At 41.7% G+C, this 144179-nt stretch overlaps 1 protein-coding gene across 2 annotated transcripts; it reads right to left on the bottom strand.

Annotated features, from left to right (window-relative positions):
- Positions 1–53530: 53530 nt before the first annotated feature.
- LOC115130750 (complexin-1-like) lies at positions 53531–128896 on the bottom strand. 2 transcript variants are annotated; one of them, XM_065019739.1, is made up of 5 exons: positions 128617–128896; positions 122457–122638; positions 111473–111588; positions 72178–72356; positions 53531–57411 (listed from the first exon to the last, which is right to left on the bottom strand). In XM_065019739.1, the coding sequence occupies exons 3-5, from the start codon at positions 111501–111503 to the stop codon at positions 57214–57216; spliced, it is 408 nt and encodes a 135-aa protein (XP_064875811.1). In that variant the 5' UTR covers positions 111504–111588; positions 122457–122638; positions 128617–128896; the 3' UTR covers positions 53531–57213. The 2 variants fall into 2 exon arrangements, with proteins under 2 accessions (XP_064875811.1, XP_029518034.1); XM_029662174.2 differs by lacking the exons at positions 122457–122638; positions 128617–128896 and adding an exon at positions 112520–112895.
- Positions 128897–144179: the final 15283 nt, after the last annotated feature.

Raw genomic sequence — 144179 nt, 5'->3', positions numbered from 1 at the left:
GATACCCGCACCCACTAAACAAGTTGGAAGGAGACCCAGCGATCAGACAAGGTTCTTCACTGCATCCTTGCTCGCAAAGACAGAATGCATTGAAGAGTGTAGAAACTCTCAACAGCACAATAGAGGCAACAAGGGAAGAAAATGAGCCGTCCTTGAGTACTAAGCTCCTGCAACATGGTGCAATTTCACGAATCACTCAGTTCAGCCCATTTAACTCTTATTGTGATGGATGAACCATTCAGAATGTATTCATTAATTTAAAAAATTAAACAGGTGAACAATTAGTGCAAACAGAGAGTATTAGTGCACACAGAGAGTAATTAGTGCACACAGAGAGTATTAGTGCACACAGAGAGTATTAGTGCACACAGAGAGTAATTAGTGCACACAGAGAGTATTAGTGCACACAGAGAGTATTAGTGCACACAGAGAGTATTAGTGCACACAGAGAGTAATTAGTGCAAACAGAGAGTATTAGTGCACACAGAGAGTAATTAGTACACACGGAGAGTATTAGTGCAAACAGAGAGTATTAGTGCACACAGAGAGTAATTAGTGCACACAGAGAGTATTAGTGCACACAGAGAGTATTAGTGCACACAGAGAGTATTAGTGCACACAGAGAGTATTAGTGCACACAGAGAGTATTAGTGCACACAGTTGTCCATAAAGGTGTTTTTGTTTACTTAATGTAATAGCAATGTAATAACTGTTTAATAGCACATTAATAACACAAGAATAGGATATATTTCTGGCTGGTATTAAGGATACACCACTGGTATTCTCTGTAAACAGACCCTATAAAGTCCAGCCAAATCAAAACAATATCCTGATGCCTACGCCTAAAGCATACTGTGCAGTCTTACATTTGTATTACATTGTGCATGTCAATTAGGGTCATTCATTAACATGCACACCACAATGAGGGTATAACTGTGCTAATAACAGGCTGTCAGTGAAGTTTTTGGCAGAGAGGACAAGGTGCAGGGGTCAAGATTACAGCATCGGTGATAGATGTCCCTGGCTTTGTGCTGCCGATCTAGACGGCACACTGTGAACCCCGGGACTGTGCATCAAAACATGGCACAGCATCCTGTCAGGCTGTAGCGTTAGTTGATATGCTAGTACATGAATCATCCCGTATAGAAGTGAAGCTCGATAATGGAAGCAGAAAATAGTATGTCAATGTGGTATTGCCGTTCTCCATTCACCACACTAAATCTTAACGGTTGTATCATGGGATTGTAATGGGACGAATGTAACGTGCGGCCAAACATTATCCTGGAACTGGAAGGTGACAGTCAGACTGATAATACCTGTTCTCCTGGAAGAGATGAAATCCTGCAGAGATGGTTATTCCTGGAGGTGTTCCTGGAGGTGATCTACAGTAGTGCCTCAAAGCCCCTCCGGCCATATTTCTATAGAGGATCCAGCTCCGTCCACAGGCAACACAACTTCAGCTTGATGCAGGTGGATAAAGGCCTGGTGGTATTAGGTGAGTGTGCCATAATAGGTGTTCTAATGCTGACATGCTAACCCCTTCCATGGAATATCATAGGTGCAGCAGGATTTATGCCTGCTCTCTTGCTATCAACAGCTTTGTAGGGTACGGCCTAAGAGGCGTAATGATCCATTGGACTGTGGTCAGATGATTTGTTCTAGTCTGTTAATTGGACCCTCGCTTAGTGCTCAGTCACGCCTCCGTTATGGCCTCTGTAACACCACAACAACAAAGCCAAAGACGACAAAGGGACTGTCAATGAGAGGATGCATGTAAAAGGCACATTAAAAGGTATATGTTTGTCGATACATTATTATGTATGAGTTTACTGTAAAAAAAAAATATATATATATATATATATATATATACGTAAAAAGGTGATTGGAATAACAATATCAAGATGTGCAATAGAAATAGCACGATGGGTCTGTAAATCCAAAATCCCTCATAAAAAGAACACAATGACACTGCGGTATTGATTTGCATTGACTCAATACCATACTGTGACTGAACAATACAATGATGAACAATGTCCCATTGTCTGCTTGGCTGAGCATTACCTTCTCACTATATCCCTGGAATGGATGATATCATTGAACAGATCTCGCTGAGCTGAATATTGTGAATCCTTTGTCATGTTCAGACGCTCCTCTCTTTCTCTCCCGGTTGTGTTAGCGTCTCTTTTTCCAGACGACTGAGCAACAGACAGAACGGAATCGCTTTGTCCTGGTCGGGCTCTCGTTTGTTTGTAGTGCTGGACTGCACATTTCAGACCCACTGTTCACATCACTCAAGCCAGGGAAAGGTCAAGTTAACCATGCACATTAGAGATGTTCTTTATGCATGCAGTGACAGGATCTTGCAAGCTAAACAAATGCCCTTTCACTTCCAATCCACCACGTTGTCAAATATATAGGGAACGTCGTCAGACCAGTGCTCCAAATAGCAGACGAATATGCAGTATGAATATGCAGTATAAATATGCAGTATAAAGATGCAGCATAAGACAATAGATTGGGAAGTCCCACTGGGGACAACGTCTATTCCACGTTGGTCCTATTCCACGTCGGTGAACTGACATGGAAAGTTGATTCCACCAGTGTGTGCCCAGTGGGGTATTTTTACAAAGATGATTTGTATGCTGCCTCCGTGCTGTCAGAGGAGTCCCTCATAAAATATTGAACAGGAGATTCTTTCTCAGGGCACACAAGTGAGCCAGCATTCACAGAGAGCAAGTATAACATTGAAGTTAGAACAAAAGAGGCCTATTCGGATTGAAGTGTAGCAACACAGAGTGGGGAGATGAAAGTGGGGTTTAACACGTCTGATTGAAATGGCATGCAGCCTGCCGAAATGAAGTGCCCCGGGTATCCAGAGAATGCACACACACACACACACACACACACACACACACACACACACACACACACACACACACACACACACACACACACACACACACACACACACACACACACACACACACACACACACACACACACACACACACACACACGCACACACACACACACACACGTGCAAGCACACACACATGGCAAACATGTGCACCAAGGGTCTCTGCAGGCTTTCTAACCACCTCCTGGCTAGATGGGTTTCTTAAAGAGCTCACTCACTGGCTGCTTTATATAGAAACATTGAAAGACGTTGACTCACCTGTAGCAGGGCGTCAGAACGAATCAGTTGGACGGGCATTTGATTTCTACAGGCAGGCCATTTTTTTCACAGAACCCCTTGTGCATGAATTTTGTTAATGGGTGTTACAATTGTTAAATTACCGGCAGCCATGATTGGCTGAGATAATGGGTGGGCTGGACATAACGAAATATGAGTTTGGATTGGTCTGCCATGTAGCACTCTTCTGTCTATAACATGAGCTGTTCAGTATGTGTAGGTAATGCTTTCTAACACTGCTTCAAAAAAGGATATCACATAGTAGAATTGCAAAAGTGTTGCTCTCCACCTTCTGGAGGACTGAGTTTTGAAATCAGTGGAATGCCCGGTGGAATTAGATTATAATAGCTAAGGAGATGGTGAAAATTCTGGCTTTTGTTTGCAAATATCCAAAGGGAGTCGAAAAGAAGACACAGAAGGCTGTTGTATAAAACACCTGTCTCCGGATTACGTCTTCAAACTAAGGGCAACCATGGCATCCGTGTGACACGTTCGTCATAACGATGAGACCAAGGCGCAGCGTGATAAGAATACATTCTTCTTTATTTACACGAAGAACACTTAAACAAAATACCAAACGACCGTGAAGCTATAAACACGAGTGCTGACATGCAACTACACATAGACAATAACCCACAAACCAAAATGGCAACCTAAATAGGATCCTCAATCAGAGACAACGATAAACATCTGTCTTTGATTGGGAACCAATTCAGGCCACCATAGACCTAAATTTACCTAGACAATACCAAAACCCCATAGTTATACAAAAAAACCTAGACAAGACAAAAACACACATAACACCCTCGTCACACCCTAACCTAACCAAAATAATAAAGAAAACAAAGATAACTAAGGTCAGGGCGTGACACCGTGACAGATAGGGAGAAGCGTCCATCCATGTATATGGGTAAAATAGTCTAGCTAGCTACATTTTCAGATATTAGACGTTTCTAATTTTGTCAGAAAGTAATTTTCATTTCAAGTTAAAGTGTACTGTTAGCTAGCCAATTTTAGCAGGCTGGCTAGCTAGCTAACATTACGTGTATGATCTGTGTAGTAATATTATTCATATCTCAGAGTAATTTCCATTGTTAGTTATAGCCTAATGTTAGCTAGCTAACTTTGAACCTGGTTGGTTAGTTACCTGCAGATTCATCCAGGGTAGTAATGTTATGAGTTGGGATTATGGATAATTGTTTAGCTAGCTACGTGTCTAAACAAAATACTCCACTATGCAAGTAATAATTTCAATAGAATGTTCATGATACTGTCGATAGACGTAGCTGGTACATTCGCTCTGGCTATCTGCTCCGATTTCAGAGCACTCTCGTCTGTGTGCCAGAGCGCAGAATAACTGACAAATTTACAAACGCTCAACAACCGTTGAATATGGCTGGTGTCAGTAAACATTGGCAACATTGGCTCATGTCTCTGCCCTAACAATGCCAGTCGTTGTCCTAAAGGCAGGAAGGCAGGCGACAAGCTTAGGTCTACCTATTATTCCCATAGAAACGCATTGGGTTTATTCAGGAATCAGGACAGATTTGGATGAGAATGAACCCTCTCCTTCACCTCTTCCTCTCTGCTGAAACTAGCGAGCAAAACAGCGCCCCTCTGTCTCACTATATGTAGCCCATGTAACTGATTATGTCTGTCCAGACAGTATCAGATACAGTGGCAAGACAAAGTATGTGAACCCTTTGGAATTACCTGGAGATCTGCATAAATTAGTCATAACATTTAATCTGATCTTAATCTTAGTCACAACAATAGACACACACAGTGTGCTTAAACTAATAACACACAAATTATTGTATTTTTATTGTCTATAATTGAATACCTCATTGAAACATTCACAGTGTAGGTTGGAAAAAGTATTGAACCCCTAGGTTAATGACTTTTCCAAAAGCTAATTGGAGTCAGGAGTCAGCTAACCTGGAGTCCAATCAATGAGACAAGATTAGAGATGTTGGTTAGAGCTGCCCTGCCCTATAAAAAACACTCACAAAATTTGAGTTTGCTATTCACAAGAAGCATTGCCTGATGTGAACCATTCCTCGAACAGAAGAGATCTCAGAATTGTTGTCTTGCATAAAGCTGGAAAGGGTTACAAAAGTATCTCTAAAAGCCTTGATGTTCATCAGTCCACGGTAAGACAAATTGTCTATAAATGGAGAAAGTTAGTGTATAAGAGGTCATACAATACGTTTTGTAGTGATTCCTATGTTGTTGATGTAAATCATTTTTTGTTAGTCCATGGTGTGTAATAAGGAGCAGACAGATGTTGCACTTGACTCATTTATGAAATTGCTTATCCCAGTTACTAATAATCAGGCACCCACTAATACAATGACAGAAAAAAACTGTTAAATCCCCGTGGATTGATGAGGAATTGAAAAATGGTATGGTTGAGAGGGATGAGGAAAACCAGAATGGCAAATAAGTCTGACTGCACCTACTGCAAATTGAGAAATCATGTAACTAAACTGAATAAAAAGAAGAAGAAACTATACTATGAAACAAAGAGAAATGACATAATCATAGTAAAAAGCTTTGGAGCTTCAATTACATTTTTGGGAAAACGGCAAACTCAGCTCCATCATTCATTGAATCAGATGGCTCATTCATCACAAAACTGACTGATATTGCCTACTACTTTAATGTTTTTAGGTATTTAGGTATGACATGCCACTTAGGTATGACATGCCAGAACCAAATGCTGACACTACACATCCAAGTATATCTTAACCAATTATGAAAGAAAAGATTTCCGTAAAGTGAATGTGGAAGAGGTGAAACAACTATTGTTGTCTATCAACAAATACAAGCCACTGGGTTCTGACAATGTGGATGGAAAATTACTAGGCATAATGGAGGATGATATTGCCACTCCTATTTGCCATATCTTCAATTTAAGCCTACTATTAAGTGTGTACCCTCAGGCCTGGAGGGAAGCAAAAGTCATTCCACTATCGAAGAATAATAAAGCCCCCTTTACTGGCTCAAATAGCCAACCAATCAGCCTGTTACCAACCCTTAGTAAAGTTTTTTTTTGAAATAGTGTTTGACCAGATACAATGCTATTTTTTGGTAAACAAATTGACAACAGACTTTCAGAACGCTTATAAGGAAGGACATTCAACAAGCACAGCAGTAACACAAATGACTGACGATTGGCTGAGAGAAAATTGATGATCAAAATATTGTGGGGGCTGTTTTGTTAGACGTCAGTGTGGCTTTTGACATTATCGATTATAGTCTGCTGCTGGAAAAAGGTATGTGTTATGGGATTACATCCACTGCTATATTGTGGATAAAGATTTACCGGTCTAATAGAACACAGAGGGTGTTCTTTAATGGAAGCATCTCCAACATAATACAGCTAGAATCAGGAATTCCACAGGGCAGCTGTCTAGGGCTCTTACTTTTATCAATCTTTACTAATTACATGCCACTGGCTTTCAGTAAATCCGGTGTGTCTATGTATGCAGATGACTCAACACTATACACGTCAGCTCCTAAAGCGACTGAAATGACTGCAATACTTAACAAAATGATGCAGTTAGTTTCAGAATGGGTGGAAAGGAGTAAGTTAGTCCTTAATATTTCAAAACTAAAAGCATTGTATTTGGGACAAATCATTCACTAAACCAAAACTTCAACTAAATCTTGTAAAAAAATCATGTGTAAATTGAGTAATTTGAGGTGACTAAACTGCTCGGAGTAACCCTGGATTGTAAACTGTTATGGTCAAAACATATTGATACAACAGTAGCTAAGATGGGGAGAAGTCTGTCCATAATAATGCTCTGCTCTACCTTCTCAACAGCCCTATCAATAAGGCAGGTCTTACAGGCTCTAGTTTTGTCGCACCTGGACTACTGTTCAGTCGTGTGATCAGGTGCCACAAAGAGGGACTTTGTGGCTCAGAACAGACCAGCGTGGCTGGCCCTTGGATGTACACAGAGAGCAAACATTAATAAAATGCATGTCAATCTCTCCTGGCTCAAAGTGGAAGGGAGATTGACTTTATCACTACTTGTATTTGTGAGAGGTATTGACATGTTGAAAGCACCGAGCTGTCTGTTTAAAGGACTAGCACACAGCTCAAACACCCATGCACACCCCACAAGATATGCCACCAGAGGTCTCTTCACAGTCTGCAAGTCCAGAACAGACTATGGGAGGCACACAGGTCTACGGTATATAGAGCCCATGACTACATGGAATTCTATTCCACATCAGGTAACTGATGCAAGCAGTAAAAAATCTGATCAAAAACACCTAATGGAACAGCAGGGAACTTTTCCAAGATGGAGTAGCAGTCAGACGTCTTTGTCTTGTGTCTTGTTGTGTCCCTTGTATATATATTTTACATATTTTTCTTCGCATATCTTCGCATATTTTCCTAAACCTCAACTTCTAAATACTCTCATGCAACCCGCCTCACCCAATGTGGCATGGATTTCTATTTACTTCGGATCTGGAATCCCCCAACTGAAGCTAGCCAGCTAACTACCTACCAGCTATCAGTTAGCAAACCATTGCTAGCGGTCATCAGCTAACCTTTATCTCGGAAAGCTCTTCTCCAGTTCGAACAACATGACTCAAACCAGAGCATAACGGACCTATTTCTCTCCAGGGCTCCTGTGCTACCACCGAAGCCCACTCCTGGGCTACAATATCCGGACCCCTTCTACTGCCGGTACGGGGCACGGAACCCCGCAGATCCTCTACGACTGGAATACCGACATAATCTGCCCAAGGATTCAACAGGCCCCTCAGGCACTACGCCCGCTGAAGGCCCATTCTGCTAACCTGCAAGGCCTGCTAGCTACCTAGAGCTACTTGGAACCCTACTAACTCCACGACTGGTCTATCGACGTCACAGCACGAAGAGGCAAAAACAGACTTACCCCCATCGCGACGTCCCCCAAAGGCTAAATTGCTAGCTTTGCTCTACTAACTGCTAGCTTGCCTGCCCCGGTCTGCTAACTGCTAGCCCCTGCTAACTGCGTGCTTGCTAACCCGGTCTGCTAACAGCTCGCTTGCCAGACCCGGTCTGCTAACTGCTAGCTTGTTTAGCCCTGGCCTATTAACTGTTAGCGTGTTAGCATCGGCCTGCTAACTGTCTGAATCGCCATATTTCCAGTCAGCCCAACCACTCACTGGACCCATTTGTTCACTTGGCAACGCATGCCTCTCTCTAATATCAATATGCCTCGTCCATTACTGTCCTGGTTAGTGATTACTGTCTTATTTCACTGTAGAGCCTCCCGCCCTGCTCAATATGTCTTAACCAACCATGATGTTCCACCTCCTACATATGCAATTTTATTTTTTATTTTATTTTATTTCACCTTTATTTAACCAGGTAGGCTAGTTGAGAACAAGTTCTCATTTACAACTGCGACCTGGCCAAGATAAAGCATAGCAGGGTGAACAGACAACAACACAGAGTTACACATGGAGTAAACAATAAACAAGTCAATAACACAGTAGAAAAAAAAGAGTCTATATACATTGTGTGCAAAAGGCATGAGGAGGTAGGCGAATAATTACAATTTTGCAGATTAACACTGGAATGATAAATGATCCGATGGTCATGTGCAGGTAGACATACTGTTGTGCAAAAGAGCAGAAAAGTAAATAAATAAAAACAGTATGGGGATGAGGTAGGTAAATTGGGTGGGCTATTTACCGATGGACTATGTACAGCTGCAGCGATTGTTTAGCTGCTCAGATAGCAGATGTTTAAAGTTGGTGAGGGAGATAAAAGTCTCCAACTTCAGCGATTTCTGCAATTCGTTCCAGTCACAGGCAGCAGAGAACTGGTAGGAAAGGCGGCCAAGTGAGGTGTTGGCTTTAGGGATGATCAGTGAGATACACCTGCTGGAGCGCGTGCTACGGGTGGGTGTTGCCATCGTAGAGTATTGGAAGCTATTTTGTAGATGACATCGCCGAAGTCGAGGATCGGTAGGATAGTCAGTTTTACTAGGGTAAGTTTGGCGGCGTGAGTGAAGGAGGCTTTGTTTTGCGGAATAGAAAGCCTACTACTGATTTTAGATTGGAGATGTTTGATGTGAGTCTGGAAGGAGAGTTTACAGTCTAGCCAGACACCTAGATACTTATAGATGTCCACATATTCTAGGTCGGAACCATCCAGGGTGGTGATGCTAGTCAGGCGTGCGGGTGGAGGCAGCGAATGGTTGAAAAGCATGCATTTGGTTTTACTAGCGTTTAAGAGCAGTTGGAGGCCACGGAAGGAGTGTTGTAATGGCATTGAAGCTCGTTTGGATGACATCACCTGGTTTAAACCTCTCTAGAGACAAAATCTCTATCTTCATTACTCAATGCCTAGGTTTACCTCCAATGTACTCACATCCTACCTTACCTTTGTCTGTACACTATGCATTGAATCTATGCTGTCGTACCCAGAAACCTGCTCCTTTTACTCTCTGTTCCGGTCAGTTCGTATAGCATTTAGCCGTACCCTTATCCTACTTCTCCTCTGTTCCTCTGGTGATGTAGAGGTTAATCCAGGTCCTGCAGTGCCTAGCTCCACTCCCACTCCCCAGGTGCTCTCATTTGTTGACTTCTGTAACCGTAAAAGCCTTGGTTTCATGCATGTTAACATTAGAAGTCTACTCTCTAAGTTTGTTTTACTTACTGCTTTAGCACACTCTGCCAACCCGGTTGTCTTAGTCGTGTCTGAATCCTGGCTTAGGAAAACCATCAAAAACCTTAATCTCCATCGCTAACTATAACATTTTCCGCCAAGATAGAACTGCCAAAGGGGGCATTGTTGCAATCTACTGCAAAGATAGCCTGCAGAGTTCTGTATTACTATCCAAGTCTGTACCCAAACAATTCGAGATCCTACTTCTAAAAATTCACCTTTCCAGAAACTAGTCTCTCACTGTTGCCGCTTGCTATAGACCTCCCTCTGCCCCCAGCTGTGCCCTCGATACCATATGTGAATTGATTGCCCCCATCTATCTTCTGAGCTTGTGCTACTAGGTGACCTAAACTGGGACATGCTTAACACCCCGGCCATCCTACAATCCAAGCTTGATGCCCTCAATCTCACACAAATTATCAATGAACCTACCAGGTACAACTCCAAATCCGCAAACACGGACACCCTCATCGATGTCATCCTAACTAACTCGCCCTCCAAATACACCTCTGCTGTTTTCAATCAAGATCTCAGCGATCACTGCCTCATTGCCTGCATCCGTAATGGGTCTGCGACCAAACGACCACCCCACATCACTGTCAAACACTCCCTAAAACACTTCTGCGAGCAGGCCTTTCTAATTGACCTGGCCGGGTTATCCTGGAAGGATATTGACCTCATTCCGTCAGTAGATGATGCCTGGCTATTCTTTAAAAGTGCCTTCCTCACCATCTTAAATAAGCATGGCCCATTCAAAAAATGTAGAACTAGGAATATATATAGTCCTTGGTTCACTCCAGACCTGTCTGCCCTTGACCAGCACAAAAACATCCTGTGGCGTTCTGCATTAGCATCGAAGTTAGGAACAAATATACGCAGGCAGTTAGGAAAGCTAAGGCTAGCTTTTTCAAACAGAAATTTGCATCCTGTAGTACTAACTCCAAAAAGTTCTGGGACACTGTAAAGTCCATGGAGAATAAGAGCATCTCCTCCCAGCTGCCCACTGCTCTGAAGCTAGGAAACACTGTCACCACCAATCAATAAATCCACTGTAATTGAGAATTTCAATAAGCACTTCTCTACGGCTGGCCATGCTTTCCACCTGGCTACCTCTACCCCGGTCAACTGCCCAGCACCCTCCACAGCAACTTACCAAAGCCCCCACCATTTCTCCTTTACCCAAATCCAGATAGCTGATGTTCTGAAAGAGCTACAAAATCTGGACCCCTACAAATCAGCCGGGCTAGACAATATGGACCCTCTCTTTGTAAAATTATCTGCTGAAATTGTTGCAACCCCTATTACTAGTATGTTCAACCTCTCTTTCGTATCGTCTGATATTCCCAAAGATTGGAAAGCTGCCGCGGTCATCCCCCTCTTCAAAGGGGGTGACACTCTAGACCCAAATCTATCCTACCCTGTCTTTCTAAGGTCTTCGAAAGCCAAGTTAACAAACAGATTACCGACCATTTCGAATCCCACTGTACCTTCTCCGCTATGCAATCTGGTTTCAGAGCTGGTCATGGGTGCACCTCAGCCACACTCTAGGTTCTAAACAACATCATAACCGCCATCGATAAGAGACATTACTGTCGACCTGGCCAAGGCTTTCGACTCTGTCAATCACCACATTCTTATTGGCAGACTCGACAGCCTTGGTTTCTCAAATGATTGCCTCGCCTGGTTTACCAACTACTTCTCAGACAGAGTTCAGTGTGTCAAATCGGAGGGCCTGTTGTCCAGACCTCTGGCAGTCTCTATGGGGGTGCCACAGGGTTCAATCCTCGGGCCGACTCTCTTCTCTGTATACATCAATGATGTCGCTCTTGCGGCTGGTGATTCTCTGGTACACCTCTACGCAGACGACACCATTCGGTATACTTCTGGCCCCTCTTTGGACACTGTGTTAGCTAACCTCCAGACGAGCTTCAATGCCATACAACTCTCCTTCTGTGGCCTCCAACTGCTCTTAAACGCAAGTAAAACTAAATGCATGCTATTCAGCCGATCACTGCCCGCACCTGCTCGCCCGTCCAGCATCAGTACTCTGGACGGCTCTGACTTAGAATACGTGGACAACTACAAATACCTAGGTGTCTGGTGAGACTGTAAACTCTCCCTCCAGACTCACATTAAGCATCGCCAATCCAAAATTAAATCTAGACTCGGCTTCCTATATCACAACAAAGCATCCTTCACTCATGCTGCCAAACATACCCTCGTAAAACTGACCATCCTACCGATCCTCGACTTCGGTGGTGTCATCTATAAAATAGCCTCCAACACTCTACTCAGACTGCATCCAGTTTGTTATCACAGTGCCACCCGTTTTGTCACCAAAGCCCCATACACTACCCAACCATTGTGACTTGTACGCTCTCGTTGGTTGGCCCTCGCTTCATACTCGTCGCCAAACCCACTACAGGTTATCTACAAGTCTCTGCTAGGTAAGGCCCCGCCTTATCTCAGCTCACTGGTCACCATAGCAGCACCTTTACTCGTAGTACGCGCTACAGCAGGTATACCTCACTGGTCACCCCCAAAGCCAATTCCTCCTTTGGTCGTCTTTCCTTCCAGTTCTCTGCTGCCAATGACTGGAACGAATTGTAAAAATCTCTGAAGCTGGTGACTCATATCTCCCTCACTAGCTTTAAGCGCCAGCTGTCAGAGCAGCTCACAGATCACTGCACCTGTACATAGCCCATCTGTAAACAGCCCATCTATCTACCTACCTCATCCCCATACAGTATTTATTTATTTATTTATCTTGCTCCTTTGCACCCCATTATCTCTACTTGCACATTCATCTTCTGCACATCTACCATTCCAGTGTTTAATTGCTATATTGTAATTACTTCGCCACCATGGCCTATTTATTGCCTTAACTCCCTTATCTTACCTCATTTGCACTCACTGTATGTATACTTTTTGTTTTCTTTTGTTCTACTGTATTATTGACTATGTTTTGTTTATTCCATGTGTAACTCTGTGTTGTTGTATGTGTCGAATTGCTATGCCTTATCTTGGCCAGGTCGCAGTTGCAAATGAGAACTTGTTCTCAACTAGCCTACCTGGTTAAATAAAGGTGAAATAAAAAAATAAAGGGACTGTGAAGCAACAAAAACATGGGCACAGACACATGCATACACACACATGATAACATACGCACTATACACACATATACACAGGGATCTTTTGTTTTAGATATCTGGGAGTGGAGTAGGGGCCTGAGGGCACACACTTGGTGTGTTGTGAAATCTGTAATTAATGTATTGTAATGTTTTTTAAATTGTATAACTGCCTTAATTTTGCTGGACCCCAGGAAGAGTAGCGGCTGCCTTGGGAGCCATAATAAATATAAATGCAAATAACCCAATTACACTTCATAAAACAATTGTATGTTGCTAGCTTGTATTCGTTCAGTAACATATTCTAAGTGACTTGCACTAAAGGGGTCACAATACTCAGGCCCTTGACCCTGAACCGACAAGTTGCCTAGAATCTCTGAAAATACTGAACCACAATCTTAGTTTCTTGTTTATCTATCCATCTTATATAAATATCTCTGTTTACCAATGATTTAAGACTATTTTGTTGGGTAAATTTCTGAAATGTAGATCCCACTGGTGAAGAGTTTCAGTCCCCATAACAAGTATGAATTATTGAAGTTCATCAGCACCCGTCCTAATGATTTACTTATCACATTTCCCTGAGGAAACTGTTTCTTTCCAGTCCAGATGTAGCTGTCACCTCAAATTACCTGCTCTCTTTCATTTTCCAGTCTCCTACAGACCAGAACATCCCAATAAACATATTTTTGTCACACAGAGTTAACTTTGACCAAAAGTGAATAAGAGCAGTATGCTCATTTTGGGAAATTTGAGGCCAACCATCCTGAAGAATTTAAAACTGCTCTTAGTATTATTGACAAGATGAATCTATCAGCAAAGGTCAAATTCAGGTGCTGCTGAACGGTCTTCTCCTCATTGTTATTCAAACCAATTTCAGAGCCCTGAGAAACAAATCAATATAATGTGTTATAATCTCCACGAGTAGCATGGGATAGGAAATTGATGAGGAGAAATAGTTGGGCTGTTAACCATTAGCCTATCATCCTGCCTTTGAATATCAACAGTCAAAATGGACGCTTTCTCATTCGATGATTCAGTACATTTATATCCATGGTTGTTCTGACTTCCAGACATACCAACTAAGAGTTACAAAGCCGTTATTACCAAGTGTCACGGCCGTTGAAAGAACTCGACCAAGGCGCAGCGTGGTAAGCGTACATTTTCTTTTTATTTGAAAAGATGCCGAACAAAACAATAAACATTACAAAAACAAACAGTGAAGCTAAAGGCTATGTGCCATAAACAAAGTCAACTTCCCACACAGAAAGGAGGGAAAAGGGCTACCTAAGTATGGTTCCCAATCAGAGACAACGATAGACAGCTGTCCCTGAACCATACCCGGCCAAAACATAGAAACACAAAATCATAGAAAACGAAACCTAGAATGCCCACACCCTGACCAAACCAAATAGAGACATTAAAAGGCTCTCTAAGGTCAGGGCGTGACACCAAGACCTTAATGATCTGTCTTTGCCTGAAACAAACAACTGCCAAGGCTTACTGCAGGCAGTGATTCGTCATATTGTATGGGTAAAACAAACTGTGCTAGCAAAAGAGACAGGAGACATATTCCAGATCAGGGTATTCCAGACGTATTTCCACCCATGGGTTTCTACCTCAAATTAAAGATTGCCAATAACAAGAGACACCCAGGTGCAGCTCGGAAGCTGTTTGAACGTTCTGCGGTGTTTCCATTATTTCATGCCTGTCGTTCTCATGAGCCGGTCCATGTGAAACTGCCAAAGCCATTGAAAATGTGACAAGAGAGTGAGCAAGCGAAAACAAACAAAGAGCACAATTAAATGAGTTTTAGCATGGCACTATTCCCTCTGTGGTAATTCAATTGAAACTGTTTTTTATTTGAAACGGGGTCTGATATGTTATGCCACAGTGTTTATCTGGCTCTTTGTAAATATCATGGACAAAGCAGAAAGGCCACTCATTGTGTTTTGTCATGGCTTGTGTCCTGCAGGAGAACAAAGACTATATTTCCATAAAAGTGTTGCAGATGTCTATGTGACTCACAAAGCAAATGCAAACTTCTTGCCTTGTTTTTGAACTTATGGCTTTACCATACATGTTTTATATACATTTCCACACCATGAGGTTGGAATAATACTGTGAAATTGTGAAAATTATGATAATGCCGTTTTAGTGTAAGAACTGTTTGAAAAGACTGCCTTGGCTTTCCATGGTGACATCACCATGCGGTAAATTAGTTAATAGACCAATAAGAAAGAGAATTCCAAACCTCTCTGCCAATAACAGCTACTTTTCAGTTTCCCCTCCCCACTCAGACCACTCCCAGATAGTCCAAGCAAAATGCATGCTTGAGAAATTGCCCTTTGCTAAGAAGCTATTTTTGTTTATTTTTTGTTTACTATTACAATTGAAACCATCACAGTAAGTACTTAATTGTTACCCAGAAATGTTTTATATTGTGATAAAAAAGATGCATTGGACCATTAAAAAAACGTGTGATGAGAATACCATTTATTTCACTTATTTCATGTGAGAAGTCAAATGTAAACAGCATCTATGTACAGTATGAAGTGTTGTTGGCTTTTGTTACTATTGCAGGCACAATAATAAGAATCCCAGCTTAGCGAAGTGCTTTTGCAACCAGTCTGGTCTTGACTGAGGACTGGCATTGTTCAGCACTTCTATCAGGGATAAGCAAATGTTTCGCAGTTTTCAGATGCAACACATTTCAATGGGTCTGAGTGCTCTTATGAATCCCACTGATGAATAACAAACGTGTGCAAGCCATTCAACTTCTTATCACTATTCTTTGCAGGTTGAATGTGAGCATATGACCCAAGCACATATTTCCAGTAAGCCATTCAGCTGTGGTTGTCGTGCTTTTCTGAGACGACAGAACAGTGGCCTCTGAAGAGAATTGCGCTAAGTCAAGAGGGGCCACCTTTGTGTAAAAAGTTCTCGATAGAATACTGCTGAATATTAACAAACATACAGTATTCCCTATTTGTTTCAAAACGTTATTTTCTAAGCTTGAGGGGTACACCTCCATTTTCACAACAGATCATTTCCTGGCCTTCTCTCTGATGTCACCTTGGAGGAAGGGTAAGAGCGGTTAAGATATCGATAAGAGCTTTAATCCCTTTTGCGTTAGCCTCTAGAACAGGAACGAGAAGCTTCAATGTTCTGTGTGTCATCTAAATGCAGCCTCTGTACAATGCAGACGTGTGTGTCTTTTGCGGAAACACGTGCAGGACTCAACCAGGGAGACATGTCATTGGTGCGTGACATGGGTCACTAGACTGTATGCTAAGTGATGTAGCCGTCAGGACCCAGCTGCCCCTCATAGATAATTTAGTGAATTATCGATAGCTAATGTTCGGAAGAGTTGTGTGTGTGTGTGTCTCAAGGTGTCACATTACTCAAAGGGTCTCAGTGAGACAATTTGAAGAAATATGGGCCGTGCAATGAGGAAGGGCAACATAATAGAGACATAGATCAAGTTGAAATAGTGACTCTCTGCTTATACAGTACCAGTCAAAAGTTTGGACACTTCTACTCATTCAAGGGTTTTCCTTTATTTTAACTATTTTCTACATTGTAGAATCATAGTGAAGACATCAACACTATGAAATAACACATATGGAATCACGTAGTAACCAAAAGAGTGTTAAACAAATCATAATATATTTTATATTTTCCATTCTTCAAAGTAGCCACCCTTTACCTTAATGACAGCTTTGCACACTCTTGGCATTCTCTCAACCAGCTTCACCTGGAATGCTTTTCAAACAGTCTTGAAGGAGTTCCCACATATGCTGAGTACTTGTTGGCTGCCTTTCCTACACTCTGCGGTCCAACTCATCCCAAACCATCTCAATTGGGTTGAGGTCGGTGATTGTGGAGGCCAGGTCATCTGATGCAGCACTCCATCACTCTCCTTCTTTTGGACTCATCAGACCAAAGTCTAATGTCCATTGCTTGTGTTTCTTGGCCCAAGCAAGTCTCTTCTTCTTATTTGTGTCCTTTAGTAGTGGTTTCTTTGCAGCAATTACGATCATGAAGGCCTGATTCACACATTCTCCTCTGAACAGTTGATGCTGAGATGTGTCTGTTACTTGAACTCTGAAGCATTTATTTGGGCTGCAATCTGAGGTGGAGTTAACTCTAATGAACTTATCCTCTGCAGCAGATGTAACTCTGGGTCTTCCTTTCCTGTGGCGGTCCTCATGAGAGCCAGTTTCATCATAGCGCTTGGTTTTTGTGACTGCACTTGAGAACTTTTGACTGACCTTCATGTCTTAAAGTAATGATGGACTGTCATTTCTCTTTCCTTTTTGAGCTGTTCTTGCCAGGGCTTGGTCTTTTACCATTTAGGGCTGTTTTCTAGGTACCTTGTCACAACACAACTGATTGACTCAAACGCATTAAGAAGGAAAGAAATTCCACAAATTCACTTTTTAGAAGACACCTGTTAAACTTTTGACTGGTACAGTAGGTTCCAAGCAACCGGGAAATCACCCATGCTAGCATTTATCACCAAGCTATTTTGTTTGCCTAATAGTTAACAATACTGCATTTAGGTCTATAAGCACAGAGGTAGAACATACACTGATCATACAAAACATTAAGAACACCTGCTCTTTCCATGACATAGACTGACCAGGTGGATCTTGGCGAAAGCTGTGATCCCTTATTGATGTCACTTCTTAAATCCACTTTAATCAGTGTAGATGAAAGGGAGGAGACAGGTTAAAACATGATTTTTAAGCCTTGAGACATGTATTGTGTATGTGTGCCATTCAGAGGGTAAATGGACAAGACAAAATATTTAAGTGCCTTTGATCGGGGTGTGGTAGTAGGTGCCAGGCACACCGGTTTGTGCCAAGAACTACAACGCTGCTGGGTTTTTCACACTCAACAGTTTCCCGTGTGTATCAAGAATGGTCCACCACCCAAAGGAGATTCAACCAACTTAACAAAACCGTGGGAAGCATTGGAGTCAACATGGGCCAGCATCCCTGTGGAATGCTCTCGACACCTTGCAGAGTCCATGCCCCGACGAATTGATGCTGTTCTGAGAGCAAAAGGGAAGGATTAACTCAATATTAGGAAGGTGTTCCAAATGTTTGGTATACTCAATGTATATTTTATTATAATTATTGTTATTATTATCAAATTAGAAAACATTACCAAGGTCCGAACCTTGGTGTCCTTGTAGTTACGGTCCTGTGTACAAGCATTATGTGGTTTTATAACACTGTGTTGCATCATTCCCAAAGCTCTTCAACCCATTAAGAGATTCGGAACTCAGAGATTCAAGCATAAGAGTTGATCTGGGAGTCTGTGATTTTAATGTGTCACTACAATATCACCCAGTTCTCTTGGATGCCTCTTATGTTATGATCCCTGACCTTGATGGTGATTTTGCAAACTCGCAGACAGACAGTAGCTTTGATTGGTTTGCCTAGCATCTCAGAGTGAAAGCGAAAAGCCACGATGTGAAAGTTGACAGCTATGGCACATGAATACTCTCAAGTCTAGTCCCCTGTCAAGGGGATAGTCAAAAACCCAAGCTCAATCAAATTCAAAAAGTCTGTGCCCACACTTCATATAGTCCACTTTAAAAAAAAGAAAGGAAATATTGATTTAAATAAACACATAATTCCAAATCATTATCAAGTTTGAGCTCTTAATTGTGGTAGTTTATCTTGAATCAGGACTCATAAAGGGGCAGTGCAGTCAAACATGTGATTTTTCCATTTTTTAAATGCCATTTTTTTGTATGCCATTTTGAAAATTATGATCATTAACTTTTTGTGCAAGAGCCTGTTAATTAAGGTGGGATGATTTTTTGGGGCCAGATCACGACATCACATTTTGATCGGATTATTCTGAACAATGACCAGTCTTGCTTTATTTACATACGTATCCTCCTACTTTGAAGGGGTAAGCGTGGTCGACTATAGAGCAGGGGTGTCAAACTCAGCGCATATTGAAGAAACACAACAAATTCGCAGGCCAGACTGGCCATTGTTTTATTTGGAAAGATATGGCCCTTATGTACATAGGATGCTGTATATAGCATTTTAGTATATCAAAATAAAAGACGAGAGATGAGGTTGAGGTTGAATGCAGCATTGCTGTATGGTGCACTCAAAATATCTTGTAGTTGATCAAAATGTTGCTGTAACAGGCCTACATGTTTCTCCTTTGCATGCTGTTTTGTTGCAGTTTTTGTTTTTTGGTTATTAATTGTCAAGCTTTAAAAACCGAAGCCAAACTGCAACCTTTTGGTAGCTTAGCGAGGACTAAGTCATGTGTCTTCCCCTCCGCTGCACGCTGTAAACGGACACACAAACGCAGCACAATTGAAGTTGAATTCACCGATACAAGCTCATCAGGTTGTAATTTCGTAAAAAAGACTCAACTGTTGACTCATGTATACTCGCTTAAGTGTCCTATTGTCCTAGTAGTAATGTATACCCTCGGTGTGAATCCTTTATCTTAGACCCCCCCCCCCCCGTTTAGTCTAATCAACTCCCATTTGTCCCATTTCCCTTCTTCTCCGTCTACATCCTGCATTTTTCCCCCTCGTGCCATTGTTGTTGACTCCTCAGTGAATTCATAACTGTAATCGACCTATCTGTCATGCTGTTTCTTCACCTGGACTCCCTGAGACCGCCACATCCGCTCGGTGATTCCTCTTAGTTTTCCTGCCAGGCTTCAGTGTGTCAAAACACACTGTTGTTGCTGTTTTGGATGCCACTTAGCCCATGTTGGTCCAGGTCATTTTTGATAATAACGAGCAGTATTGTGTTAAGTACTGTAAGACATTATTCAAATACACCAGATTTCGTTATATGGCATTTCCCCCAACTGTTTTTAACTCGAAGGACTAAATTGGTCTGTATACAATGGGTATCATAATTATTCACCCCATTTTGTTGCTTTACAAAGTGGAAGTGAAATATATATAGTTGTTATTTTTAAAAAATCATTCATCAACACAAAATACTCCATAATGTCCAAGTGAAAATAAAGCAGACAAGTCTGCTTCAACCCTGGGAGCAATTTCCAAATGCCCGAAGGTGCCATGTTCATCTATACAAACAAGAGTACGCAAGAATAAACACCATGGGACCATGCAGCCGCCATACCGCTCAGGAAGGAGACGCGTTCTGTCTCCTAGAGATGAACGTACTTTGGTGCAAAAAGTACAAATCAATCCCAGAACAACAGCAAAGGACCTTGTGAAGATGCTGGAGGAAACAGGTACAAAAGTATCTATATCCACAGTAAAACGAGTCCTATATCAACATAACCTGAAAGGCCACTCAGCAAGAAGAAGCCACTGCTCCAGACCGCCATAAAAAAGTCAGACTACGGTTTGCAACTGAACATGGGGACAAAAATCATACTTTTTAGAGCAATGTCCTCTGGTCTGATGAAACAAAAATAGAACTGTTTGGCCATAATGACCATCGTTAAGTTTGGAGGAAAAAGGGGGAGGCTTGCAAGCCGAAGAACACCATCCCAACCATGAAGCACAGGGGTGGCAGCATCATGTTGTGGGGGTGCTTTGCTGTAGGAGGGACTGGTGCATTTCACAAAATAGATGGTATCACGAGGAACTAAAATTATGTGGATATATTGAAGCAACATCTCAAGACATCAGTCAGGAAGTTAAAACTTGGATGCAAATGAGTCTTCCAAATGGACAATGACCCCAAGCATACTTCCAAAGTTGTGGCAAAATGGCTTAAGAACAACAAAGTCAAGGTACTGGAGTGGCCATCACATAGCCCTGACCTCAATTCTATAGAAAATGTGTGGGCAGAACTGAAAAGGTGTGTGCGAGCAAGGAAACCTACAAACCTGACTCAGTTACACCAGCTCTGTCAGGAGGAATGGGACAAATCAAATCAAAATCAAATCAAATATATTTATATAGCCCTTCGTACATCAGCTGATATCTCAAAGTGCTGTACAGAAACCCAGCCTAAAACCCCAAACAGCAAGCAATGCAGGTGTAGAAGCACGGTGGCTAGGAAGAACTCCCTAGAAAGGCCAAAACCTAGGAAGAAACCTAGAGAGGAACCAGGCTATGTGGGGTGGCCAGTCCTCTTCTGGCTGTGCCGGGTGGAGATTATAACAGAACATGGCCAAGATGTTAAAATACTCATAAATGACCAGCATGGTCGAATAATAATAAGGCAGAACAGTTGAAACTGGAGCAGCAGCACGGCCAGGTGGACTGGGGACAGCAAGGAGTCCTCATGTCAGGTAGTCCTGGGGCATGGTCCTAGGGCTCAGGTCCTCCGAGAGAGAGAAAGAAAGAGAAGGAGAGAATTAGAGAACACACACTTAGATTCACACAGGACACCGAATAGGACAGGAGAAGTACTCCAGATATAACAAACTGACCCTAGCCCCCCGACACATAAACTACTGCAGCATAAATACTGGAGGCTGAGACAGGAGGGGTCAGGAGACACTGTGGCCCCATCCGAGGACACCCCCGGACAGGGCCAAACAGGAAGGATATAACCCAAATTCACCCAACTTATTGTGGGAAGCTTGTGGAAGGCTACCCGAAACATTTGACCCAAGTTAAACAATTTAAAGGCAATGCTACCAAATACTAATTGAGTGTATGTCACACCCTGGCCTTAGAGAGCCTTTTATTCTCTATTTGGTTAGGTTGTGGTGTGACTAGGGTGGGTACTCTAGTTTTTCTATTTCTATGTTGGCCTGGTATGGTTCCCAATCGGAGACAGCTGTCTATCATTGTCTCTGATTGGGGATCATATTTAGGCAGCCTTTTTACCAACTGTTGTGTGTGGGATCTTGATTTTGTATTGTAGCTTTTTAGCCCTACAAAGCTGTACGTTTCGTTTGTTACGCTTTCTTGTTTTGTACTGGTTATCATAAATAAAAATGAATAACCTACCCCACGCTGCATCTTGGTCCGACTATCCTTCCAACAACGATCGTTACAGTGTATGTAGACTTCTGACCCACTGGGAATGTGATGACATATTCTGACATTTCACATTCTTAAAATAAAGTGATGATACCAACTGACCTAAGACAGGGAATTATTACTAGGTTTAAATGTCAGGAATGGTGAAAAACTGAGTTTACATACACCTTAGCCAAATACATTTAAACTTCCCACCCTTTGTTTAGGCAAGCCTAAATTAGTTCAGGAGTAAAATGTGGCTTAACTCAGTCTGTGTGAAATAATAGGGGTTGACATTATTTTTTATGACTACTCCTTCCTCTGTCCCTCATACATACATCTGTAAGGTCCTCTATTCATGTATTGAATTTCAAGCAGAGATTCAACTACAAAGTCCAGGGAGGTTTTCAAAAGGCTCGTAAAGAATGGCAGTGATTGGTGAGATGGTTAACAATAACAGGTCAGATATTGAATATCTCTTTATTAAGCATGGCCAAGTTAATAATTATGCTGTGGATGATGTATTAAACCACCCAGACACATCAAAGATACAGTCATCCTTCTGAACTGAGCTGCAGAACAGGAAGGAAACTCCTCAGGGATGTCCCCATGAGACCATTGGTGATTTTAAAAGGAGTTCAATGGCTGTGATGGGAGAAAACTGAGGATGGATCAGCAACATTGTAATGACCTAAATGACAAAGTGAACCGAAGAATAAACATTTTGAATAAAAATATTTCAAAACATGCATCCTGCATGCAACAAGGTACTAAAGTAATACTGAAAGAAAAAAAGAACACGGCAAAGGAATTGACTTTTTGGCCTAAATGCAGGGTGGTGGCTGCACCATGCTTGACATCGGCAAAGACTTTGAAGTTTTTCAGGATCAAAAGAAAAGGGATGAAGCTACGCACAGGCAAAATCCTAGAGGAAAATCTGGGAGAGGAATGTACCTTTCAGCAGGAAATAACCTGAAACGCAAGGCCAAATCTACACTGGAGTTGGTTACCAAGGAGATAGTGAATGTTCCTGAGTGTCCAAGTTATAATTTTAAACCTGCTTGAACATTTTTGGCAAGACTTGACAATTGCTGTCTGATGATCATCAACAACTTGACAGCGATTAAAGAATTTTGAAAAGATGAATGGGCAAATATTGCACAATCCATGTGTTAGGCTCTCAGAAATAATCACTGTAATCACTGCTAACGGTGTTTCTAATGTCTTGAACCAGGGTGGTGAATACTTATCTAATCAAATATAATTTTTCTGGAGTATTTTGTGTAGCTCAATGACAAAAAAAAAGACAATTAAATCCATTTTAATCCATCTTTGTAACAATAAAATTTGAAGAAATCCAAGGGGGGTGAATACTTATGTTACCCACTGTATATGATCACATACTGTAACTGTTATGGCAATAATCCAGTTTATCTCTTGCTTATGTCTTTTAATAATTCATCACATGCATTATTCCTGCCTGTGAGCTACTATAATATCACCTTGCTAGCTCCTTGGAAGCTGCACAATACAGTATTGTTACTCTGATGGGGGAGACTTGCTATTCATTCAGGATTTTGTTCACAATTAAATGTATTTAGAAGAATCTAGTTCATCTGTGTACATGCGCATTGCAGACAGCATCCCCCTTCACTTGTTCTCTTTTCTATAGACTGTGAAATAAGCATATGCTTTAAACACCATATTCAGTTTCATCTAACCCTTATTTTACCAGGTAAACTGATGGAGAATACATTTTAAATTAAAGCAATGCCCTGGGGAATAGTTACAGGGGAGAGGAGGGAGGATGAAGGAGCCAATTGGAAGCTGGGGATGATTAGGTGACCATAGGTTTTAATATTATGGTTAACTAATGCCTCCCTCAATAATGTCCCTCGACTCTGACACACTCCTAAATGAAAAACCCTTTTTTTCATTGGCCCACTGTTGTTACAGTTCCATAATGTTTTGCATGTTATTAGCTACGTTTTCTAGATATTGGACTTTCAAGAAGCAAAGTTTCATGTTCCACATTATGATGCTGAAAAACACATTATTATGATGCTGCAAAATGCATCATCGTGGTGCTGCAAAACACATCAACATGGTGCTGCAAAACACATCAACATGGTGCTGCAAAACACATCAACATGGTGCTGCAAAACACATCAACATGGTGCTGCAAAACACATCATCATGGTGCTGCAAAACACATCATCATGGTGCTGCAAAACACATCATCATGGTGCTGCAAAACACATCATCATGGTGCTGCAAAACACATCAACATGGTGCTGCAAAACACATCAACATGGTGCTGCAAAACACATCATCATGGTGCTGCAAAACACATCAACATGGTGCTGCAAAACACATCAACATGGTGCTGCAAAACACATCATCATGGTGCTGCAAAACACATCATCATGGTGCTACAAAACACATCAACATGGTGCTGCAAAACACATCAACATGGTGCTGCAAAACACATCATCATGGTGCTGCAAAACACATCAACATGGTGCTGAAAAACACATCAACATGGTGCTGCAAAACACATCAACATGGTGCTGCAAAACACATCATCATGGTGCTGCAAAACACATCAACATGGTGCTGCAAAACACACCAACATGGTGCTGCAAAACACATCAACATGGTTCTGCAAAACACATCAACATGGTGCTGCAAAACACATCAACATGGTGCTGCAAAACACATCAACATGGTGCTGCAAAACACATCATCATGATAATGTGACAAGTAACACTTTGCTTCTTGAACATCTTAAAAACTTGACTGCTGACATGCTAAACATTTTGGGACTGTATCAACAGTGGACTAATAGTTTTTGGTGGTTCCCCTCCACATGCTCACTGCTGCCAGAAATCCCAAAGGTTAGAATGCTTATGGCTAGTTCATACAAACAAAATGATGTACAACGTGATTGGTTTAATTAAGTTGGGGGAGGGGTTTCAGTGGCTACTGCTTATCTTCCACTGCTATTCAGCCACCAACAAAAAAACATGATGGCTATTGTTTGCAAATTAAAACATTCAACTTAACCTTTTCTGTTTGCAACAACCAGCTACCAGATGTGAAGTCAACTACACCTGGAGTATATTGCTTAATTTGAAACAATAAATATTCCAGACAACTTGCATTGAAGAAACATTCAGGGTGACTTTCTTGCAACAAACACAGATAGTTCTGATGAGGAATTGACACATTTTGACCTAAAGCTGACCCCTGGGACATGTAAGGACAAGGTAAGCAATGATTGTTGAATTCTCTAAACACTATGTAAAATAAAACTATTTAAGACTTACATATATGACAATATAGTTTAGCTTGTTTTGAAGTAGTTGTGTTTTGCATTAAGGGGAATGTGTTCACTAGATGTTTTGTGGTATTGATTTTGTTGATTAAACCTAAACCTAGCGGTCCCTAACTATCGATAACTATCCTTTCATGATAACTCATGTCATAACTCTTTATTTATCTTTAAGGGGGAACAAACACTGGCTGGGACTGAGGAGAAATATGAGCGTTGTCTTGCCAGCGCCAAAATGCATGCTCTGTATTTATGTCAGGACAAAGAGCTGGAGCAAGAGGGATGGAAGCTAGTAAATAGTTCTTATGCAAGGGATATGGTGGAAGCTAGGATGCAACTAGTGGCCAGTTGTACGCCAGAGATGTGCAAATGTTTTAAGTCTGTATATCTCCCGGGCTTGATTGAGTGCCAGCGGAAAGAGCTCAAGGAACTCTTGGCAAGCCTGCACTGGACTGAGAGACTTATTAAGGCGTGCTATGCATCACTATGTACAGTTGAAGTCGGAAGTTTACATACACTTAGGTTGGAGTCATTAAAACCGTTTTTTCAACCACTCCACACATTTCTTGTTAACAAACTATAGTTTTGGCAAGTCAGTCAAGACATCTACCTTGTGCATGACACAAGTAATTGTTCCAACAATTGTTTACAGACAGATTATTTCACTTATAATTCACTGTATCACAATTCCAGTGGGTCAGAACTTTACATACACTGTGCCTATAAACAGCTTGGAAAATTCCAGAAAATGATGTCATGGCTTTAGAAGCTTCGGATAGGATAATTTACATTATTTGAGTCAATTGGAGGTGTACCTATGGATGTATTTCAAGGCCTACCTTCAAGTGCCTCTTTGATTGACATCATGGAAAATCAGCCAAGACCTCAGAAAATAATTTGTAGACCTCCACAAGTCTGGTTCATCCTTGGGAGCAATTTCCAAATGCCTGAAGGTACCACGTTCATCTGTGCAAACAATAGTACGCAAGTATAAACACCATGGGACCCCGCAGCCATCATACCACTTAGGAAGAAGACACATTCTGTCGCCTAGAGATGAATGTACTTTAGTGCGAAAAGTGCAAATCAATCCCAGCAAAGGACCTTGTGCAAAGGACTCCCTCACGACGCCAGGACAGCGGAGTCAATCACCACCTTCCGGAGACACCTGAAACCCCACCTCTTTAAGGAATACCTAGGATAGGATAAAGTAATCCTTCTCCCCCTCCCCCCTTAAAAGACCTAGATGCACTATTGTAAAGTGGCTGTTCCACTGGATGTCATAAGGTGAAAGCACCAATTTGTAAGTCGCTCTGGATAAGAGCGTCTGCTAAATGACTTAAATGTAAATGTAATGACGGTATGAGGGCCAGATTGGAAATTTAGCCAGGACACCGGGGTTAACACACCTACTCTTATGATAAGTGCCATGGGATCTTTAGTGACCACAGAGAGTCAGGACACCCATTTAACATGCTTCATTCTATAGCTAGAGGACTCCTGATATCTCCAGGAGTGATAAGTATCATGTTTTTTGTCTTTATCTGTTTTGGTCTAGTACTGTCTTTTTGCTAGCTACGGCCATCTACTTTAGCCAACAGTGCAGTTCAAGAAGAGTTAAGAAAAATATTTACCAAATAAACTGAAGTTTAAAAAAAAATATGTAGAATAAAAAGTAACACAGTAAGTATAAGTATAATTTCTTTGTCTTTATCGGTTTAGTACTGTCTTTTTGCTAACTACGACCATCTACTTTAAGTGCTACCTCTTCCCTGTTGTCTACTTAGTGTGTAAACTGCTGACTGTTCATAATTTGCAGATAGTTGTTGATACATCATCCAGGATCAAGGGGCAGGTAAATGTGTGACTTCTTTTGGTAATCAGTGGATGTATTCGAGGGGGAGTGGTTTCTCCTCTCTTAGGCAACAGCAATTAGCACAGGCAGGTGTGCTCTCCACCTCTGCTAGGCCATCATTAATTAGAGTTAGTTCTTCAGTCTCCTCTGGTTTCTCAATTGCAGCTGTAAGCGGTGATCGTGTCAGTGGCGGTTTTGTGTACCCTGCTGTTTTTGGAACTGCCGATCTGCGTCGAAGAACACCAAGTTCATCTCAGCCTATGCTGCCCTTCAGTCCTTTGACTTTTTTGCCCTGACGGAGACACGGATCACCCCAGAGAACACTGCTACTCCAGCTACTCTTTCTTCATCTGACTATGTTTTCTCTCATAGTCCGAGAGCATCTGGTTGTCGCGGTGGTGGCACTAGTCTACACATTTCTCCTAAGTGGAGATTTTCTATTTTCTCCCTCTCTCACCTGTCCATCTCCTCATTTGAATTCCATGCTGTCACTGTCACTTTTCCACTCAAGCTTAACATTATTGTCATCTATTGCCCACCAGGTGCCCTTGGGGAGTTCCTCAAAGAGCTTGACACTTTGATAAGCTCATTTCCTGACAATGGCTCACCGCTCTTCGTATGTGACCCTGGACAACACCCTGTCATTCTCTGCAAACATCAAAGCAGTGACCCGCTCCTGCAAGTTCATGCTCTACAACATCCTTAGATTACGACCCTACCTCACACAGGAAGCAGCGCAGGTCCTAATCCAGGCACTTGTCCTCTCCAGTCTGGACTATTGTATTGTGCCATCAAAAAGTATCAAACAGTATTTCAATTAATCTTACCCCCCCCCCCCCCACCTCCGACTACTGACTCTACTGATAGCTACGATATTGAGGGAAAATGTACTTTCTATGCCTGTGATATGTGGTTGCCCCACCTAGCTATCTTAAGATGAATGCACTAACTGTAAGTGGCTCTGGATAAGACCGTCTGCTAAATGACTAAAATGTTCAAAAAGACAGGGTAATGTCCCCAATCACTGCCCTCCGAGCAGCACCTGTAACGTTCCTCCATGTCCAACACGCCTGTGTTTCTGGGATGAAAATGCCTGACGGACAAAGAGGAAGAAGAACACAACGCACTTAAGAGCAGATGGGGAAAATAATTATACGAATAAAAGTGCCACTAAGAACCAAAGCGGTTGTATCAACGCTAATCTGTACAGTTAGTTCCTGCAAACAAGAGTTTTCATTCATCCTCCCCTGACTTGAATCATTTCAAATGCTCCGGAGGGCCCCAATAGAAGCATATAAAAAAAATGATGTCTCAAAGAGGTGAGTCACACAGTATGTTACAAGAAGTGCGTTGAGAATTCCTCCCAACTCCCCATTTTTTCATCCGGCTTCAGTCTTGATCAGAGTAGAGTAGATCAGAGGTGATATCTCTTTGGGGGGAAACCAGAGAAACAAAGTAAATACCTTTTAAAATAGAGACACATAACAGGTTTGGCAACGCTCGGAGGTACACAACAAACAACCATGCGTGTCTAAACACCCAATGGCAGATGGCAAGCGGTGCTAGACGGGTAGTGTGTTGTGCGATAACACTCTTTGACATGCTGTAGGCTGCACTCAGCGAAGTGGAATGGCGGCAGCGTGCACTCCGAGGTGAGGTCACACTGCCGAGCCCACTGGGAATCCAGCCATTACGAAGGTGTAGCGTAGTGCCCTTGGCTAGCTGCTAACACACCGCATGACCTCTTGTCACTGGATAGGCAATTAGTGCTAAATGAAATCTGTGAAACCGAGTTGATTGGATTATTTTGTCCCTTCCCTGAGATGGTGAGGCATTAATGCACTGAAAAACAGGCCAGGGTGATGGCTCAGTAGCCTCTAGTACACTACTGTCTTTCTGCAATTATAGTCCAATATCATTGCTGTCTCCTTTTTGCAGACGGGTGAGTGTGCTATGATTAGCATTAGCTTAAAGGGTAGGTACATGTAGATTAGCTTAAAGGGTAGTAGACATGTCTGGGCTCAGTGAGCAGCGATGAATCCCTGGCTGCTTCTATCAAACCATCACCGGACTTTAAAGGTGGCATGGTGTCTTCAGGGAGAATTCCCTCTCAGTTCTCATACACCTGTACAGTCTCTCCAAGTTTCTCCGGTTCCATTCTCTCGCTCTCTCTCTCTGTTAGAGCAGATGTTTTCCCCTGTTATCTGGGCTGATTCAAGGGCAAGACTGCATATAAACATTGTGTTCTCTGAAGTCAGAGTGAAAGTAGCAACGTTCACAGGTTAACCTCTATTTAGTATATTGAACTGTGTTCTTTTGACTCTCCCTTAGTTATTCATCCTGGTTGAATATCCAGAGGTGCTATATGTCCCGAGCCATTCATTCAAAGCAAGTCCTAGTTCAATCATCGATACATTGTGTCATTTCAACAACCCTATTTATTTAAAGCATTGCTCTATCCTAAAATATATATTGCACTTATTCTCCAGAAATCCCCATGTGTTTTTAGTACAGGGATAGATGTACTTGAATACATTGTTTTTTGGTAACACAAAACTGCAACTCATTTTGGAAGTTAGGGGTATAATACAGTATGTAGTCAGGTCCGAATGTTGATGACATTACTATTTTGAACAAAGATTATTACAACAGGGAGTTGAACTTTATATTATGAATATGAATTCTATATTACCATATTTCCCAAAAATGCAATAAAACAAAGCAATTTTGACAGGGATAGATGAAGAAGAATCCTTTCTCTTTTCAATAATACAACCCACAAAGTGTATCAGTAAATATTGCTTATACGAACTAAAACAGAAGATAAAAAATATAGCTTCGAGCAGCAATGAATGGGGTTCACAGGATGACAGAAAGGACACAAGATCAGTTGGATAACAAAGCAAGCAGTCTATCATGTAGGTACTATCTTCCTTTATGTGCAATCAGTGAAAGCATTACCATGTTTATTTCTCAATACCACAAAGATGACTCAAGTGAAGTTAAGCGTGATAGAGCTATCAGCGCTATGACCATGCGCTATGACTATGCGCTATGACCATAATAGCAATGTCAAGTTTCAAGTTTATAGGGCACTGTGGAGTGGATTTACAGTGGTTTCAATGGACACAGGAAATCTGACTTTTGATTTGTCAATAACTCAGCCATCTTTTGACTGATCCCTTTGATTTTATCAAATTAAGTTCGGACATATACCATGGACCTGCATTCCAAATGGTGTCATTTGGTTCTACGGTTCATGAGAAGTATACTAAGGAGTATACTATAAGTATTTTTTTTGCACATTTTAGCATACGTGCTAATATTCATCTATGGTATAGTATGGCCATCTTTGAATGCATCAACATTATTTTCTCAAACTCTTTAGGGACTATTATGATGAGTACAAAGACCACATTTTGAGTGAATCTGACTTTTAGTCCATGAGAAGATTTTTAATGATTTTTTAAAGCGTTACATAGTCAAAAAAAGTGAATTCTTAATAGTTTCCTTTTTTTCAGATATCAATGCCAAACTTAACATTGTTCATCATAGTAATGTCTGTGATGACCCTTAAAAGGTTCAAGTTGATAGGACATTGTGGAGTGGATTTACAAAGGATTAAAATGAACACGTAAAATCTGATTTCCTGATATATCTATAACTCTATAACTATAACTATATCTTAACCAATCCCTTAGCTTTTCTCAAACTACGTTAAGAAATGTACCATGGGCCTACATCAGGTACGGGTGTTATTTTGACTTATGGTTCATGAGAATAAAGTTTTCTAAAGTTTTCCCAAATTGCCAAGATGGAGGAAAATCTATCCTGACAGACCTTATGGGTCTTCTTTAGCATGAGGAAAGACACCTACATACAATGGTTTTTAGGTCGAATGGGCTAGCGGATATGAGGCTTTAAGTGAGACTGCTTATAACAGTGCCACCTATAGGCCAATCGGTGACATTCTTTTTGACCAAGTTACTCATGGCCTGTAGTCTCTGTCTGCCAAATTAGAAAAAAAGTAACAAATCTATGCTTGAGTTATTTGCTATGCTGTTAATGCCTAATTACATTTACTTCGTCATACTCTGCACCATGACCCCTTGTATCCAGTCTAACAACCCATATTTATCGTTCACAGTATGATTTCATCAAACTTACTGGATCTACTATTTCCTTCATGATCTGGAACCCCTGAAAAGAACAACCACTGAGGTGTTATAAAGATCATTATTTACCAGTCTAGTCTATTGGATGTGCATCAGGCATTTTATGACAGAACATACATTAAAATGATGTGTGCATTAGTATTTCAAATAATCTTCATTAAAACAGATACAGTCTGGCTGTTGTCAATGTAGAATCAGTGTGGTGTTAGAAAAAAGACTGTTTGGCAGACTAATGCCTAGCAGACGATGAGAGATACTGAGGAGGAGGAATAGAAGGTGAGCTTGGCCTTTAAGTGCTGCTGTTATCCGTCACACCGCATGACAGCTGAATTTAAATTGAGGAGCAAAGTTCTTCAATCAATCCATTTTGGATGTCTGCTTCTGAGCAAAAGTTTTCCGGGAACACTGCAATGACAGGTCCCAAGAAGTTGGCCCAGGAGAGAGAAGAAAATAAAAATGGACTACTTTTCACCCTTTGGTGAGGCTATTAAAAAAATTGTTGTTGTGAAATTGTTAGATATTACTGTTAGATTTTACTGCACTGTTAGAGCTAGAAACACAAGCATTTCGCTACACCTGCAATAACATCTACTAAACACGTGTATGTGACAAATAATGATTTAAATTAACTATATGTGTATACTTTTCACACAATACATGCTTACTTAAACACCCTTAACCAACAGTGCAGTTCAAGAAGAGTTAAGAAAATATTTACCAAATAAACAAAAGTAAAAAATAATAAAAGTAACACAATAAAATAACAACAACGAGGCTATATGCAGGGGGTACCGGTACTGAGTCAGTGTGCGGGGGTACAGGCTAGAGGTAATTTGTACATGTAGGTAGGGGTGAAGTGACATTGCATACATAATAAACAGCTAGTAGCAGCAGTGTACGGTGGGGTCAATTTGGTTAGTTGTTCAGCAGTCTTATGGCTTGGGGATAGAAGCTGTTAAGGAGCCTTTTGGTCTTAGACTTGGCGCTCCGGTACCACTTGCCGTGCGGTAGCAGAGAAAAAAGTCTATGGCTTGGGTGACTGGAGTCTCTGACAATTTTATGGGCTGACACCGCATATTATATAGATCATGGATTGCAGGAAGCTTGGCCGTATACACTACCCTCTGTAGTGCCAGGCGGTAATGCAACTGGTCAAGATGCTCTCGAAGGTGCAGCTGTAGAACTTTGAGGATCTGGGGACCCATGCCAAAGCTTTTTAGTGTCCTGAGGGGGAAAAGGTTTTGTCATGCCTTCTTCATGACTGTATTGGTGTGTTTGGACCATAATAGATCGATGGTGATGTGGACACCAAGGAACTTGAAACTCTCGACCCGCTCCACTACAGCCCCGTTGATGTTAAAGGGGCCTGTTCGGCCCGCCTTTTCCTGTAGTCTACGATCAACTCCTTTGTCTTGCTCACATTGAGGGAGAGGTTGTTGTCCAGTTCTCTGACCTCCTCCCTGTAGGCTGTCTGTGATCAGGCCTACCACTGTTGTGTCATCAGCCAACTTAATGATGGTGGTGGAGTCGTATTTGGCCACTCAGTCAAGGATGAACAGGGAGTACAGGAGGGGACTAAGCACACACCCCTGAGGGGCCCCAGTGTTGAGGATCAGCGTGGCAGAAGTGTTGTTACCTACCCTTACCACCTGGGGGGGCCCATCAGGAAGTCCAGGATTGCAGAGGGAGGTGTTTAGTCCCAGTGTCCTTAACTTAGTGATGAGCTTCGTGGGCATTATGGTGTTGAACGCAAGCTGTAGTCAATGAACAGCATTCTCACATACACTACCTGCTGGCCTTCTAGGCAAAGCTGCAAAGATAAAGCCATATCTCAGACTGGCCAATAAAAATAAAAGATTAAGATGGGCAAAAGAACACAGACACTGGACAGAGGAACTCTTCAGGCTTGTTTCTCAAACGAGACACTCTAATGTATTTGTCCTCCTGCTCAGTTATGCACCGGGGCCTCCCACTCCTCTTTCTATTCTGGTTAGGGCCAGTTTGCGCTGTTCTGTGAAGGGAGTAGTACACAGCATCGTACGAGATCTTCAGTTTCTTGACAATTTGTCGCATGGAATAGCCTGGTCTAGAGTTTTTCTTCCTCTGGTTGCACATGCGACATGCTGGTAATTTTTGTTAAAACTGATTTTAAAGTCTCTGGCCACTAGGAACGCCTCTTCTGGGTGAGCATTTTCTTGTTTGCTTATGGCCTTATAGAGTTGGTGCGATCTTAGTGCCAGCATCGGTCTGTGGTGGTAAATTAATGGCTACGAATAATATAGATGAGAACTCTCTTGGTAGCTAGTGTGGTCTACAGTTTATCATAAGGTATTCTACCTCAGGCTAGCAATACCTCGAGACTTCTTTAATATTAGACATCGCACATCAGCTGTTATTGACATAAAGACACCCACCCCTCGTCTTACCAGAAGTAGCTTCTCTGTTCTGCCAGTGTGAAAATCCCTCCAGCTCTGTATTATCCGTGTCTTCTTGGTGACTTGGTGAAACATAAGATATTACAGTTCTCAATGTCGCGTTGGTGGGATAATCGTAATTGTATGTCATCAATTTTATTTTCCAATGATTGCATGTTAGCAAGTATTGATGACTGGGAGTTTACTCGCTTGCCTATGGATTCTTTGTCCTCTTTTCCTCCGGCTTTTCTTCACCCAAATGACGGGGATCTTGGCCTGTTCCCGGGAGAGCAGTATATCTTTCTCATCAGACTCGTTAAAGGAAAAAGTAATCCCAGTTTTGATGTCCAGAAGTTATTTTCGGTCATAAGAGACGGTAGCAGTAACATTATGTACAAAATAAGTAAAATAAATAAGTTACGAACAAACGCAAAAGAAATGAACAAAATAACACAACGGTTATGGGCATGTAAAACGTCAGCCATCCTCTTCGGCGCCATATTACTGCATTGGTTACATTTCTGGTTTCTGTGACGAATACAAAAACTCTTCCTTGACAATGACTAGATGTCCCGACCTCTGCTACTGCAGAACTAGAATATGTCCCCTTCCTCTCCACATCTCCCTCCACCCTCCACCTCCACCCCCACACATCCTCACTTGTTATCCGCCAGGCATCTTATTGGTGAGGCACCCTGTCCGCAGGATACATGATGACAGGGACCGTGGCCAGTGCTGTAGCTTTCCTGTTTAGGTGTCAGATAGAGGCGAGAAGTGTCTACCTGTTATAGCATTACAGCCCTGCAGTAATCACTACAAAGCCGACATGCCCAGAATAGGAAAATGTGTTGCATGCTGTACAGTAATTAGATTAGTCCCAGCATTTCAGTTTATATCTTGTATTTCTTGTATTTGTGTATTCTCTTTTTGGTTTACTTCCTGTTTACATTTAATCTGATTAGCACTCATCAGTATTGTTTCCTTTCCTTCTTCTAGGAGAAGAAATGTCAGATCACTCAAATGTTGAGGTTTCTGCCAGGATGTGCAATTCCAGAGGCTATGTCAGCCTTCAAGACAAAGTACAGTATAAAGATACCTCAGTGTGAGAAGACCACCTACTTTGCCATCATCTCTTCCTGTTGTCTCCTGAAGCTGGCAGCACATTACATGAGAATCTCTTCGGCTGACAGAACCCTCATTCCTGCCAAGCGCAATTACACACCCAGCGCACACAGGCCCTACCAGCAGTGAGGGCCTTGTGTACCCTGTCCCAGACCTCTTTGGTGGATCCATGGACCAACTCCACTCATTGTCAAATGCAGACAGTTTGATTGAATTTTTTTTTAAACACCAAGTTCCTGTTGGGCACTGGCTCAGCATTCAACCTGTATGTAGGCTTGTTCTGTCAGGTGCAGCTTGTTGGCAGTGAAACAAACACCTGGCAGACTGGCCCTTAGTGATCCCTGTGTTGGGTTTGGACTGATACCATGCTGTTGCATGGAATTTGTTTGGGTTATGTAAGAACAAAGTGCACACTTGAAGTACAATTTGGCCAGTAGCTGTTATGAATTGAAGAGACAGCTGTAAATGTTGGTATGTTCATGCAACAAGCCTACAAGATGTTGTGGTTCTTAAATCTTTAAACAACTATCTCTCAGAAAATGTGGATGTTGAATCTGCTATGCTGTGCCAGTGGAAGACTTGGCAGAGACTCAGGCCTTATTCATTGATCCAACAGGAGGACATCAGTAACTGTCACCCGCCTTATAGTCTAGCACACCATGAAAGCTTGTGATGCATTAAATTGATGAAATACATGATGTGTGGGGTAAATCAATAGGATCTCTGGAATAAAACTAGATGGATTCAAAAAGGATCAGGACCATTCAACCCAGTGGACAAATGTAAGATCATTATCACCCCCCCCCCCCCCCCCAAGGAAGATCACATAATTTAACTAATTGGCCAGTTGCCTATTACTATTGCTAGGGGATGTTCCTTTTGGCTTCTTTCACTTGGGTTTCCTCCTGCAGTTTATGTTTATTAACCTTTCTCCCATCTACAAATGGGAATGATTAACTTCTCACTTGACCTTTCATGCATTAGTTATTTACCTTTACAGAGACAACCATTCTAGGGCAACAAAGAACACAATCAGAAAGGGTGGCAGCCATATGTGAATGTCATGTGTGAATGTCAGACCACTCAACGTGTACGAAGGTTTGGCTGGTGTCAAGGTGAGGTTAATGGACTGCCAAACATAGGCTACCCCTCAACTTCAGAGTACTACCTGTTTAGTACCCATCTCACATTGTGTGGCCTCCCCCAGGCTTGTTTCAGGGGATAAAAGACAGGAAAGATTGATGTACTGCTGTCCTTCATGTTCCACTGCCTTGCTCGCCTCACTGATAATCCTCCCCATCAAAGACATGCAGACCTGGACAACAGCAGGAGACCAACATGCTTTTCAACTACAGTAAGCGCACAATCATTCTGCTCTGCAGTCCCAGGGACTTAACAGCATTTGTTGCTCTGTGCTCAGTTAATAATGCCTGCATTAGGGTTGGATATCATGTACAATAAATTCATATAGTGCTGTTCCCAATGCAGTCTGAAGGACTGTTAGACAGTCATTCATTAGATTCCTCACTTTAACCGATCCAGCATGGTTAGAACTGCCAGGGTTCTAGGAACATAAAGTTGTATGTATCATAAATATGTTCTTAGCCAAAGTCACAGAAAAGGGAGACTCACAAATGAAAAGAACAATGAGAGAGATCGTTAGAGAGAGAGAACGTTAGAGAGAGAGAGACAGAGACAGAGAGACAAAGGCAGAGGCAGAGGCAGAGGCAGAGAGAAAGAGAGTATATTACCTACCAAAAAGACATTATGAGAAAAGGTTTAGAATAAGGTGCTTATTCTAATAATTTATCACAGTTGAACTTTTAAATGGTCAAATGTTTCTCAATCTTATCCTCCCGACAGTGGTTTGAACGTTGCGCTGTGGGGATGGCTTAAATAATATAACGGGAAACAAATTGATGCACCGAACCAAAGGTTGTACCCATAATTAATTTCCCCCTTTAAAAAATATCCTGTTATGATCCAAATAAATAATTACATTTCCTTTAAGGCATCATGGGTAGTCAACTGCAAAAGCAGCATGGTCCCTTGCTGGTCGGAAGTGGCCACTGTAACATGGCTTTTTATCATGTGTTTAATAAATTCCTTCATATCTTTTTTAATTGTGAGTAGACCTCTTTGCTCTCTGGTAGGGTGTGTTTTGGTGGACTCTGTTAAGAAATTTAAATCCAACAGTTGGTTGATTAAAGCAGTTCACATTAGCATTTCAAAGCATCTTATTTTTTCCAAAAACTTGTAGAAGTTTCTTTGCCAACTACATAAAATGCACAAGTAACAAGGGTTATACTTGTTAAAAGTCTTGCAGAGCAACAACGACTTTACTGACAACCTGTGTGACCAGTGTACAAGATGAGAGCTTATTGGCTTTTGAAGTGTCCCTTTTTCTGGAGTGCAGAAATTTAATCATTGCCAACGAGGAGTGGGTGGTATTCTGCTGGGAAGGCATGAGTTATACAGCAGTCACTTTTTGGGTGCCCTACTTGCAGATCAGTCTTGTGCCAAGGAAATATTGACATTCAAAGTGATATAGGGTCAGTAAACACTGTGGGGGTTGGATAGAGAAGGGAAATCCCAAATGGGCAAAAACTACTTGAATCAATGTTGTTTCCATGTCATTTCAACAAAAACATTCAATGTGATGACCTTGAATCAACAAGAAAAACGGATTCAATTTGAAAAAAAGACATCAACGTAAGTGAATTTCGTCTCTTTTTTCATCTAAATCCAACGAAATGGTGACATTTTTTGTTAATTTCACATTGAATTCACATTCATTGACAACTCAACCAAATATATTTAAAAAACTAGACGTTGAACTGACTTCTGTGCCCAGTGGGATGTAAGGATTTAGATTCATAGAATGCACGGCTTCTTGCACCGTTCCAGTCGCCTAGCTGGTAAATAATTTATTCACACTCTTTCCTCTGGGATATGATGAACCGTCAAGCTTGTGTAACTAGGCCAACATGTCTGACTACACAGCCAAACACCATTCCATGGCACTGGAAATTCTATCCAATGAATTAGACTGCACCTTTCTTACCATATTAATTCATTCAAAACGTATAGTTTTTTGTTTGGTTTATTATTTTGTTCCTTGAAGATGACATATTCAACAGCATGGTTCAATGGATTGTTCAATAAGTAAAGAGTCGTTCAAGCTGTGCAGTCATATTTTGTGGCAAGGAATTGAATGACCCTTTTGTGTGTCTCTGCTTGTCAGTGTGGTGTTAGCATGCACAAGTCTGAGGGCTTGTTGAGGGCTTGTTTCTCACCATCAATTCACCTCAAAAATGCTAAAAATGGAAGTTATACAGTACATTCGGAAAGTATTCAGACCCCTTTTCCACATTTTGTTACGTTACAGCTTTTGCTCATCAATCTACACACAATACCCCATATTGTCAAAGCAAAAATGGGTTTAAAAAAAACTTTAAACATTTACTTAAGTATTCAGACCCTTTACTCAGTACTTTGTTGAAGCACCTTTGGCAGTGATTACAGCCTCAAGTCTTTTTGGGCTTGATGCTACATCTTGGCACACCTGTATTTGGGGAGTTTCTTCCATTATTCTCTGCAGATCCTCTCAAGCTCTGTCAGGTTGAATGGGAGCATCGCTGCACTGCTATTTTCATGTCTCTCCAGAGAAGTTCAATTGGGTTCAAGTCCGGGCTCTGGCTGGGCAACTCAAGGACATTCAGAGAAATGTCCCGAAGCCACTCCTGCGTTGTCTTGGCTGTGTGCTTAGGGTCGTTGTCCTGTTGGGAAGTTGAACCTTCACCCCAGTCTGAGGTCCTGAGCACTCTGGAGCAGGTTTTCATCAAGGATCTCTCTGTAATTTGCTCCATTCATCTTTCCATCAAGCCTGACGAGTCTCCCAGTCCCTGCCGCTGAAAAACATCCTCACAGCATGATGTAGCCACCACCATGCTTCACCATAGCGATGATGCCAGGTTTCCTTCATCCGTGACGCTTGGCAATCAGGCCAAAGAGTTCAATACTGGTTTCATCAGACCAGAGAATCAACTACTCTCATGGTCTGAGAGTCATTTAGGTGCCTTTTGGCAAACTCCAAGCAGACTGTCATGTGTCTTTTACCATAAAGGCCTGATTGGTGGAGTGCTGCAGAGATGATTATCCTTCTGGAAGATTCTCCCATTTCCACAGAGGAACTCTGGAGCTCTGTCAGAATGACCATTGGGTTCTTGGTCACCTCCCTGACCAATGCGCTTCTCCCCAGATTGCCCAGTTTAGCCAGGCGGCCAGCTCTAGGGAGAGTCTTGGTGGTTCCAAACTTCTTCCATTTAAGAATGATGGAGGCCATTTTTTGTACCCTTCCCCAGATCTGCGCTTCGACACAATCCTGTCTCGGAGGTCTACTGACAATTCCTTCGACCTCATGGCTTGGTTTTTGCTCTGACATGCACTGTCAACTGTGCATCTAAAAAACTGTTTTTGCTTTGTCATTTCTGGGGTTTTGTGTTTAGATAGATGAGGGAATTTGTTTATTTAATACATTTTAGAATAAGGCTGTAATGTAACAAAATGTGGAAAAAGTCCAGGGGTCTGAATACTTCCCGAATGTACTGTATGTTGTGATATATTAATAATGTTGATTAATGTGGTAATGATGTTTAAAAACTACCAGATCACCAAGCATGTTTTCTCAGCCCTGAAACATGAGTAACACATTTCATCTCTCACTTTTCTGCAAACAAAAACTGTTTCTCCTGCACAGGGAATTCCTTTCTTCATTGAAGGGAGAAACATTGTCAGCTGTCAGACAAGAAAACTTGAATATCTCTAATCGCCATGGCGCACGGAGATGGTAAATTAATGAGATTGTGGAGTCTTGTCGGAGGTACAGTATGTCGACAGGTTTTGTCACAGTTGGACTTTCGGTGGTTCAGCACACCTCGCATCATGCAGATCTTTTCCTATGGTAATCAAATCATGTAATGTCTGCAATGATGGCTAACCATGGTGCATTGGAATGTGGCGATTGCTCAGAGCCTGGAGGCAGATGCAGAGAGATTCAAATCAAATGCTATTTGTCACGTGCTTCGTAAGCAACAAGTGTAGACTAACAGAAAAATGCTTTCTTAATGGACCCTTTGCTACAATGCAGAGAGGAAAATATAGAAAAATATTAACACGAAGAATAAATACACAATGAGTAATGATAACTTGGCTATACCCACAGGGTACCAGCACCGAGTAGATGTGCAAGGGTACGAGGTAATTGAGGTACATACAGTATGTGCATATAGGTAGGAGTAAAGTGACTAGGCAACAGGATAGATAATAAACAGTAGCAGTAGCGTATGTGATGAGTCAAAAAAGGTCAAAGATGGTCAATGCAGATTGTCCATGTAGCTATTTGGTGAACTACTAAGGAGTCTTATGGCTTGGGGGTAGAAGCTGTTTAGGGTCCTGTTGGTTCTAGACTTGGTGCATCATTAGCAGTTTCCATGCAATAGCAGAAAGGACAGTCTATTACTTGGGTGGCTGGAGTCTGATAATTTTTTGGGGCCTTCCTCTGACATCGCCTGGTATAGAGGTCCTTGATGGCAAAACTGTTCGCTGCTCTGGCCCCCCAATGGCGGAACAAACTCCCTCACGACGCCAGGACAGCGGAGTCAATCACCACCTTCCGGAGACACCTGAAACCCCACCTCTTTAAGGAATACCTAGGATAGGATAAAGTAATCCTTCTCACCCCCCTTAAAAGATTTAGATGCACTATTGTAAAGTGGTTGCTCCACTGGATGTCATAAGGTGAATGCACCAATTTGTAAGTCGCTCTGGATAAGAGCGTCTGCTAAATGACTTAAATGTAATGTAAATGGAGCTCGGCCCAAGTGATGTACTGGGCCGTACGCACTAGCCTCTGTAGCGCCTTGCAGTCAGATGCCAAGCAGTTGGTACATCCAGTCAAGATTCTCTCAATGGTGCGGGGGAAGAGTCGTTGTTGTGACCTCTTCACGACTTTGTTGATGTGTGTGGACCATGGAACTTAAAGCTCTCGACCCGCTCCATTGATGTGGATGGGGGCGTGCTCGGCTCTCTGTTTCCTATAGTCCACGATCAGCTCCTTTGTCTTGCTGACGTTGAGGGAGAGGTTGTTGTCCTGACACCACACTGCCAGGTCGCTGACCTCCTCTCTACAGGCGGTCTCATCGTTGTCGGTGATCAGGCCTACACCCGCAGTGTCGTCAGCAAAGTTAATGATGGTATAGGAGTCGTGCGCGGCCACATAGTCGTGGGTGAACAGGGAGTACAGAAAGGGACTAAGCACACACCCCTGTGGGGCCCCCGTGTTTAGGGTCAGGTTGGCTAATGTGTTGTTGCCGACCCTCACCATCTGGGGGAGATCCGTCAGGAAATCCAGGATCCAGTTGCAGAGGGAGATGTTCAGTCCCTGGAACACTGAGCTGTAGTCAATGAACATAATTCTCACATAGGTGTTCCTCTTGTCCAGGTGGGAGAGGGCAGTGTAAAGTGCAATAGAGATTGCATCTGTTGATCTGTTGGGACAGTATACGAATTGGAGTGGGTCCAGGGTGTCTGGGATGATGGTGTTGATGTGTTCCATGACCAGCCTTGCAAAACATTTCATGGCTACAGATGTGAGTGCCATGGGGTGGTAATAATTGAATAATAATTTTGTTGTCTATGATAGTTTGCAAGCCCTGCAACATCCGACGAGCGTCAGAGCCAGCACAGTAGGAGTCGATCTTTGTCCTGTATTGACGCTTTGCCTGTTTGATGGCTCGTAGGAGGTCGCTGCTGGATTTCTTGTAAGAGTCTGGATTAGTGTCCCCCAAAAAGGGATAATTTATTTGGAAACTAATCAGTATGGCTGAGACAGCTATGCTCGCTTCATTCAAATAAAATTAATTTGTTTTTTACCCAGGGCCTGAAATTATAGATGTGATCACACCAGGAGTTTTGTGAAGTCACCCTGAGAGGAAGTCACCCTGAGAGGAAGGCGCTATACATTTTGCATTACACCTTGTTTTGTAAGTTCTCCTGATGTGCCTATTACAGTGTAATATTTATATGTTTCAAGAATATTGGGATATAGAGATCTACTGTAAAACCTGTAGAGGCCACCAAGTTTTCGCTAGAGGTATGGTGTCTTTTCTGCAGAAAATCTTGATAGCTTTCTGTTTTGAAGTGGGATAAATAGTAAATTGTGGTATGATTTATTGAGTGTGATGGCTTGGTCTGACAGCTCGTTTTTCCTTCAGCCTTGTTTTAAGGTGATTTACAGCGAGCGTGTGTGTGTGTCACATAAATGTTTAAAGATCTGCTCTCTCCAGTGTCCACCCGGGAGACTAGAACGCAATAGGCTGTCCTCCTTCCTGCGTCACGGCTCTGGTGATCTCACTCTCTACTGTAAGGTTTTAAAGATAGAGTGCACTGGAAACCAATAGTGTTCAAGTGGCATGTAAAAGTGTTTTGAGTTTACTATGCATGCATCAGGTTTGCACTGCATCAGGTGATCTCAGTCCCTAAGCTATTTGTTGTTGTTTAAATGAAGGATTCTAGCTTTAATTGACGTAAGTAAACTAATTACTGTCTGATATGCTGTTCCTCTGTGCGTTTAAGTACAAAGTTATCCTTTGACAACGACATAATAATATTATGAATCAGCCATTTTATTTCACAGTATGTATGTGAAGAAATATATCTATGCAAATGCTCAGATCTCCCATGTGTTTTGATGGGTTGGATGTGTTGTGTTTGTAAAACAAGAATCAATCAAAGCCCCCCCCCCAAAAAAGCAACACACTGCGATTTAATCTACAGAAAAACAGGTTGAATCCGGGTGTCAAGGTACAAACGAGACGAGTGCACTGCGAGATTCATCTAAACTTTCAAAAAAATCAGACACTTGCAGGGGATGCTTTGTGTTCTCTCTGTCCAATAAGGCATTTTTTTCACCGCATTACCAAGATAAATAAGACTGAATCCTCTTAGCTATTATTGGGGTATGATATTATTTTGTGCTAACACTAAAAATAACAGGAAATGTGGAGTTTGGCTACACTGTGGTAAATGTGCTACATATCAAATGTGCTTATTTCATCGGTTTATTTTCCAGGGGCCACAATCAATGCACTATTTCTCTAGAGGTGACAAGTGAAGACAACTGATACCATGGTACATGTCAAATAATTGTCACCACTCCTACCGAAGGTGGCTCCCTTGCCGTTCGGTTGGCGCTCGGCGGTCATCGTCGCTGGCCTACTAGCTGCCACTGATCCTTTCCTCCCCCTCCTTGTCTGTTTATTGGCTACACCTGTTATGCATTGTGGTGATTAGTTGGGCTTTATTAGTCAGCCGTCCCGCCTGTTTCTTTGTGCGGGATTGTTTGTGTAACATTTGTGTATGTTGAGTCGAACGTGTTTGTTCCTGTTCATGGGTTTTGCTGGACTGTTTTAGTCCCCGTGTTTGTTCCTGTTCATGGGTTTTGCTGGACTGTTTTAGTCCCCGTGTTTGTTCCTGTTCATGGGTTTTGCTGGACTGTTTTAGTCCCCGTGTTTGTTCCTGTTCATGGGTTTTGCTGGACTGTTTTAGTCCCCGTGTTTGTTCCTGTTCGTGGGTTTTTTGCTGGACTGTTTTAGTCCCCGTGTTTGTTCCTGTTCATGGGTTTTGCTGGACTGTTTTAGTCCCCGTGTTTGGGGCATTTGTTTTTTAGCGCCCAGTGTTTCGTGGGGGGGCCTATGTTCGCCGTGTGAGCATTAAAGAGCACTACCTTGAACTCTTTGTTTCCTGCGCCTGACTTCACACTCACGACACCCAGATCGTTACAATAATACCAAAATAAAAACTAGTAGTACTTAGCCCTGATGTCACACAGTAGCAGACTTAGCCCTGATGTCACACAGTGGCAGACTTAGCCCTGATGTCACACAGTGGCAGACTTAGCCCTGATGTCACACAGTGGCAGACTTAGCCATGATGTCACACAGTGGCAGACTTAGCCCCAATGTCACACAGTGGCAGACTTAGCCCTGATGTCACACAGACGCAGACTTAGCCCTGATGTCACACAGTGACAGACTTAGCCCTGATGTCACACAGTGGCAGACTTAGCCCTGATGTTACACAGACACAGACTTAGCCATGATGTCACACAGTGGCAGACTTAGCCCTGATGTCACACAGTAGCAGACTTAGCCCTGATGTCACACAGTAGCAGACTTAGCCATGATGTCACACAGTGGCAGACTTAGCCCTGATGTCACACAGTAGCAGACTTAGCCATGATGTCACACAGTGGCAGACTTAGCCCTGATGTCACACAGTGGCAGACTTAGCCCTGATGTTACACAGACGCAGACTTAGCCATGATGTCACACAGTGGCAGACTTAGCCCTGATGTCACACAGTGGCAGACTTAGCCCTGATGTTACACAGACGCAGACTTAGCCCTGATGTCACACAGTGGCAGACTTAGCCCTGATGTTACACAGACGCAGACTTAGCCCTGATGTCACACAGTGACAGACTTAGCCCTGATGTCACACAGTGGCAGACTTAGCCCTGATGTTACACAGACGCAGACTTAGCCATGATGTCACACAGTGGCAGACTTAGCCCTGTAGTCACACAGTAGCAGACTTAGCCCTGATGTCACACAGTACCAGACTAGTACAGTAGAATGACAAACAGCAACGTTTGGATAAGCCTATAGTATTTGTTTGTATACTGTAAAGATCATGAGAGCTATCCCTATGCATTAGCCTCTGGCCTCTGTGAAAGGGGGTACATTATGGGAGTAGTGTTGCAGTGTGTTCATGAGGGTAGATCAGACTTCAAACGTTGCTTGTTAGGGGGAGGTAGTTGCAGAAATGTTGGAATGTTTGGAAGGCCAAGTTTAACTCCTCAGTATGATGTCTTAATTTACACATGGCCAGATGTTTGCACTACAGCAAACTGAGACAATCCCAGTACAGAATGTGATCTGTGGCCAGGTGTTTCTCTGGTATAGAGCCCATGAAATAGTGGAGGTTTAGTGGGACAATAGATAACTCTCTCTTATAGCACACAAATAAGGACCAAGTTTATTTGATTAGCAAAACATTTTTTACAAAAGTGTGTTCTGTAGCTCTACTGTAAAACTGCATGGTTACCTCCAGACATTATCGACCAATCCGCATATCAAGTTCAACCGATTGTATTTTATTAACTTTAATTGCATGCAGAAAACTGTCACATTTTATGAATCACTTGTGTCCTCATTCGAAGTGCCATCTTGAGAATGGAATTATGAAATCAGTGACAATTAAGTTTTAGAAGAAGCAGACTCGAGTTCAGAACGAGGCCATTCCATTAAAAAAAATACACTAAGGAATATTAAGCTACCCGTTCCTTGTTATGTACGCTCTGGGGTTTATGTTAAATTATTATACGGGCTAGTGTGTGTTCTTTGATGGTCCCAGGGGGTTGTGGGACTGTAAAGCTTCTCCTTTTCTCCTGTCTCTTTTTCTCTATATCCTCAAGTCATGCTGTTCACTTCCACTGATTTGGTGTCTCGTTAACAAGTGGAGCATGCCCATTTTTCATGCCCTCTTTACCCCAAGCTTGTCAACTCAGCTGTTTTATTTGAGTTCACTTTCTAATTTGGTACAGTATTCCTGTGCTCTTTTTCTTGCATTGTTGCCATCTTTGGAATCAATTTGAATGGCGAGAAATAGTATTGTTGTGGTGCCTGTTGAGAAAATGGTTTGTGTTAAGGCCAATGTATTACCAAGGTAATGGACGATCTCTTTGACTCACTAAATGTAAGCTCTCTTTGACTCACTGAATGTAAGGGCTCTTTGACTCACTGAATGTAAGCTCTCTTTGACTCACTGAATGTAAGCTCTCTCTGACTCACTGAATGTAAGCTCTCTCTGACTCACTGAATGTAAGCTCTCTCTGACTCACTGAATGTAAGCTCTCTTTGACTCACTGAATGTAAGCTCTCTTTGACTCACTGAATGTAAGCTCTTTTTGACTCACTGAATGTAAGCTCTCTCTGACTCACTGAATGTAAGCTCTCTCTGACTCACTGAATGTAAGCTCTCTCTGACTCACTGAATGTAAGCTCTCTCTGACTCACTGAATGCCAGCTCTCTCTGACTCATTGAATGAATGAATGTAATCAAATCTACATAACAATGTATGTATGCTATGCATCATTTTTGGATTATTTCCTAAAATAATGTGTTGATTCTGTTAAAGTATAATAGTACCTGATTAATTGTCACACCGGATAGGTGCAGTGAAATATGTTGTTTTAGTACAGTGCCTCTGGAGCAAATTAGGGTTTGGTGCCTTTCTCAAAGACACATCGGCAGATTTTTCACCTTGACCGCTCTGGTATTCAAACCAGCAACCTTTCGGTTACTGACCCAACGCTCTAACCGCTAGGCTACCTATCGCCATATAAGGCAGGATAAGTACTAACGTATGCACCTTAAAAATATGTCCACACTTAGCTAAACTATAAATAATATATACTCATTATCCGCTTAAATAACAAAGAGCATTGAAGAGATTTGGTAGACAAATTTGAAGGCAATGTCCTCTGCAATAGCTGTCTTGTAACTAGAAACTATAGATGTGACATTACAAACTCAGGCTAACATTGGAAACTTCTGAAACAAAAGCCTGCATTTAAATTTCAAAGGTACTCATTTACTTTGAATAGGGCACAATTTAACTTAGCATAAATCCAGTCTCTTCTTCGGAACAAATGATGTGTCTTGTATTGAATCTGAGGCAATTAGGCTCCCAACAATAAGTAATTGCTATTCTGATTGAATGAAAATGCTTTGGTTTAGGCCTGGGTGGGTGGAAGTGGAAGAGTGAGTGGATGGAGGGTTGCAGGGAACATGGACTGAGTGGCCCAGATGTTTCATCAATCAGTTGCATAATGAAATATCAAAGGCTTTCCTTTGTGGACAAGGATACTGCTTAGACTGCTGACTGCACTTGCATTCCTTTTTTTATTTTTAAAAAACTTTATTTAACTAGGCAAGTCAGTTAAGACGAAATTCTTATTTTCAATGACAGCTTAGGAACAGTGGGTTAACTGGTCTAGGAACAGTGGGTTAACTGCCTTGTTCAGGGGCAGAACAACCGATTTTTACCTTGTCAGCTCTGGGATTTAATCTAACAACCTTTCAGTTACTAGCCCAATCCTCTAACCCCTGCTTTAGAGAAGAATTTCCGATATCATGTTTAGAGCATTACCCTCAGTTTTCATATCTCCATAGATGGCTGACCGTTACAACTCAGCAGAGCTTCATCCCGAGCACCGCTTTCCGAGAAGTAAAGACAAGACATTTACTCTGGGAGAAAGTACTGCAATATTTAGTAGGTCTGTGTTTAAAGGTAATTCAACTCGGTGCAGAAAATACACACAGTCTTGGTTGTGAACCCATATTTCAGATTGAATGCTTCTACAACATAACATTGCATTTGCATATATTTGTAAGTGATACATTTATGTGAAAAAATAAGACAAACCGAAACATACAGGTTATGCATTTAAGATACTACCTAGATACTAACTAAGTAGACTGCCGAAGAGGCTGCACTATACAATACCAGCTGAATATCCATACATGTAGTATTAAATGCATGTGACAGAGTATGTCTTCTGATACCATATTTAGAAAGAACAATTTACATTAATGCAGAGAACAGAAAAGGCATCGTAAAAAGATTTATAGAAGAATATGTTTCTAATCCACCGTATGCAAGATCACTTCCTGTTTGTAATCCGCATCTCCAAATGGAATAAGGTGTAATATAACCTAGTGTACATGGTCTAGTAATGGTGGATGTTATTTTATGCATAAATATAAATCAGGCCAGGCACTTCATAGGAGGGGGGACATAGTCTTGACAGTCCTGCCATCATCTTATGGCAGCACCCTAAAACTGAGGGGACACACTCACTAATTGAGGTCAGACGATCTCTCAAATAGGACTTTTTAATCTTTCCTAGTCATGTGCTGCTCCTTTTAACAAAATGAAATAGAGAAAGTCCTTCAGGGGTCCACTCTGAAATTAAATGCCCTATAATTCGACAGACAGCTTTCACTGTTGGATGGAGGACTCCCACATCTGTCCCTCATACAGCGAAGGTCTCTGGGCTACTTTACTCATTAACTGGGCCCATTATAGCTTCATCTGAGCTGCCACCGCTGCTCCAATCTCCTGTCGACGGAGTTGTCGGTGTTGTCAATCTGGGCCTTCCCTGGCCACACTGATACCTGTCTAGCTCCACGGCTCAGAGTTGCGGGGGGGAAAGAGTCGCCTGGACGTTTGATGACAGTTAAATGGATGTCTGATGGGTTTGAAATGAATTGTGCTTCCCTCGATCTGCCATTGACATGCAATCAATATGCAAAACAGAGGAGAATCTGTGCCCATGCACACTAAGCCTATCTTGAGGGCCAATTTGGATACTTTGATGAGTGAACAAAGATGTTGATATTTTAAGACTGACATTTCTTTGTTTTCCTCTCAGACTCAAAAAGAGCATCTAATATGTTCTTCTTAAACCAAATAATTGCACAGATGAATGACCAAACTAGAATATAGAGCGTCTACTATACAGTATACTGTAGGGAATATCCTTGCTACGTGGAACACTAAACTGAATGTATCCTACATGTAGTTATTCCACAAATGACAATCATTACTGGAACTATGCTTCGCTATCAACTTGTTTTTGAGTCTGTGGGTAAACCCCTGTCTTTGGAGGTGGGAAAATTCCCAGGCAAGCCTGAGAGATTAGGGCCACCGTCAGGAGTGAAATCCTTTTCTATTGAGCAGAAGCCTGGGAGCTGTTCTGTGGGCTGGCTTCTGCAGTGCCCAGTGGAGAACAGTTAATTGACATTGACTTAAGCATGTCTGCAGGACACCAATAGAGACCCGGCTCCCCCACGGTTCTGAGTGGTGTTTGGAGATTGGGGAGGCAGCTGGGTATGAAAAGGCCACCCCTGAGTAGGAATGCTAATGGAATTGATTTATTTCCCTGTGTCCTGCAGCAATACCTCAGGGCTAATGTTACCAAGGAGTGGACGGAGACTGCTGTGTGCTAAACAGACCCGTTTGCTGAATAGTGATAAGGAAAAAAAATCATTATTTATGGACTCAACATTGTGGATAGTTCTCAAGTCGGTATAAATACATTATTGTGAGGAGTTGAAAACATATTTTAAAACTTAATTTCTGTTTTTGTCAAGGTCAGCCGTGAATCTCTGTTGTTTTTTACAGCTTTGATTCAAATGAGGAGCCATGTGACATGTTAGCAACCTTTCAAGATGAGAGAAATCTCCTCATGATAGCTGGCAGAGCATACAGCCATAAACAATCTGTTGCCGCAGATACTGCTGAGGGTTCTGTTGTCCCACCATTAAACTAACAGTATGTAGTTGGTATGATCAGCTACTTTTTAAAGCTACAATCCTTAATTGAAACGATAACTAAGCAGTCAACCGACCTCTGTTTTGGTAAAAAGCTGAGGGATGGGCCTGGAGAAATGTAACTACTCTCAAATTCATACACAGAGCTATGGATACAAGGACTGACCATCCATGATATCAACATTATAGTTTTAACCACGTTTTGCAGGTATACCGTTTTTGTTTACATTTAGCTTGTTTACAAACATTGGAGTAAAACAAACGTATATTTTGGGTTCTGATGGGGTACGACAGTTGAACTAAACTCATGAGCGATATATAAGTTAGATAATTTAAGAACCAAATGGGTATATATCATTCATTTATAAGTCCAAAATGTAATGTAGCAACTAATGATTCTGCTTTAACAATCAAAACATTTGATCAATCAAATCTGATAGGTAAACAACTTGTGAAATGTCCATAGAAAGCATTGCATTGTAAATGTTATAATCCAAATGCTAAACCTCAACAGTTCAGAGTTATAGTTTTTTGTAGAACAGAGTTCAGTGTTCATCTTTTTATGTCGCTGTGAAAAATGTTGTATTAATGAATTCCAAACCCATAAGAGGGTTGAGCATTGAAGCACAAAGACCATTAAATTGGAAGATATGGATGGAATGACAACTGCTCAAATGGAGGCCTTTTTTTGAGCGAGGTGATAAATGACTAAATAGAATTTCTAAGTGATCAAAAGCCCTGCTGTTCTCTATTTGGGTCATTCTCGTGAAACCATTCAAATACCATAGCAGTAATGATTTTAAATATAAAACATGTCATTTAGTAATATAACAAAACATCATAATAACGATAATAGTGTTCTCTACCTTGCATAAAGAGTATTCTCATTACCGCAACGCGTTCAGCTCTGTCGGAATGTATGTAATTCAAACAGAGTCAAATGAAAATACTCTGGGAAAAAAATAAATGGATGTTCTAATAGATGTTTTCAAATGACAGGAAAATGATTATCTGAATATTCATGTCTAATAATAATGAAAAGATTGTGGAAAAATTAGGTGTCCATGACTGATGTTCTCATCCTCTGCAACATTTTTGAAGGACTGTTAGAGAATTTTAAATAAAGTTTGATTTTGAATGAAGCAACACATCTGCCAGTACCTTCAAGATGGCTACCAGGTAAGCAGATCTCTTTATATGTATCCAGTTAAAAGTTAAACCTTCTCTTGTCAGACTGTGTACACGACAGTATTGATTATCATTACCGAAGGTAAAAGGTAGTTTTCCACATTTAGAAAAACGTTAGATTAAAAATGTTCTATGAAAATAGACGGCATTAATGTCTAATTATGTACAGTGAGTAAGAAATTGCTTAGTCATTATGTTTTCTCTATTGTTAGCAAAACATGCTAAGGTCCCTCTTCCTCTGCAACACCATTCTCACTTACCGCTGCAGTTTAAGGCCAGTTGCGGTAGAGAGAACTTCTGTTTCGGTAATGAGAATTTAATCATACAGATTATATTTTAAAATATATATAATGAACTATTAATTTCAATATTATTTACTAGCTGTTGATATTTTGCTTTATGTCCTGTTTAATCGCAGACAGTCACCAAGTGACAAAAAGAAAGCTTTAGCGAAGGCAAACAGAATTCAGAGAAAAAATGTACACCAACCCAGAACTGCTGGAAGAGTACAGAAGGAAGAAGAGAGAGGTCAGGGGTTGGAGTGTTTACAGCAAGAGTAATTAGCATATATATAGTCAATAGGAAGCCTATGCCCCATACAGTGTCTATAGCAAGTCAATACCCTACAGTGTTTAGAAGTTTACACGCACGCACGCACGCACGCTTGCACGCACACACACACACACACACACACACACACACACACACACACACACACACACACACACACACACACACACACACAGTGAGTCATTCAGTCTCTACTATCGGATGACATGTCCATAACAGTAAGATTTTTCCCATGTTTTGAGACATGACAATTTCATGTCATGCTTCCTTTCCATTTCCAGATATCAAAAATGAAAGCAAAATTGTAAAACCTGGAAAACTCAAGATCTGACAAAGAAGCAACATGAAAAGAAGAAAGAACAGTGGGGGGGAAACTCAAAGGTATTACAGAAAAATGAATCAGCTAAAAGCTGTATTGGACATGACACCATCAAGCCAGGAAGATTATACACTTCAACATGTTCAAGAAGCAAACTGAAGAAATTATTCAAAATCTTCAAGACAGCCTCCTCAAGAGAACAGCCATTCTCACTTCAGCAGGTAAATGTCCCTGCCATCAACTCAACTCCTAAAAGAAGAGACACCAGGACCAATGAAGACATCTACCCCAAAGGAATCACCCACAAAATATCCGGAGAAATTCAGAAAAAGGGCCAGATATTCCGTAAGAGAGCCTTACCGGACACTATGGCAAATCTTCATAGAAGATTTCTGTCTGAGAATCCAAGGCACAACCTTTCCAAGGCCCCATTCTTTAAACTTAAGCCATTTTGGATTGGCCAGCGAAGAGTCACAGACAGAGAAACGTGTGCTTGCAAAACGCATGAGAACTTTGGCTTGAAGATAAAGAAGCTGCATCAGCTTGGGGGTCATAGAAACATCATCCCCAAGGGACACTGTACAGGCCAGTGTGTGTGGTGATGATGACATGTGCTGTTCTAATGTTTTTCTATGTGTTGTTTTCATGTGTTCTCTGTTTTTAGCCTATGTATGTTATGTACTTTTGAAGCACAGCTAAATGAAATAGATTGAACTTGAATCCATGATTGTGCCGATATCTCATTTATTTTCTACATAAAACGTTATGTTTTTAACCATACCTCAGTCTTAGTATACTTATTATCATTACCGAAATCATCAACCTCATTTCCGAACCTATGTATCATTACCACAACGGGTGTTCATTTAATGTTAATTGAATGAATGGAAAAACAGCAGTTTGCTTTTAAATGCATGTGCAGAATCTATACTTTACGTTCTTTCAGGCTTGCCACATCATTTTGAAAATATGTCAGGTTTCAATTAGATATAAAAAAAATATTAGGTTGTAGATTGCGTTGCGGTAATGTGAGAAATCAGTCAAAATCAAATAAAAATGTTAATAAAAATATATATATTAATTCAGAGTTTGAAGTAACTGTGCATGACTGTTTATAATCAAAAAAATAATGTGAAAATGTATTAGCTTTCCTAATGGTCTTGACGTTTTCAGAGCGTTGCGGTAATGAGATTTTTAAGCACTTGTTTTGGAAAATGTGTTCAAAAAGGTGTTAAATTGACAGTAAATTATTTTATATGAATGCTCACAAACACTTAAGACCTTGTTATTAATGCCTACAAATTACATTTATTGATTGCAAGTCTTAAAGATTTCATGTTTGAAATCATTGAAACTGAGATTTCGTGAGAATAGAACTGTACAAACAGAGAGCTAATGCCTGCAACCTTTAAACGTTCATTAAATATCAAAACAAAGGCTGCTTGCATAACAGTACTTTTCCCCCCTCCCATTGTAATCGATTCATTTAAATCCTGTCTGTGTCCTATGCAATGGCATTTAACATAATACAAAAAAAGATATGTCTATAACCCTTGCTAGGCATACGTCCATCATCTTTCATGTGTATGTGACAAATAAAATTTGATTTGATTTATCTTTCTAGTGGATTTGTTTGGTGTAGAAGGTTGCTCATACCCATATCAGAGACCCTCTCATGGCAAACAGACTTTATTCTGAGAGGAGCACCATTTGCATTACTTTGATGTCCCTTTACCACTCACCCTGCAACATGATTACCAGTTACATCTTTTGGAAACAAGATCCAATCACCCTTTGAATGACACAGTACCTTCTGTTCACAGCCCTTTCACTTTTATTGAATAGATGTCAAATTGATTGGAAAACGTAAAGATGCATAACAACCATGTTGAGATGAAAAATGAACGCCGTCAGCAACAGAAACAGTTACAATTGATACATTGTTGTCTGCACATGTAATGTCGTTGCTTTACTAAAATAAGCTAAGTATGATTTCATATTGCGGTTCTGGAAGTAATCTCTACAGTCCTACAAAATCTTTTCTCATTTCCCTATAACAGAACTACGTTTATACCACTGCACTGCTTTTGAATCATTTATGAGAATTATAATGTACAGCGAGCCATCAGAAACACACGACGATGAACAATTATATGAAATCACTTTATTCTCAGAGTGTGCGGTGATTCCATTTTGGCAGGAATGTTACAGAGACTAAAAGATCAGCCTAAAATGGCATGCAGGGAGGCTGTCAGGTGGAGCTTTTCAACACAGAAGACACAAACAATTATCTTAACAACCTTGCCTACAGTACATCGCACACCATAAGCATGCACACAATTGTCGAGAGAGAGAGAGAGAGAGAGAGAGAGAGAGAGAGAGAAGGGTAAGAACATTTTACAATACAAAAAAATACTAAAGAGACAGATTTCTCGAAGTACAACCACCAGTGGACGTAAACAGGAACGATACAGACAGAAAACTGCACCAGGATAAGCATCTTCTCAACACAGAGGAAACAGTCGAAGACAATGCAAAGATAGAAACATCAGACAGTTACATTCAAGTCACAACATAGGAATGTTTTAAGTGAGATTTTTGTCAGGCAGTTTTTATCATATCGATGGTTAATTGAGGGGTGAAATTAAAGAATGGTTTCACTTGAAGGGCGAGAAAGAGTGGATCAACAGTAATCTGGCATGGTGTCTACTAGAATAGCAAACAAAGAACCATTTTAGACATGTGACTTGTTTTTCAGCCATTCGTCAATAAGTGGCATTTGTTTGCGATTAGGTGATGATGACAAATAGGCAGAGATGCCATTTTGTAGATGAAAGGTCAAGGTGACTGTTTTTCTTTCTGAGCACGTTCATGACTGTTTAGAATTCTACAATGAGTTGTTCCAAGTAGGAAATCTGGAACTTTGACAGGATTTCAGACAACTGTAAGTTGCTGGAAAACCTTGTCGGGTTGGTTCTATAAAAAAAGTATAAGGGGCAAACCAGATCCATGCCATCTATTCATTATCCTCATAAATGAATGATGTGGTGTGCTTGGTCCCTAACAACAAAATACTGCAATTTCAAACTAAGTTGTGGTCATTACATGATCACTACAAAATATGAATAAAAACATACAAACGAAAAGCTAAAATACCTGAGAATTTGAAATAAAGAAAAACATGAGATAAAGAAATTGAAAATATGAGACATTCTATCACTAACAAGACTATTCTTTGGTTTTTAATAGAATAAAACATGTCAATGATGAATTGAATGCTGTCGATGAATGCATGTGCCAACAACTAATAAATAGAAAAGTAGTATACAGTAATTGTATAATACCAACAAGTATTGGTCGTTCATTTCAGCTAAGTTTTAGCACATTGATAAATAAGTGGCTGAAGGCAGTTCACAAGTACATAAACATCACAGGAAGTTCAATAAATGTGCTCTATAAATGACCTCAATGTTGTGGCTTTCATATGTCTAGCTTTAAACATTGTAGGCAATTGGCAGGAAAGTTTGAGAGCGTACTATGTAGCTAGGTTTTACGTCATGCTCATTTTTCTTCTCTATTTCACTGCTACTACATTAGTAAGGCCCCAGAATCACACATGGCAGGTTTCTAGCGGCTAATCTTGAATCTAACTAGCATCAACACTGGGCCGATATAAACAGTGGCAGTTTCACAAATACCATCGCCTAACTGCTTGGCACTTGTCTAGTGTACTCAACATTTATTGGTTTGCAAGCAAATATTATTATCCCAGATTGTGCATTGTTTACAAATGCTCAATAGCTAGCTAACTAGCTTGTTCACTCCCAAATAAAGGCTTCACAAGCTATGTTACCTAGCAATCGATAAGTTAGCTAGCTAGCTGCTATAATGCATTACATTTTTCCCTTTGATTACATGTTGGACTTTTTCTGTACATGGCAGGCAAGATAGCTATTGACATTTACTTGGTCATGTGTTGAATCTTTATCTACCTCAACACTTAAAAAGGATTTTCAAGCACAATTTCCTTACAGAAAGAGAAGAACATCAAAGGCATTCTTTACACATACTAGCGACAAATTTGTCATTTGATGTCCATGATTATTTGAAGCCAGTGGCCATATGGATATCCATGATCCTATGAAGCCAGTGGCCTTATGGAATGTGTTAAATATTTGGAATGTTTGAAGCTGACGGTCCAGCTTAATTCATTTTAAATTAAGAAATTAAGAAATAGATTGAAAATTATGAAATAACTTTCAATAAACTTTCAATAACTTTCAATAAATAATTATGTGGTAGAACTAAAGCACAGCAACTTCTGGGGAAATTTACATGTTGACCTCTGGGATCAAAATGGACAACATTTACATGTATACAAACTCAGCAGAGGACAACTCTTTCCTATGGTGTATACATGGGTCTTAAGTTATTACTAATTACCTGTCTTGTCCTGCATTCTCACAATTTACCGGTATGTTAGAACCACAAACCAAATCCCACTGAGAGACAAGGACCCTCACCGGTTCAAATGCTGTCCGATCAAACCCCTTACATTAAGCCAAACCTCCACCTCTTTCCCCACATCACACTTCAGACTGAGTTCGTATGCTTTGCCGTTACTAGTCAGACAACGCTGTGTCTGTACACTGACACACAAAACGTATTAAGCTCAACACATAACAATGAAGTGTCTGTTTTTGCTGATTCAGGACTGCACTCCGTTTAGTTAACAGGAAAACCTTGAACAATACTGTATATTGCACCATTGTCACTGTCTGTTCACATAAAGTGTGTTCACAACATAGTTGTGCTTGAGAAAATGATGAGTACATCTCGTTAAATCTATATTTACAGACATGGAACTAAGAAGAGTAAGCATCTGCGTCCAATTGCCGGATTTGATTCCCACAAGTCCTACTTTACAGGAGTGAAGCAGATAAAGTTAGCAACAAGACATACAACTCTATTGGTTTGTACTAAGCACAGGTACATCAGGAATGTTGCCAATGTTGTTTGGTTCATTGTTGAGCATTTTCATTTTTATCGTGGACATCTCAAGGAAGAACAGTTAGGATGTTTATGTCTAGCCTACTGTACATAGTAGTAGTGGTGTCATTGAAACAAAATTGAAAACCAGAGTTATTGCCTCAGTATTAATGTATTTCACTTAATCATAACAAATTAAATGGAATTTGTACATGTACTGTACTCCAAAAATATATATTAACTGCATGCTTGAAAAACATTTCTTGTTGAATTAGTTATCCATTTTCTTTCTGGTTCACCATTATTATAATTGATTTGACATTAGAACCTATGAATGTTTTGGGACGTAGAACAGTATATGGATGAAGTCTCAATGGAGAAGCAATAAACAGCTACATTCAATCAAATTTGATATGATTTGGAGAATTTCTCAAAAGTTTAAATTATGGCTTAGACTTTTTAATATATTTTCTGATAATCACATATATTTATTTTAAACCAGAGGCTGTTTACAAACAAAAAGGGTGGATTATGGTTGATCTCAGATCACATTCTAAGGCCCGGACACCTTGAAAACCTGACATCAAATTTGTCTTTAAGTTAATGTTTTGGATCTATGCAGATGCTACATAGGTCTCATAGTATCACCAATCAGTGGTCTTCCTTCCACATAAGACAATGTAACACAGATCATTTAAGTTAAGGACAAATATTATGGCATCTTGATTCAACCAGGGCTCTTAGAACAAGGATGTATGGGTGAAGGAGAAGGGTTGGTTAGGATGGTGGTCTTGGTTATGTGTGTTGGAAGGTTAACAATCTAATATCGCCAACACTGTTACTTTTTATTGAACATATCCATAAGTGGACCAGGAAGGAATTTCATGACGGTGTCCATGATACTTTCCTCCTCCTCCTCCTCGTCTCCGCAGCCGGGTGGGACAGCCTTCTTTGGGCGGGTGAGACTCCCTTCTGCTGCCTGATCCAAAGCAGCCTGGGCCTCGGCTTCCTTCTCCTCCTTCTTCTTGATGCCGTACTGGAACAGAAAACAAACAAAGGCAGCCATTTTATGGAACAAATATAAACTTCACATCACACGTGCACTTTTGTACTTTCTATCAATTTTGTGGCGCTCTTCAGTCTTAATAGAGTTTTGTGCACCTCAATGTGACAATATAATACCCATAACAGTACAAGATGGTAGTTATGGTTGGTTTTATGATAATTAAAGGGGGGGGGGGGGGTAGTCTACCTTTTCTCCTTGCAATAGCCTCCCCTGGAATAAACAAAGTGTAGAGGGCTTTTTTGAATGCACAACCAAGATCTTGAGCTTGCAATGAACTTGTCTCGTTATGACCCGCCAAGATGCGTTATGCCAGTTACTTGGCAATGAGCCACCTGGCACTTAATCTGCCTCCTTGAATACCAACAATTTGCATAGTAATATAGAGACCTTGTGCCCCTCTCCATTCAAATCAAGTGGATTTGTTCTTGAATTAAAGTCATTATTTTAATACTAAGCTGAATATTGGCAGGAAAATCCTTTTAGTGTAAAATCATTTCAACAACTTCACTTGTCTTTCCTCCACATTCAATTCAGGTTGAAATCACATCATATTTCAAGTGATACATTTTTGGGGGGGAATTTTGTGTTCCTCTGGAGACATATCTCAATGGTTGTGTACGTACCCGTTATCGTTGCAAAATATCTCAACCTTCTTCTGTCTTTGATCAAGTAGTGTAAAACACATTATGGAAAGTGGAAATCATTTCCTCTTGCAGGACAATAAATAACAATGAATCAATACATTAACCAATCAATCACCATGCATTTAAATAATTTAGCAGACACTCTTATCAGAGCAATTAGGGTTAAGTGCCTTACACAAGGGCACATCGACAGATGTTTCACGTAGTCGGCTCAGGGACTTGAACCAGCAACCTTTCAGTTACTGGCCCAATGCTCTTAACCACTACGCTTCCAGCGCCCCGTGATTTTCAGTATAACATGATCTACAACAATAGCGCCCATTATAATGCACAGTAGGAACAAAACAAGACTACTTTCTCTGAGATCAGCCATGTGAGCTCTCCACTATGCGAGGGAGGATTGGGCCTCTATTAGACCTCTGGCTGAGAGAGCTTCTGGTGAGTTACTGTCAGATGCTGAGGAGGGGAGTAGGGCCACAGTGAGGGACGACAGCCTACCTGACTGACTGATGGACCATCCTGGGGCACGGAAGCGGAAAATGAGTCGGACTCTCCTGTGACACTTTGCTGCTCTCCCAAGCAGAGAATGTGATTCTCAGCCAGTAAACATCTTAAAGGAGGATGGATCACGTGGCTTTAGCAGAGAGAGGACATAGTTTGTGTACTGGGACTCAGAAGGGGGCAAGGCAGGGAGTGCTCTCAGTACTAGAGGTCAACCGACTATGATTTTTCAACGCCGATACCGATTATTGGAGGACCAAAAAAGCAGATAATGACAATTACAACAATACTGAATGAACACTTATTTTAACTTAATATAATACATCAATAAAATCTATTTAGCCTCAAGTAAATAATGAAACATGTTCAATTTGGTTTAAATAATGCAAAAACAAAGAGTTGGAGAAGAAAGTAAAAGTGCAATATGTGCTATGTAAGAAAGCTAACGTTTCAGTTCCTTGCTCAGGACATGAGAACATATGAAAGCTGGTGGTTCCTTTTAACATGAGTCTTCAATATTCCCAGGTAAGAAGTTTTAGGTTGTAGTTATTATAGGAATTATAGGACTATTTCCCTCTATACCATTGTATTTCATTAACCTTTGACTATTGGATGTTCTTATAGGCACTTTAGTATTGCCAGTGTAACAGTATAGCTTCCGTCCCTCTCCTCACCCCTCACTCCTCCCTGGGCTCGAACCAGCAACACAACGACAACAGCCACCATCGAAGCAGCGTTACCCATGCAGAGCAGGGGGAACAACTACTAGAAGGCTTAGAGCGAGTGACTTTTGAAACGCTATTAGCGCACGCTAACTAGCTAGCCATTTCACTTCGGTTACACCAGCCTCATCTCGGGAGTTGATAGGCTTGAAGTCATAAACAGCGCAATGCTTGACGCACAACGAAGAGCTGCTGGCAAAACGCACGAAAGTGCTGTTTGAATGAATGTTTACGCGCCTGCTTCTGCCTACCACCGCTCAGTCAGATACTTAGATACTTGTATGCTCAGTCAGATTATATGCAACGCAGGACATATCTAGTAATATCATAAACCATGTGTAGTTAACTACTGATTATGATTGATTGTTTTTTGTAAGATAAGTTTAATGCTAGCTAGCAACTTACCTTGGCTTACTGCATTTGCGTAACAGGCAGTCTCCTTGTGGAGTGCAACGAGAGAGAGGCGGGTCGTTATTGCGTTGGACTAGTTAACTGTATGGTTGCAAGATTGGATCCCCCGAGCTGACAAGGTGAAAATCTGCCCCTGAACGAGGCAGTTAACCCACCATTCCTAGGCCGTCATTGAAAATAAGAATGTGTTCTTAACTGACTTGCCTAGTTAAATAAAGGTATAAATATATATAAAAAAATTAATCGACAAATCTTCACCCAAAAATACAGATTTGAAATTGGCCCTAATTAAATCGGCCATTCCGATTAATCAGTCGACCTCTACTCAGTACGATCTGAGGCATATAGAAATGCTAATGCTAATTTAGTCACAATAACACAAATCAAAAGTGTGTAAGATATTCATTAAAATGCATCAGACTGGTATTGTGGAATATTCTAATCAAGTGAGAGACTTTGTTATTTCTTCAAATAATCATCTTTATTCAATATCGATTAATTATTGCAATAATGAGACTAGTCAACCGGCCGAGCAGCCTAACTCATAACGAAAAAATAAAGATCATATATAGGACCTAAAAATCCTTATTCAGGGCTGGTTCCACCCCTCCCATAAGCCACGCTGGTCTATCTCCTGGTTATCTGCATGGGGTGTTGTTTTACCCACAACCTGGCTTAGTTTCCCAGATGCCAGGAAGATGAGACAATGAGGGATTGTTCTAAACTCTTCCAGGCTCTCTCTATCTCAGGTCACACACACCACATCTTGTCTATGGAATGCCAGCTTTAGGTTTTTATCACCAAGTCATTGTCAGCTCAAGCTATCTCTAGCAAAACCCATTTATTTGACCATACTCCCAGACTAACTGCAGGAAGCTAGAGTGGAAACCATCTCTTTATAGAAACACAAAATTAAACAGAACAGAAATGTCCTACTTTCTGTTAAGTGTATAATCGTTAACTATTAATATCAAACAAATCAGGTAAATACATCATTTTTCTAACACACTGGTCATATTTCATATTCCAATGTGAATTTGCTAATTGCTCATGATTCTTTCATGGTAGGCCTGCTCGAAAAAGCGTTCTTTCATCTTCGAGGCTTAAACAATGAAATAAGCTGACTCACTTGATTTTCCAAGACAATTCCTGACTGCTTTACACAACGGCAAAATAGAGACGGCACAAGATTGCTAGAAGTTACTGAAAGAGCCGTAGCATTTTGCTGATGCCAATAGTGTGGTTGTGCATGTTGGAGAAGATCAACAGAGATGTTACTGCATCTCAGTCACATCTTGAGTGACACATGGGGATGAATTCTTAATCCTGGTGAGATCAGCTAAGTGCCAGTGCCGCAAATAAGACGCTGCGTCTTTAGCCCCTCTCTTTGCATAGCAATTGATTGGCATTAAATAGGAAGTTGGTTATCTCACAGACGGTGATGATTCCACACATTACTCCACACTTACTGACAGTAACATCTACAGATTACATACAGTGAGGAAACCTTTAAGTCTGGTTTAAAGACTGATCACACCTATTGTGTTGGATGTTAATGGCCCAGTGCAGTCAAAAAATGTGAGTTTACAAAACAATAAGGACACCTGCTCTTTCTATGACATAGACTGACCAGGTGAATCCAGATGAAAGCTATGATCCCTTTTTTCATGTCACTTGTTAAATCCACTTCAATCAGTGTAGATGAAGGGGAGAAGACTGGTTAAAGAAGGATTTTTAAGCCTTGAGACAATTGAGACATAGATTGTGTATGTGCTCCATGAACTTCTTGGATATAGGGGGCGCTCTTTTAATTTATGGATAAAAAAACATTCCCGTTTTAAACAAGATATTTTGTCACGAAAAGATGCTCGACTATGCATATAATTGACAGCTTTGGAAAGAAAACACTCTGACGTTTCCAAATCTGCAAAGATATTATATGTGAGTGCCACAGAACTGATGCTACAGGCGAAACCAAGATGACATTTCAAACAGGAAATGCCCCAGATTTTGAATGTGCTTTGTTCCAATGTCTCCTTATATGGCTGTGAATGCGCAAGGAATGAGCCTACACTTTCTGTCGTTTCCCCAAATGTGTCTGCAGCATTGTGACGTATTTGTAGGCATATCATTGGAAGATTGACCATAAGAGACTACATTTTCCTGGTGCTCCGGTTGGTGTCCTCCGTTGCAATTATTGCGTAATCTCCAGCTGCGTGTATTTTACCATTTGCTTCAGAGGAGAAACCAAACTGCCACGAATGACTTATCATCAAATAGATATGTGAAAAACACCTTGAGGATGGATTCTAAACAACGTTTGCCATATTTCTGTCGATATTATGGAGTTAATTTGGAAAAAAGTTTGGCGTTGTAATGACTGAATTTGAGTTTTTTTTTTTTAGCCAAACGTGATGAACAAAACGGAGCAATTTCTCCTACACAAATAATCTTTTTGGAAAAACTGAACATTTGCTATCTAACTGAGAGTCTCCTCATTGAAAACATCCAAAGTTCTTCAAAGGTAAATGATTTTATTTGAATGCTTTTCTTGTTTTTGTGAAAATGTTGCCTGCTGAATGCTAGGCTTAATGCTATGCTAGCTATCAATACTCTTACACAAATGCTTGTGTAGCTATGGTTGAAAAGCTTATTTTGAAAATCTGAGATGACAGTGTTGTTAACAAAAGGCTAAGCTTGTGAGCCAATATATTTATTTAATTTCATTTGCGATTTTCATGAATAGTTAACATTGCGTTATGGTAATGAGCTTGAGGCTATAATTACGCTCCCGGATACGGGATTGCTCGACGCAACAGGTTAAGAGGGTGTATGGTATGATGACCCTCCTACTTTGTCTGCTGTATTCTTTCTCTCTGCTCTAGTTTTCCTTAATAAGATGTCGGTGGGCGGAGCTGGGAGTGTCGTCAGTGAAATGCAACAACACGTCTGCCACGCTGCTCATCAACACTGGGGCCCCTCGGGGGTGTGTGCTTAGTCCCTCCTGTACTCCCTGTTCACCCACAACTGTGTGGCCAAGCACGACTCCAACACCATCAAGTTTGCTGACGACACAACAGTGGTAGGCCTGATCACTGACAATGATGAGACAGCCTATAGGGAGGAGGTCAGAAACATAGCAGCGTGATACTAGGACCACAACCTCTCTCAATGTGAGCAAGACAAAGGAGCTGATCGTGGACTATAGGAAAAGGAGGGCCGTACAAGCCCCCATTAACATCGACAGGACTGAAGTGGAGCGGGTCGAGAGTTTCAAGTCCCTTGGTGTCCACATCACCAACAAACTATCATGGGCCAAACACACCAAGACAGTTGTGAAGAGGGCACATCAACGCATTTTCCTCCTCAGGCGACTGAAAAGATTTGGCATGGGTCCCCAGATCCTCAAAGTTCTACAGCTGCACCTTCGAGAGCATCCTGACCGGTTGCATTACCGCCTGGTATGGCAACTGCTTGGCATCTGACCGTAAGACTGAGGGTAGTGCATACAGCCCAGTACATCACTGGGGCCAAGCTTCCTGACATCCAGGACCTATATATAATAGGCGGTGTCAGAAGAAGGCCTAAAACATTGTCAAAGACTCCAGTCACCCAGGTCATAGTGTTCTCTCTTCTACCACATGGCAAGTGGTACCGGAGTGCCAAGTCTAGGACCAAAGAATCATATCAAATTTTATTTGTCACATACACATGGTTAGCAGATGTTAATGTGAGTGTAGCGAAATGCTTGTGCTTCTAGTTCCGACAATGCAGTAATAACCAACAAGTAATCTAACTAACAATTCCAAAACTACTACCTTATACACACACAAGTGTAAGGGGATAAAGAATATGTACATAAAGATATATGATTGAGTGATGGTACAGAGCGGCATAGGCAAGATACAGTAGATGGTATCGAGTACAGTATATACATATGAGATGAGTATGTAAACAAAGTGGCATAGTTAAAGTGGCTAGTGATACATGTATTACATAAAGATGCAGTAGATGATAGAGTACAGTATATACGTATACATATGAGATGAATAATGTAGGGTATGTAAACATTATATTAGGTAGCATTGTTTAAAGTGGCTAGTGATATATTTTACATAATTTCCCATCAATTCCCATTATTAAAGTGGCTGGAGTTGAGTCAGTGTGTTAGCAGCAGCCACTCAATGTTAGTGGTGATGGCCTTGAGATAGAAGCTGTTTTTCAGTCTCTCGGTCCCAGCTGTGATGCACCTGTACTGACCTCGCCTTCTGGATGATAGCGGGGTGATAGCGGGGTGAAAAGGCAGTGGCTCGGGTGGTTGTTGTCCTTGATGAACTTTATGGCCTTCCTGTGACATCGGGTGGTGTAGGTGTCCTGGAGGGCAGGTAGTTTGCCCCCGGTGATGCGTTGTGCAGACCTCACTACCCTCTGGAGTGCCTTACGGTTGTGGGCGGAGCAGTTGCTGTACCAGGCGGTGATACAGCCCGCCAGGATGCTCTCGATTGTGCATTTGTAGAAGTTTGTGAGTGCTTTTGGTGACAAGCCAAATTTCTTCAGCCTCCTGAGGTTGAAGAGGCGCTGCTGCGCCTTCTTCACGATGCTGTCTGTGTGGGTGGACCAATTCAGTTTGTCTGTGATGTGTACGCCGAGGAACTTAAAACTTACTACCCTCTCCACTACTGATCCATCGATGTGGATAGGGGGGTGTTCCCTCTGCTGTTTCCTGAAGTCCACAATCATCTCCTTAGTTTTGTTGACGTTGAGTGTGAGGTTATTTTCCTGACACCACACTCCGAGGGCCCTCACCTCCTCCCTGTAGGCCGTCTCGTCGTTGTTGGTAATCAAGCCTACCACTGTTGTGTCATCCGCAAACTTGATGATTGAGTTGGAGGCGTGCATGGCCACGCAGTCGTGGGTGAACAGGGAGTACAGGAGAGGGCTCAGAACGCACCCTTGTGGGGCCCCAGTGTTGAGGATCAGCGGGGTGGAGATGTTGCCTACCCTCACCACCTGGGGGCGGCCCATCAGGAAGTCCAGTACCCATTTGCACAGGGCGGGGTCGAGACCCAGGGTCTCGAGCTTGATGACGAGCTTGGAGGGTACTATGGTGTTAAATGCCAAGCTGTAGTCGATGAACAGCATTCTCACATAGGTATTCCTCTTGTCCAGATGGGTTAGGGCAGTGTGCAGTGTGGTTGAGATTGCATCGTCTGTGGACCTATTTGGGCGGTAAGCAAATTGGAGTGGGTCTAGGGTGTCAGGTAGGGTGGAGGTGATATGGTCCTTGACTAGTCTCTCAAAGCACTTCATGATGACGGAAGTGAGTGCTACGTGGCGGTAGTCGTTTAGCTCAGTTACCTTCGCTTTCTTGGGAACAGGAACAATAGTGGCCCTCTTGAAGCATGTGGGAACAGCAGACTGGGATAGGGATTGATTGAATATGTCCGTAAACACACCAGCCAGCTGGTCTGCGCATGCTCTGAGGGCGCGGCTGGGGATGCCGTCTGGGCCTGCAGCCTTGCGAGGGTTAACACGTTTAAATGTTTTCCTCACGTCGGCTGCAGTGAAGGAGAGTCCGCATGTTTTGGTTGCGGGCCGTGTCAGTGGCACTGTATTGTCCTCAAAGCGGGCAAAAAAGTTATTTAGTCTGCCTGGGAGCAAGACATCCTGGTCCGTGACGGGGCTGGTTTTCTTTTTGTAATCCGTGATTGACTGTAGACCCTGCCACATACCTCTTGTGTCTGAGCCGTTGAACTGCGATTCTACTTTGTCTCTATACTGACCCTTAGCTTGTTTGATTGCCTTGCGGAGGGAATAGCTACACTGTTTGTATTCGGTCATGTTTCCGGTCACCTTGCCCTGATTAAAAGCAGTGGTTCGCGCTTTCAGTTTCACATGAATGCTGCCATCAATCCACGGTTTCTGGTTTGGGAATGTTTTAATCGTTGCTATGGGAACGACATCTTCAACGCAGGTTCTAATGAACTCGCTCACCGAATCAGCGTATTCGACAATGTTGTTGTTTTACGCAATACGAAACATATCCCAGTCCACGTGATGGAAGCAGTCTTGGAGGGTGGAATCAGATTGGTCGGACCAGCGTTGAACAGACCTCAGCACGGGAGCTTCTTGTTTTAGTTTCTGTCTGTACGCAGGGAGCAACAAAATGGAGTCGTGGTCAAAAGGCTCCATAACAGCTTCTAATCCCAAGCCATAAGACTGCTTAACAACTAAACTAATCAAATGGCCACCCAGATGATTTACATTGAACCCCCTGTATATAGCCTAATTGTTATGTGAATGTATTGTGTTACCTTATTGATTGATTAGAATTTCTTTACTTTATTTAGTAAATATTTGATTAACTCTAGTTCTTGAACTGCATTGTTGGTTAAAGGCTTGTAAGTAAGCATTTCATGATAAGGTCTGTATTCAGCGCGAGTGAGAAATAAAATTGGATTTGATTAGTGATAATCACCCCCAAAAATGGTTAGGTTGATATTGAAGTCCTCTGCCGAGGACTCCCCCCCCCCCCCCCCCTGGAATTTAAACAGGAATTGGAGCGCGCTAAAACCAAGCTGCAACAAGAGTGGCTGGAAGTGGTTAGGGAAGGAAAGCACTTGGGAGAGTTTGCTTAGGGAAGGTGACCCTGATTTACCTACAGGTCGCTCCTCTCTCGAAGGTGACCCTGATTTACCTACGGGTCGCTCCTCTCTCGAAGGTGACCCTGATTTACCTACGGGTCGCTCCTCTCTCGAAGGTGACCCTGATTTACCTACGGGTCGCTCCTCTCTCGAAGGTGACCCTGATTTACCTACGGGTCGCTCCTCTCTCGAAGGTGACCCTGATTTACCTACGGGTCGCTCCTCTCTCGAAGGTGACCCTGATTTACCTACGGGTCGCTCCTCTCTCGAAGGTGACCCTGATTTACCTACGGGTCGCTCCTCTCTCGAAGGTGACCCTGATTTACCTACGGGTCGCTCCTCTCTCGAAGGTGACCCTGATTTACCTACGGGTCGCTGCTCTCTCGAAGGTGACCCTGATTTACCTACGGGTCGCTCCTCTCTCGAAGGTGACCCTGATTTACCTACGGGTCGCTCCTCTCTCGAAGGTGCCCCGGACACGTTTGAAACTTACTACTGTTGCCAAAATGTAATGACAAGGAACCTGAGATGTTCTTTTCGTTTGAGCGCGTTGCTGTTGCTAGGAGTTGGCCTGATTTTTGATCGCACTTGCAATGTGTTGACTGGTAAAGTGCAGGAAGCATATTCAGCTTTTGATGTAGCCGACAGTGTCAGCTATGGTAAGGTTAAAATCACTGTTACAGATTTACTAATTGGTCCTTGAGGCATACCGACAACGATTTAGAACTTTAAAAAGGGTTGATAAACAGATTCATGTTGATTTTACAATTATGCTAGAGCAATTTAAGGACATAATCCCTGATCGAATAGCCACGTACATTAACGAAAAAGAGTGTCTCTGAAGCTGCAGTTTTGGCGGACGAGTTTGTTTGGACTCACGATGGTGGCTTTGCAGAGCCCCGTATACCGAGTGAGTGGGGGCGTTTGGATAGATTTGGGCCTTGCCTACCGAGACACTGTTCACGGGCAATGCTTCATTCATCTAGGTCATTGGAAAACAAATGTCCTTTTCTCGGGGCTAAGGGTAAATGTAGTACTCATGCTAATATTAAACCTAAGCCTACGGCGTTAGCAGTGCCTGTCCGACATCCATTCACTCCTCTCACTTGGTCTCATGCCCAGGTTCATGTGAAAGTCCCAATTGACCCAGATTATTTACATTTCATTCGGGAGGAATTTGTGTCTCTGTTAGGAAGTAACAACCCAGTGCCAATGAAGATCCTGAGGTACACAGGTGCCTCTAGGTTGTTTGTCTGTGTTACCCTTCTCTGCTGAGACTGATTCAGGGAATAGTGTTTTAAGTTGGGAAATCGGGTTGAACAAAGTTGTATGACCAAATTGTGCCCGTGAAACAGTTAGGAGATGTCGCCCATGGCTATTTTCTCCAGCATGATGTCCTGATGAGAGAATGGTGCCTCATAGTAGCACTCTAAGAGTGCCTCATAGTAGTTTCATGGGGGAGGCTATTAGTCAGGTTGTTGTACCAGTTAGGTTTCGTGAGTTGGTGTTGAAGACTTCCCAGGACAATGCTCCTGGACATCTGGGCATGAGGAAAACCTACAATCGCATACTTAGACATTTCTTTTGATCTAAGTTAAAGAGGGATGTTTCTACATTCATCAACCTGTCAATTAACGGGTAAACTAATCAAGCTATTAAGCCGGTACCGCTGTATCCTATTCCCATAGTCAGCCGGCCTTTTGAGTATCTGATTGTTCACTGTGTTGGCCCTTTGCCTCGCTCTAAGAATGGTAGTAGTTACCTGTTCACTGTGATGTGTTAGACCACTAGGTTTCCTGCTGCCTATCGTCTCTGGTCTATCACGATTAAGTTCATGCTAAAAGCTTCGACTCAGTTTACCTCGCTGTTTGGAATCCAAAAGGATATTCAGATGGTCTGTTTGGTCAGGTTCTCCAACAGCTCCATATTAAAACACAATTTGGTTAGGGCCTATCACACGCAGAGTCAAGGAGCGCCCTTATGTCTTTGAAAGCTTATTGTACAGAGATGCATAAGGATTGGGAGGAGGGGTTGCCATGATTAGGTTTCACAGGTTTAATTACAAATGACCTAGTGTTTGGACATGGTGTGCACTGACTTCTGGCAGTGCTCTGTGATGACTGGGGTTCACCCAGGCCACCTCAGTCCCTGTTGTCTTATGTGTGTGTGGTTTCCGGCAGTGCCTGTGCACCGCTGGTGGGATGGCTGAAGAGGACTGTCATCTTCACAGGTGAGGATGAAAGGAATATTTTGGGTTTGTGTCTCATTGGAAGGTGAAACTTTGCCCCAGTCTGTGGTCCTGTGCGCTCTGGAGCAAGTTTTCATCAATGATCTCTCTGTACTTTGCTCCGTTCCTCTTTGCCTCGATCCTGACTAGTCTCCCAGTCACTGCCGCTGGAAAACATCCCCACAGCATGATGCTGACACCACCATGCTTCCTCCAGACGTGATGCTTAGCATTCATGCCAAATAGATCAAGCTTGGTTTCATCAGAACAGAGAATCTTGTTTCTCATGGTCTGAGAGTCTTTAGGTGCCTTTTGGCAAACTCCAAGTGGGCTGTCATGTGCCTTTTACTAAGTAGTGACTTCAGTCTGGCCACTCTATCATAAAGGCCTGATTCGTGGAGTGCTGCAGAGATGGTTGTTCTTCTGGAAGGTTCTCCCATCTCCACTGAGGAACTCTAGAGCTCTGTCAGTGACCATCAGATTCTTGGTCAGGGAGGCCAAGGCCCTTCTCACCCAAGTGGCCAGCTCTAGAAAGAATGGAGGCCACTGTGTTTTTGGGGACCTTCAATGCTGGATGAATGTTTTTGAACCCTTCCCCAGATCTGTGCTTCAACACAGTCCTGTCTCAGAGCTATACGGACCATTCCTTCGACCTCATGGCCTTGTTTTTTTCTGTCAACTGTGGGACCAACTGCCTTTCCAAATCATGTCCAATCAATTGAATTTACCACAGGTAGACTAAAATCAAGTTGTAAAAACAGCTCAAGGATCAATGGAAACAGGATGCACCCGAGCTCAATGTCCAGTCTCATAGCAAAGGGTCTGAATACTTATGTGAATAAGATATTTCTGTTTATTTTTAATAAATCAACAAACATTTCTAAACCTGTTTTCACTTTGTCATTATGGGGTATTGTGTGTAGATTTGTATTTTATTTAATCCATTTTAGAATAAGGCTGTAATGTAACAATGTGGAACATGTCAAGAGGTCTACATACTTTCCGAATGGACTGTATAGAGTTTCTACAGAGAAACGGGGGTTGTGACGACTCTCCCATTCGGTCTACCGTATTCTTTCTCTCTGCTCTTGTTTTTCCCCCCATACATCAAGGAGACTCTCTCCACGCAGACACACTGTTGTTTTTGTTGTGACATTTTGGGGCTTCTTTGTGTTCATTTGTTTTGGCACCTCTCAACACCCCTCATTATCCCCATCTATGCATGCATCCACTACACACACCACTGTTACTTGTATATAGTTTACTTTGTGTAATAAATATATTTAGGTTATTTATTTATCTCCGTGTTTTCTCTGTCTTTGTTATGGTCTACGAGCCGGTTTGTAACAATGGGCAAGACTAAAGATTTAAGTGCTTTTGAATTGGGTAGGTACTGGACGCACTGGTTTGTGTCAAGAACTGCAATACTGCTGGGTTATTCATGAGCAATAGTTTCCCGTGTGTATCAATAATGGTCCACCACCCAAAGGACATCCAGCCAACTTGACACAACTGTGGGAAGCATTGGAGTCAACATGGGCCAGCATTCCTGTGGAACGCTTTTGACACCTTTGAGTCCATGCCACGACAAATCGAGGATGTTCTGAGGGCAAAAGTGGGGGTGCAACTCAATATTAGGAAGGTGTCCTTCATGTTTTGCACATTCAGTGTATATTTTCACACTATGAGGTTGTAATAATACTGTGAAATTGTTAAAATGATAATGCCTGAAATTGATGCCTGTTTTGGTGGGATGGAGTTTTGGCCTGCCTGGTGATAGTGTTTTAACTACTTTGGAGGTATGAAACAAACAGACAATCATATCAGTCCAAAATATCAAATTCCCAGTTTATGCTTCAAAACCAACTTTATAAGAGGTTTAAATATAGGTTATATTTGAACCATGTACATTAAGGCATTGTTGGCAGAATAGATGGATGCAGTTAAATGCATGATTACTATAATTCACCATAATACATTTCTTGGTAGTCCAAGAAATATTGCTATCAGGTTGTAAATCGCCGCTGGCCTGGTACATTGCTTGCTGCCTCCACCCATTTGGCATGCACTGTTCAGTTTTATTGACTCAATTTTTTAAACAAAAACGGACGACTAAGGCTGGAAATGTCAATACAATCAAACTAGCAAGGGCAATGAACACAAGTCTGTCATAACGTGGCTAATAAGCTAATGCACATGTGTCAAACAAGGCCAGTGGGCTGTATAGGACACACAAACGAGTATAAAGTCAACCGTTGAGTCATCTACTTTATTAAATTACAGCCTGGTGCGCTCGCATTGGTGAATTCAACTTCAATTGCACTGCCATGTGTCCCGTTTACAGCGCGCAGCAGAGGGAAAGTGTACAGACACACGCCACAGTCCTGTCTTCGTATTTTAAAACTTGACAATGAATAATCTAAAAACTAAACCTGCAACAAAACACCATGCAAAGAAGAAACACGGAGGCCTATTACAGCAACAATTGATCAGTAGCCTAGGCTGGCCGCACCGGAGCAGGGCAACAAAATAAAACTAGTTTTAAGGTAAACTAGTGGTTAGAGCTTTGGCCTAGGAACCGAAAGGTTGTAAGATCGAATCCCCAACAAGGTAAAAATATGTCGTTCTGCCCCCGAACAAGGCATTTAACCCACTGTTCCTAGGCCGTCATTGAAAATAAGAATTTGTTCTTAACTGACTTGCCTGGTTAAATAAATGGCCAGTGTACCAAATGGATTATTTGCATATAGGTCTACTGTAGCTCTGATTGGCTATGGCGCACAGGTCCATGTAGACTCCTTGACAAGACCGATGGTTTTATTAACTGTCTTAGCGCATGGCTGCTTTCCCACTCTATATCGCTAGAGAATTTTAACATTACATTTTGAAATACATGAAAATGACCATGAGTGCTTGCTTGTCATATTCTTCCTGGGGGTCTATATGAACAGATTTGTATGAATAAGATTTCATATTGCTAGAATGCTGTCAGTTCCACTTTAATAGACCAATAAGAAAGCGTTCCAAACCTCTGCCAATAACAGCTAGTTTTCCGTTTTCCCCTCCCCACTCAGACCACTCCCAGACAGTCCTAGATAAAATCTTGCTTGAGAAATTAGTCTTTGCTAAGAAGACATTTAGTCTCCACAGTCTTCGGTTTTCAACACTTGCTAAAGCTGCACTTTGTCATTTCTGTCTCTCTCCAAAGCAAGGGCTCTCATGACTCACTCAAGCTCACGGCTAATTCTCCAACTCTAAAGCATGTTTCTCTGAGGTTATATCAAGTCACTCTTTTCTTGCCAGGCTCAAAAGACACCGCTACTGAACCAAGCCACCAGATTTTCAACATTGGATGACATGGAAATAGTTATCAAATAGGAATTTAACAAGCATAGTGCATTGTTTGTTTATGCACAGACAGACAGACATACACATAAACACACACACACACACACACACACACACACACACACAGCGATAATGTATGCATGAGTTTTGCTTCGGGAGGCAATCACATGTGAGTATGAAACTTGCAATGGGATTGAATATATTTAAATAAGATTCATTTAACAGGATTACATTTTTACCTTATCCCTGATGCCCTGTCGGACGTTTTCTCTCTCCGATTCCATTTTTGCATATTTTGCCTTCCTCTCCTCCTCCTGTTGCCGAAGTGCCTCTTGTCGTTCCTCCTCCTTTTTCTCTGCATCAGGATCCTTCTCAGCCTCTTCCCCACCCAGCATTTTCCCCATGTCTTTGGTAGCTCCTTTAGAGGTGAACGAAAGGGGGGGAAGACATGTCAGTCATGGGTCTGTTATGAGGGAACCCACAGTACAGTATTGAACAACAGAGGAAACAACAACTCCGAACGTGAACCCATTTAAAGACCCTCTAAATGATTTCCTTTTGATGGGCTTTGCGTTGGACTCTTCGGCCATGGCTATCTCTGTCAGAGGCTGAGCTACACACAAATGTTCCAACTGGACAGTGGGTCAAGACTTGAGAACAAAGGTCTTTTTTTATGGCTTGGAGTTCTGTGGCAGGATTTGAAGATAGCTGATAATAAGCAGATAAAAGGACATCCTCTCATTGATCTCTACCCCTGGCCGGGCTTGTTAGATATTCTAGAAAAAAAGAGCACAGAGAAGTCTTATTCAATGACATCTGGATTTCATTACAGAATATACCGGAGCCCTGGAGTGCGTCACCGGATCACTTCTATTCCGAAGTGAAAAGAGGCTGGACAGACTTGCCAAAAGCCCAGTGAATAGGCATTACCTCAGAGACCAATTGCTCATGCATACTCTGCATTGACCAAGCAGATGGACATTTACATACTGTATGTCCAAATGTTGGACGATTGGGAAGGAAGAGAGAACATGAACACAAAAACGCAGGCAGTTATTATAAATGGAGAAGAGGGGAGTTGATTAACATCTAATGGTTTATTCCGTGCAGACATTTGGCTTCTAGTTGTTGTAAGTGGTGACAGGTCATATAGATCACATCTGGGGACGTGAGCATGTTTTCCTTCCCAACTTTTTGGAAAGTGTTCCCCTCGTCATAATTAAGCGGTTTGCTTAACCTGCAAAACTGACACTATGCCAGCTGCTCTGAGCATTATGACAAATCACACTAGGACAATCAGATCACTTACACTGTAAAATTAAACAAATCCACTTTGCTACCTTTTTGATGTCCCTGAGAAGGATGCTTGTGTATTTTCCTAAAATCAAGACCACACATTTCAGCAAAATACACTCACGAATAATAGATTAAAGAATGTCTACATAACTTTAAAAGATGTAAAAGCCGAATACTACATTTTGAGTGAGAGTCAGATTGCAGAGGGCTGCTCCAATGTGTATTCTCCTCACATCGAGGTCTGACACGGAGCGTGTCGAGGCATGAGACATTGTGTATTCAGTACGGAAACTTCACATACTCTGCTCCAACAGCTGGACCCATGCCTGTGCTCTCACTCTCTCTCTCTCACGGCCGCCCATGGATACCCAGACACCCTCACACACCACACCGCTCATGCCCCAACTCGCTGGAAATGTATTTTAATGAGAACTGGGCCTCCCTGATGACAGAGGAAGATGCAGTGGAGATGTCTCCACCACACCCCATCCTTCACGAACCTTTCCCGGTCCAAAAGGCTTACTCTTTCAGCATTAGTCCCGCTTTCTTGATCCAATCTGTGCAAAGTTCCGACAAGCCAGGCTGCACCCAGCTCTCCAGAGGAGGAAGAGAACACACGGCCATCTGGTTTCAACCCGAAATGTATGAGATTGCCTGCCATGACCTTCGGGGTCGCTGGCTACTCTCCACCATGCATTCTGATGCTGGCAAGCAGGAGTTAGGCAAGACTATAGCACCTCGTCCTGAGAAGAGAACGTTAATTCATAAACACACTGTCAAATTTGGTGTTTCATTAGCGAGTTAGCATAGCAAACAAACGACTAGGACTAGGTTTTGTCGACATCTCACAAAGGGTCATTTGAGGTCTCCTCGTTGCTTTACACATCAGTCTTAACAGTTTCATTCTACAGTGGATGTCATATAACGTGCCATTGAGCACCAATTTTGATGATACGTTACACGTAGGGGTGAAATAGTGGTGAATTAAATGAAATGGAGTTTCTCTCCTTAGCATTGGAGACCACATAGATTTGTAATGAAAAATGATCTGTTCAAAACTGCACAATCCCCCCCACCTATAATATTGTAACCCTTAGATGCTTCCATTTCCAATTGTGGTCCACTGTATTCATTGTATAATGAGTGGGGTGTGATGTTACATCGTGTCTTTAAATGTAAGCCATTTGGAAGCAAGCTGAATACAAAGCTAAATCTGAATGAGGCCATAAAACGATTGGCCTTTCTACAAAAACCCTTGTAATGTAATACATTCACGGCTGAAGAAAACAGTTACTTTTAGAGAACTGATGAAAGGCAAGGTTGTGATGAGCTGTATTGAAGAGCAGACTCGTTGCAGTGACTTCTACGAAGATCATTCGACAAAGGACAAAAAAACATTGAGGCATCGTGGGGAACAAATATTTCACTCTTAACTAATATTTTCACTCAAGGTCAGAATAAAGAATATCCCGTCTCAACAATGTATTGAACTTCTTTACAAGATAAGAGCCACTGTCACTGATCTCCCTCCAGCGTGTGTGGAGCCACAGACGTTTGAGTGAACACTCTCCGCGGTTGCCAGACGCCTGGAAAGATGTTTCCAACTTGCACATACATTTGTTTTGAGATTCTTCATGTACTGTAATGAAAATAACTCTATAAATCTACTATTATTATTATTTTTATTATTAGCATCATCTGAAAAATAGAAATCATGCACAGAGTCTTGCTACTTCCAACATGTGGTTCATTGTTACATAGTGACAGGCAACTCTATCACACAGTCAAGTTAAATCCTAAATACATTATTTTGTCATGGTTTTACCATCTCTGTGTGTGCAATGTTGTAATTAGAATTGATTTCACACAATATGGCCCTTTCCTGGCCCTTGGCTGTTAATAAGTCAGAAAACCTACATGGAAACCCTGGCTTCCGACAAAACAACTTTCATAGGTATACTGTATATTCTCAGCCTTGCTTATCTTTATTACTGTTGACGATGTCATCTGAACGTTATCGGCTTTTAATTAATACCATTTTCTCTTAGCAACGCTGTTCTGTTCCTCTTCTCCCCTCACACCGTACGCTTAATCTCAGCTCCCCAGGCCAATTAGCTCATCTGATTGTGACAAAGTTGCAGCGGAACAGCATGAGACAGCCACCATCCCTTTAGTCATAGTGGTGCCACTCCCTACCAGCTGTGTAGCCTAAGTGCTAATGGAAATGGTCTGGTTGCTGAGGCCTTTCGGCTGCATTTACTGAGAGGAGTCTGTGTTGCGGCTAGCTAACAGGCGCTAACGGGCGCCAACTCAACAGAGCTTAAAAGGGTCTCCTCAGTTCAGTCCAGAGGGCCAATTTTTAATGGTGAAAGGAGTGAGTGTGCATCGTGCACAAAGAGTTGAAATTGAAAGGGATCAGGAGAATTTGAAGTTGTGGATGAGCAAGGTCACGTGTTGGCCTAAAATGTGCCGTGTTACGTAAAGGCATGCAGTGGACTTGGTGGAGAGTGTGAGAGTGATTGGAAGAGTGGATGAAATGGCACACTTGACAGGGTGTGTGTGTGTGTGTGTGTGTGTGTGTGTGTGTGTGTGTGTGTGTGTGTGTGCGTGTGCGTGTGAGTACACAGTAGCTGTCTTTTGCTTGTGTGTGTGTGGCAGAGGAGGCTGTTGAGGGGAGGACGGCTCAAAAATAATGACCGGAATGGAGCAAATGGAATGGAATAAACACATGGAAACACGTGTTTGATGTATATGATACAATTCAACCAATTCCGCTCCAGCCATTACCACGAGCTCGTCCTCCCCAATTAAGGTACCCCCAACCTCCTGTTGTGTGTGGGTGTTTGGAGGTGGCTCCGTGTGGGTGTTACTGGCAGAGAACAAAATGTACCACTCTTGTCAGAATGTGACTATGTATGTGTTTGTGAGTGGGTTGTGTGGGATTCTCCGTTCCTGCCAATGGCACTCCTGTCCATGTACAGTGCATTCAGAAAGTATTCAGACCCCTTGACTTTTTCCACATTTTGTCACATTACAGCCTTATTCTAAAATGGATTAAACCATTTTTCCCGTCATCAATCTACACACAATACCCCATAATGACAAAGAGAAAACAGGTTTAAGACATTTTTGCACATTTATAAAAAATAAAATATATGGAAATATTACATTTACAAAAGTATTCAGACCCTTTACTCAGTACTTTGTTGAAGCACCTTTGGCAGCGATTACAGCATCGAGTCTTCTTGGGTGTGACGCTACAAGCTTGGCTCACCTGTATTTGGGGAGTTTCTCACATTCTTCTGTGCAGATCCTCTCAAGCTCTGTCAGGTTGAATAGGGAGCACTGCTGCGCAGGTATTTTCAGATTGGGTTCGAGTCCAGGCTCTGGCTGGGCAACTCAAGGACATTCATAGACTTGTCCCGAAGCCACTCCTGCGTTGTCTTGGCTGTGTGCTTCGGGTCGTTGTCCTGTTGGAAGGTGAACCTTCGCCCCATGTCTGAGGACCTGAGCGCTCTGGAGCAGGTTTCCATCAAGGATCCATCTGTACTTTACCCCATCCATCCTTTGCCTCGATCCTGACTAGTCTCCCAGTCCCTGCCGCTGAAAAACATCTCCACAGCATGATCCTGCCACCCCCATGCTTCACCGTAGGGATGGTGCCAGGTTTCCTCCAGATGTGACGCTTGGCATCCAGGCCAAAGAGTTCAATCTTGGTTTCATCAGAACAGAGAATCTTGTTTCTCATGGTCTGAGAGTCTTTAGGTGCCCTTTGGCAAAATACAAGCGGGCAGTCATGCCTTTTACTTAGGAGTGGCTTCCGTCTGGCCACTCTACCCTAAGGGCCTGATTTGTGGAGTGCTGCAGAGATGGTTGTCTTTCTGGAAAGTTCTCCCATCTCCACAGAGGAACTCTGGAGCTCTGTCAGTGTGACCATCGGGTTTTTGGTCACCTGCCTGACCAAGGCCCTTCTCTCCCAATTGCTAATTTGGCAGGGAGGCCAGCTATAGGAAGAATCTTTGTGGTTCCAAACTTCTTCAATTTAAGAATGATGGAGGCCTCTGTGTTCTTGGGGACCGTCAATGCTGCAGAAATGTTGTGGTACCCTTCCCCAGATCTGTGCCTCGACACAATGCTGTCTCGGAGCTCTAAGGACAATTCCTTCGACCTCATGGCTTGTTTTTTTCTCTGACATGCACCTTCAACTATGGGACCTTATATAGACAGGTGTGTGCTTTTCCAAATCATGTCAAATCAATTGAATTTACCACAAGTGGACTCCAACTAAGTTGTAGAAACATCTCAGGGATGATCAGTGGAAACAGGATGCGCCTGAGCTCAATTTCGAGTCTCATAGCAAACGGTCTGAATACTTATGTAAATAAGGCATTTCTGTTTAATAAATTTGCTAAATGTTCTAGAAACCTGGTTTTGCTTTATCATTATGGGATATTGTGTGTAGAATGCTGTGGATTGTTTAAAAATACAATCCATTTTGGAATAAGGCTGTAACATAACAAAATGTGGAAAAACTCAAGGGCTCTGAATACTTTCCGATAGCACTGTATATGCACCACTAAGTGTGTATGTCTGTGTGTTCCTTTATGTCTGTGTGTTCCTTTATGTCTGTGTGTTCCTTTACGTCTGTGTGTTCCTTTATGTCTGTGTGTTCCTTTATGTCTGTGTGTTTCTTTACGTCTGTGTGTTCCTTTATGTCTGTGTGTTCCTTTATGTCTGTGTGTTTCTTTATGTCTGTGTGTTCCTTTATGTCTGTGTGTTGCTTTATGTCTGTGTGTTGCTTTATGTCTGTGTGTTCCTTTATGTCTGTGTGTTGCTTTATGTCTGTGTGTTGCTTTATGTCTGTGTGTTCCTTTATGTCTGTGTGTGTTCTTTTATGTGTGTGTGTGTGTGTGTGTGTGTGTGTGTGTGTGTGTGTGTGTGTGTGTGTGTGTGTGTGTGTGTGTGTGTGTGTGTGTGTGTGTGTGTGTGTGCGTGCGTGCGTGTGCCTGTGCGTGTGTAAGAAGGTTGCTGTCCTTTCTGAAGGACTGCGAGGGCGGTGACGGTGGCCCCTGCCGAGCCCAGACACAGGTGGCGTTTGCGGGGAGCAGCGGGACCAGCTCAAGGACTGTGTGTTCCTTCTCCTCCATCTGTCACCCTTCACATGACCCTCGATCTAGCCCGACATGAACTATATATATCTTCATTAATAATTAGTAACTTCATTTTTGTTTTGTTTTGAGATTCTTTATTTACTGTAATGAAAAGAACTGTATAAATCTATTATTATTACATCTATTATTTGAACAGTAGGAATCCTGCAGAGACTCTTGCTACTTCCAAAATGTGGTTCATTGTTACATAGTGATAGACAACACTATGACAGTAAGGATCTTCCATAGAACGTCATGCTTTGGGTGCAGAAATAGTGTGCTGTTCCTTCAAGCTACCTCTCAAGAAGGGTCAGGTGGTAGGATATTGTGAAAGCAACGGTCTTTGCATAGCTAGACACATAGCAGGCACCAACCTAAAGCACACAGCAGTTTGTTCAAACAGTCAAGAAATAGCTTGGTTGGTTAAATAAATAAATAAAAAACACTGACCACAGGGAGGTAGTTTGCTTTTTCACATGGATTGCAAGAGCGAGATCAATTCTCCACTTCATCTCTACTCCCCAGCAGAATAGTTTGCCTCCCCACACACATCCACCATTTCTCACCCAGTGATGCAGCTCCCAAAACCATAACAGCGTGCAAAGGTATAATCTGGAATTATATATCTATCGGTGGTGGCTGAATGGGGGGGGGGGTGACAATATAAAAGGGCCCCAAGGGCTGAGGGATTTGGCCTGCAGACAGGCCGTAATGAGACTGGGGGTTTTTATGTGTTGGTGAAGGGGGATGGGGAGGAACAGGGCGGATGAGCCACCATATCTAAGTAAATCTCCTGTGGGAAGACGGAAAACGGAGGCCGGAGGTTTAACCTTGCTGCGTTTTATCACCCATTCTCCGTCATTATTGTTGGACTGCAGCTCACAGACTTTCAGTATGGAGATGAGCGAGCAGAACCGAACGCATGTATCACCGTGAGGCTCACACCAATCTACCTGCAGAGGACGCAGATCACCCATGGTTCATTGTATACCACAACCAAGAGCCACATTTGCAATAAAGTAGGATTCACCCACAGTGGTATGAGTATGTAGGGGAATACATCTAGTATTGTTGAAGGGGGCATATAGACAGAATCTATATGGCGCACAATGATGATGTCATTTGGACAGTTGTATACTCTTTTCGCCACAATCATAGGAGGAGTAGGCCTACAGTACCACTTGCTGCCTTTAAATAGAGTTTAGGGCTGATGGATTTTCTCTGCTTCCTCAGATAAGCACTGTCTTTGGTGGAGCGTGCTGTAGCAACCATGGGCAGTCCGGGGTGGTTCACTTGGTTGCCTGCCAGAGATCACAGAAGATCATTGCGGACCTTCACAAGTTATAATGCTCGTGTCACTGGGTAAACGGTCACGGACGGCAGCGAGGCGGAGAACACCAACCCACTGATACTGAGGTAACTGAGGAGTCAAGAGGGCCCACTTCACAGGATGTGAGATAAACTTAAACACCACGCTGAGTAAATGCTGAATAAAAGTCTGTGTTCGGGTGACTTTTACAAGCTTTGTGCTTAACAAGAGCCTTCAGTTCTGAGGAGATGCAGGAAGTTGAGAGGGTTCAGCCAGACTGAACGAGACACAATGTGACAGGCTGGAACTATGCAGCCGAAGGGCACTATACCCTTTAGACAAAACATTTCCAAACTCAAATGGGGCATAAAGTAGCCCTCTACAGAGAACAGCAGTATAGTACAGATTAGAGCGTACATTAACAAAATGTATTAATATCTAATGCTAACATAGTTTTCTCCTTTGTATTCATTCTAAAGAGAAATCTGTTTAGTTCAATGCTCCAGGGTTGTTAAAAGGCACAGGTAGAACCTTTAAATCCCTCAGTGTTCATTTTGGTACCAAGGCCTAAATATAATCAGCCAGTCTGCTGCTAACACATGTCATGCTGCAATGAGATAATAGGTAAACAATTAAAGCATCTATGAAGGACAAGGGAATGCAACCAGACCTAATTAACCAAAAATAGAGGTCTGCAGAATACTTTCCTTCGAGGAAGAATCGTATACTTTTATATTAAAATAACTCAATTATAATTCCTGTCTGACTTGCGCCCCAAGTATCAAATAATCCAATACTACTTTGATACAGAAAGACGTTTCTATCATCTATGCTTTAATCAAATCAACATAATGACAAGTTGGCATGTCATTTCTGTTGCATATTTCCAACACAATACCAGACTTGAATTTCAGGAGGACAATAGTGTGGAAATGGATGTTAACTTGATGTGAACATTCTCCCCTCCAGTCACCCCTTTTGACCTGTGTGCTGTCTGAGTGGATCTACCAGGACTCCTTCTGACTCAGAGAAAGCAAACACAGTATTTAACTGTGTTTGTCATGCCTGGGCTAGCGAAAGGCATTACATGTACTTCATCCTAGCCCTTGCACTAAAGAAGAAATGGCATTCCCCAAGGTTCAATTGTTGCTGCTTTTTGCTCTTTTAATTCCCTTGACTCTGCCACCTCAGGTCATTTCTATGCTGTTGCTATGTCACTGTTCTCCACCATTATCAGCATCCTCTGCGTGCCTCTGTATTTTTTTAAACTTGGTCAACCTCAATTTATGTAGAATAATTAATAGAAAAAGTTTCAAATATATTTAAGTTACCAATATTGTTTTGAGGACTGATCCCCCTATGATGGAGGAGGTAAAATAAGTGTAACTGTCATTAGATCAAGCTCACTACATTAGCATACCCCCAATTCGGACTCTAGCTGTCTATTAGAAGACCTATTCAGATGGGTTCATCTGGATGTAGCCAGTTATAGACGCCCACGCCAAACTGTTTATTCATTAGATGATTCCCAGGGTCACGCAGTCAACTTACAAATTATTCAGGTCCTAATTATGAATTGCTTGTGCAAGCGTAGTTGTGTTCCTATTCACTTGTTTTGCCAGGTGTGGTGGTTAAAAGGAATTAAGCTGATGTCACTCCGGGAATATTTTGCACAACTCATACTTTTCGAGGCTTCCATATAATTGCCTCTGAAACATGACTTGATTAGTTTGGAAAGTAGGGCAAAGAGAATTAGGCTTTTTAATTCAAATGACAGGTAATCAAATCCATACGAACTAAATGACCAGATAAAAGAGGGTGATGGAAAATGGCTTTTAAAGATCTGCATAGGCATATAGATTCACTACTGTGTCTGGCTTTTAAAGATCTGCATAGACATATAGATTCACCACTGTGTCTGGCTTTCAAAGATCTACATAGACGTTATAGATTCACCACTGTGTCTGGCTTTTAAAGATCTGCATAGATGTATAGATTCACTACCGTGTCTAGGACTATAACCCCATAACCATCCTAGGCAGAACTTGCATGTCACCTGCACATATGCTATTACCTCACACCTTGTAAATAGACACCTCCCAATCAGTACCTGTGAAGTTAACATCTGTGAAACCCATTTCACAACTGCTATGTGATTAACAACTCTACATGTACACGTCATTGTCTCAATTATCGCATTACTTTGATTAACTAGCATAAAGGTTTTATGTTTCATTACTCAGAATAGCTTCACCTGTTATACCTACAGTATCTATTTGAGCTTGCATTGTGAATTTGGCAACCAAGAGCTCAGGTCTGTAGCCCTCCCTTGGAGATTGGCATTCGTTGTAATGATCATTTCTACGTGAGTGGAAATGGTGGCGTTGCTCCCAGTCCAGCACAGCTCTGCATGAGATCTCTTTGTACAACCGTTTACTTGCTTTGACAACTGCACTACCCCATTCACACGGAGGACAATTGCAATATCCTCTGAGGTAGCATTCCTCTCTCAGTATTTTCAAAGCCATCGCTAAACTACTTAAGTGGTTGGTTCCAGCTCTCTGTTAATGCCATTCTTCTCTGTTTGAAAGGGAGTCACATGTGAGGCTGAAACGCGAGCAAGATATACAGTAGGGTACATATCACTGCAATCCATGCTAAATCAACTAGAACCACAATGGTGTCAGGTAACATCAAAGAATTCCCCTAGAATCTAGAGCATCAGATTAGCATCAATTGTCCTCTCAGTGGTGATCATTCCAGAGACTGGTTATTGGGGACTGGGTTAGTGTTAGTGTTAAAAATTAAATACAAATTCTCGCTGTTGCAAATGATAAATATTGAGTTGAAAAAGGAAAATACGTTTTCAAGAACATTATAGACCCTTTTCCAGTTCACGACACACTGACGGCACGCACTGATGCACGCGACTCTTGGCTGCAGTAAACAAACCATCGCCATTTGTATTACTTCGAAACAAAATCACTTTTAGGGGCTCTCATACGCTTGCAATGATGTTTTGATTTTTGCTCATACTCATAAGCAACATGTAAACGTGGAAACGTGTTCTTGCGGCAATGTTTGCAAGCACAGGAAGGAGTTTATATCTCCTTTGTCTTCATGTGTGCTTTGTGTTAACCACTAATGCTTACTGATGCAAATGACAAATAGTGACTTGAAAAAGGAAATGCATTTTCAAGAACATTCATCTAGCAGCAGTTGATTGTTATGGAGGTTAAATCCTTAAAGCCATTTGCTATAGTTTTCATGGAGTACGGAATATTTCAAGAGGGACCGTTTGTGACAAATTCACATATTCTGAAAGCATTTTGCTTGGTCCTAAAATAATTACCATCCTTCCTGTTCTCCTCATTTTCTCCCACAGTGCCAACAAACCCTATTGTAATGATGGGAAACTGTATAATAAAACAGCTCCTTTCTGACAAGGGTTGATGGCCCATTGAATTATTGAAAGCTTTGTCACATTTGCAGATTTCAGCGTCTTCACATTAATGTCATGTGAAATATTTTGGAAATTTGCAAGTCAAAATGTCACTTGACGAGAAGATATTGTGTGTAAAGGTAGAGATGCAAGACCAATGTAGACCTACAAGCATCTCAGTGTTTACTGGCTCCAGTGACCAAGACAACAAATCGTGTTAGAACATCTGAATCTCAAACCCATTACCCACGCAATATGAAAAGCCCATGTACTTGTAAGAACATGTAAAGATGTACTTTGCAATATCTCTGTTGGTTAGAATGTGTTGCTTGCAACATGACTAAGGCTGTGAGTTTGATTCCCGCATAAGCCTCACATGCCTTTTGCATATGTTTACTGTAAATCACTTTGGATGAAAGCCTGTGATGAATGAGCATATTATTCCTGGTATATAACATATTTTTAAATGAGGTCTGACCTACAAAGCTGCCATCACCTTGGGCATTATCCTAAGATCTCTGCTGCACTAGGAGGGATCTCTGATACTTTGGTATTTACAGTATTTTCAGTGTAATTCATGCACATTGAATTGTATGCCTTGGGGCTCCAATCCCTTCCCCCAGTCTATTCCTGGTGGCTTTGCCTTCAGCTCCCATCTTACTCCCTGGCTTCACGCTAATGTCAGATGGTATGATTCAATCCTTTTCTTATCCCGTGCTTGCATGGCTTTGGAAGAAGTTCATTAGTCCAGCGAATCATTAGCTCCCTTCTGCGCATAATCACATCTCCCCATCCGCTCTGCCATTCGTGAGAAACACTCATTGATCACGCAGGCAATCTGATCTCTTAGATAACTAACACCATCGTTCAAATACGAGATGACTTTTCCCTCGGCCGTCATGCATTGACTGAATTCGTATGGCTTCGGATAAGCATGTGACATATGACAATCCCTTTCACAGCATGTCACCTATGTGGGAGCACTAAGAGTGTCACTGCAGATCTCTGAAGGTTGTTGCATCTATGCATTCCAAGCGTATGCCTCTAGAATCCACACCATTTGATTACATTCGTTTCCTTCATTCTTCATGTGATGTGCTGTTTTCTTAGGCTCTTGAGTGTTTACAGTCAATCACATAGAACATATCAGCTGCTTTGGTAATACTGAGAAAACTAAGGCTAAATTCATCTCCCTTGTCCTCATGTGTGCTTTGTGTTAACCGCTAATGCTTGCTGATGCAAATGACAAATATTGACTTGAAAAAGGAAATGCATTTTCAAGAACATTCATCTAGCAGCATTCTATTGTTATGGAGGTTAAATCCATATTTCTCCCACAGAGCCAACAAACCCTATTGTAATGATGGGAAACTGTATAATAAAACATCTCCTTTCTTACAATGATGGCCCATTGAATTATTGAAAGCTTTGTCACAATTGCACATTTCAGCCTCTTTACATTAATGTTGTGAAATATTTCTGAAAAATGTAAGTCAAAATTGCCTGACTTGATGGCACATACTGTAAGTGTTATTAAACACAAAAAAATCAAAACTCCTGGCAGAGGCTAGTATTTTTCTTCTAATATAATAAAAAATATACACTGAAAATTATGAATACCAACCATCATGCGATTATCTCAAGTCAGTGTCATTATAACAAGCTCTTATGCCAGGGCTGATGTTAGCATACCACCAGGGCTGATGTTAGCATACCACCAGGGCTGACGTTAGAATACCACCAGGGCTGATGTTAGCATACCACCAGGGCTGATGTTAGCATACCACCAGGGCTGATGTTAGCATACCACCAGGGCTGACGTTAGAATACCACCAGGGCTGACGTTAGCATACCACCAGGGCTGATGTTAGCATACCACCAGGGCTGATGTTAGCATACCACCAGGGCTGACGTTAGAATACCACCAGGGCTGACGTTAGCATACCACCAGGGCTGATGTTAGCATACCACCAGGGCTGATGTTAGCATACCACCAGGACTGACGTTAGAATACCACCAGGGCTGAGTTCTTCTTTGAAGTGCCATGCTGGGAGAGAGGGAGCTGAGAATTGAGGTCACCGTTAGCTTCTGTAACAGTTTGCAGTAGCTGAGAGGACTTCTTGCTCTATCAAGCAGGAGCTGGTAAAGAGGATTGGCCGAGGAGGAAACAGGAGAGAGGAGGCAGGCGAGAAATGAGAGGAGACAGGGGAGGGGAGACAGGGGAGGGGAGACAGGAGAGAGGAGAGAGGAAAGAGGGAGCAGGATAGAAGAGACAGGAGAGAGGAGAGAGGAGAGAGAAGAGAGGAGACAGAGGAAAGGAGACAGGAGAAAGGAGACAAGAGAGAGCAGAGGGGAGACAGGAGAGAGGAGACAGGAAACAAGAAACAGGAAGCAGGAGAGAAGAGAGAAGATAGAGGAAGCAGGAGAAATGAGACAGGAGAGAGGAGATAGGAAGCAGGAGAGCGGAGACAGGAGAGAGGAGACGGGAGACAAGAAACAGGAGAGGAGAGAGATAAAGCAGGAGAGAGGAGAGCGAAGACAGGAAACAAGAGAGAGGAAGCAGAAGACAGGAGAGAAAAGACAGGAGAGAGGAGAGATGAAGCAGGAGAGAGGAGACAGGAGAGTGGTGACAGGAGACAGGAGACAGGAGAGAGGAGACAGGAGACAGGAGACTGGAGAGAGGAATCGGGGAAAATGAGACAGGACAGAAGAGAGAGGAAGCAGGAGAGAGAAGAGAGAGGACAGGAAATGGGAGAGAGGAAGCAGGAGACAGGAGAATTGAGAGAGGAAGCAGGAGAGAGGAGAGAAGAGAGATGAGAGAGGAAACAGGAGAGAGGAAGCATGAGACAGAAGAAATGAGACAGGAGAGAGGAGACAGAGAGAATAGAGGAGAGATAAAGCAGGAGAGACGAGAGAGGAGACAGGAGAGAGACAGGAAAAAGGAGAAAGGAAGCAGGAGAGAGGAGACAGGAGAAAGGAGAGAAGAGAGAGGAGAGAGGATGCAGGAAAAGGAGACAAGAGAGAGGAGAGAGGAGACAGAGAGGAGAGAGAAAGCAGAGAGACAGGAGAGAGAAGAGAGGAAAGAGGAGAGAGGAGGCAGTAGATAGGAGAGAGGAGACAGTAGATAGGAGAGAGGAGACAGGAGAGAGTAGACAGGTGAGAGGAGAGGGGAGACAGGAGAGAGGATGCAGGAGACAGGAGAAAGAAGACATGAGAGAGGAAGCAAGAGAGAGGAGACAGGAGAGAGAAAAGTGGAGACAGGAGAGAGGAAGCAAGAGAGAGGAGAGAGGAGAGAGGAGAGGGGTAAACAGGAGAGAGGAGACAGGAGAGAGGAAGCATGTAATAGGAGACAGGACAGAGGAGCGAGGAAGCAGGAGAGAGCAGACAGGAGAGAGGAGAGCGGAGACTTGAGAGAGGAGAGAGAGGACAGGAAACAGGAGAGAGGCAGCAGGGGATAGGAGACAGGAGAAAGGAGAGGAAGCAGGAGAGAGGAGACAGAATAGAGGAGCGGGGAAACAGGAGAGAGGAGACAGGAGGGAGGAGAGAGAGGACAGGAAACAGGAGAGAGGAAGCAGGGGACAGGAGATAGAAGAAAGAAGAGAGGAAGCAGGAGAGAGGAGATAGAAGAGAGGAGCAGGGAAACATGAGAGAAGACAGGAGAGACGAAGCAGGAGAGACGAGAGAGGAGACAGGAGAGAGGAGAGAGAGGACAGGAATGGGAACGAGGAAGCAGGAGACAGGAAAAAGGAGAAAGGAAGCAGGAGAGAGGAGACAGGAGAAAGGAGAGAAGAGAGAGGAGAGAGGACGCAGGAAAAGGAGACAAGAGAGAGGAGAGAGGAGACAGAGAGGAGAGAGAAAGCAGAGAGACAGGAGAGAGAAGAGAGGAAAGAGGAGAGAGGAGGCAGTAGATAGGAGAGAGGAGACAGTAGATAGGAGAGAGGAGACAGGAGAGAGTAGACAGGTGAGAGGAGAGGGGAGACAGGAGAGAGGATGCAGGAGACAGGAGAAAGAAGACATGAGAGAGGAAGCAAGAGACAGGAGACAAGCGAGGAGTGGGGAAACAGGAGAGATAAGACAGGAGAGAGGAGGGCGGAGGGCGGAGACAGGAGAAAGGAGAGTGAAGACAGGAAACAGGAGAGATGAAGCAGGAGACTGGAGACAATAGAAAGAAGAGAGGAAGCAGAGCAGAGAGGAGTGGAGCAGAGTGCTCTGACTTTAACACGTTGACTTCATCCTCAGCCACTGATCTTCGCCTTCCAACCAACACCAGGTGGAGCATATCAATTTCCATGATTTTACAGCTCCCTGACTGTTTATTTTCTACCCGATAGTTAGATTAGAGTGTGGGAAAAACATGGCCCATGATGAAGAAAGATAGTGGTTATGCAGCATATCACCTACAGAGATAACCCATCCCAAATGGATGGGTGCCATTCAAATGAGCACTCAAGATCAAGCTCTTTGCCAGTCATTTGAAGTCCTAGGTTGCACATGATTGCATAATACCTCTCCCCAATATCATATACACTAAAATTAGAGCAAAATGAGAGAGGATTGATAGTAGTAAAACACTTTCTACAGAGAAGTGTGCACCGATGGCAGTTACTCTTTTTAAAGGAACTCTAGTTATTAAAGGTACTCTACTGTGTGGTTTTGTTTCCTGTTTTGTATCCTAATGTACCTGACTTTGTTCTGGTCATGCCAACAAACACAACGTCCTCTGTATTGGACACTCAATTTGATCTCCAAAAGCAAATAGCAAATCCTCAGCATGAGAAAGTGGGACAATACTAGAGAAGATTACAAATCTCTCCATGTCCCCTCGTAGACCATTAAGCGGGATTACTCAGTTCCCCTCGAGGACTGGCCTCAGGGCTGGAGTGAGCATCAGGTGTTGCAGTCACTCACACGCAATGTACTCATCTCAGCTCTCCGAGACCGTGCAAGTTCGTGCCAGCGATCACTCAGGCATTGGGATGAGTTTTATGGCCTCCTTGTACGTTCTCAAAGGCTATGGTGGCATCCGCATCGTCTGTGACTCAGTGAGTCACGATTCGGGAGAGACGCGCCGCCCTGAGTGTTCATAGCCAACATTGCCCCATTCTATGAATTATTGCTTTAATGCATCTGACAGGAGTTACTCGCTCAGAAAATGTACCTTTTATCCTTTTGGGGGAATAGCAGTTCTTGTTGACCCTCTGAGGTTTTTTTGTGTGAACTGGAAGGTGTCAGATGTGGGTTGATCTGGCATCAAAGCTGCTTAGATGCTCAGCTCGCTGGTGATAAAAGCCCAAGAGGAACACCAGAAGGGTTATCTGAGCCCAGGCTGTAGAGATAAGACTCCCCTCCAACTGGCTGGTGCTGTGTTCCCAGAAAGCTCATGGAGGAATGTATCTATTAGGACTGTACATACATGTCTGTCTGCCCATAACAGATTATTCAACACATAACACTCCAGGTGCTGTTTTTCTCGCCTCTCGCACTGAATAAACACAAACTACTCGGCACTCCTCGCATCACATACTCTCTGTTTGCAACCCAATTGAAGCCATAAGTGATTAGCAGCTTTAAGATTAGCATGCATTCCAAATTAGTCCCGTTTTCTTCGAAAATACGTATTGCTCTATTCCTTATTTATTTATCTTGTGTATATTCTTGGCATCTAATGATGCTACTTAATCATGTACACTGTCCTGCTGTTTTAGCATTTTTAGCAACTTCCTGTCCTGTATTGTTTTCCTTTCGTTTTGAAGCACATGGCTGCTTTTGAATGATTCATCTTGTCTTGTTGTGTCTATAATTGTATCATTCATCATTTTGAGCACTCACTAAATATGTTTATCGTGACATGCATGTTTAAAGGGAAGTCGTTACCTCGACAGTGTGCTGGACTGAGCGGAAGAACAAGACAAAGGTTACAAGTGACACAACGTTTTATTCATGGGATGTCCAATGCCGTCCTGGTTGAAAACCGCTCGTCGTTGCACTTTGATATTTCGACACACTCGCCTTGAGCCAACTCCACTGCTAATGAATCGTTCATTTCATCTTTCTCAAACAGACACTCTTCATCTGGATTCACGACATTGTTATGTCTGCATTAGTGTTGAACGAATAACCTCAGTGAAACCTTGTGAGTCAAGCTCACCCTGGATTTCACTTGTTGTAGTTGCCTTGACTTCAGTGAGAATCCTCATACACTGCAACTACTGTTTTTTTTTAAAAACAATGACATCTATGTGGCACTTCAAATATTTCAGCTGCTTCTTAGTGTACGATGGTGTTCGTATGGCAAATCTATATTGCAATTTGGCTTGGCTCCACATTTAGGTACTACCAACCATTAATTCACTGTTCATTGTGGAGAGGAATGAGAGGAATGTATCAAATACATCAAACGCATGGTTTCCAGGTGGTCCATGCCACTCCATTTACTCCGTTACAGCCATTATTATGAGCCGTTCTCCTCTCAGCAGCCTCCTGTGCCTAGGGTACATACTTTTCCTCTGGGCATTGCTGGACCACGTTTAGAGTATGAAAGGCATAAACTGTACCCAATAAAGTTTGATCTGCTTTGTCACATCATCTTTCAGGCTGTGTTTACGTGCTGTTGGCAGCACATCCAGAAGACCATAACCCTAACCCAAATTCATCAATACCTCATCAACAAACGGCTTTCATCCAGCTCATGTGGCCTTTAGGGCCAAGGATCTTTGTGAAGGGTATGGATTGGAGAGATACCACAGTGCTGTTGTCCTCCAGAACAAAGCCTGCTATTGATGTCTGACCTGTGCAGCCTCCTGATAGCCAACCTGTCAATTCCCTCTCTAGGTGATCGCTGTTTCCCGATCCAAAAGACGTTCCATTCTCAAAGGCATTGGGCCCTAAAGCTGATATCGATTGGGTAATTTTGTCAGACCAGGGATTCAATGTGCGAGCGTGACATTCAGCCAGGTCAAGCTAACAATAAGCATTATTGTCTGTCAGGTGAGAGTGCTGAGGCAATCGGGTTGTGGATTGCCCTGTGGTGGAGTCTAGGAGATAACCTTCACGCCAATGGCTGGTCTCCCCTCACATCTAGAATGGATCAAGTCATCTGTCTCTCTCTATGTCAGAGCAGCTCTGTATGCTCCGCTGTCTGCCATCCCCTCTATCATGTCCCACAAATACATTTTACAAAGGCCTGTGATCAATTGGATGTGAACGCTGTCGTTGATTCGGCTTGTGTCGCAAAAACTCTCTCATTCAACTCGAGTTCTCTCCTTCCCTTTTATGTGAACCTCTCAGTTCTTTCCTCCTCTCTGGATTATTCCATAGCCGCGGGAAGTAAGGGTGCTGCAGCACCCCCTGATGAATCACAAAATACATTAACCCCCCCCCCCCCCCCCAGCACCCCCAACCTAAAACATCTGTCAACAAGTTAGGGCTGCAACGTCAATCCAGTTGATGAAGTGATCTGATTTGCTATTGTTGTTTTGTAGGCGAGAATCTCCAGTCCGTGCTAAAACAGACCTTATTTTGGATGGGTTTCCATGACTCATTGCCAGGATGTAAGTGGCCAATTCCATCCTCTTTCCATCCCAAGCCACTGACAAAATGAACAATCCCTAAATTGAAGCAAGTGTAGCATTTGCCTACCAATTCTCAGCCGCAAACTAATTAGTACTCTATTGTGTCCAATGGCTGCACCACCTTTTTGATGGTGCAGACTCATCCAAATAGTCAATCTATTTGTTTTCCACATGAGCTATATGCACAGTGAGCGTTAAGCTGAGAACATAGACTTCATCAAATGTTCTTTGGCTGTGAAAGCGTGAGAGCCAGCACACGTATCAAAAGCCAACACCTCAAAAAGCCCTTTCCCTTCACTTGCATTAAAGAGGGATTTGCGGAACTATTTTCAGAAGCGAAAGCAACAACAGCAGTAAATACCAAGTGAGCCTTGAAAATGAACCAATCGGCATCACAGGTGAGGAAAAAGTAGTAAGCACACTTTGACCTCTCCAGCCTTCAGTAATTGCTCAAGCAGTTTTTCTTAGATGCATGGCATTGCTTTCAACCAGAGAGCTTTCGGGAATCAACCTTCCGTCTTTTCTTACTCGCCTACAAAGATGTAGTGCTGTTATTCATCTCAGAAGAAGCTGGAGATATAGTCTCTGAGGTAGTGACGCTGTAAACCAGGAAGCCAATTTCTAAATTGGATGTTGTGTATTAACATGCTTTAATCAACATTCCCAAAATGTCACTTCTAAACCTATACAATGAATAGTTCCAGCATTGAAATGCTATAAAATCACAATCTCAATATTCAAAGGTAATCAATCCCTTTAGAATTTGAGCTCAAATACAAACCAATCTCTTGTTCAGTTGTGCACCGGGGCCTCACACTCTTTTCTGGTTAGAGCCAGTATGCGCTGTTCTGTGAAGGGAGTAGTACACAGCGTTGTACAAGATCTTCAGTTTCTTGGCAATTTCTCGCATGGAATAACCTTCATTTCTCAGAACAAGAACAGACTGACGAGTTTCAGAAGTGAGTACTTTGTTTCTGGCCATTTTGAACCTGTAATCGACCCACAAATGCTGATGCTCCAGATACTCAACTAATCTAAAGAAGGCCAGTTGTATTGCTTCTTTAATCAGCATGACAGTTTTCAGCTGTGCTAACATAATTGCAAAAGGATTTTCCAATGATCAATTAGTCTTTTAAAATGATAAACTTGGATTAGCTAACACAACGTGCCATTGCAACACAGGAGTGATGGTTGCTGATAATGGGACTCTGTGGACCTATGTAGATATTCCATTAAATATCAGCCGTTTCCAGCTACAACAGTAATTTACAACATTAACAATGTCTACACTGTATTTGACCATGCTGGTCATTTATGAACATTTGAACATCTTGGCCATGTTCTGTTATAATCTCCACCTGGCACAGCCAGAAGAGGACTGGCCACCCCACATAGCCTGGTTCCTCTCTAGGTTTCTTCCTAGGTTTTGGCCTTTCTAGGGAGTTTTTCCTAGCCACCGTGCTTCTACACCTGCATTGCTTGCTGTTTGGTGTTTTAGGCTGGGTTTCTGTACAGCACTTTGAGATATCAGCTGATGTACGAAGGGCTAAAAAAATCCATTTGAATTTGATTTGAACAATTTGATGTTATTATAATGGACAAAAAGTAGCTTTTCTTTCAAAAACAAGGACATTTCTAAGTGACCACAAACTTTTGAACAATAGTGTAAGTCAATTCAAGCTTTATTCATACAGTTTTGTTGAACAGGAAATACATCATATAAAATATTTCATATTTTCATATTTTTATCATATTTGTACTGTGTACTTGAGCTTGTGTTCTCAAAAGTGACTACACCTCAGCAATATATAACTATTTTACCAGAAAGGTGAGATTTAAACCTTTCTTTGAGTTTGCAACATCACTAGTTATGGTTTATGGACCTCTCATGATAAATAATCACTTTTGGGGATTACGTACAGTAGATTACATTTTCGATTACATTTAGTTACATTTAAACATTTACCATGATTTTTGAATGACTACCTCATCTCTGTACCCCACACATACAATTACCTGTGAGCAGTCAAGCAGTGAATTTCAAACACAGATTCAACCACAATGACCAGGGAGGTTTTCCAATGCCTCACAAAGAAGGGCACTTATTGTTTATTTTACCTTTATTTAACTAGGCAAGTCAGTTAAGAACAAATTCTTATTTTCAATGATGGCCTAGGAGCAGTGGGTTAACTGCCTTGTTCAGGGGCATAACGACAGATTTGTACCTTGTCAGCTCGGGGATTTGAACCTTTCGGTTACTAGTCCAACGCTCTAACCTATCTATTGGTAGATGGGTGAAAAATGGGTGGGAAAAATGGGTGGAAAATGGGTGAAAAAAAAGAAGACATTGAATATCCCTTCAAGCATGGTGAAGTTATTAATTAACTTTGGATGGTGTATCAATACACCTAGTCACTTCACAGATACAGGAGTCCTTCCTAACTCAGTTGCCGGAGAGGAAGGACACCGCTCAGGGATTTCAATATGAAGCCAATGGTGATTTTAAAATAATTACAGAGTTTAATGGCTTTGATAGGAGAAAACTGAGGATGGATCAAAACTAACCTAATTGACAGAGTGAAAAGAAGGAAGCCTGTACATAATACAAATATTCTAAAACCATGCATCCTGTTTACAATAAGACACTAAAGTAATACTGCAAAAGAATGGGGTAAAGCAATTCACTTTTTGTCCTGAATACAAAGTGTTATGTTTGGGGCAAATCCAATCCAATACATGAATGAATACCACTCTCCATATTTTCAAGCATAGTGTTGGCTGCATCATGTTATGGGTATGCTTGTAATCATTAAGGACGGGGGAGTTAAAACTGATTCAATTTCCTTTTCACCGGACACTGGGAGATGAATTCACATTTCAGCAGGACAATAACCAAAAACACAAGGCCAAATTTACACTGAAGTTACTTACCAAGAAGACAGTGAATGTTTCTGAGTGACGGAGTTACCGTTTTGACTTAAATCTACTTGAATATTTATGTCAATACCTGAAAAATGGTTGTCTACCAATTTCTATAAACACGTTTTCACTTTGTCATTATGAGGTATTGTGTGTAGACAGGTGAGAATAAAACAAATGCAATCCATTTTGAACGCCACAAAATATGAAATATATCAAGGGGTATGAATACTTTCAGAAGACACTGTAGGTGGAATGGAATTTTGATAGAAAAAACACCAAGAGTAAATAACAGTCTGTCTCACTCTCTCTGAGAGCGTATCAATTCAGAGAGCAGATTTGTTGAAGGGCATATTTGATGAAGTGAGGCTGAGGCACAGAATGCAGAAGGGCTCATTCTCATATTTTCCTCACATTGCGTTAAAGAAACACAGTAGGGCCTCCAAATTGCTTATTATGCATGATAGGAACTGGCTGCCTCATAAACAGGTTGCCGATGCATCCGTCACGCCCAATCCAACGGCACCTCTCTCAAGCAACGGGTGGAGTTAGTTATGGAAACAGACGAGTTTTGACTCTAGAGAAAGCACCTGGTCCGCTCAGATCTCCACCATGAGACAGATTAATCACACCAGATTAATCATAACAAAATCCAATTTCCTCAATGATTCCCACTCCCTATAGACCTAACTCCTAAAGTCATTTGAAACTGACCCTCCCATTCACTACAGTTGATGGCCAACTGAGCATTCCTCCAGCCACAATTAAAATGCTGTCATGTAAAAAAACAAAGTAATAATAATTACACCTAAACCCAATTGACCCTTTTCAGGAGCAAGGAAAGAGAGGAATCTCCCTTGGACAGATGGCGCATGACGCAGCCTCCGGCATTATCATCAGAGACCAGGGCATTGCCTCCACCGGCAGAACCCAGCCCAGTCCACATGTCCCTCTCCCCAAGCCTTCAAAGCTACAGGTCAAAGGCCTGCTCTGCACACAAGTGACCAACCAGGCACATTGCTTGTGCTCTACTTGACTAGAAGTAGAATGCACACAGGGCACCATTGGGTCTTACGTGTAGATTGTTGCACAATATAACGAGCAGAGAAGAGCAATTGGTGGATTGGATTATACAGGCTTTGGTAATTGGTGGATTAATTAGCTGACTCATTGACCTTCATCTGAACCATGGGTTCCCCACTGAATAAATTATTTGAGGGAAATGCGAGGCCAACTCTCCATCGTAAATCTTGCTTTCAGCGATTTTATTTAGTTACAGCAATACATTGAGATAATAACCTGTATTCTAGACTGTAACACCACAATTTCATCTTTCACCTTTCATTTTGTCATCCTGTGGCGAGGGTGAAAAGCTGTGTTTTATGAAAGGAAAGGTACTGTACTGAGTGGGCTGTTATGACCCACTCTCCTTATCTGCCCCTCATTCTCTCTCACAAAGACAAACACTCTCTCTCTCTCTCTCTCTCTCACACACACACACACACACACACACACACACACACACACACACACACACATGGAATCGGTACCAGACACCAGAAGTGTACATGATAAATGACCTAGCACACCAAACAGGACCAGGCTGTTTAATAGACCTTAAAGTCAGTTTGGTTGACATAATTGATGAGCCTACATTATGTTTGACTAAGTTTCAGGGAGGGAGCAGGGAGGAAGGTAATGGAAAAGTGAATGTGTGGAGAGACCAAAACGGCCTGTATCCTTATGGGAACCACGTCTCACCTTTACTATATTGATGTTGGCTAAAGCCTGGCAGAGGGAGACCAGGATTTTCTGCCAAGATGACATACGAAAGAGGTGGCCATTTTGGAAGGTGGTCAAGGAGGCACAGTGAGGATAACCGATGCTCCGGCCAAAGGACCGTAACATACTACCAGCCAGTAACATAGTCTCTATGGGTGGTGTAGGGTAGCATACTGTATCGGAGAGACCCAAGCGGAGAATTTGAGCTTATCTAATGGCCAACGTCACAGGCCTATATTTAACAGAAGTAGTTCCTTTATATCAACATCCCCGATACTAGCCGTTTAAGTGTCAACATTGCTCAACATTTCACTTTCAATATTGGGAACAGAAGAACGGCCCAGCATGTACTCTGGGTGTCTATTTTAGTGGAAGAAAGTTTTTGCTAAATTAGGTCAAACGATTTACATCACCAAGAGGATAAACAGTGTTTCAATACTACGTGACCACAAATAACATTTTGGTCCAAATTTCAGCAGAGAAAAACACAAAGATGAACTGATTCCAATAAATAAATAATTCTAAGATTCATAAAAATAAAAATAAATGTTATTTTAAACTACAGCGCTCTGCTCTAAACCATTGATCGTCATTCCCCTTTGCTGATTCTGAGCTTTTATTTTACTAGGCAAGTCATCTAAGAACAAATTTTTATTTACAATGATGGCCTACCCTGGCCAAACCCTGACAACACTGGAAGAATTGTGCAGCGCTCTATTGGACTCCCAATCACAGCTGGATGTGATACAGCCTGGATTCGAGCAGGTGCTATACTGACACCTCTTGCACTCAGATGCAGTGCCTTAGACCGCTGTGCCACTTGGGAGCCCACTTCAAAGCATTCCCAAAAAATGACAATTATATTTGGATAGTCTGAAGTACTACTTGGCTCTCTGTTGCCTTAATGGGCAATGCCAGGCAATTGATGATGGTGATCATTTCAACTTCATGAAAGGTCAAGCAGATTCAAATTAGACAAAAACACGTGGCTTCAAAAGAACTGGAAAATTGCTTCCCAAAATCAGAAATATGAACAGTAAGTGTACAGATGTAGGATCTTAATTTGATCACTCTTTTGTTGCTGAGAATTTTCCTGCACAGAAGGAATTGCAAAACTGTAGTGTATTTGAGTTTTAAACTTTAAGTTTGTAATTTACAATGACTTGATTTGCCCAAATGAAAAATCTATCAGTCCCTTCAAAAATGTAAATTAATCATAATCCCACATAATAATTCACATTTCCTGTTGCTGCAGGATTATCTTCCTGCTGTAGCAAATTGTCTCAAATTAAGATCCCACATCTGTATGAGATCAGTTCATACTATAATTGAATCTACACCAAGCTCTGAAGTTGTTGGAACTGTGTGAACAAGCATTGTCTGCTTTTCTCACTGAAGGAGCTTTATGACCTAAACTGAAGTGAGCTTTTTGTGTTGAATTGCCGTAATATAGGTTCAAATATCCAGGCCAAACAAATGAGTCACTCCAACACGGCACGCTCAGACGCAACAGAGGAAAGTTAGCCCATCTGTGACGTGCATATGTGCGAGAGTAATGTGTGTGTGTCTAGCTATTAGTTTTAATTGTGTATGTTGAACTTTCCCTTTTGTATTTCTGTGAATAATGGCTTTGTCAGTTTGTGTGTGTGTGTGTGTGTGTGTGTGTGTGTCTGTGTGTGTGTATGCTCGCTGGTGTCTTCTCTGGTCCCCAGGATGGCATGAGGGGTCTACAGCACAGTCGTAATCCCTACTACCTACAGCCAACAAGGGCCGGCACTGCCAAGTGGGCTGGCCAGGAGTAGAATGTACAGCTGCTGACCCCTAAAGAACTCTTCATGCTGGACACAGCCTGTCTGAACTACAACCCAACACATCCACCTCAGCCCGCCTGCCTGCACAGAGGGTTTGGGAATCATCATGGTAAAACAGACAATATGATGTAATATGCTGCAGGTGTGTGTGTTAGAGGGGGGGAGTGAGTGAGTGTACGAGAAGGTACGACTCTGAGCCAAAAATACAATAAATTCAGAGCAAATTAAACCATTTATCCATTTCACACGCTATCTCCCTTCCATTTCAACAGCTATCTCCCATTCATTTCAGCGGCCATCTCCCTTTCATTTCAGAGGACATCTCCCTTTCATTTCAGCAGCTATCTCCTTTTCATTTCAGTGGCTATCCCCCTTTCATTTCAGCAGCTATTTCCTCCTGATGGTGCTGTATAACTCCTAGACGTGCTACATCAGTAACCCTCCTGTTGAGAGAAGAAAATAAACATTCATTATTTAAGGAGGATTTCACCATTATCTCCCAGTCACCCAACCTCTACATTTCATCTCTCCATTGAACCCACAGCAGTGCATGTGGATCCCCTCCTGGCTACCTCGTCATGGATGCTATATTGATTCTGTCACCCCCCCCTGTGATACTGCCACTAACTTCGTGGTCATACACACACAAACACACACACAAACACACTCTCATTGAATAGTATACACTATTAGCTGTTTCTAAATTAGTAAGCGGCAGCGCTCATGCGGCACACACACACTCGACTCCCCGGAGTCACAGGTAGACTGTTTTGATTCCAACTCCACACTAAAAGAAAAGAGCCATTTGGAAACATAATTAGCTGCACGGAAGCTAAGGAAGCGGTTTTGTTATTGTACTGTAGTTAGGGTAATAAAATCTTATTTGACTCCACGGTCTGCTGAGCATGGGTTCGGAGAATTGGGATTATTGTAATAATGATGATGGTAATGATTGTGGTTACAGCAATTATAATAGTGCCACTGCTATTATGTTTCTGCATATCTATTTAGTACATTACTTCCTAATTGTATTTATTTATACATAGATGCACAATCCGGGGTTCAGATATTCAATAACCAAACTGTAACAATACAGAGGCGGATGCAAGATGCAAGCAACGATGGTTTAATGAATACAGGTTACAGCAGCAACAGGACAGACAGACTGTACTCAGACGGAATCCGACCCAGGGACTAGGGCGCATCCTCCTATGTGAGCGTGCTGAGAAACCCAGGGGAGAGTGTCCGGATGGGTAGGAAGGAGCACAGCAGATAATCCACACAAGGGCGGCGAGAGATGAGTACGGACACACGACACAACCTCAGGGAAGTAACAACGATCTGACAACAAGAAACACTGGTTACAGAACATATAAAGGGAAGATAAGTGATTCCAGCTGGCGCAGACAATCAGGCCGAGATTGGGAACCACGCCCACACAAACACGGGAGAGAGAGAGAGAGAGAGAGAGAAAAGGAAAAGGAGGCAGTGGATTCATGAACCGTGACACAAACAAACAGATTTTAACACCAGGAATCCAGATTACAAGATTTGATTGACAGCAGTCCGCAGCGCACCCCTCTTGGGATTTTACCTCCAGTGGTCATTGGTCAATCTAACCTCTCTCCCACTACAGTGGAAGGAATCTATCATCATTATAACATGAGCACGGACAACACATAGTGACCTTAAGGGGACATGCCAAAGACAGACCTCACAGGATTGATGAAGGCAGATGCCAATACATCAATCATTTAGAGATTGCTGTGTTTCTCTTCCACCCAGTCCATTACTCCTGTAGCTATACCCTTTGTAGTGGTGGGGTTTAAGGACTATGCATCGCCCAATCTCTTATTCATGGGTTGCATGTTTTGTCACAATATTTTTTAATATTCTTTTTAGGACTGATGCCCGACTGAGCATTCTAAATTTGATCAAAAGTGGATTACAGTGGCTTGTGTCACGTTCTGACCATAGTTCTTTTGTGTTTTCTTTGTTTTAGTGTTGGTCAGGACGTGAGCTGAATGGGCATTCTATGTTGTGTGTCTAGTTTTCCCATTTCTATGTTTGGCCTCATATGGTTCTCAATCAGAGGCAGGTGTTAGTCATTGTGTCTGATTGGGAACCATATTTAGGTAGTCTGTTTTGTGTTGGGTTTTGTGGGTGGTTGTCTTCTGTCTTTGTGTCTATGCACCAGATAGGACTGTTTTGGTTTTTCATATTTGTTGTTTTGGTATTTTGTAGTGTTCACGTTTATGGTCTTTATTAAACATGTTGAACTCTAACCACGCTGCACTTTGGTCCGATCCTTCGTCCACAGAAGAAAATCGTCACAGCTTGTTATTACACTATATATACAAAAGAATGTGTATACCCTTTCAAATGAGTGGATTCAGCTATTTCAGCTCCACCCGTTGCTGACAGGTGTATAAAAATCAAGCACACATCCATGCAATCTCCATAGACAAACATTGGCAGTAGAATGGCCTTACTGAAGAGCTCAGTGACTTTCAACGTGAAACGATTCAGTTGACCGTTTTATGTGTGGATTAATTGTCGGAGTAGAGGACCTTGTGCATTTCAGGTAAAATAACAACTCAACGTTTATATCCCAGGAAAAATTTGCTAGCAACAGCAAGCTAGCTAAATAGGACAAATTAATTATTTTCGACCTGTCCCCAAATTAATATAATTGGTTCAGAGTTTGTTTTTATATTGCAACCTGTGTCTCTTGATCGCGTTTCGTGTGGGGGGTCAAAATCAATTTGCGCACATGGACGCACGCGTGCACCCGGTTTGGGTATGGTGTTAGTTCCAGTGAAGGGAAATCTTAATGCTACAGCATACATTGACATTCTAGACGATTCTGTTTTTCTAACTTTGTGGCAACAGTTTGGGGAAGGCCATTTCCTGTTTCAGCATGACAATGCTCCCTTGCACAAAGTGAGGTCCATACAGAAATGGTTTGTCAACATCGGTGTGGAAGAACTTGACTGGCCTGCACAGAGCCCCTACCTCAACCCACATCGAATACATTTGTCATGAATTGGAACGCCGACTGCGAGCCAAGGCTAATCGCCCAACATCAGTGTCCGACCTCACTAATGCTCTTGTGGCTGAACAGAAGCAAGTCCCCACAGCAATGTTCCAACATCTAGTGAAAGGCCTTCCCAGAAGAGTAGAGGCTGTTAGAGCAGCAAAGTCGGGACCAACTCCATATTAATGCCCATGATTTTGGAATGAGATGTTTGATGAGAAGGTGTCCACATACTCTTGGTCATGTAGTGTACATGGACATTTTCAAAAGGAGGCAAATAATTAGTAGGAAAACCTTTTGTAATCATTTTGATAATAATTTTTTGTGTTATTACATACAGCCGGAAATAACTTTTCGATATCAGAGTGGAGGTAACTCACCAGCATTTTCTGGGAATATACCCCTCAGGGCAATTGAACTGATTCCAGAGGCTGATCCAAAACACCGCCGGCTGAGAAGAGGTATTTGGAGTGGACTTCTAGCCCGACTCGGGAGGCGCACATACCATCCACTTCTTCCGAGTATATTACTTGCTAATGTTCAGTCTCTGGATAATATAGTAGACGAGCTCAGGTCGAGAATCTCCTTCCAGAGAGACATCAGGGATTGTAACATATTCTGTTTCACTGAAACATGGCCCTCTCAGGATATACTGTCTTTGTCCATACAGCCAGCTGGGTTGTCAGTACATCGCGCAGACAGGAATAAAGAACTCTCCTGGAAGAAGAAAGGCGGGTTGTATGTTTCATGATTAACTACTCATGGTGTGATTGTGAAAACATACAGAAACTCAAGTCCTTTTGTTCACCTAATCTGAATACCTCACAATTAAATGCTGACCATATTACCTCCCAAGATAATTTTCTTCGATTATAGTCACAGCCGTGTATATTCCCTCTCAAGCTGATACCACGACAGCCCTCAAAGAACTTCACTGGACTTTATGCAAACTGGAAACCACATATCCTGAGCGTGCATTTATTGTATCTGGGGATTTATCTTTTTGGGGGGGGAAACGCTATCGAAGTTCTACCAGCTATCGAAGTTGCTCCTCCCTTCCTCCAGGATAAAACTCAAACAGGACTACCTGTGCTAAGGACTATTCAAAGCTGGTCTGACCAATCGGAATCGATGCTTCAAGATTGTTTTGATCACGCGGACTGGTATATGTTCCGGGTAGCCTCTGAGGATAACATAGACGAATACACAAATACAGTGACTGAGTTCATCAGGAAGTGTGTGGGAGATGTTGTACCCACTGTGACGATTAAAACCTACCCTAACCAGAAACCGTGGATAGAAGGCGGAATACACACAAAACTGAAAGCACAAACACCGCATTTAACCATGGCAAGGTGACTGGGAAAATGGCCGAATCCAAACACTGTAGTTATTCCCTCCATAAGTAAATCAAACAGGCAAAACATCAAGTCTATGTATATAGGGCAGCAGCCTCTAAGATGAAGGGTTGCGTAACCGGATGGAAGCAACCTATTGTAGACTGTCTCGTCATTGTTGGTAATCAGGTCTACAACTGTTGTGTCATCTGCACACTTGATGATTGAGTTGGAGGCATGCATGGCCACACAGTCATGGGTGAACAGGGAGTATAGCAGGGGGCTGAGCATGCACCCTTGTGGGGCCCTTGTGTTGAGGATCAGCAAAGTGGTGTTGTTTCCTACCTTCACCACCTGGGGGCGGCCAGTGGAAATGGCAGATTTTTTATTGGAATATACAGAGGCCCATTATCAGCAACCATCACTCCTGTTTTCCAATGGCACATTGTGTTAGATAATCCAAGTTTATTATTTTAAAAGGCTAATTGGTCATTAGAAAACCCTTTTGCAATTATGGTAGCACAGTTGAAAGCTGTTGTTCTGATTAAAGAAGCAATTAACTGGCCTTCTTTAGACTAGTTGAGTATCTGGAGCATCAACATTTGTGGGTTCGTTTACAGACTCAAAATGGCCAGAAACAAAAACCTTTCTTCTGAAATGTCTATTCTATTTCTTCTGAAATGTCTATTCTTGTTCTGAGAAATGAAGGCTATTCCATGCGAGAAAGGGGCAAGAAACTAAAGACCTATAATGCTGTGTACTACTCTCTTCATAGAACAGCGCAAACTGGCTCTAACCAGAGTAGAAAGAGAAGTGTGAGCCCCCGGTGCACAACTGAGCAAGAGGACAAGTACATTAGAGTGTCTAGTTTGAGAAACAGACAGCTCACAAGTCCTCAACTGGCAGCTTCACTAAATCATACCCGCAAAACACCAGTCTCAAAGTCAACAGTGACCAGGCAACCCCGGGATGCTGGCCTTTGCAACCCTAGGCAGAGTTGCAAAGAAAAAGCCATATCTCAGACTGGCCAATAAAAAGAAAAGATTAAGATTCGCAAAAGAACACAGACACTGGACAGAGATATGGCAGAGATATGACTAAACTTTGAATGGTAGTGTAGGTTTTATTTTTGTCCAGTTTGGATAGGGCAGCATGCAGTGCGATGGAGATTGCATAATCTGTGGATCTATTGGGGCAGTAAGCAAATTTAAGTGGATCTAGAGTGTCAGGTAAAATAGAGGTGATATGATCCTTAATTGACTAGCCTCTCAAAGCACTTCTTGATGACAGAAGTGAGTGCTACTGGGCGATAGTCATTTAGTTCAGTTATCTTTGCTTTCTTGGGTATAGGAACAATGGTGGACATCTTGAAGCAAGTGGGGACAGAAGACTGGAATAGGGAGAGATTGAATATGTCTGTAAACACTCCAGCCAGCTGGTCTGCGCATACTCTGAGGACTCGGTTAGGGATGCCGTCTGAGCCGGCATTTTTGCAAGGGTTAAAACGCTTAAATGCCTTACATCGGCCACGGAGGAGAGCCCACAGTCCTTGGTAGAATGCTACGTCGGTGGCACTGTGTTATCCTCAAAGCGGGTGAAGAAGGTGTTTAGCTTGTCCGGAAGAAAGACGTCGGTGTCTGCGACGTGGCTGTTTTTTTCTTTGCAGTCTGTGATTGTCTGTAGACCCTGCCACATACGTCTCATGTCAGAGCTGTTGAATTGCAACTCCACTTTGTCTCTGTACTGACGTTTTGCCTGTTCGATTGCCTTACTGAGGGAATAACTACACTGTTTGTATTCGGCCATATTCCCAGTCACCTTGTCATGGTTAAATGTGGTGGTTCTTGCTTTCAGTTTTGCACAAATGCTGCCATCTATCCACGGTTTCTGGTTTGGGTTGGTTTTAATAGTCACAATAGGTACAACATCTCCTATACACTTCCTGATGAACTCAGTCACCATATTTGTGCATCCGTCGATGTTATTCTCAGAGGCTACCCGGAACATATCCCAGTCCACGTGATCAAAACAATCTTGAAGCATGGATTTCGATTGGTCAGACCAGCGTTGATTAGATCTTAGCACGGGTACTTCCTTTTTGAGTTTCTGGGTATAGGAAGGTTTGGAGCAAAATGGAGTCGCGATCAGATTTGCCAAAGGGTGGGTGGGGGAGGGCCTTGTAAGCATTTCTAAAAGTTGAGTAGCAGTGATCCAATGTTTTTCCAGATTCAGTGAAGTTCTTTGAGGGCGATCATGGTATCGTCTTGAGGGGGAATATACACGGATGTGACTATACTGAAGAGAATTCTCTTGGAAAGTAATACGGTCGGCATTTGATTGTGAGGTATCCTAGGTCAGATGAAAAGGACTTGTCTTTCTGTTTGTTATCACAATCACACCATGAGTATTTCATCATGAAAAATACACCCCCGTCTTTCTTCTTCCCGGAGAGTTCTTTATTTAGGCCAAAGAGTTCAAGACAAAAGAGTTCAATCTTGGTTTCGTCAGACCAGGTAATCTTGTTTCTCATGGTCTGAGAGTCCTTTAGGGGCCTTTTGGCAAACTCCAAGCGGGCTGTCATTGTGCCTTTTACTGTGGCTTGGCTTCCGTCTGGCCACTCTACCATAAAGGCCTGATTGGTGTAGTGCTGCAGAGATCTTTGTCCTTCTGGAAGGTTCTCCCATCTCCACAGAGGAACTCTGGAGCTCTGTCAGAGTGACCATAAGGTTCTTGGTCACCTCCCTGACCAAGGCCCTTCTCCCCCGATTTCTTAGTTTGGCCGGGGGCCAGCTCCAAGGAGAGTCTTAGTGGTTCCAAACTTTTTCCATTTAAGATTGATGGAGGCCACTGTGTTCTTTGGGACCTTCAATGCTGCAGAAATGTTTTGGTACCCTTCCCCAGATCTGTGCTTCGACACAATCCAATCCTGTCTTGGAGCTCTAAGGACAATTCATTCAACCTCATGGCTTGGTTCTTGCGCTGACATGCACTTTCAAGGAGGGACATTATATAGACAGGTGTGTACCTTTCCAAATAATGTCCAATCAATTGAATTTACCACAGGTGGACTCCAATGAAGTCATCTCATGGATGAGCTATGGAAACAGGATGCACCTGAACTCAATTTCAATTCTCATAGCATAGGGTCTGAATACTTATGTCAATAAGGTATTTCAGTTATTTTTGGGGGATAAATGTGCAAATATTTGTCATTATGGGATATTGTGTGTAGATTGATGAGGAAAAATTTTTAAATATTATTTAATCCATTTTAGAATAAGCCTGTAACGTAACAAAATGTGGAAAAGGGAAGAGGTCTGAATACTTTCCGAAGGCACTGTTTATGGATAGGGCAGAAAATAATACTTTTTAAATGCTGTCATTTAGCAGACACTCTTATCCAAAGCGACTTACAGGATCAATTAAGGTTCAGTGCCTTGCTCAAAGGCACATTGACAGATTTTTCACGTAGTCGGCTAGGGGATTCGGGCATTTAATCCTAATTAAACACCATTAGGCTATCTGCTGCCCAAAATTGAAATGTTTCTTACAGAAGAAATATGAAAAGCACATGCATAACCATGGTAACAATTGAAAGGGAACAGTTTGGAGATCATGGGGAAATTATTCGACCAAATGAGGACACAACAGTTCACCTGACTGAATCCAACCATTACACTGTCGATTTTATGTGCATTTGACATTTATTGTACTTTTCGCCGCATTTGTTGATAACAAAATCGGAAAATAGTAACATGATACACATCAGTAACATGATACAAATAGTAACAAGTAACATCAGTAAGATGATAAGAATATTCCTGGAAATGTGGGGTAATTGCAACATAAGACAAACAAATTACAATGGTTTGAGTGAGAGTACTAACTGGTGTCTTCAAGTGGCCATACAGTACACCTCTCCAAAGTGTGCACAGTTACTAAGTAATATCAATGCACTTTTTTTTGACTCAAAGAAGAGTCTTCAACTATAAGGGGCTTTTTGGAGCTCTCCTAGCTGTGCCGTTCAGGAACCCTGCATCCCAGCCCTCACACAATTACTGTTGTTGTTTACGCAATCCAAAAACGGTCCATTGTAAATCGCAGTGGGCATCATTTGAAAGCCTGTTTAATTTCCAACATGACTAGCAAAGTTATGTTATATTACAATGCAATTCAGGGAAACGGACCATAATTTGATCTGCATTGTAACATGTACGCTAGCAGTCGGGAAGCAAGTACAGGGACTGAATATTGAATAAAAAACGAATATGGAACAACACAGAAACAAGAGTAGCGTACAGACATGAAACACGATCAGGGTGAATAAGGCCTAGGGACAGAACCAAAGGGAGTGACAGTTATAGGGAAGGTAATCAGGCAGGTGATTGAGTCCAGGTGAGTCTGATGAGGCGCTGATGAGCGCAACGATGGTGACAGGTGTGCATAATAACGAGCAGCCTGACGACCTCGAGCGCCGGAGAGGGAGTATACGTGACACGCATAGAAAGATGCGTAGGTGCGTGTGCACTGGCGAAAGCTCTGATTGGGAACCAATTCAGGCCACCATAGACGTAGACTAACAAACAAACAAACTAACTAACAAACACCCTAGATATACAAAAACCCTAGACAGGACAAACAAGCATACCCACCCTCGTCACACCCTGACCTGACCAAAATAATACAGAAAACAGAAAACTAAGGTCAGGGCGTGACATACATAGAATAGCAGGAAATTAGCTCAGGGATTCTTGAAAATCGAGATAATCCTTGTCCGGCAGGGAATATTTATTTTCATGGTAAAAAAAAAAAAAAAAAAGCATTTTGTTGCATTTTTTTAGGTTAAAGTTTACATTTAGGGGAATTTTTTAAGGAGAAATATATGTTTTTTAATTTTCTAAATACTTGAAATATTATTCATTTCCATGTCGTCTCTATGCCTGAAAATTCCCCTGTCCGAAGCAAAGGATCCCAATTTCAAAATATCAACAACAACAAAAAATTCTAACAACTGCCGATAATGGATATTAAATGGCCCTCTGTGAAAGAATATTTCTATCAAGACATTGATTCCTAAAATATGTGTCTGGAGATATGGCCAACTCCGTCTGATTTGTATAAAATGAGTCAGGAATGAGCATTGTCAGCAACACCATAAGGACCCCTTATTCATGTCTTCATTGCATGTAGTGTAACAAGACCACTCATGGCCTGTAGGGTTCTCTACTTTTGATAGATTTAAACAAACAATATTAGAATCACCATGGTCACAACCATAAACTGACAATTCAATCTGCTTGACAGATTCAAATAAAATATGACTTTTGGTTCAAACATGTTGCATTTACTTAAGTTTTAGTGTCATAAAGCAACTGAGGAGAAAACTAAATTGCTACTGTGAATACCACTTGAATGAAGAAGAAAAACAATATTTTTGTCAACTCCGTAAAAACAGCAATGTCAGGTTTGTGTCCAAAGTGCCCTCCGTCAGAATGCTAAAAGATCTGATGTTTTTATTGGGGGTTTTCAAATGAATAATTGTCCATGTTTTACAAATGTTTGCATTGAACTTTTCTTTTCTTTTTGGAGGCAATAATATGTCTGTTTTGAATATCTGTTGTCAACTCCGTCAGTAACTTGTCAACACCATCACTGATGGCTAACCCCCTTAGGATATTGGAATCACTGTTCTGCAACATATGCTTAAACAATTGAAGTATTTGCTGTGTTAGACCTAAGGGATAATGTTTGCTCTTGAAATGTTGTTTTATGTTTGTAAATCTAGAAAATCATGTCAAAATGCTAACGGAATTAGCCCTGAAGCATTTAACAGCGCTGTAAAACAAAATAAGAAGAAATTTGGAGATTTGTATAACGTATTTGAGTGTTAGAATTAAACAATCAAAGCTTTTAAACATTTGTTGTACAATAATATTTCAAATGAACTGCCTTTTATGGTGTCTAATGGGGTTCAAATAAATACAGTTAGTGGGATTTTATGGACAAAAAAAGGAGGTTGTTCCTTTACATGGTGATACTTCGCTCTGGATAAGAGCGTCTGCTAAATGACTTAAATGTAAATACTTTGATCTATCAAAATATTAAGACAAATATTTGTGAGAAAAAATGTAAGATTGTCCTCAAGAATCGCTGGGCTCTAAAAAAGCACAATTTTCTCACAGCCTCATGGCAAGATATGTAAAATAAAATGAGATTAGCTATAAAACTGCAAATGTTTCTCTCGGCGCCATGGCAAGAAATATGTATCATATTAAACATGGGTTGGAGGGGGCCTTGCTGGTACCTTGCAGATGCCGCGAAACTTCGCTTCACCACTGTGCATGTGACATGGCAAATTTTATTCACAATCGACAAACATAGGCTCATTCTGTTGAGAACAACCCAGGGTATGACGCCATGTCATCTTGCAACTGTACATCAAACACAGTGATCATAAACATTGACACTGTATATGACTAAGCTACAGGACTGTTTTGCTAGCACAGATTGGAATACGTTCTGGGATTCTTCCGATGGCATTGAGGAGTACACCACAATGCCATTGGTGACCAAATGGCAAGTGTCTTCGCTGACATTTTCAACCTCTCCCTGTCTGAGTCTGTAATACCAACTTGTTTCAAGCAGTCCACCATAGTCCCTGTGCCCAAGAACACTAAGGTAACCTGCCTAAAAGACTACCGACTCGTAGCACTCACATCTGTAGCCATGAAAGGCTGGTCATGAAAAGCTGGTCAGCTTTGAAAGGCTGGTCACAGATGATGCAATCTATATTGCCCTCCACACTGCCATCTTCCACCGGGATAAAATAAACACCTATGTGAGAATTCTATTCATTGACTACAGCTCAGCATTCAAATCCATAGTGCTCTCGAAGCTCATCGATAAGCTAAGGACCCTGGGACCAAACACCTCCCTCTGCAACTGGATCCTGGACTTCCTGACGGGCCGCCCCCAGGTGTTAAGGGTAGGTAACAACACATCCACCACGTTGATCCTCAACACGGGGGCCCTTCAGGGTTGCATGCTCAGTCCCCTCCTGTACTCCCTGTTCACTCATGACTGCACGGGCAGGCACAACTCCAACACCATCATTAAGTTTGCTGATGACACAACAGCGGTAGGCCTGATCACAGACAACGACGAGACAGCCTATAGGGAGGAAGTCAGAGACCTGGCCATGGGTTGCCAGGACAACAACCTCTCCCTCAATGTGATCAAGACATATGAGATGATTGTGGACTACAGGAAAAGGAGGATCGAACACGCCCCCATTCTCATAGACGGGGCTGTAGTGGAGCAGGTTAAAAACTGGTGTCCACATCACCAACAAAATAACATGGTCCAAGCACACCAAGGCAGTCATGAAGAGGGCACGACAAAACCTATTCCCCCTCAGGAGAAATTATTTGGCATCCTCAAAAGGTTCAACAGCTACACAATTGAGAGCATCCTGACTAGTTGCATCACTGCCTGGTATGGCCACTGCTCGGCCTCTGACCGCAAGGCAATACAGAGGGTAATGTGCACAGCCCAGTACATCACTGGGACCAAGCTTCCTGCCATCCAGGACCTCTATACCAGGCGGTGTTAGAGGAAGGCAATGACTCCAGCCACCCTAGTTATAGACTGTTCTCTCTGCTACCGCAGGCAAGCGGTACCGGGGCGCCAAAAGGCTTCTAAACAGCTTCTACCCCCAAGCTATAAGACTCCTAAACATCTAATCAAATGGCTACCTAGACTATTTGCATCCCCCCCTTTTACACTGCTGCTACTCTCTGTTATGATCTATGAATAGTCACTTTAATAACTCAACCTACACGTACATATTACCTCAATTACCTCGACTAACTGGTGCCCCAGCACATTGACTCTGTAACGGTACCCTCTGTATATAGCCTCCCTATTGTTATTTTACTGCTGCTCTTCAATTTTTTGTTACTTTTATTTCTTATTCTTCTTTTTTTAAACTGCATTTTTGGTTAGGGCTTTTAAGTAAGCATTTCACTCTAAGGTCTACACCTGTTGTATTGGCGCATGTGACAAATACAATTTGATTTGACATGCGTTTTATGATATGGAAAAGTGAAGTGCACATTTGGACTCATAAGTGTTTGGCTTTCTTGTATGACATCAAGGCAGTATTTATTATATTCCTCAACTTCTCATCTTTCAAAATACATAGTGTCCTCTTCATTTACAGCACTTCCCTCACTGAGACAACAACAAAAAATTCTAAAGTTGCCTAATTAGCGGGAGGGAGGCAACTTCTTGTCGCGACTGTCTGTCAAAACCCATACATCGCTGTGAAGCGCAGAGTCAGAGCTCTGACGTAATGTAATAACATGTTACTGTACAGCCACTGCGTTCCAATTTAGGCGTGTATCAGTGTCCAAATCCGCCAGTGTAAAGGGCTACAATGGGGAAGCAAGCCAAACTTCATTAACCAAAAGGCAATCTTCTTCCACACACACATTTCCCACATCAACAGGAGAGAAATAAACAAGAGCATGTCTCCAAACTGCTGAAGGTTAGGACCTTGGCACCACAGCTCAATTTCCTCATGTGTGAAATCCCTTTGCACACAATTCAGTGGATTCTACTCGTTTTCTTTATCGATGTAGCTGTGTACAGATGACCACAGGCCCTGACAAACTGCCTTATCTAGCAGCTGTTTAGTGAAATGAATCCCATCTCTTCCTCTTCGAGCCCTTGCTCTCCCTAATCAGTCAGTGTTGGTTTCTCCCACGTATCCATCATCGGGTCTCAGAACGCACAGCTGTCTAAAGCCAGCAATGACAGGAATGCATGTCAAGTCACGATTTTTATGGCAAGGGACAAGGTTGTGTGTGCGTGCGTACGTACGTGCGTGTGTGCGTGCGTGTGTGTGTGTGTGTGCGTATGTGTGTGTGTGTGGAGGGAGGGGGCTGTGTAAGGATTTGAGAAGGTTTACTGTATTACAGTCTATCTCTAGGTTTAGCACCTCTCCAAATAAGACACTTACTTCACCAGCCACTAGATTGATTTGCATATTGATGATAGGATCAATTTGTTACATTCATTAAAAAATGCATTACTTTATATGCTAATCCCACATAGGGACATCTCAGCTCAAGTAATTATGAAAATAAAATCATGCATATTTAATGTGCACTAATAAAATTGTTGAAGATTAAATTAGTGTTGATAGGCTTTTGCAGCTGGAAGATAAGGAGCTGTAGCACAAAGTCAAAATGTACTACTGCACAGTAATAATGTTTGTAATGGTGCTCATTGGAAGGCTACAGGTAGGCTTCCACTGTATTCGTTTTTTGGATGGACAATTGCTCAACACCTATGCTCCAGATGAACTTCGTGGAAGAGTAAATAGCGCTTTAAGGATTCTGGCTTTAAAAACATGTGCAATGTATCTGTTCATATACTGAATTGCGCAAAATTGCCAATAGCTCTCAACAAAGGGACTGACTAAGTGCTGGATATGCAGTGCAAAATTGCGCATAACCAAAACAGTGGTTATTCAAAATACTATGATATTTTCGACATAATCTATCGATAAACCTCCAAACCTTCTAAATATATAAATTATGCATGTTCAAATTTCACCAAGAAAAATATAGCCTTCAATGATGAACTGGCATAGTTTATATTCCAAGTTGTCTTTCACAGAATATATACATAACTATAAATGTAACAGAATAACATGATAGTTGTGTATCTCCAAAACCCCATTAACGGACCTCGTCATGACCTATATTCTGGAAGACTGGAAGACACTCGGACGCTCCCGTATCTCCCCATAGAGACAACAGACTAAGACTGCATGATCTCATCAGGCAGTGGTAGCATAAGGTTAGCAATTTACCTCCCAACGCTTGCTTCATAACAAAATCCATGATGATGGCTTTTGATTCCTGACTTCTTTATCCTCGCGATCTTACATTCAGGTCCAGCAGGAGAAATAGTCCTTTTTTGGCAGATCTAAAGTAAAAAGAAAAACAGTCGGTGTTGAGTTCCCACTGAAACGTGTAACTTGTCCTGACCGAAACCCTTAACTCTGAAGAAACTTTTAAAAGACTATTCAGCCATATTTCCATAAGAATCCATTGATGTAAGTAACTGAATATGCCTCTTAGCACCAATAAAAATAAGCAGGTAATAGCTCATAGGTAGACTGAATGTTTAGGGCCCATAGGAAGGACACCAAACGTCAATATATCAGACCTCATATCCTAAACGCAGACGCATGCACAATCATGCATGTACCGTTTTTCACGAGCACAAATAACAATATGGTGCTGTACACTTCTCCTACACACTTATCAGTATGCTCATTTTTAGCCTAAAACATCACATTTGATTATGTCTGGTTTGTTATTGAGAATTATATCGAAACTTGTGTTCTTATCGGTAGGCTACTCAAAGTCTAAAATATGTCACCGATACTTAATTAACTATTTCTTAGAGGTCTCCACATTTCCCGGGAGTAGCAGAGGTGAAGGGTGATGACCAAAATACACAATAATCCTCCTCATATTGAAAACTTCCAATACAGAGAATTTATATTTTTACGATTCCAAATGTTTGTCAACCCATCTAGAAACGATCAATGTTCCTGATTCCTATAACCTACGATGTTGTTACATGAACAATAACCATGCCTTTTTGATTGTATGTAGCCTATTGCAAAAATAGCGTATGTTATTTAGATGATCAGTCAATTTGAACATAAAACTGATTAATAAAAGCGTTGCATTTGTGAAAGCACCATGAAAATGATTGCGGTGATACAGAAACACTTCCTTTCGATCAAAGGCAGGTTTCAGCACCATTGCTGGTGGAAAGCTCCTTTCTCAACCTTCAACATAGTTAACCCGACAGCCGGGTTTTTTTCAGCGCTCATAATAATTACCTGTCCGGCGATTGGAATCTATCAAAAACGACAATAAGACTCTCAAAAATGAAGTTTTTTTTTGCAATGGCAAACGATGATATTAAGTGCAAACGCCTAGCATCTCCTGTTTCCTGGCAAAAAGGTATGTCCTTGCTCCTTCTTGCACACTGGCTATATGAGTGTGTTTACGAGGGGAACTGCAGCTGCCTTGCCTGCTGCTGATGAAGCAACTCACTGAATCACATGTAGAGCTCCCTTCTGAAACGTCCCACGTTCTGACCGAAAGAGAGCGATCAATTATTGACGCGGTCCAGTCTTTGTGCGTCCCACCACTTTCGGTCCAATAGTGTCTTCTTGAGTAGTTTACCGGTATGTAGCCGAGAAAACAAAAACACCAAGTGGACGGCTTTTATGACCAGCTATATACCTGCCTTGCTACCTTTTAACCATGTCTGACCTACAGTATATTGTCCCAGGCGTCTGCTTTTGTGTATCTATGTGGTTGAATGCATCCTTTTTAAGGTGACATCCATCTAGGGTAGCCTTCAATTACGCTACACACACACACACACACACCGGTGGTGTAACCTACGCTCCAAAATGCGTTGTGGTTCGACGAGAACACTGACATTTTGCCAAGTCAGAGACGAGTGGCCAATACCCGAGACACGCGCGGACAACAGTCGACGCGTACATTCTGACCTAATTACAATTGCCAATTATTATAATACATTTTTTTTTTTTGTGTGTGTGTGTGTAAATTTTTTGGGGGGTGTATTCCATTCACCGCTGTTTGGAGGCTGGAAATATTTTGCGTGTGAATGAACGTGCGCGGGTAGCATAGTGAAGGAACACTTTGAAGTGATCATTTGACAATCAGATGAAAACATCATGACTGGTTGTCTTTATGCCACAAAAAAGGTAATACATTTTAAAAGTTAAATGATGGCTAGGCCCACAGAGACTAGGCCCACAGAGATCCTATTGAATTAATAGGGATTCTATATGTAATTAAATGATTAGGCCCATCAAAAAATGTTGGTGCACACAGGAGGTCCTGTACCAAAAAAATGTAATCTGACAATCAGAGCCCTGCTCATCATTGGTACTTGGCCTAGTTCAAACCTTCGTTAGGCCCAAACCCTTTGTCCTCCAACATTGTATTGGCCTTGCAGATATAGTGTAGCAACATCATGTCAGCATGTGTCCATATTTTCAACAGGACAATTATGTCATTTACTGCCATTTAAAATTAATAGCAGAATATTGGCCAACTTTAGCCAATAAGACAGAGGAATTAGTAGCAGATTCAGCTGATCATCTTTGCCTGTTAACCTTTGACTGTTTATCGAAGGGAATTCTATGTGCAGTCATTTGAAGGCTTGCAATGTTTTCTTGGCCTTATTAGATTCACATTGATTTAACCTTTCCTCCAATTAGATGAGAGATGGGTAGGGTTAAATCATCCCCAATTTAATGTGAAGCACTCCCAGTTTAACATTGTAATTAGCAAAAGGCATAGATATGTACCTGTCTTGAGTTGGCTGGTGACCTCTATGCAGACACATATGCACACAGTAGACAATCTGTATGTCTTTTAAAGTACATACTTTATAGGAAAAAATGCAGTAGCATGCCTGCAGGTTGTTCACAGACAAATCAACACTGTGCCATGACTATAAAGTGCCCTGGTACTGCAATACTCTCCCAAGCCTTGTTTCAAAGCCAGCCGTTAGTGTGTGCATGGCAACCCAAGTGATGATGATGATGCACGTATCGAAACTAAAGCCCTCTAATAGCCAGGATTACAGATTGACATGGGTGTCACAGATTCCTATGGAATTCAAACCTGAAATGTGGAGATATTTCTCTCTCCACCCACCGAGTGCAAAACAAGCACCGTGGCGTCATCCGTTGCTTTTAGTGAGCCCACATGAACAACATGGACCCACACACTGAGTAATGTACAAAACAAACAAACTAATTGATGGGCTTTGTTAGTGCTCCATCATGATCATTGTTACTATTGTTGTTGTAATTATTAGGATCAGGGTGCCTTGGATATACTGTCCTGTACTGTATGTCATTTCAGTGCATTACATGACATTCGCCCATTTAAGCACTTTGGCTTACAAAGATCAAACAAACCCAATCATAGTCAAAAGCTGTGTGGTTGGAATTACTTACCATGCAAGTATATCACAATAAACTGTAATATCATACCTCGTTTGTACTGCAGTTCACAAGCTAAACCTCACTAGGGACCTCTATGGATCTACAGAATATGAGGCCTCCTTTAAAGTTTAACTAACTGAATCTCCCACATTTTCATATGTAAATGTGAACAGAGGGTCCTCCAGTATTCCACTGTAATAGATTGACACGTTTACTGAAATTAGGGCGCATGTCGAGAATTTTTCATCCTCCCCTTTTCAGCTTTCTATCCTGTTTCATTTTGAGGAGCAAAACAATGAGGTTGGGATTGAATAGGCTTGCCAAAACCAGGTAATTAGGCTTATTCTGCAATTCCCCACAGAGGTTTTTCCCGAACACCCACGACTTAAAAAGCGGAGATAAATCCAAGTTAACTCAAACAGCATTATTGCTCTGTATTGACTGAAATAGGTTACAGATTCATAGCCATAAGCACAACACATAGGAACATGTACATAAATTAAATTGAGATGAAAATAAATATTTTTCATGATGATCAGTTGCTTTTGTATTGTTCACACTTTGAAATCAGGTTATTATTAAACTTACATTTTAGTCATTTAACAGATACTCTTATCCGGAGCGACTTACAGGAGAAATTAGGGTTAAGTGCCTTGCTCAAGGGCACATTGACAGATTTTTCACCTAGTCGGCTCAGGGATTCGAACAAGTGACCTTTCAAGTACTCTCCCAACGCTCTTAACCGCTAGGCTATCTGCCACCTTTAATAAAGTCAATTTAATACAGAAGAAGCTGCTGACGAATATCATTTAAGGGGCCCAACAGAAGGTGTCCAGACAATTCAGAGGTCAGCCCTAGACCATCTTGAATACATTCCAATGCTTCCTTGAGAGAACCACTGATCTTTCACCACAAACAGATATTCATTCAGATTCATTGATTTTGAAACTCATTACAATATTGCTTTGCAATTTATTTGGCTCAATTCTATGATCTACATGATTTCTCTAACTTAATTTAATTGAACACCATCCATGAACTTTTCTTCATATTTATGCACCAGTAGGCAATATCGACCAGTGTAATGAAATTCCCAGTTGTAAACCATATCCCAAGGTATTCCTGCTTCTTACATAGGTTGCCTTAGTTTTGCTTTCCATTTACGATCATCATCTTGTTACCTGATTAATCATCTTCAGTTTCTAGAAAGCCTCGAACACTTTCTAGAAAACCAAACACTCGTGTTCAAAGAGCTCTTCCAGTAAACCTTATACAATCCACATATATAAAAATGGTTTAACAGAGTACTAAAGAAAATACAACTTCTACACAGGGTTGCATGGTTTGGACCTGATAATGCGTCTTCAGTTTTCTGTTTATTACAAAAGACTAGAGACACAGTCATTGTAATGCATGCTCTGCCTATCCGAGCTGAATAAATCACACTGATCTGCCCAAACTAGTCTTTGCCTTAAAATGGTGAGTTGGCCTCTAAATCAAGGTGGGTAATCTACACACTTTGATAACGTGTGTTCCGTCATTTAATTGAATTATTGGTCCTCCGAAAACGTCTGAAGCCCTACCTCCTTTAAATAGTTTGTAAAAATCCTGTGGCACTTGTATAAAAAAAAATATATGCACTTGTATTTCCCTAAAATATATATGCACTTGTATTTCCCTAAAATATATATGCACTTGTATTTCCCTAAAATATATATGCACTTGTATTTCCCTAAAATATATATGCACTTGTATTTCCCTAAAATATATATGCACTTGTATTTCCCTAAAATATATATGCACTTGTATTTCCCTAAAATATATATGCACTTGTATTTCCCTAAAATATATATGCACTTGTATTTCCCTACTAGGGCTGACTTTGCGGATGACATGTACTTGCAAATATTGTCAAATATTGTGAATTGTTGTTGTCTCAGCTAGCTATCTTACGATGAAGGCACTAACGGAAGATGTTCTGGATAAGAGCGTCTCCTAAATGACTCAAATGTGCATGTAATGTCAAATTTCCCCTGGAGATTGTGTGTTTCATATGAACACCTAGTGGAGGACAGAGGGATACTGGAATGAGGCCTCTGCTTTCTTCTCCGTTCTCCTCTTACCTCTGGGAAGGATAGGGACACTCACTTGCTAGTTGCTGATGGTGGTGGTGGGACAATAACTAGGAAGTTGGTATATCTATCCATCATCCTGTCATGAAAGACCTAATCTCCAACCAATGGAGGCTGTTATAGCAGGCATATTACATCCTGATATTTGGGGATTCCTCCTAATGGATACCCTAATATCATGCTTCTATCCCTGGGGTTCCTCGTTGAGCACACCTTGCAGATATAAAATGACCGAATAGGGGTAAGAAATATGGCTGACAGGTGATGTTGTAACCATATTGCTCACACTTCCATTCATTTCAGATCCATAAGGAGTAGAAAGTAATACAAACAAATATAATATTGTAATATAACACATCATCATTTTGTGGATAAGAAAAAGAAAATTAATGAAGCTGCAATGTGTAAATGTCAATCCAGTCATATAATATCAACCTGATATTTTAACGTGGATCATTACTGAACAGTAATCCCTAAGGTGTCAGTCCCTTTGGTGCTGCTGCTTGGTAATGGAGATCGACTTGTGTTCATTAATATGCGTTATTGATGTTGCACTATTAATTGAATGATAACTTGCAGCATATTGCATGGGAGATGTGGGGATCTCAATTTAATAAGGGCAAGTGTGCAAATAGGTCATAATATGACACCCAAATAATGTTGGTATTGTCTTGGTATGGTTAGCATGTGGCTTGCATTTTCATTCATTTTCTATGATGCCACTGCCTTCCGGTCTGTAGCTAGCTAGCATATAAAATAATTTGAAGTCCTTAAGCCTTCAGCTACTTCTAGGTACAGTTGAGACTTGGGGGGTGTATTATGGTGGACTTGAGGTGGGCTGAATGATGACCATACACTTAAATTATCATGACCAATTATCCAGGAACTTCCCTAAGCCACTTATGCACACACACACGCAAATGCACACGCACACACACACACACACACACACACACACACACACACACACACACACACACGCACACACACACGCACACGCACACGCACACGCACACACACACACACACACACGCACACACACACGCACATAGCACTCAGACAGTGAGTCACAACATGCCTTTGCTGCCATGATCAGTCCACTGCTGAATCATTTCTGATATGCCTCTGACGTTATGAGACAGATAAGTGCAGATGGCAGTATATACTGTACATGTAGGCTTAGTGCCTCCTTCTGGGAGTTGGAGGTGAAGAGCTCCGATGTGCTCCGATGTGCTGCATATACTGTACATGCAGGCTTAGTGCCTCCTTCTGGGAGTTGGAGGTGAAGAGCTCCGATGTGCTGCTTCTGCCTTTCCTCTTGTTCAGAACCCTGGGAGGGGCCATTCCAGGGGCTGGTGCCTTCCTCCTCTCTCTCCAACCCTCAAAGTTCCAGAATGGAGGCAATTGTAGTCAGGGAGAAATCCAAACCAGTCTCATAGCAATCAATGGCATTAGAGCCATTGGTGATGCCTTTCCCATTTACACTGAACAAAAATATAAATGCAACATGTAAACTGTTAGTCCCATGTTTCATGAGCTGAAATAAAATGTAACAGGCATTTTCCATATGCGTAAAAAGGTTATTTCTCTCAAATGTTGCGCACAAATGTGTTTACATCCATGTTTGTGAGAATGTCTCCTTTGCCAAGACAATCCATCCACCTGACAAGTGTGGCAAATCAAGGAGCTGATTAAATAGAATGATCATTACACAAGTGCACCTTGTGCTGGGGACAATAAAAGGCCACTCTAAAATGTGCCATTTTGTCACACAACACAATGCAACAGATGTCTCAAGTTTTGAGGGAGCGTGCAATTGCTATGCTGCCTGCAGGAATGTCCACCAGAGCTGTTGCCAGAGAATTTATGTTAATTTCTCTACCAAAATCCGCCTCTAACGTCGTTTTAGGGAATTTGGCAGTTTCTTCAACCGGCCTCACAACCAGAGACCCCGTGTACTGTATGGAGTCGTGTGAGCGAGCGGTTTTCTGATGTCAACGTTGTGAACATTGTGCCCCATGGTGACAGTGGGGTTATGCTATGGGCAGGCATAAGCTATGGACAATGAACACAAATTAATTTTAGCGATGGTAATTTAAATGCACAGGGATACAGTGACGAGATCCATTATCGTGCCATTCATCCACCACTATTACCTCATGCTTCCGCATGATAATGCACGGCCCCATGTCGCAAGGATCTGAACACAATTTCAGGAAGCTGTAAATGTCCTTGTTCTTCCATGGCCTGCATATTCACCAGACATGTCAGCCATTGAGCATGTTTGGGATGTTCTGGATTGACGTGTACGAGAGAGTTCCTGACAAAATCTAGCAACTTCGCACAGCCATTACATTTAAAAAAAAATAAACCTCAGTCTAACAAAAAAAATATATAACTTGACTTTAAAATGAAATCAATCAAGCATCTTATCAACCCTCAAACTCATACTGAAAAAACACCTAGAAATTGACACCTAGCATTAGTAATTAAACTTTTTATGAGGTTAGTTCTCAGAAGTACCTTCTGGATCCATGCATGAATCCATATGTAATTTAATTTCCAGCTAGTCATTTGTTTTTGCACCATTGTCAGAAAATTCTTCATGACTGCAAATCTGTTTGATCCGAATAGTATCCATATTGGAAATGATTTGCTCTGATCTACTAACACAGAACATGAGTTCCCTTGGAAACCATATTATATAAATATATATAAATATATAAATATATATAAATTATATAAAATGTCCAACATTCTGACAAGGAGTACAACATGACATCACAGCAAAGCCCTAATTTGACTGAATTCTGGAATATGACATACATAATGACATCGTAGCATAACCAGTGTTGAGGAGCAGGAATGTGAGCAACTAACGGTAAATTAAAACGATAGCACTTCCAAAACTATGTCAAACATTCTATATCTATCATGAAAGCACATTCTGTGACAGTCAACTCCATTATAATTGAGATCGGAGGTGACCAATGTGGTTAAACGGTGTTCAAGGTTCATATAGGAAAATTGTGGACTATCAGTTAGCTCCAACACACACACCATCGTACAGCATAGTACAGCCCCCTGCCTCCCAAAACCCTATCTCCTAGCTCATGCTCCCATTCACAATTCCTCTCTCACCTGGGTCTCCTCTCATTGTTTCTGGGTCACACTGGAAAACATCTAGCCACAGAGTTATTCTTTCCCTTAACCCTGCCACAACCAATTTATCCCCCTCATTCATAGAGTCATTATAGGATTTGATGATCCTCTGTGTGTGGTGTCCGCAGATGCAGATGTAGGATCTTAATTTAAGCCGTATTGTCGCAGAAAAATAATCCTGCTACAACAGGATTTAAACATTTAGTCCATAATGCTGCTTGAGAGGTGCTTAAGCTGGTTAAAATGTAGGGTTGGAAAATGTATTGAAAGTTCCCAGAATTTTGCCATATGAAAAGTGAAATATTGTTAATATATCTGTTTGTTAGTGCGGGTTTTCAGTTAGTTTTTGTAAATCATGAAGCTTATCGGCATTTCCTGCGGTGCAGAAAAATTCTCAGCAACCAAAGACTGATCAAGTTAGGATCCCACAAATCTGTATGCATAGGCTTACATTGAAGAGACTTTTTTATTTGGTCATGCACCAGTGGTGTTAATGATGGGGAAAGGAAATAGCATGGCTAGTAATGTGAAATAATGCTCTGGGAGAAGTAAGTCATTAAGATGAACTGTGTGAAGTCACCAAATAGAGTTTCGCTGCCTGTGGACATTGCTAAACACACATGTGATTGCATGACTGTATGTTCTTACAGTAAAGGGAGGCATGTGGTCTTAACACGTTATTTCTAGGTCCTTTTTAAACCCTTGGCAACTAGGCTTGTGCCAACTAATGGATTCTGTGCTGTGGTATCACCATACTTTGCAACGATTTGAACAACATTAACAGCATAATAAAACCTTAGCTGAATTCAGCTACATTAGCCATATCAGCTAATTGAAGTGGCACTTTCACATACGAAAGCCTAGCCCATCGGTGATAAATCACCAAGGTGATACAAATAAATCACTGATTACAGATGGCCAACATCCCTTTGCGTTGTTTTACGATACAAGCACAAATTCACAAGACAATGTTCCCTCGATCCAAATTGTTTTCTTTTGAACCGAATGGCAGTAAACTGAAAGCTTTGGGGAATTTTGATAAACAAGCCACTTCTTTCTGGAGTGTTAACAAAGCATGGGGGGACTGAAGGTCGGATGTTTATTAGAAGTGCAAGTGGAGTGTGCAATTGCCTCCTTGTCTCAAGGAGAAAGAGGGTGTTGCTAAGTCTAATGTTTCTCAACGGGCTCCATTGTTTCGCCCTCAAAACTCATCAATCATTCTAGCGTCAATACAGAGGAGCATCATGGCCAGACAATGCATTCCCCCTCGTGTTCAGTCATGGACAGAGAGAGTGGAGCTGCGATGTAGGGTGGAGCACATAGCACTTCTGCTCATCACTCATCAAGTCGTTCCTCTGAGTGTGTTTCCAAAACAAAGTAAGTACATGGTTAATACACAATAGCATAATTTAAGTTACTGATTCTTACCAACTATGGCCCCTTTTGTGTTATGTACACACACTGGATTGATAAACCAACTCAAAGGAATTGTGAAAAAATCTCTTAGAGTTATTTCTTCACACAGGAACTAACATTGTGCTGTTGAGAGGAAGGAAGGAAGAGCTAAAACAATATGACAACTCGATGCCTGATTATTTAAGTGGTTGATATACTCAACCATTTAGGTTGTTGAGTCCAAGAGATTATAAAGACAGGTAATGACTAGTACTGTAGGCTGAGGATATAACGTAACTTGCCTAAGACTAGACTGACCACTTCTATTAAAATGATTTGGCAATCAGAAATGGGATCAGAAGTCTTTGGATTTTAAGCTCTTTTCGTCAAATCTGCTGATTGTATGAACCAGCCTCAGGTAGCCTAGTGGTTAGAGCATTGGGCCAGTAACAGAAAGGTTGCTAGATTGAATCCCTGAGCTGGCAAGATAAAAAAAAATAGGTCGTTCTGCCCCTGAATAAGGCAGTTAACCCACTGTTCCTAGGCCGTCATTGTAAATAAGAATTTGTTCTTAACTGACTTGCCTAGTTAAATAAAGGTCAAATAAAACTAAAACTCATAGCAATCTTTGATTAATATGTCCTGCATCAACAGCTGAGCTGGAGAAGTTGAGTCAAATTCAGAGCTGCTACAACACGTTGGTGTGGTGTGTTTCATGGAAACTGAGGATATAGAGGCTCTACAATTTCTGGAAATATTGGCCAACGATGACAGCATAGCAATGAAAATAACATTAATAATAAACATATAAAATAACATTGACATTAGATGTAGAAATGCATGTTGTTACCAAGACCATTTCTGCAGTTTATGTACCATTCACAGAGCTAATTTCAGACCGCAAGTTAAATTAAAGTAATCAATCTGGAATAGAGAGGCTCTAGCTTTTGTTTTCATGCTGTGGCCTCATTGGTTTTTATTCAAATAGTTCATGATGACTCGTGAGGCCAATTGTAAAACTTGGATGGGCCACAACCCACAGGTTAGGGAATAAAGGGTTGCTTTAGTGTCTGACCAACTGCCTCACTTACCTGCTGAAGAGGTAGTCAAATATACAGTACCAATCAAAAGGTTGGACACACAGATGACCTGGCCTCCACAATCACTCGACCTCAACCCAATTGAGATGATTTGGGATGAGTTGGACCGCCGACAAGTGTTAAGCATATGTGGGAGCTCCTTCAAGACTGTTGGAAATGTATTCCAGGTGAGGCTGGTTGAGAGAATGACAAGAGTGTGCAAAGCTGTCATCAAGGCAAAGGGTGGCTACTTTGAAGAATCTCAAATATAAAATATATTTGATTCGTTTAACACTTTTTATGTTACTGCATAATTCCATATGTGTTATTTCATAGTTTTGATGTCTTCACTATTATTCTAAAATATAGAAAATAGTACAAATAAAGAAAAACCCTTGAATGAGTAGGTGTCTCCAAACTTTTGACTGCTACTGTTCGTTCTGTACTGCCGTCTCTCAATACTCTTAAACCACTTCCTATTTCAAAGGAATGGATCGCTTTCTGCCATCCTACTTTAATTGAAGTTCTCTACAGATCAGTGGTCAGTCATGATAAAAGTAATCAAGGAAAGGAGTCTATATGACTAGAGACACAGAATATGACCAAAATAAAGTCTTAGCATAAAGCTGGGTATAAAGGAAGATGGTAAACTTGAGGGAGAGTTCAGAAGAATAAGGCCATGATCCTCCACAGGCAAGGAAAGCAGTGTCTTCCCAATGCAGGTACGCGTTGAATAAAATATGGTGGAGTAAATTAGGTTTGTGGCAGGCCAGCTCCAACGCTGTAGTGGAACATTAATTAGAATCCCTTGATAGGTGCAAAATGTTAATGGTTTGACTGATCACATTTTCATGGAGCACAACAGGTGAGGCTTGCTCTCAGCGGTAGGCTCATTCAACCGGCATGAACCACATGGAAAGCACAAACTGAAGCAGACAAGCGAGTTAGGGGCTGGCAGTTTCGAACTCGAAAAGAAAACTGAATAAAACTAACAACAACAACCAAAGCCTGTATTGATCAAAATAATCATACCAGCATGCTGAAAATCAATATAGCAGTCTTACATATATAGTTACGTACACAATGACATACACACTAAATGTAATATGACATCAAATGGAATGGACAAAATGGCAATCTGTTGTCAAGCAGATGAATGACATGAGGCTCCTCATGAAGGTCTAGGAGAGCAGAACAACAGCAAGAAACAGAGGGATATAAACAGAGGGATAGAAACAGAGGGATAGAAACAGAGAGATATAAACAGAGGGAAAGAAACAGAGGGAAAGAAACAGAGGGATAGAAAAAGAGGGATAGAAACAGAGGGATAGAAACAGAGGGATAGAAACAGAGGGATAGAAACAGAGGGATCTAAACAGAGGGATATAAACAGAGAGATAGAAACAGAGGGATAGAAACAGAGGGATAGAAACAGAGGGATAGAAACAGAGAGATAGAAACAGAGGGAAGGAAACAGAGGGAAAGAAACAGAGGGATAGAAACAGAGGGATAGAAACAGAGGGATAGAAACAGAGAGATATAAACAGAGGGATAGAAACAGAGGGATCTAAACAGAGAGATAGAAACAGAGGGATAGAAACAGAGAGATATAAACAGAGGGATATAAACAGAGGGATCTAAACAGAGAGATAGAAACAGAGGGATAGAAACAGAGGGATAGAAACAGAGGGATAGAAACAGAGGGATAGAAACAGAGAGATAGAAACAGAGGGAAAGAAACAGAGGGAAAGAAACAGAGGGATAGAAAAAGAGGGATAGAAACAGAGGGATAGAAACAGAGGGATAGAAACAGAGGGATAGAAACAGAGGGATAGAAACAGAGGGATATAAACAGAGAGATATAAACAGAGGGATAGAAACAGAGAGATATAAACAGAGGGATAGAAACAGAGGGATAGAAACAGAGAGATAGAAACAGAGGGATAGAAACAGAGGGATATAAACAGAGAGATATAAACAGAGGGATAGAAACAGAGAGATATAAACAGAGGGATAGAAACAGAGGGATAGAAACAGAGGGATAGAAACAGAGGGATAGAAACAGAGAGATAGAAACAGAGGGATAGAAACAGAGGGATAGAAACAGAGAGATAGAAACAGAGAGATAGAAACAGAGAGATATAAACAGAGGGATAGAAACAGAGGGATATAAACAGAGAGATAGAAACAGAGGGATAGAACAGAGGGATAGAAACAGAGGGATAGAAACAGAGAGAAAGAAAAAATAGTGTCCTTTGAAAGTCGTTGAGAGCATTCAGGTTGCCGAGGACATCATCACCTGCTCCTTATTTGATTTGAGGAGAAGGGTGAGATTGTGTTATGTTCTCTAATGAGAGGAGAAGCGACCTGAAGCCCCGGAGAGAGGGTGCCTGTCTGCCACTTCAACTTGGTGACATTTTGTGCCCGCTCACGGTCAAACTCTAGAGAGAGCAAGGACAAGGTTGAGGATGATGTGCACTCTGCAGAGAATCTGGCAGGGCTACGGTGGAGTGGGTCTACGTGGCATTCTTATCAATGCTTCCTCAGTGTGTAGATCACAGTGACAGGACTAATGAGGTCAGTGTCATCAGGTCAGTGTCATCACTGTGCATACACTACGGAAGACATTGCATGGAGTATTCTGAATGTTTAAGTCTATGGCCAGAATATTTGTTTAGCATGATTAAATTGTAATTATTTCAAGTCTATCAGCAGGTAATCAGTGGCCTATTTGCTAAACGCTCAGGTTATTATGCAAGGTCATTTCCTGTCTTGGCAGTAGTCATAAACAAAAGACTAAATCAAATAATAATATTAGGTTTCTTTAATGTAGCCTACACACGCCTATACATTTTTATTTATTTATTTATTTCACCTTTATTTAACCAGGTAGGCAAGTTGAGAACAAATTCTCATTTACAATTGCGACCTGGCCAAGATAAAGCAAAGCAGTTCGACAGATACAACGACACAGAGTTACACATGGAGTAAAACAAACATACAGTCAATAATACAGTATAAACAAGTCTATATACAATGTGAGCAAATGAGGTGACATGCTGTAGATAACGGCACACTAACTAGCTTGTATGCATTAGCTTGTAATAATAACCATAGAAATAGCCATTACAGCTGTTATTTCCAATACATGTTTCCCTAAAAATAGAAAGAGAAATCAGCCTTTCTCAAGAATGTATCCAATGACCTTGTGCATATCTATCCATCTTGTGAGTCCTGGCCTTCGTTTAGTGCCAGTGCTCTCTCTTTACATACAGTACCAGTCAAAAGTTTGGACACACCTACTCATTCAAGGGTTTTTCTTTATTTGTACTATTTTATACATTGTAGAATAAGACATCAAAACTATGAAATAACACATATGGAGTCATGTAGTAACCCCAAAAAAGTGTTAAACACATCAATTTTATATTTGCGATTCTTCAAAGTAGCCACCTTGCCTTGATGACAGCTATGCACGCTCTTTTTGTTATTTCATGGCGTTGATGTCTTCACTATTATTCTATAGTGTAGAAAATAGTCAAAGAAACTTTTGACTGGTACTATATATTTATTTATTTATTTATTTATTATTATTTTTTTATATTTTTTTTACAATAAACAATAAAAAACTTAACATTTACATACATTTCCACAAACATGAATGACATCACACATGCTCACACCCACATGTTCCCACCATATCTACCCCCGTATCCACCCCCGATACTTGTAAGACTCTGCCCCATATGACTTCAAATGATGTTATGTTGTTTCTGTCTGTAGACAGATTGTTTTACATATTTAAATAACAAGGCATTGATTCTTCCCTCCTCTTAACGACGGAGTTTCATTTGACTTTCAGTATTTAAGTAATAGTTTCTCTAATGTAAGTGAAGAAAATAATATTGCCCAGTCCATTGGGTATCTTACTAAGTCTTGAAATACTCACCATGTCTTGAAATATGCAGATAGATTGATTGAAAGTAAACTTACATTGGAAAACTTTTGACAGACAGCTTTCTAATTCTGCCCATAATGTTTGGACTTCATAGCACTCCCAGAAGGCATTAACTAGTGAGTCATTGCTAGTTTTACACTTAAGACATGACTCTGCTGTTGTCCTGTAGAATTTATGAATTTTGTCTCTCGTATGATAAATGATGTACATGATCTTTTTCTGAATCAAATAGAATTCCCTCAACATTGCTGTGATGTCCAAAATCTTTCGAAATGTCTTAAATGTCTTGATATCAAACATTTAAGTTGCATTTATTTGAAAATGTCTACATTGGTCAGTCCAAAATGGCTTTTTAATTCTGCCAGTGCTCTCCTCACAGACAGCCTTTAGTCCAGGTTCTGTGGTGACTCCCTCCTCTGGATGATGTCATACACGGAGTGCCAATGCCCCCGCCGAAGAGCTGTGTACGTGTCATCAAACTCATCTGGGTCCGCATAGATATGTTCAACGTTTTCATAGTTGGGGGAGCTCTCCCTCCTACTGACATCTAGATGAGCGCCATCATTATTGACAGTTTGGACGTTCATTCTGATATCATGCCCTCCCACGTTTCTCCTTTTCAGTGTGCTAAAGGTAAAGACCAGAAGAGCTGCGACAGTCAGGAGAACCACCACCACCAGAACAAAAATTAACACAGACACTGGTCCTTTAGTGACGGTGAGTGTAGCTTCCAGGGAGGGTAACTTCTCCTGACCAATCAGTGCACAGGAGTAGCTACCTGCATCCTCACTGCTGACTGTGTGGATTGTTATGTAACCTTTTTCACCATTTGGGCTGGTTATGCGTTGTCCGTCTTTGTACAAGATGAAGCCCCCAAAGCCTTGCGGAAGACCACACTGGGTATGACACCAGATCGACACAGAGGCTCCTTGGTCCACGACGTCAGGATATACATGCACATATAAGTCTGTGACAGACAGGGAGACCGCTGGCGAATTGAAGTATGTCCCTTGCGTTTTTAACAGGAACCTGTACTTGGACGAGTCGCTCTTTCTCAAATCTGTGATTCTCAGGGTGCAGTCGCTACCGTTGCCACGATATTCCACACGACCCACATACTCCGGGTGCCGAGTCAGATCTTCAGGCTCCATTCTGAGATCTGTATTATTCACCCAAAGTGTCTCTGAGATATTGAGACCTCTGGGGAATATATAAGTGCAAGGTAGGTCTACATATGACCCAGGGAAGCCACAGATTGTCTTGGGGGTGTAACTCACATCCAAACAGTTTCTTTGTAGACACTCTGCAGGAGCACGGAGATCCTCATAGCCCTTTATAGCACAGGAGTAGCTGCCTGTATACCTACTATTGACTGAGTTGAGGGACAGGCTGAAGGTGTTGTTGTATAGAACCATTTTAGCGTTCTTGTACCAGATGTAGGTGGGGTCATCACTCAGAGTGCAGTTAGTGGTACAGGTCAGTTTCACCCCCTGTCCATTTCTCACAGAATCCTTCTTTATCTGCAGACTTGTGACAATCAACTTGATTCCAGGTACACTATTTATCCATCCAGAGGACTCTGCCTTAAATCTAAAGCGATAGACACCCTCATCACTCTTTCTAATATCTCTTATTTCAAGGAAAGATCTGCCACCAAACGTCAAACGACCTTTATATTCTGGGTCTGTGGAGAGGTCCTCAGGTATAGTCTTGTCCCTCCATTTCCACATCTGTTTTTTTTTAAACCAGTAGAGGTGTTGGTATTTACTTTTGGTATTTGTTTGATGGAGGCATCTTACTTTCACAGTTTGTCCCTGTAATGCACAGATAGTCAACTCTGCACAGGTGAAATTCACCACGTTCACAGACAGAAGACCTGGTATGAAGAGAAACAGTCCAAAAAGCGTTCTTCCTGTCAGTGTCATGGGGATCTCTGCAGTTACCTATAGTGTAGAGGCAATAACATCATAGATATAATGAATCAAGTATTTGATGAAGATTTTAGCATGAAATGTTTGCCTCATATTACTCAATATTTGTTCTAACCCAAACTGCTCTAGAGCCCAAAAACGACTTTGACGTCAATGTCAACAAACTTTTCCAGAAGTTGAAAAGCTAGCTTTTTGACAAATGGGATCAGAAGTCTTGGGGTTTTAAGCTGTGTGAATTGAGAGAAATGTAATTAGTGAAGTAAATAATCACAAAGATACTTACACTTTGGAAAAGATGCTCAACGGATATCTTCAAAATTTCTGGCAGCACACAGTTGAACGAAATATAACTGTGAAGATGTTTCTTAATAAACGGAGGCAGGACATGTTGCTGATACACATCTCACCCACTTCCTTCCCTTTAAGACACATTGGTGGTGTGATGACTATATAAGGCAAAGAACAGAATCTGACTAACTTTATATGGGATACCTGACACTGTTGGCTAAGACAAATGTAGCTGAAACATTTCAAATCGCTTCTGTTACAGCTCTATGTTACGGTGGGATACACCTTTAACATCTCTATTGGTTAGGTAAATGATTTCCCCCCCTTTTTATCCCCTGAGAATTACAATCTAATATTTCACACTGTCATCTCAGTGTTGGTTTTCATATATTTCACAATCAGGAAGAGGTTGCTTAAACTAACAACAAACTAACAAAGGAGAGTGATAAGGGGATGTGGGGGAAATGAATTGGTACAGTAGATGACACAACTTGACTTTGACCAATAAAGCTCCACCAACATGGTAGCACGTCCAAAAGACAAATGTTGTACTACAGAAAAGTCACGGTTCTGACGATTTTATACCAATGCAATTTGACAGGATTTGATACAGCAGCCTCATCCAGCAACCTTGACAAATAAAGTGATACAGTATTGACAGCATCTCAAACAGTAAGCAGTGATGAGGGAAAACAAGTGATAAAGGTTCAGGCGTTTGAATGTTAATATGAGAAAAGCCAAATACCATGCATCTGCACAGTAGTAATAAGGAAGCACTTTTGATTTCTCCAAACAAAACCATGTTTGTATGAGATGAGCCTCTCCATCCGTCTTCTATCCCAGAGGTAGCTGTTTATACTCTGATGAATATACATCATATTACCTGAGACAAGGAGATGAGAAAACCCATTAAAGGGCTCATGTCATGGGACATGATGGAGCCTGGAAATAGAGGGACCAGAGGACAGGTTTGAAATGGCTCAATCTCAGGCAATTATTTCTTTGCAGATTGCACCGCATGCATATCGCATGAGATCAAATGCTGGGGACCATGTTTTGTTTGTGTAGATGGATATTTGAATTGCTGAACAGATCCAGCCCCTCTGAGGGCGGTCCATTCCCCAGGCTGAGCGAAAACCGCAATACTAAAGCACGGAGATCCAATTGTACAGTAGTCTCATCTCTCTTCAAGCGAATCAATTCTGTACATCTAACGATACAATTCTAGGGTTGCACAATTCCTCAGTTTTACTAGATAGCTTCAGAATGTGAGCTCTTAGTTCGCTTGTGAGTTATTGCTTTTACAAATAGGCCAATATAACTTGCCTCCTTTATACTGTATATGAACTGGGAACTCCATGATGTATTCTACATTGATATTCCATAATGTGAGCACTCGTAAGTACTTTACTGGGCAATGTCGAGTCAGGTTTGCAGCATCTCTTCAGTGGCCCTTGAAGGCTGTGAAAGCTGTTCGCTGCCACGGGCAACTCCACACTAATTTCCCCACCCTAAGCACTTGCTAGGTTCCTAGAATAGATAATGAAGTTTTCTTCTTTTTCGAAAGAGAGAAATTAAATCACATCACTGGTTAACAGTTGGGGCTGATTCATCACATTAAAACAGAGATTATTCTGATGAATTCAGTTCGCTTTTCTTTCTTGTCTTTCATCAGGCGATGGTAATTCAATCCCTTTCTTCAGTCAGCTCATCTAAGGCATAACCAAGATCATTTGCGAGCCATCTTCTCTAGCCATCTTGTCTCTATGCACTCGGAGGTCTACACAAAAGACCACTGACGACCCCAGTATAGCTCATATGAGTCTTTCTGTGGAATATTGCACGTTGAATACTGCAGTGCCTCTTTCTTTGCCTAATCATTCCTTATGTGCACATATGTTTTGTAAATGGATTATAATAGGTTTTCAGAACAGAATGTGAATCCTTGTGTGCATGACAATGGAGAAATGTGCATAACGCCTTCTTTGTTGCTCAATTATTCTTCTAAATTGCGTGTATGTAGGCTATTAGGAAACAGATGGGACACCTACGCCTTGGAATTAGCATAAGAAATTCCCTATCAGAACCTCTGGCACAAAAACTTTAGGGAAGCACAGTCAAACAGGCAGGACTTAAACCGGGCCATCAGAAATGTAATACAGGAGTTTAGTAGCGTTCAAGGGTTATTATGTTTGTTGCAATCTTTCTGTGGTTTTATGTATGATCAAATCTGCAGCAAGTACTCGTTGGTATAAAGACCCAGTGCAGTCAAAAACGTGATTCTCAAGTGTTTTATGAGACACTATGAGCTTGGAATAATACTGTGAAATTGTGAAAATGATGATAATGCACTTTTATTGTAAGAGCTGTTTGAAATTACAGCCTGAAATTGCAGTTTTGGCTTGCCTGGTGACATCACCAGGTGATACATGAGTTGACCCCTGTAGGTTCAAGCCCTTAGATTACAATATTTACTAAAGCTAACATGTATCCTTATTTTAAGATGGTCATAACATGTATAATTTTAGGACCACTTTAGGTATATACAGTACCAGTCAAAAGTTTGGACACACCTACTCATTCAAGGGTTTATCTTTATTTTTACTATTTTCTACATTGTAGAATAATAGTGAAGACATCAAAAGTATGAATCATGTAGTAACCAAAAAAGTGTTAAACAAATCACAATATATTTTTTATTTGAGATTCTTCAAAGTAGCCACCCTTTGCCTGGATGACAGCTTGGCATTCTCTCAACCAGCTTCATGAGGTAGTCATCTGGAATACATTTCAATTAACAGGTGTGCCTTGATAAAAGTACATTTGTGAAATGTCTTTCCTTCTTAATGGATTTGAGCCAATCAGTTGTGTTGTGACAAGGTGGTATACAGAAGAATGCCCTATTTGGTAAAATACCAAGTCCATATTATGGAAAGAACAGCTCAAATAAGCAAAGAGAAACGGCAGTCCGTTATTACTTTAAGACATGAAGGTCAGTGAATGCGGAACATTTCAAGAACTTTGAAAGATTCTTCAAGTGCAATCATAAAAACCATCAAGCGCTATGATGAACCTGGATTTACCTTTGCTGAAGAGAAAAGTTCATTAGAGTTACCAGCCTCAGAAATTTCAGCCCAAATAAATGCTTCACAGAGTTCAAGTAACAGACACATCTCAACATCAACTGTTCAGAGGAGACTTCGTGAAACAGGCCTTCATGGTCGAATTGCTACAAAGAAACCACCACAAAAGGACACAAATGAGAAGAAGAAACTTGATTTGGCCAAGAAACATAAGCAATAGACATTAGACCGGTGGAAATCCGGCCTTTGGTCTGATGAGTCCAAATTTGAGATGTTTGGTTCCAACCGCCGTGTCTTTGTGAGACACAGAGTAGGCGAACGGATGATCTCTGCATTTGTGGTTCCCACAGTGAAGCAAGGAGAAGCTGTGATGGTGTGGGGTGCTTGACACTGTCTGTGACACTGTCTGTGATTTATTTAGAATTCAAGGCACACTTAACCAGTATGACTACCACAGCATTCTGCAGCAATACGCCATACCATCTGGTTTGGGCTTAGTGGGACTATGATTTGTTTTTCAACTTGACAATAACCCAACACACCTCCAGGCTGTGTAAGGGCTATTTGACCAAGAAGGAGAGTGATGGAGTGCTGCATCAGATGACCTGGACTCCAAAATCATCCAACCTCAACCCAATTGAGATGGTTTGGGATGAGTTGGACTGCAGAGTAAAGGAAAAGCCGCTAACAAGTGCTCAGCATATTTTTTTAAATTGAACCTATATTTAACAAGGCAAGTCAGTGAAGAACACTTTTTGCCTGTCCTGTCTGATCCAGCGACGGTGGGTTTGTGCCCATAGGTGACGTTGTTGCCGGTGATCTCTGGTGATAACCTGCCTTACAACAGGCCTACAGGCCCTCAGTCCATCCTCTCTCAGTATATTGCGGACAGTCTGAACACTGATGGAGGGATTGTGCATTCCTGGTGTAACTCAGGCAGTTGTCATTGCCATCCTGTACCTGTCCTGCAGTTGTGATATTCGGATGTACCGATCCTGTGCAGGTGTTGTTATACGTGGTCTGCCACTGCGAGGACAATCAACTGTCCGTCCTGTCTCCCTGTAGCGCTGTCTTAGGCGTCTCACAGTACGGATATTGCAATTTATTGCCCTGGCCACATCTGCAGTCCTCATGCCTCCTTGCAACATGCCTAAGGCACGTTCACGCAGATGAGCAGGGACCCTGGGCATCTTACTTTTGGTGTTTTTCAGAGTCAGTTGTGTCAGTAGTGTCCCAAGTTTTCATAACTGTGACCTTAATTGCCTACCGTCTGTAAGCTGTTAGTGTCTTAACGACCGTTCTACAGGTGCATGTTCATTAATTGTCAATGGTTCATTGAACAAGCATGGGAAACAATGTTTAAACCCCTTACAATGAAGATCTGGGAAGTTATTTGGATTTTTACAAATTATCTTTGAAAGACAGGTTCCTGAAAAAGGGACACTTCTTTATTTGCTGACTTTATATATTATTTTTTATTGACCTGCTATAGCCCATAGGATAACACATTCATAAATGACAAAGCAGACCGTCAAAAAATGTATTATAAGGAATAAGGTACTGGGTTACCATCAGAAGACTCCCCTGAAGCCTGTGTGCATTGTAGAGCAGAACAACCAACACCTCCATGTTCACGAGAGTCTCCCCTTTTAGTGACATATGAGGGTGTAGCTCCCACGGTTCGGTCTGGACAGTCAGTTTTGTGAGAAGACCTCTTCGAAAAGAGGTAGCCCATGACAGAATTCAGACAACTGCCGAAAAGCTTGCAGATGTCATAGAGCCAAACAACCAAGGCTGTCGTGTACGTGAGAGTCTCATCTTTGGGATGGTGGTGACTTTTTAGTTTGTAGCTCCCACAGTTTGGGTTTTACAGCTGATTCCGTGACCATGTTCTTGTCTGGTTCCTCTCATGTGTAGAAAAAGGTCGCTTTCACAAGCCCCATGTTATGAAATAGACGCAAAAAAAGAGGGAATCAGGGAGATGACCAAGAACCCAATGCTCACTCTGACAGAGCTCCAGAGTTCATCTCTGGAGATGGGAGAACCTTCCAGAAGGACAACTATCTTTGCAGCACTCCACAATCAGGCCTTTATGGTAGAGTGGCCAGACGGAAGCCACTCTTCAATAAAAGGCACATGACAGCTCACTTGGAGTTTGCCAAAAGGCACCTAAAGGACTCCCAGACCATGAGAAGACAAGATTCTCTGGTCTGGTGAAACCAATATTGAACTCTTTGGCCTGAATGCCAAGCGTCACGTCTAGAAGAAACCAGGCACCATCCCTACGGTGAAGCATGATGGTAGCAGCATCATGCTGCTGGGACTGGGAGACTAGTCAGGATCAAGGGAAATATGAATGCAGCAAAGTACAGATAGATCCTTGATGAAAACCTGCTCCAGTGCGCTCAGGTCGTCAGACATGGGGCGAAGGTTTACCTTCCAACAGGACAACGACCCTAAGCACACAGCCAAGACAATGCAGGAGTGGCTTCGGGATGAGTCTCTGAATGTCTTTGAGTGGCCTAGCAAGTGCCCGGACTTGATCCCAATTGAATTTCTCTAGAGAGATTTGAAAATAGCCGTGCAGAAATGCTCCCCATCCAACCTGACAGAGCTTGGGAGGTTCTGCAGAGAAGAATGGGAGAAACTCCCCAAATACAGGTGTGCCAAGATTATAGCGTCATACCCAAGAAGACTCAAGGCTGTAATTGCTGTCAAACGTGCTTCAACAAAGTACTGAGTAAAGGGTCGGAATACTCATGTAAATATGATATTTCAGTTTTTTATTTTTTATAAATTTGCAGAAACTTCTAAAAGCCTGTTTTTGCTTCGTTATTATGGGGTATTGTGTGTAGATTTATGAGTGCGGATGACAAGTTAATCAATTTTAGAATAAGGCTGTAATGTAAAATAATGTGGAAAAAGTCAAGAGGTCTGAATACTTTCCAAATGCACCGTATATAACTCTGTGTTGTCTGTTCACACTGATATGCTTTATCTTGGCCAGGTCGCAGTTTCAAATGAGAACTTGTTCTCAACTAGCCTACCTGGTTAAATAAAGGTGAAATAAAAAATATATATATATATAAAACACAGGAAATCATGTTTTGACTGCACTGGGCCTTTACAAATCTAGCTAGACAAGGAATATCTGGCATTGGAACCCTTTTCATGTAGAAGGCAGCCGAATTAATCTAGCCTATGAGTAATGTAGCCTATTAGTCAGATACAGTACATGTAAAGCAATGGATTTCATGGAAAGGTCATTATCGAGGAAGAGGTGGTAGGCAAGGAATTAAACGAGATGACATGAGCAATATAAATATTAATGTAATACTTTTATTTTTCTTTGTTCTTAGTTATAATGCCTAAATTCATTTCTCAAGTTCACCTTCTGGTTTGAAATGGCTTTGACTAAAAATAATCGAATAGCACTGATAAGAATCAAGGATCAATCTGCTATAAGAGTCAAATCATCTGTGGCTCAATCCGAAATGAGGAAATCAAGCTGAAATGTTTCTTCCTTTGCTCCTATTTCTCTAACCATCCTGGGCACCAACAGAGAGCTTTAGCCTTCTCTCTGGTCTCAGTCTCCAGACGCACAAACGGGTCAATGATCTATTAAGGTAGACTCGCCTTGGATATGATCTGGTCATTTAGGTGTCTGTGTGATCAAGCAGTGCCTCACTAATGTAAAATGTACACACTCTCTGCGATACACCATCTCCTGTCTTCTAGTCAAGGCCATGGTAGACACACAATAGGTCATTTAGTTATTCCTAATGATAACAAATAGCTTAGTGGGTTACAACATGCTGCCTGTGAGGGTAACTGGTGTGTGTGGCTACAGAGCTCTATTGTTATATAATCTAATAAATGTAAACACGTGGCATTGGCACTTGGATTGGAACTGGTGCGTTGGTCAGAAGATGTGAAAATATAGCTCTCTGGCCACGCACACCAGTGGAGAGTTTGGCATCGAAATAAAGATGCATGAGGAGAAGAGTACCCCATACCTACTATACAATATGGTGTAGGATCTTTGATGTTATGGGGTGTTACGCTCGCCTCTATGAAGAGGGAACGCAACACCCTGCTACAACTAAACTCTCTGTGAAGCGAAAAAGGTATGGACTGTAAGTGCGAGTAAAAATGACAACAAGCAGAATGTGGTACCGTTTACAAGGACTTTATTCCTTTACACGGTAATATGGGGAAAAGGGGCTGGACGGAACCAAAGCAAAGAAAGTAAATCTCAAAGCCCCCCCCCTCTCCTATCTTACCTGCCTACCCACTACTTACCTAATTTAGCACCACCTGGTGCCCTAACCAAAATACAGGGGGTGGTCCACCCAGGTCTTACCTAGTGTGCCTAGACAGCGAATATGCTACGGGTATATGTATGCCCGCGGGCCTCTTGCCTAAGCACTCCCAAGGTGCCTTCCCCTTCCCCCCTGGGAACAAATGAAACAGAATATTAAACAATTTCACAAACAAACTAAGAAACAAAGGACATCAAATAAGCTCTATCTGAGCAACAAACTCACAAAACATACCAACTCTCAGCAAAATCAACCTCTAGCACATCTCTCTAGCAAATCTACTTCCAGCAAAATACTCTCAGAAAATCTCTCTACAAAAAGATCTCCAGCAAAAAAAAAACAATCCTGGTTTTTATATAGCTTCAGATGGAATGGGTAATTGGAGACAGCTGCGTCTTGACGAGGGGGCGGGGTCAGCTCTCCAATTAGCCATGGAGTCGACCAATCAGCTGCTTGAGGGATTTCAGGAAGCCATTTCCTGAAATAAACACATGCTCAAACACAAACTACAACACATAAACTGGGGAACGTAACATGGGGCTATTTTGCTTTCACTGGTGCTGGGGCCCTTGTTAAGGTCAACAGCATCTTGAACTTTACCCAGTACCGGGAAATATTTGACAAAAACCTGGTTGCCTCTGCCAGGAGGCTGAAACTTTTCCACAACTGGATCTTCCAGCAAGATAATAACCCCAAGCATGCATCAAAATCCACAAAGAAATGGTTAATTGGCCACAAAATCAACATTTTGCAATGTCCAGCTCAGTCTTCGGACTTGAAACCAATTGAAAACCTGTGGTTTGAATTGAAGAGGGCCGTCCAAAGCGCAGATGAAGGATATCAAGGATCTGGAAGGATTCTGTGTGGAGGAATGGTCTTAGATCTGTCCCAATGTGTTCTCCAACTCATGAAACATTTTTTTTAAATACTAGCAAGGTGAGGTATTGAAAGGTATTGAAAACAGAGGTGTTAATAATTTGGACCCCTACCCTTTTGAATTGTTTTATGCATTCTTGTTGCAAAAAAAGTATATTACATTTTATCAGAGCTAACCGTTTGCCATGCTGGAACCAATGTTAAATTAAAGAACAATCATATCAAAGTTGTTTTATTTTGTGACATCATGAAAGACCAATATAACTGTAACTCTGGAAGTGTACATTCCTCAGTTTTTAGCGTTGCATCGGAATTTTGTGTAATGTATATGATTAAATATGAAACTATATATGTGAGAAGATGTAATGTGATGTTAGCCTTCTAAACGAGGTAATTGTTTTCATATGAAGTCTGAAACGAGTCAGTGGCCACACCCAGTGAGCACAGACATTATACCCAAACCTCATGGAACGCCCCTTTACACAGAGTTAATAAAAGGGCACTCATGTGAGTGTTTATGTAGTTCTGTGTGATTATTTCGTTAGTTAGTAAATAAATAATTAAGACAATGTGTATATCGCTGATTCAGAATTTATGTTAGGGTTCGTGCATATTTCCAAGAGTTTGCAACATTCAGAATATGACTGATGAGGTAATAGTACATTAATAAGTGACTGTAATCAACAAGATATGAAAATATCTGAAGATAGTTCAGGAAATTCAGGAAATAATAGCTCTTTAAACATTTTCCTGTGGTGTCCCGACTTCCTAGGTAATTACTATTCTGTGATTTGTTTAATAATTACACATAGATAATTGATTTGATCATATAACAGTCTTCACACTTAATGAACAGCAAACGTTACGACAACAGTATCTATGGCTCTGTTACTTGTTTTACAAGTGGACATGGCATTCTTTCCCTTGAGCATTCATTCAATCCTGCTGCATAGTTCCATATGGTAGGACTGAAAGCTGGTCCTGAGTGCAGAGCCTGTTTTCTTTCTACCATCCCTTAGTTGCTGTGAAAGATGATCCCAGATCTTTTTGACATGGTTGAGTATCATGCCTCCATGCCCTCGGTCCTGGCCGGGTTCTTCTGCCATAAGAGATCTCAATGACTAGTGAGATGACACAACTGGATATTACCATATTTTATTTTCACTTTCCCTTCATGCGACACATGAGACTTCCCGGGTCTTCTCTCACACTGTGCCACTCCAGCTCTTCCAATTGGAGGTGTGTTCGGCGGTCATCCGGGCAAAGCTGATTGCTCCTGGTGAGGAATATAAACCCATCAGTATTTTAATGGAGTGCCAGAGAGACAGATGTGCCACTCGCTCCAAACTGTTGCCTACATGATTTATTTGGTCTCCAGCGGAACTGAACCCAGGTAAGCATAGCCGCAGTAAGCAGTTTGGGGGTGGGAGTGCTGCCCAGATGAGGAGGTGGGTACTGAACCCAAGTAAGCATAGCCGCAAGAAGCAGTTTGGGGGTTGGGCTGGTGTGCCGACAGGAAGGGAAAAAACAACAACAAAAAATGCCTGCACTGAAGACACCTATATCGTCTGCTAATACAGTAAAGGCCCAGTGCACTACTTTGTAAAAAAAATATAATTAAAAAAATAACAAATAAATGTTTTTATTACAATTTTTTATGATAATTTTTCAGGCGGTGCTACAGCACCCTCAGCACCCCTACTTCCCGCGGCTATGCAGGTAAGTAACTCTTAGTGCATGGTGAGGAAGCCATCGTCATAGAAACAGTCTCTGGTGATGTAGGTTTGGAGGGAAACAAAATGGGGGGTCCTTATGGCATGGGCAACGTTGGAGTGTGAAAATGAGTAGGAGGGTGAGACAGACCAGAGAGAGATCAATAGAGATGGAGACGATGTTTCTATAATGTAAGGACATTTCTCATAGGATTAAGGCCTAACGTTGTAGGGTTACAGGAACATTTTCTTAACATTGTCACGATAAAAATGTGATCACAATAGTAATGTCTTCTGGGATACACAATGTTCTGAAACCTCAAAGTTCCTTCTCGTTACACCAAAGGTGATACTTCTCTTGTGCGTTGGAGAATGAATGGTCAATTACAATGTAGGGTCGATGTCTTATTGACTGGAATTGTGTAGCCCCATCTAATGGTCCTATACCTCTCCTCCCCATAAAGCTGAAATATTGAGATACATGTACTTACTGTTACTTAATTCTTTACATGTGGACATGTGAATTCCCTCTTTTTGATAGAATACATTTATCTCATTGCTTAAACATTCATTTAAGTAGTCAATATATAGACTAACATGGGCCCATTTGGTCCCATAGCATACCATGATGCATCTAATTTACAATATCTTCAGTTAGAATTGAATTCAGTGCATTAGGTGGGGAAAGTAGACAGATAACACCCAGTGTAGTTTGAACTGCATTTAGCACAGAAGCACCTCTAGCAATTGAATTAATGAGGGGGAGAAACACATTTCACCAAACAAAGGGAATAAACACGAAATCGCTCCTCATTCTCTCCTATTGGTGCAGTATAAAGCCGAACTGTTGCTTAAGTTGGCGCCATAAGAGGAAACTGTACGAGGCATCTGCTGTTCCTCCTGTCTCTGCAATGTGTAAAGCCTGTGCTTCCACACTGTTTGTGTGTGTGTGTGTGTGTGTGTGTGTGTGTGTGTGTGTGTGTGTGTGTGTGTGTGTGTGTGTGTGTGTGTGTGTGTGTGTGTGTGTGTGTGTGTGTGTGTGTGAGATCAGGATTGTAATATGGACTACTAGTGGAGATGGGGGCTTTTAAAATGTATGTGTGGGACGATGAAGGTTAGGTGAAGAAAGCTGTCAGGCTTTCATGTCTCCTGTGTTACCGGCGTGTTGGATATCAATGTTTTCCAGCTGAAGAAATAGGGAAATAAAAATGGACTCTGTGGGAATGTTTTTTACGTTTCCAATGGTTGGTTTTGTGTGCCAGTGAGATTTATTCACAGTGAAATACCCTCTATGTTCTGTTGGCATGTCTAGGAGATTGACGGTCTTGTTTTGGTTTTAATTTCTCAACAGCAGTGATCTTAAAAATAGGATTTGTTTTGAATAATCAATGACAACAGGATAAAACATGATGATCATCATAAGAAAGGAGCTACAGGTGCATCTACTGTATATCACATAATGCTAAAATAAAAGGATTTCAATTCATTCTCCAGTCCATTCTCTATGCCATTTTATTCTCTAGGCTGCTATAGTTTGGATGTTCGAGACACTCTGCACTGTTGTGAGTAAACATGTCCAAAACAGCTAACAGCCAAGATAGTGTATTGATTTCGACCTTGCTTGTGTAATTAAGATAGCTTTGGGCATTGATCTCGCTCTCTCTCTTTCTCTCTCTCATGAACAGTGGTCATCATAACAACTGAACATAGTTCACCTGCTGTAGGGCTGAGTTCCCCCCAGAAAAATTCCCCTCGACTTCAAACCAATAAACTTGATATCATCAGCTACCCCTAGGTAGAGATTATCATGATAGAATTTTGTTTCGCCCTTGATTTTCTTCCACATCTTAATGGCTCTCCTTGTGACTTTCTGTCAGGACTTTAAGCATTATCCCGAAAGCCAACCGCATATAATAAATTAATTTAATTGATCTCATACAGTGCATTCGGAAAGTATTCAAACCCCTTCACTTTTTCCACATTTTGTTACATTACAGCCTTATTCTAAAATTGATAAAATTGTTTTTCCCCCTCATTGAGGTACACACAATACCCAATAATGACAAAGCAAAAACAGATTTTTAGATTTTATTGCAAATGTATAAAAAATGTCAAATTAAATATCATATATACATCAGTATTCAGACCCTTTACTCAGTACTTTGTTGAAGCACCTTTGGCAGCAATTATGCCTAGAGTTTTCTTGGGTATGACGCTACAAGCGTGGCACACCCTGTATTTGTGGAGTTTCTCCCATTCTTCTCTACAGATCCTCTCAAGCACTGTCAGGTTGGATGGGGAGAATTTCTGCACAGCTATTTTCAGGTCTCTCCAGAGATGTTTGATCAGGTTCAAGTCCGGGCTCTGGCTGGGCCATTCAAGTACATTCAGCGACTTGTCTTGAATCCACTCCTGCGTTGTCTTTGGCTGTGTGCTTAGGGTCGTTGTCCTGTTGGAAGGTGAACCTTCGCCGCAGTCTAGTCCTGAGCGCTCTGGAGCAAGTTTTCATCAAAAATCTCTCTGTACTTTGCTCCGTTCATCTTTCTCTCAATCCTGGCTGGTCTACCAATGCTAGCTGCTGAAAACATCCACACAGCATGATGCTGCCACCACCATGCTTCACCTAGGGATGATGCCAGGTTTCCTCCAGACGTGACACTTGGCATTCAGGCCAAAGAGTTCAATATTGGTTTCATCAGAACAGAGAATCTCAGTGGGCTGTCATGTGCTTTTAACTGAGGAGTGGCTTTAACTGAGGACTGTCTTCCCTTTACCATAAAGGGCTGATTGATGGAGTACTGCAGAGTCCTTCCTTCTGGAAGGACAACCATCAGAGGAAGAAATGCAGAGGAACTCTGGAACTCTGTCAGAGTGACCATCAGGTTCTTGGTCACCTCCCTGACCAAGGCCCTTCTCCCCAGATTGCTCAGTTCTTGGTGATTTCAAACTTCTTACATTTAAGAATGATGGAGGCCACTGTGTTCTTGGGGACCTTCAATGCTGCAGAAATGTTTTGGTCCCCTTCCCCAGATCTGTACCTTGACACAATCCTGTTTCAGAGCTCTACGGACAATTCCTTCGACCTCATGGCTTGGTTTTTGCTCTGTCATGCACTGTCAGCTGTGGGACCTTATATAGACAGGTGTGTGCCTTTTCAAATCAAGTCCAATCAATTGAATTTACCACAGTTGGACTCTACAATTGGACTCTACAAATCAAGTTGTAGAAACATCTCCAGGATGATAAATGGAAACAGGATGCATCTGAGCTCAATTTTGAGTCTCATAGCAACGGGTCTGAATACTTGTGTTAATACGGTATTTCCGATTTTTATTTTGAATACATTTGCAAAAATGTCTGAAAACCTGTTTTCACTTTGTCATTATCAATATTGTGTGTAGATTGAGCAGGGGGAAAAATGTTTTAATCCATTTTAGAATAATGCTGTAATGTAACAAAATGTGTTAAAAGTCTAGGGGTCTGAATACTTTCCGATAAGAGGCTCTATCAAATTCTTATTTATAATTGAATTATGTGAAATGCTTGACGCTTCTGAGTGTGGGTGGGTACCGTGTGTCAAATGTTAACAGTGTTTACCTCTCTAGAGCCAGGCCAAGCTACTGTGTTAATCAAAGCCAGAGGCAGATACAAGTACGCAATCCAATTTAAAGCAAATGCTTGAGGAGAAACCATGAAGGGAAACATATTGAAATATATTCCTGTATTTCATTGAGGTACGCTACTATGGGCGGGTAATAGGAGTCCCAGGGTATGTTTCACAGGCCTATATTATCAAATCAAATTGCATTTTATTTGTCACATGCGCTGAATACAACAGGTATTACCATGAAATGCTTACTTACAAGCCCTTAATTAACCAACATCGCAGTTCAAGAAATAGAGTTAAGAAAATATGCTCTAAAGAAACCAAAGTAAAAAATGAAATACAAAGTAACACAATAAGATTACAACAATAGGTACTCACACGCACCAACGGACATAGTAACAATAATCGACCCCACCATGGTGAACAAAGGGCACAAATATACCATTACAATCAGTGGGTATAGGGGCCAAGTGTGCGCAATGAAAGTTCCAGTGGGACATCGGTCTCGAGGACGATCACAGGAACGCAGTGCGGGTCGATCAGGACCCGGATGCAGCTGCCGAAGTTGCGGCGGCATCGGACGAACCAGTAGCAGTGGCATAAGACGGACTGGTTGTGGCGGCGTCAGACAGGCCAGTTGTGGCTGCTGAAGTTGCGTCGTTAGACGGACCCATTGTGGCAACATCGGACGACCCAGTTGCAGCTGCCGAAGTTGCGGCGGCGCTGGACGGACCAGTCACAGTGTCGTCCCAGTGTCACGTTGGTATAAGGGGATCGGGAGACAGGTGCAGGAATGCGTAATAGGGTTTTTTATTTACCCAAATTACAGCGTGTCATGTAAAAGCACGGGGACAAAGACCAAACAAACACGTACACAAAACACAAGGTTGAAACCCAAACAAAAGAGAGAGGAGTAACTCGAATAAATACACCGGGCGAGATCCGTAACATAGACGCACACAATGATTCTACACGTGACGAGACCCGTAATCATATGCGCAATCCATGTGGCACGAAAGCCAAAACAACACAGCACAGGTACTCACATGACCAATGGACATTGTAACAATAACCGACAGCCCAAATGAAACCAAAGCGCACATTTATGCAATTGCAATCAGGGAAATGGGGACCAGGTGTGGAACATTTCTGGGATCTTTTATTTCAGTTCATAAAACATGGAACCAACACTTTACATGTTGTATTTATATTTTTGGTCAGTGTAATTTGATTATAAATCAAACCCAAGCTCTCAAAAAGGAGACGGTATTTGATCAAGCTTCTTAACCTCTTGACACCACAGAAATGGGCGTGCTTTACAAGGGGCGCCTTAATGCACTCCAAGAACAAAATAAAATGTATTTTAGAGGTGAATTGCTTATCAAAACTATTAATTAACTTTTTAGTCATTTAGCAGAATGTACTGTACAAACTTTAATTTCAATCTGCTTCGTAACTTAAATCTTAACTCTTTTTTACCAAATTTCTACCAGCATGTTACGTGTGTAACCAGAGGGAAAATAAACTCTAGACAACCTTTACTCCACACAGAGAGACATGTACAAAGCTCTCCCTCACCCTCCATTTGGCAAATCTGACCATAATTCAATCCTACTGATTCCTGCTTACAAGCAAAAACTAAAGCAGGAAGTACCAGTGACTCGGTCAATACGGAAGTGGTCAGATGAAGTCCTACTACACTGGCTCTGACGCTCGTCGGATGTGGCAGGGCTTGCAAACTATTACAGACTACAAAGTAAAACACAGCCGCGAGCTACTCAGTGACGCGGGCCTACCAGACGAGCTAAATGCCTTTTATGCTCGCTTCGAGGCAAGCAACACTGAAGCATGCATGAGAGCACCAGCTGTTCCGGATCATGCTTTCCGTAGCCAATGTGAGCAAGACCTTTAAATAGGTCAACTTTCACAAGGCCTCAGGGCCAGACGGATTACCAGGG

The sequence above is a fragment of the Oncorhynchus nerka genome, linkage group LG6 (assembly GCF_034236695.1).
Source record: "Oncorhynchus nerka isolate Pitt River linkage group LG6, Oner_Uvic_2.0, whole genome shotgun sequence".
Lineage (NCBI taxonomy): Eukaryota > Metazoa > Chordata > Actinopteri > Salmoniformes > Salmonidae > Oncorhynchus > Oncorhynchus nerka.
This window is presented reverse-complemented; position numbering and strand designations above follow the sequence as displayed.

Coding starts and splice junctions, on each gene's coding strand:
- LOC115130750 (XM_065019739.1), bottom strand. CDS start 111,503: ATGGATTTTGTTATGAAGCAAGCGTTGGGAG. Junction 72,357..111,472: donor TATGAAGCAAGCGTTGGGAG/GTAAATTGCTAA, acceptor TCACCTCTAAAG/GAGCTACCAAAGACATGGGG. Junction 57,412..72,177: donor GACAGGGCATCAGGGATAAG/GTAAAAATGTAA, acceptor TTTCTGTTCCAG/TACGGCATCAAGAAGAAGGA.